The 139,553-nt window shown below is 57.7% G+C and overlaps 2 protein-coding genes and 1 non-coding gene across 5 annotated transcripts; 2 read left to right on the top strand and 1 right to left on the bottom strand.

Moving 5' to 3' along the window:
- Positions 1-41,005: 41,005 nt before the first annotated feature.
- Grip2 (glutamate receptor interacting protein 2) lies at positions 41,006-73,440 on the top strand. The gene is made up of 24 exons (XM_077106212.1): positions 41,006-41,064; positions 50,345-50,425; positions 50,677-50,812; positions 51,329-51,474; positions 52,005-52,091; positions 52,798-52,873; positions 54,311-54,456; positions 55,882-56,029; positions 56,118-56,287; positions 57,402-57,527; positions 58,584-58,733; positions 59,852-60,038; positions 60,573-60,718; positions 61,345-61,425; positions 62,820-62,886; positions 62,982-63,127; positions 63,329-63,473; positions 64,188-64,327; positions 65,240-65,422; positions 66,041-66,209; positions 67,247-67,352; positions 69,419-69,562; positions 70,774-70,920; positions 71,911-73,440. Exons 1-24 carry the CDS (start codon positions 41,025-41,027, stop codon positions 72,067-72,069), a joined length of 3,126 nt encoding a protein of 1,041 aa, XP_076962327.1. The 5' UTR covers positions 41,006-41,024; the 3' UTR covers positions 72,070-73,440.
- Positions 70,088-70,160, top strand: Trnaa-agc (transfer RNA alanine (anticodon AGC)). The gene has a single exon. It is a non-coding gene; the product is annotated as a tRNA-Ala (tRNA).
- A 907-nt stretch (positions 73,441-74,347) lies between the features above and the next one.
- Positions 74,348-132,689, bottom strand: Slc6a6 (solute carrier family 6 member 6). Of its 3 annotated transcripts, none has more exons than XM_077106188.1 (15): positions 132,643-132,689; positions 124,332-124,375; positions 107,708-107,947; positions 106,279-106,413; positions 104,235-104,469; positions 95,577-95,709; positions 91,067-91,201; positions 90,053-90,156; positions 89,788-89,912; positions 86,321-86,433; positions 84,902-85,039; positions 82,566-82,668; positions 81,949-82,049; positions 79,887-80,057; positions 74,348-78,579 (listed from the first exon to the last, which is right to left on the bottom strand). In XM_077106188.1, exons 3-15 carry the CDS (start codon positions 107,934-107,936, stop codon positions 78,439-78,441), a joined length of 1,863 nt encoding a protein of 620 aa, XP_076962303.1. In that variant the 5' UTR covers positions 107,937-107,947; positions 124,332-124,375; positions 132,643-132,689; the 3' UTR covers positions 74,348-78,438. The 3 variants fall into 3 exon arrangements, with proteins under 3 accessions (XP_076962303.1, XP_076962302.1, XP_076962304.1); XM_077106187.1 differs by lacking the exon at positions 132,643-132,689 and adding an exon at positions 132,403-132,444; XM_077106189.1 differs by lacking the exon at positions 132,643-132,689 and adding an exon at positions 131,075-131,095.
- Between the last annotated feature and the right edge of the window lie 6,864 nt (positions 132,690-139,553).

Raw genomic sequence — 139,553 nt, 5'->3', positions numbered from 1 at the left:
GAACCCAGGGTCTCCCTCACGCTAGGCGAGCCGAGCCGCTCAGTCACTAAGCCACCTCCCGGGCCCTCTTCCTAATCCTCTTAGAAACCAAGAAAAAAAAAAAAACTAATTAACCTGAGCTGTTTCCCAAACCCCAGAATCTTCTTGATGTGACACCCAGAAAAAAAAAAAAAAAAAAGAAAAGAAAGAAAAAAAAAAATCAGCAGCAAAAGAAGGTGGGGGAGGGGAACAGATCCGAAATGTCAGGGACAGGTCCTGGTCTTGGTCCTGCCAGGCAGAGTGGGCACCCGGGATGCGCCCAGGAGGCTGGGGTGGCCCTGATTTGAAAGGGTTTGTCCTGTCTTTCTGCAGAGTGGCAGTTTGGGGAGGAAAAGACTCTCAGTGGCCTCTGTGGGTCCCCTCCATGAGGCCCTGAGTCCCCTCCAGGTCACCCTGGCCTGGCCCGTGCATCTGGCAGCGCCTGAGGCCCTTCTTCTGGCTGCTGGATGTACTGGCAAGTGACTGTCCCCATGGGTGACTTCCAACCCATGGCTGAAGACAGATGGGGGAGGCTCGTGGGCCAGCTCCTGCGGCCCTGCAGTCGGGCATGACTGAGCTCTGTGTGTCCCCGACCCTCAGGAGTGTCCATGGCATTGAATTCCTGCTGCCCAAAGGAGTGGACAACATCCGGGGGACTGAAGCCGTAGGCCCCCCCCACCCCCCCCACCCCCCGCCAGCTCCATGGGGCCCTGTCCACCCCCCAGGTAATAAACTGACCCTCCCCTGCCACCTCCCACAAAGCCCAAGGAACAGGAATATTTGCACAAAGCCCCCCTGGTGGGGGGTGGGTCTGAGACTCTTTCCTTCCCGCCCCAACCCCATGGGTCCAGGAGACCCCCCAGAAACTTCTAGAATGCTCCCTTTTCTGCAAACGAGGCAGCAGAGAGATTGGACTTCAAAGGCAGCCCGCCTGGGATTAAGCCCCAGCCCCTCCACCTGCCTGGCTCTGTCACCTCCGATAAGCTACTTAAAGTCCCTGGGTCCCTGGTTCTGTTACTTGTCAAGGAGGGAGCCCCCCCTCCCCCCATTGAGTCACAGACACAAGGATTTGTCCTGTTTATAAATTAGATGGGCCCTTGCTAGCTGCAGGGAAGACATAGCAACGCATCACCCAGCTATGAAAAGTGACATCTGTGACAGGCTTTGGCTAACTGGGGACCTCGGGTTCCAGACCCCTCCTAGGCCTCCAACTCCAGTATCTGCCCCTCCCCACTCTAGGCCGCCTGCTTTTAGGGGGCGGCCAAGGGACCTGGGTGTGGCCCACTTAGAGCTGCGGATCCCCGGGGCACGTGCTGATTGGCTCAAGGATCAGCATGTGACCCGCGCTGGACCAATGAGATTCAGTTCTGGGACTTTGGTGGGACTTTTTTTCAGATATATGAACCCATGAGCCCGCCTCCAGCTCATTCTGGGCCTAAGCCAGCTGCTACCCAGGGTTGGTGCCTGGGAGCCTCCCTCTGGAACAATCTCCCCCAAGGCTTCACCTCTACCCTAGAGGCTGCTCAAAATTGTCATTTCACCTGCTGATTCTCTGGGCCTTTAATCCAATCGCGGGGTTCACAAGAGACCCCTAAGTACCAGGATTCACAGTCTGGGGCCCAAACCCTGAGCCCAGCATGTGCCTAAGTAGGACACACCTGCAATCCTAGCGGCTTGGGAGGCTGAGGCAGGAGGATCCCAAGTGGGAGGCCAGCCTCGGCAACTTAGCAAGGCTATAAGCAACCGAGTAGGACTCTGTCTCCAAATGAAAATAATAATAATAATAATAATAATAATAATAATAATAATAATAATGGCTGGGGATGTGGTTCAAAGTGCCTGGGGTTCAGTCCCCGGTGAGGAAATTAGAAAGAGTTGCTGTTTCCCTTCTGCACGTTCCAAAATGTAGTTATATTACTTTCATAATTAAAAAAAAAAATAAACACAACGAATGTTCCAAATGGAAGAAAATCTGAAACGGAAAATTATACAAGGTTCTGAAAAAACTAGTAAATTATGAAACGGTTATTTGTATTGAAGAAGTAGGTCCCTTGTGGAGGGTGTGATTGCTTTTTGTTTTAATTGTTCATTTCTCTGCTTCTCTTCCTCCTTCCTTTCCTGGCCTCAAAAGCCTGAACATAGAGGCTTCTGGAGGCAGCCCTGGGCCTCGCCCTCTTGGGGAAGTCCAGAGCCAGGAAGCCACCTTCTGTCCCCAAAGGCTGCTCAGAGCGTATAGGTCTTGTGGCACCTGGGTAGAGATGAAGGTTCCTGTCTACACTGAAAGTTTTAAAAATGATCTAAGCATTAAGTGAGATTGTGGCCTGACTCATCCCCAAGTTGACCTCTTTTCACGAATCCCTTTTCTGCCTACACAGGGTGAAGTCCCCTCCCCATTCCCGAATTTCTCAAGATTTTCAAGCCTCCCAAAGCGGCTGACTTCAGATTTGGCCTCCTCACCTAGTTTGGGGGCAGGATCTGGCTGCTTTGCCCAGACTGGCCTCAAATCTGCGATCCTCCTTCCTTAGCCTCCCGAGTTGCTGGGTTTGCTGGTGGCCCCTGGGCTGGTTCATTCTTATTTGACCTTCAGCCCTCCGCATGAATGTCACTCGTCAGAGAAGCATCCTTTAGTCCCCTACAATAAAGTCCCAGAGTCAAATTTCATTGGTTTCAGACTTCGATCACGTGTCCATCTTTGACCAATCACTGAAGGAGTCAAGGAAAGCTGTGCTCTGATTGGCCAGGACCCTGGAGTAACCCTAAATTCATCCTCCCCTGAACCACGTGGGCTGCTGGAAGTGGGGGGGGGGGAGTCCCCATTATTTTCTAGCTTTTAGAAACCAGCTGGGCGCGGTGGTGCAGGCCTGTCATCCCAGCAGCTCGGGAGGCCGAGGCAGGAGGATCTCGAGTGCAAAGCCAGCCTCAGCAAAAGGGAGGCCCTAAGCAACTCAGCAAGATCCCTGTTTCTAAATAAGATCAAAATAGGGCTGGAGGTGGGGCTCAGTGGTGGAGGGCCCCTGAGTTCAATCCCTGGTACCAAAAAAAAAAAAAGCAAGATCAAGTGTAGGTGTCTGAGCCCTGATCCCTTGTCTGGCATGCTTTGGCCCTTAGTAGGTGGTCAGTAAACTGCGCCCTTGCCCGTGTGCCCTTTCTGGTATGGCTGCCCATGAGGCCAGCCGGGCTCTGCCTCCTCCCCTCCGGGAGCGCCCTGGGAAACAGGAGACGCAACAGATGCACGAGAAATTCCCAGGAGCCCAGTTCCCGCCAACCAGAGGTTCCCACGTCTTGCTGGAACCCATCCGTGTCCTAGCAACTGGAAAAGGACTGGAGCGGGGAGTGGTCTGTTTCTTCCTGGGAATAAAATGGATAAAAAACAAAAACAAAAACAAAAAAAAATCTTGGTTTTTAAGTTCAGCCTTCTGGGGCAGCTCTGAGGCCAGAGAATGCATGGGGTGATGAGAACATGGACGTGGAGAACCCCTTTCCTTCCCGCCACGGTGACCAGGCCGATTTCCTGCTTCAGGAATCCTTGAAGTGGGGCTTGGGCACACCCCTGTCATCCCAGCGGCTTGGGAGGCCGAGGCAGGAGGATCGCAAGTTGGAGGCCAGCCTCAGTAATTTATGGAGACCCCAAGCAACTTGGAGGGTTCTCCTGGAGGATGTCTTTTACTGTGGGTCTGAGGTACCAGGGGCCCTCGACCCCTGAGCCCCGTCCCCAGCCCTATTTCGTATTTTATTTAGACACAGGGTCTCACCGAGTTGCTCAGGGCCTTGCTAAATCGCTGAGGCTGGCTTGGAACTCGAGATCCTCCTGCCTCAGCCTCCCGAGTCAACTGGGATGACAGACGTGCACCACCGCACCCGGCTGAAGGCCGTGTCTTTCACTCTGAAAGTTTTAAAGTTATTTTTATGGCCTTTGAAATTTTTTTTTGGTTAAAAAATGTTTTATTGCATATGACTTGGTAATCAAATATATGCGAGGAGAGATTTAAATTTAATTTTATGTTACATATTATGATTCTAGGAATGAATAGTATTGCTTTGCTGTTTGTTTTTTTTTCTTTTTCTTTTTTCTCTCAGTTCTAGGGATGGAACTCAGGGCCTTGTAAATGTCAGGGAAATGCTCTGCCACTGAGCCCCATCCCCGGCAATATGGCTGTCTTGAAGTGATGTCTGTGATTTTTTAAAATTAATTTTGCTTATTTATTTATTTATTTATTGGGTACCAGGGATTGAACCCAGGGGTTCACCACTGAGCCGCATCCCCAGCCCTCTTTATTTCCATTTTGAGACAAGGTCTTGCTAGGTTGCTTAGGGTCTCAGTAAGTGGCTGAGGCTGGCCTCTAACTTGTGATCCTCCTGCCTCAGCCTCCAAGGCCACTGGGATTATAGGCATGCACCACCGCACCCAGCTCTGTCTGGGATCATTTGATTCCTCATGTCCAAAATGTCTTGCAGTGCGCTCTCTCGCTGTCTCTCTCTCTCTCTCTCTCTCTCTCACACACACACACACACACACACATTATCATAGTCAGAAGCAATTTCTCTGATTCTGTCTTAAATGAAAAGTCTCGGAAGCCAACATGAACCCACTAATCCTAAAACTACTTTGGGCACAGATGGGGGATATTTCCAAAACTGAACAGATGATAATATGTAGCAATGATTATAGATAACATTTTGAAAACTTTTATGAGATGCCAGATTCTGCAGAATGCTCCCTCTGCCTCAGACCATTCAATCCCTCTAAGAAACGTCTAAGGTGGTCCTCTGTGAGCATTATCATCCCCACTCGGAAAACAGTTTGGCAGTTTATCTTACAAAGTTACATTTCACCTCTCATATGGCCTTTCAGTTCCCTCTGAGTTATTCTCCAAAAGAAATGAAATCTTATGGCCACACACACAAAAAAAAACATGTGAATGTTTATAGCAACTTCATTCTTAATCACTAAAAATTGGTAGCAACGCAGATTTTCTTCCATTTGGGGAGTGGATAAACATGTTGTGGTATATCCATACAACGGAATACTATACAGCAATGAAAAGGAATAAATGATTTTTTTGGGGGGGGATGTACAGTGACATGAATGAAACCCAGATTCTAAGTGAAAGAAGCCAGATCCTTGAGGTCCCCCTGCTGTATAATTCTGTTCCAAAGCTTCTAGAAAAGACACAACTCAGTAGTGGAGTACTTGCCTAGCATGCATGAGACCCTGAGTTCAATCCCCCGTATGAAGAAGAAAAAGGAAGAGAAAAGAAAAAAAATGAAAAGATACAACCAGAAGTCAGGAAATAGATCAGCACTGGCTGGGGACAGGAGGGGAGAATGATTCCAAGAGGGCATGAGAGACTTTTTGGAGGGTGTTATGGTTTGAATATGGGGTGTCCCCCTCAAAACTCCTGGGTTCATGCAGGAATGTCCAGAGGTAAATCGATTGGACCTTGAGAGCTGTGACCTCATCAGTTCATCCCCTCCACCATAATGGTCAGCTTCACCTGGGGCCCAGAGCCTTGGAGTCAGCTGTCGGTGGACATAAATCATACCTCCATTTTAAAATTTCACCACGCCTGTCATCCCAGCGACTCAGGAGGCTGAGGCAGGAGGATCGCAAGTTGGAGGCCAGCCTCCGCCACTTAGTGAGAGGCCCTAAGCAACTTAGTGAGACCCTGTCTCTCAATAAAATAAATAAATAAAAAGGGCTGGGGATGGGGGGCTCAGGGGGAAAGAGCCTCTGGGTTCAGTCTCTGGTACCAAAAAAAAAAAAAAAAAAAAAAATCAAACTAAGCAGAAGAAAAAAAAAAAAGATTGTCCTATAAACGTGAGATTTTTTTAAAATGCCAAACTCTTTCCAGAATAGTCTGTGAAAATCTGTGCGAGGCAAGAGAGGTAAAGCAAAGACGCTAACACCTCGGGTATGTGCTGTAAATAATAAGAATAACTGCAATTATGCAGAGAGCAGATTTCACGCATTCCTTACTGTGGGCCAGGCTCGGTGCCAGGCTCTCTCTGTTCACTTCCTCTCCTCTCCTCTCCTCAGCAGCTCTAGGAAATGGGGGGGCTGGTTCCCGACTTACACACCGCAGCTCGGAGGCATAAGGCAGTGGAGAAACTCCACCAAAGCCAGACGCCTACCCAGGGGCAGAGCGAAGCCTGGCAGCCATGTATTTTCTTTGGCTCAGGTCAGCCTCCTGCAGATGCATTTGTTTGTTTGTTTGTTTGTGCCAGGAATTGAACCCAGGGGTGCTTAACCACTGAGCCACAATCGCCAGAAATATTTACTTTTTTATTCCGAGATGGGGTCTCCTTATGTTGCTTAGAACGTGGCTAAGTTGTTGAGGCTGGCCTCGACCTTGTGATCCTCCTGCCTCAGCCTCCCATTTTTCTTCTTTCTTATGTGCAGGGCCTCCAATGAGGGAGTCACTTCTCGGCTTTCAGCCTCAGTTCTTCCGTGTCAAGTGGGACTGGATGAAGAATCAGGTCACCAAAGCCGTTTCCGGGTGCCCCCACCTAGAGGGGTGGCATAAAATTTGCCCACAAATGTGCCAAGATGGAGAAAAATGATGTGTCCCAGGATTCCTTGGGGCAGAGTCCTCTGGGGGTAAAAAAAAAAAGTGCACAGCTCTTGCCTTGTGTGTGTGTGTGTGTGAGGCCCTGGGTTCCCTCCCCAGCACTGCCAAAAAAAATAAATTAATTAATTAAAAAGTGTTAAATACTTTTGCATTGCTATAACAAGATGACTGAGATCATCAATTTAACAAGGAAAAAAGGGAACAATTTTTTTGTGTGTGTTTGTTTGATTTGAGCCACTGTTTTGCCAAATCGCTGAGGCTGGCCTCTAATCTGGGAATCCTCCTTTCTCAGCCTCCAGAGCAGTTGGGATTACAGACAGATGCCACGGAGCCTGGCTTCAGGATTTCTTTGGACTCCATTTCAGCGCTTTCAGTCCAGCGGTCGCTTGGCCCCATTGCTTTGAGCCGTGGCGACACTGTCCATTAAGGACGGTGCACTGGGTCACCTCAAAGTAGCTTGGGAGAGCAGAAAAGAAAAAAAAAAGAGGGACATTGAGCAAGGGACGGGGCCTTCCAGGACACACCCTGGTGACGTCCCCTTCAGCCGCTGGACCGGCCACCTCCGATGGTGCTAATGACCTCAGACTCAATTAAACTGCAGCTGCTGGCACATAGTAGGTGCTCAACAAATATTCACTGAGTGAATAAGAGAAATCCTCTAGATATTCAGCTCTGCCCACCCCCATCGAAGACTGGTATGTTCCAGAAAGCGCAGGATTCTAGAGCCGCAGCCCCCGAGCGAAGCCACCTTCTCTGCTCAGAGAGCCCAGGGGGTGGGGCGGGGTCAGTTCTCTCCCATGAGAGGTGGCCTCTGTCTGGGCCACCTTCCCCTGGGGATCTGGGTAGCCTGGTGATTGTGGGGTGAATTAGGGGCTGTGGACAGAGAGAGAGCTGAACCATATATTGCTAGTCTGGGAAAAAAAAGAGCAAAATTTGAAGTTTTAAGGACAGATTCTACTGAAGACATACAGCTTTCACATCAATAGTAAGTCCCCAAAAATCATAAGCAGAAATGTCCCCAGTTGGGGACCATCTGTATATCATTCTCTTGCTGTGACGGGATCTTAAATGGCCCTCCAAGGCCCACGTGTTAAATAACTGGTATCCAGCTCGGTGCTATTCAGGGGTGGTGAACCTTTAAGAGGCGGGGCTTATCGGGAGGTCTTTAGGTCATTGGGGACATGCCCTGGGAGGGGATTGTGGGACCCCCCCTCTTTCTCTCTTTTGCTGCCCGGCCTTGAGGTTGAACAGTTGGGTTCCAACATAAGCGCCAGCTGTGACGTGATGCCACAGGCCCAAAGCCCCAAGGACATCCGGTGATGGACCGAAGCCTCCTAAATTGTGAGTCAAAGAAAACCTTTTCTCTTTTTAAGTTGACGACCTCAGGTGTTTGTTATAGTAACGGAAAACTGACTAACGCATTCTCCGAATATTGGTCTTCTTCCGACATCGCTCCTCTTAAATGTCTTCCATCCCTACGTAAGAAATTTAAGTGGCCTCTGTGTCCAGGCTCCTGACTTTTAGAATTGCAAAAATTAAACAACAACAACAACAAAAAAGATTGTTCTGGGAGGCTTAAGTTTGGCAACAGGCAACCAGAAGGCCCTCTGGCATGCACGCTGTCCATGTCCCCTCCTGCCACCAGGGCCTTGTACTGGTCTCCTCTGCTGAAACTCCTCAGCACTGGTCTCTTTGCCTCTCGTGTCAGCAATTCCAGCCTGTGATGGTTGGGACAGCAGGAATCTTCACCGTGGAGTTCATCAATCTGGGCAGGAATAGCCGTGATTCTAAATTCCGCTGCCGGGGAGACTCACTGCCTTGTCAGAAGCACACGGCCATTAAGAAAGGTTCTAGAGTCAGCACTTTGAAAACTTGGGGGCTGCGGGCCCATCTACCCCTCCCTCACCCCAATCCCCTGGGCCTGTGCCCCTTACTGATGAGAGTTATTAATAATTCAGGATTCATACAGGGCCAGCATGTGACCCAGGGAGGGACTCGGGAGCATGAATAAATGCTAAGTTGATCTGTCCCATTGTGGGGGGGGGGGCGTGCCTTGAAGCTTGGTAGATCCGAGTTCAAATGCCAGTTCTGCTAATTCCAGATCTGTGACCTTGGGCAAGACACTTAACCTCTCTGAGCCCAGTATCCTCCTTTGTTACATGAGACTAATTATAGCAGCCTTGAAGTGTGGGGGCATCTGACATCACATTCTTCCTTACAAAAGGGCTGCTTCTGAAGTAGGTTGCATAGAAAAGGTCAAGATACCTGGGATTCCACTAGAAGTCCTTTTGGGAACAAAAACACTTGGCTGCAACTCAACTAGACCTGTTGGGACATCGCGATGATCCTTAATTTACAGATGGGGAGTCTGAGGCTCAGAGAGAGAGGTGATTTGCCCAAGGACACACAGCTCAACACCGAGATAGCTCAGGATCCTACAGAGACTGCTTATTTTTTCTCCCCACTTTCGTAGGAGGAAGAATAAGCTTTGAGACAAGGTCTTGCTAAGTTGCTGAGGCTGGCCTTGAAATTGTAGTCCCCCTACGTCAGTCCCCCTACCTCAGTCCCCCTCACCCCTCAGTTGCTGGGATTACAGGTGCACCACCACCCCTGGTTTCACTTTGCTCATATTACTTATAATGCATCTCAGAAATGGCTTCTCACTGGTGCACAAAGAACACATTCCCTTTTAATGGCTGCATAGTACTCCATGACCCAGGGTTTTGTTTTTTTTTTTTTTTTTTACACACACACACACACACACACACACACACCATTCTACCTCATTCCTATGGAGACAGCAAATCTGACTTCTGAAAACAGAAGCCCCCTGCCCTTTCCTGGACTGTTCTTCCTCAAAGCCTCTGAGAGCTGTCTGCCAGCCCAGTGGGGTGGAATCCTCCCTAGGTACAATGTACAAAACCTCTCCCCACCACATCCAGCCTTTGCTGTGTGTTCACTGACAGGCCCTACCCTCTCTGAGCCTCTGTTGATTCCTTTGCAAGACGTAAACCTGTGGTCTCCCATTCAAGGTGGGGAAGGCTCCTGTAGAAGATCCTGGATCCCTTTTGCCTCTGGAAGACCTGAGGCAGGGGAATGTGCTCATTCATCGGCTCATCCATTCATTGGATCACTCATTTCCACTTTCCTTCTCTCATTAATTTACTTACTAATCTTTTCCCTCCCTCACCCAGTCACATTCACTCAGTCACATTCCTTGGGGCCTTTTCCACTCATTCCCTCATTCATTCCTTGGCTTATTTACTCTATATCCTTCCTGTGCTTCTTCAATCAATCATTCATTCATTCATCCATCATGGGTCCTGCTTATTCGCTCATTCATTCATTTCCTTTTTCACTCAATCATTGATTCATCTGCTCATTCATTCATTCGCTGATTTGCCCATTCACTCATTCATTCATTGTCTCCAATCATTAGTTGACTTGCTCATTCATTCATTCATCATGTGCTTGTGGACCCACTCCCTCATTCATTCACTTATTTGCTGATTCACTCATTCATTCATTCTTTCCAATCATTCATTCATCTGCTTCTTTACTCAATCATTAATTCATAGGTGCGTACTCATTCATTCATTCGGTTATCTGCCCATTCAGTCATTCATTCATTCTCTCCAATCTCACTCATTTGCTTCTTCACTCAATCATTCATTCATTCTGTTCATTCATTCCTTCAGTCATTCGCTTGTTTACTCGGTCATTCATTCTTTCATTCTCTCCAGTCATTCATTCATTCGCTCATGCATTCAATCACCATGTGCTTGTGGACTCGTTCATTCATGCACTCAGTTATTTGCTTATTCTTCATTCATTCATTCATTCATTCTCTCCAATCACTCCTTCATTGGCTTTCCCACTCAATCATTAATTCACCTGCTCATTTGTTCATTCATTCATTCGCTTGTTTACTCTGTCGCTCATTCATTCATTCCCTGCCATCATTCGTCCTCTCATTCATTCATTCACTGGGTGTTTGTGGACCCACCCACTCATTCATTCATTCATTCATTCATTTCTTCTCCTCCCCCTCCCTCCCTCCTTCCCTGTTCATTCCTCCCTGACTTCCTCACCCTCTGGCGATCCGCGGGTCTCGGAGCGGGGGTGCGGGCCGCGGGGTGTCGGGGCTGCGCGCGCCGAGGCTCCTGCTGCGCGCCCCCTCCCCCCGCCCCCTCCCCCCCGCCCCGCCCCCTCCCCCCGCCCCGCCCCCCGCGCGGGGAAAGCGCGCTCCCGGGGAGCGTCGCTGCTCAGCCGCGGGCTCTGGCGCCGGAGCCGAGCGTCTGGCGGCTCCCCCGCGCTCGCGGCCGCCCATGCCCGGGGCCCGCGGCCGTCCCCAGCGCTGCGCTGCGCCGCCCGGGCCCGCGGGGGCGGGGTCGGGGCCGGGGCGCGGGCCGGGGGCGGGCTGGCGAGGCCGGGTCGGGCCGCAGGGCGGCGGCGGGGATGCGGGGCTGGCGGAGGAACCTCGCGCTCTGCCTGCAGCGGCTGCCGGACGAAGGTAGGGCGCGGGGCCGGGGGGCGCTCGGGGACGGTCCCCGCGGGGGGCGAGGGACGCGATCGGGAGAGGGCCAGCGTCCCCGGAGGGGGACAGCTCCAGGGGTCGCCGCAGGACACCCGGGGACAAGCGGAGCGTGGTCCCAGGGAAGCCCGCGGGGGGACTCCCAGGGCGCGCGGAGAGGGGACCCCGGGCCGGGCCACCAGGGCAGAGGGTCCGAACCTCCAAGGCGCGTCCCTGGACCGGTCCAGCGCCTGGAGCGAGCCCGGGTCGGTGTCGCGGCCACGTGCCTCCTCCCGCCCGCCCGCCTGGCCCGGGCTCGGGAGGGGACAGCGCTCGCCGCAGGGGTCCCCTGGACCCCAGGCTGCCGTCCCCGCGCACCCAACTTTCCCGCGCGCTCCCGGCCGCAGCCCCGCGCAGACCCCGGAGTCCGCAGTTGCTCAAAGTTGCGAAGACGGTGGCGCCGGTGTCCTGGGCAGTTGGGGTGACTCGGCTGCACGGAGGCCCCCCTGTCCCCGCCTGTCCCTGCCGCAGCGCTGCGGCGCAGCCCCCTCTGCCCCGCCACCCCCACTCCGTACCTGTGGTCGGAACCGCCTGGACCCGAGGAACGAGGAGGGACCCGCGGCCAGGTCCGGCCGTCGCCGAGGAAAGTTTGGGTTTGGTGCTTAATGACCATCTGCCCGTTGCCACTCGGGGCCCAGGAGAGGTGACCATGACAGCTGCCCACATCTTGGCGCACCCTGAGGGGCCTCCTGGGTGACAGCGACACTGCACCCAGCGTGTCCAGGCGCCCCTGCCCTTAACCTTCACAGCCACCCCTCGGGAGGGCGCTCTCATTCTTTCCGCGTTCCAGGCCACCACGATGCCTCAGAGAGGGAAAGCCCCTTTCCCAAGGTCACACAGCCTGTAGGTGGCATCTGTTTGGATGTGAACCTACGGAACCCAGAGGCTTTTGGTAGTTCTCAGAGCCCCCTCTGGTCTGCCCCGTCCCCAAGTTGGGTCTTTCTCCAGCTGATGGGAAAGGGTCTACTTCCAGCCAGAGTGGGGGGCCCCCAAGGAGACTGGGAGAGCTGGTCCTGACGCTCCTGCCCTGTCCCCAGGGCTAAGTAAGGTCTGTCACCTCTGCCTCTTCTGAAGGCCCAGGAGCAGAGATGGCAGAGGGTTGGTGCCCCGGACCCTGGCAGGCTGGAGCTCTGGGTGGGTGCTCACGGAACAGCCTTTGGAGGGTGCCCAGGGTGACCTTAGGGAAGAGGGAGATGGATAGGACTCTGGTCCAGCGGATGGAGCCGGGGTGACATGCCCCTGGTTCAGTGAAGCTGTCCCCAACCAGCAGAGAACATTAAAGAATTCTCAAGGCACCGGGCGCTGGCCACCAACCTTCAGTCTCTGTCAAGACTGAAGACCTGTCCTTCCAGGGTCCAGGCAGGTGGGGCTGCACCCGGGTGTGTGCAGACACGGGGTGGCATGTGAGCTGTGCAGAGGCCTCTGAGTGACCCCCGGGAGGCAGAGGGGTCTTAGGACACCGAGAGCGGCTTCCCCTGCCATCTCTCCAGAGGAGGCCCCCTCTCCCTCAAGGCCAGAAGGGTCCTCAGCATTTTTGAGTTTTCTCCTGGGAAAATCTTGGCTGCACTTGATCCTTGGGCTCAGCACTCAATCACGGTGGCTGGTGCAATCACCCGCGCCGGCAGGAAATGGCTATTTTAAAAGAGACACAAATCTCTGGCTTTCTCTGGGCCACAGGGAAATGGGTTCCCGTGGGCTGGGTCACAAAGGAGAGGAGCAGAAAGAGGCAGAGAGAGAGGCAGAGACCGGGCCAGAGACCCATCGTCTCTTGGAGGGAAGCTTGTTCGACTTATTTGATTCGATTATTATTATTTGGTGCTGGGGGTGGAGCCCAGGGCTGCCCAATCACCGCAGTGCAGGAACCAGCACATAGTAGATGCTCAAGAAATACTAATCCTGAGCCGCGTGCGTTGGCGCATGCTGAGAATCCCAGCGGCTCAGGAAGCTGAGGCTTTAGGATCTCAAGTTCAAGGCCCGCCTCATCCATTTAGTAAGGCCCTCAGCAACCTAGGGAGATGGATCCTGTCTTAAAATAAGATGTAAAAAAAAAAAAAAGGGCTGGCGGTGTTGCTCAGTGGTTACACACCCCTGGGTTGAAAGAAAGAAACAAAGAAAAGAAATCCTAGTTCTGCTCTTCCTGATTTTTAAAAGTCTGCTCTCACTTCAGATGTGGGAAAATGATATGGTGCATTGGTCCCTGGAGAAGGAGGACCCAGGGCGGATTTCCAGGTTGCAAGGGGTCCACGTATGAGGCTCTCCTCGGTTAGGGTTTTGGGGGAGTGAGTTTTGGCCACACAAGAATGTAGGGAGAGGCGTGGTGGAGGGACTGGGTCTCGAGGGGTCAGGGCAGGCCTCTCTGAAAGTGACTTTTGAGCTGAGAATAAAGAATGAGAAGTCCCAGCTGGGCAGGGTGATCCACGCCTGCCATCCCAGCAGTTTGGGAGGCTGAGGCAGGAGGATTCCCAAGTTGGAGGCCAGCCTCAGCAACTTAGAGAGACCCAAGTTTAGGAGACCCTGTTTCTAAGATAAAATAAAATAAAAAGGGCTGGGGATGTGGCTCAGTGGTTAAGCACCCCTGGGTTGAGAGAGAGAGAGAGAGAGAGAGAGAGAGAGAGAGAGAGAGGAGATCTAGCCAGGTTCCGAGCAGAAGGCAGGGGTGAGGATCAGCCGGTGGTCTGCAGGGGGTCATGTCAGGCAGTTGGACCTGTTGGAGCAAGAAAAAGAAGAGACGCTGGTCAAGGAGGAGAAATGAGAGGCTAGGGGCGGAGGACCCCAGATGATCCTCCAAGGTAAGATCCCCTGGGCCTTCACGGCTGGAGATGGTGGATTTCATTCTGGGAGACTTTGAAGAACTTCCCCCGAGGGCCTGGGCCGCCTCCAAAGCTGAGCCAGGTTTGGAGGGATGCCCAAGGCGGCTGGGCCACCCAGGCCTGGCAGAGGCAGAGGTGGGACAGAGGTGGGAAAGCCAAGGGACGGCCAGAGGGGGAGACCTGTAGGGAAGGAGCTGTCCAGGGTGCTGAAGGGCGCGCCCCGCCTGCCCGGACTCAGGGTCGCTCAGGAGCGCAGGGGGGTCTGTGCGCGCGCGTCCCTGCGGTCCCCAGCTAGCGGATGGGTCCCCGGGCCGGTTGCCTAGGAGACAACGAGGGAAGACGAGGGGGCGCGCTTTGATTGGCTCCCCGAATCCCGCTGCTCATCTGTCTGTGGGAACCGCAGGCCCAGGTTCCAAATGGTCCCTGCGGGGGATGCGGAGCGCGGGGACAGGAGGCTGGAGGTCCCGGGTCCCCCTGTGCGTGCGTGCGTGTGTGTGTGTGTGTGCACGCGCGCGCGTGTGGCTGCCCGTGCGTGCGCACGAACTTGAACAAAGGCGCGTCTGGAGCTCACGTGCTCCCTGCGGGGAAACATCTGTCACCGCCTGAAATCAGGTGGCCCAGGGGGGACCCACAGGCACCCAAGGAGCAGCAGCCAGACCCCTCGGTGGGGTCTCCATCCCTGCCATGGCCACCCCGCGAGCTGATTGGAAAGGTCCCCTGGGGCCTCCAAACAGGCACCCGGAGCTGTGCATGGCGGAAGTTGGTCTCCATGACGTGGACCATGACGTCAGCGTTGCAGAAGGGCCCCCCACCCCCACCCCAGCCGAGAAGGGTGGGGGGTAGGAGCAAGGAAATCTGGGGTTTTTTTCCCTGGCCCAACTCCCTTCTCCTTCTTTCAAATAATAGTATGTCCTTTTCTTTTTTGTGCGTAAAAGGACAAGGAGCCTATGTTCCGATTTTATTTCAAAAGAACAGCAATCACAGAAACTCAGCAAAGTGTTTCCTTTGCAATTGATTTGCCTCTGCAGTAGCCCGGGCAGGCTTGGAATTATTATTATTATTATTTTAAAAAAATTTTAAGCTGCCAGGTGGCACAGGCGCATTTCAGAACCCTCGACAGCGCCCCCCCACTGAGAATTTCCCAGCAGCTCAGGAGGAGGCTGAGGCAGGAGGATCGCAAGTTCAAAGCCAGCCTCAGCAACAACTGTCTAAACAGTCTCCACCCTGCTTCCTTATTTACGGGAGGAGTCTCACACTGAAATACCTGCAGAGACACAAAAGATGAGAGAAGGAGCCCCAGGACCTTTGCACTTGCTATATCTTTTTTGCAATCAATCTTCTGCTGCTTGGCTCCTTTAGATGTATGCAATTGTGTCCTCTGCAGAGGGGCCTTCCCTGACCATCCCATCGAGAATAGCTGTCATTTAGCTCTGCGGCTTTCTTTCTTCCCAACCCTTTATACTGCCTGCCTTTGTGACATACTTTATGTCCTTTGGATCCCCAACCATAAAAGTGCCACGAGAGCTACAATCCCCATCTATGTGATTCTCTCCACGGTATCCCGGCTGGCTGACTAGCACATTGCCTGGTATGTAGTAGCTGCTCGATAAATCTGAGTACACTAAAGGGGTGCACTGGCTTGAGGGGTAAAGTTGAACCAGAAGATGTACGACTCATAGGCGTCTCGGCTCAACCTGCCGGATTTTCTAATTTTTTCCCCCTAGAAGAGCTCAAGAGCCAGCATATAGTAGGTGCTCACTAAATGAGCCACGAATGGAAACAGAGAAGGGAAGGGTAGGAGCCAGCCTTTTAATTTAATTTAATATATATATATATATATTTTTTTTTGGTACTAGGGATTGAACCAGAGGCCCTTTACCACTGAGCTCCATCCCCAGCCCCTTTTATTTCTTATTTCAAGTTGGTCTTAAATCGGTGATCCTCCTGCCTCAGACTCCCAAGCCACCAGGAGGACAGGTGTGCACTGCAGTGCCCAGCCGAACACAGATTTATTAAGATTTATTGAGCAGCTACTACATTTTTCGAGCACCTGCTTTGAGCTGGACATGGGGCTGACTTTTCCACATCCTTCCTTTACTGTAGCTCCACGATGAGGCTGCTGAAACGACAGTCTGAGCTCCCAGTTTGCAAAGGAGAAGTGAAATATAAATAAAAATATAGCTTTACAGGCTGGGGCTGGGGGCTCGGAGGTAGAGCACTTGCCTGGCATGTGTGAGGCACGGGGTTCGATTCTCAGCACCGCCTATAGATAAATAAAATAAAGGTCTACCGACAACTAAAAAAAAAAAAAAAATCTTAAAAATATATAGCTTTACAGATTTCTTCAGCTCTGGCAACTCAATGAGGCCCTCAGCAACTTAGCAAGACCTTGTCTCAAAATTAAAAAAAAAACAAAATAAAAAGGACTGAGGATGTGACTCAGCAGTTAAGCACCCCTGGGTTCAGTCCTTGGTACAAAAAAAAAAAAAAAGCACAAGTTTCAAAGACCTGCCACAGACCACGTGGGACAGTATTTATGACTGTGCGTCACTGATAAAGAATAATATCCTGTGCACATAAAGATCTCCTGCAAATCAATAAGAAAAGATAAGCAATCTAAGAGGAATGGTGAGATGCGAGAAGAAAGTTATTACAAGGAGAAACTCAAATGGCCAAAACAGGATGAAAGATGGAGAATCTCACCCTTTTACAGGATCGTTCTGCAAATGCTAAGAAAAATGCTCAGAGCGCCCGCGGCACAGTATCAGTTTTAGGAGGAAATTAAAAAAAATTCGTGGCGGGGGGTGGTGGTGGTGCACGCCTGTCAACAACCAGTGGCTCTCGGGAGACCGAGACAGGAGGATCACGAGTTCAAAGCCAGCCTCAGCAACTCAGTGGGACCCTGTCTCTAAATAAAATACCAAAAAAAAAAAAATTAAATAAATAAGAAGGGCTGGGGATGGGGCTCAGGGGTTAAGCACCCCAAGGTTCAATCTCCTCTTGGTTGTGACCTTGGGAGAACCGGACGCGCATGTGCAGTGAGTGGGAAGCGAATTAGACAGCTACCTGTGGAGCTAGAAAGTGCTGTAGAGAGACACTCTTTGACCCCGCTGGTCCTTTCTGATGTCTATTCTAGGGAAACATCTAGCTGGGTGCTGGCAGCCCAGTAGGGGGAACCCCGGGTGGGAGGGTAATTGATTTGGGGGTGAGAAATGAATTCTTCCCTGAAGACAGGGTGGGCCGCTGTATCTCACAGGGAGGCTAAAGAGTCCCCTTCAGTGGGTGGGAAGGGACCCCAGGGGTGAGGCCAACGGGAAGAACCCTCCCTCGGAGCTCCTTTGGTCGGGATCTCTTAGGCTCCAGGCCGGGAGGACAGTCTCCAAAGGAGGGAGGGTCTTGGGATGCTCTGCAGCACCTCAGGAGTGGACCGTCCACCCTTCTCTTGGCCAAAATTCCACGGTCCTTCCTTTTCTGTTTCTGATTAAAAAAATCTTGTAAAATGCTCATCGAACATTTAAACTGTATTAATAATTAAACACAGCAACATAAATAAAGAAAAAAAAAAAACAACATTGCAATGCCCCCCCCTTTCCACCCAGCCCTGTTCGGTACACATTTCTCAGGCCTCTGACTATTGTTAAAAAAAATAACAGTAACCACCAGGCGCGGTGGTGCATGTCTGTCATCCCAGCAGCTCAGGAGGCTGAGGCAGGAGGATGGAAAGGTGGAGGCCAGCCTCAGCAACTTAGTGAGGCCCTAAGCAACTCAGCCAGACCCTAAATAAAATATAAAAACGGGCTGGGGAAGGGGCTCAGGGCTTAAGCATCCCTGGGATCAATCCTTGGTACCAAAAACTTTTTGAAATTTAAAAAGAACAGTAACTTTTTATACTGAGTGACTTTTTTCTTAAGATTCAACATGAAATTGTTAAATGTGGACCATTTGGATAATAAAGGTAGAGATGAAGGAAAATACTACAATCATCCCATCCCCCAGGGCTCTCTGGTATATCCCTCTCTAGTATTTTGTTTTGTTTTGGGTATTATTATTATTATTAATAATATTTTTATTGCCCTTACTACACATGTGGTTTTATGTTTTGCTTTCTCTCTGCTTGGCAACCCAGGGCCACAACGTCCCTGGATTATTCAAAAAAATCTTCCTGTAGCAGGGCTCCCCTCGGGTGGCCATCCTGGGGATGTTTAATTACCGGCTCCCCTATAGCTGGACAGCAAGGTTGTTTCCCGCCTTTTGCTTCCGTACATAAGGCTTCCGTGAGACCCCGCTCCCCCGCAGCTGCTGTCAGCCTGCGTAGGCGTCCCCCCTGCAGATGTTATTTCTTACACTTGTCACTTTAATAGTCACATTATCTCTTGGAGTGTTGCTGTTCCTCCTGCTCCTCCTCCCTCTCCCTCAGGAAAGGGATCTCCTACCACCCACCCAGGGATGGAGCCCAGGGGATGCTTAACCCCTGAGCCCTGTCCCCAGCCCCTTTTTATATTTTATTTAGAGATAGGGTCTCAGGGTCTTGCTAAGTGGCTGAGGCTGGCCTCCAACTTGCAATCCTCCTGCCTCGGCCTCCCGAGCCACTGGGATGACAGGCGTGGGCCACCGCGGCACCCAGCAGTCACAGCACTGTGGATGCAGGAAGCTGACCTCCAAGGGGGAGAGAAGATTGTTGTCCCTGTGACCTGCCTTTCTCCTACCTGGGTCCTGGCAGCTGATTCCTACCCTTCTTGGTTCATTCTACAATTAACCAGTTTGTACCAGTCACTGCCTAAGCATGTGGGGGGCGGGGATGAGCCCTAATGGACCAGACGCGGCCTCTGGGCTTAGGGAGCAGGGGGAGTGGCCATAATAGGTGAACGATGAACTAAGAGTTCACACAGGACTGGGCCCCCGTCATCCCACGTCATCCCAGCAGCTCGGGAGGCTGAGGCAGGAGGATCGCAAGTTGGAGGCCAGCCTCAGCCACTTAGCGAGGCCCTAAGCAGCTCAGGGAGACCCTGTCTCTAAAGAAAATATAAAAAGGGCTGGGGATGAGCGGCAGCCCCCCCCCCCCCCCCCCCCCCCCCCCGCCACTGAGGCCGCCACCATGCTCCAACAGCAGGAGAGGATGGGGCCAGGCTGGGGGACTGACAGCAGGAAGCCAACGCATGACCATGACCGGAGCCTCTCTCCCTTCACTTTGCATCCGCTGTCCCTCCCTGTCACCTCTTAAGGCTGAATGCACCTTGGGTTTCCTCCTCCTTCCCCCCAGGGAGGTGTGAGGAGCGAGCAGGGTACCAGACCTAGCGGGTGACCTAGCGGGTGCCATGTCGCCAGCTGTCTCCTTACCATTGCGGCTCAGGAAGGAAGTCAGGGACTGAGATGCGCTGGCCGTCCGGGTTTCCCTTGGGGCTGCTTACGGTCCTCCTTCAAGTCTAACCTGCTTCCTTCTTGCTGCAGTCGTTTGGGTTCCCTGGGACAGTGGCCCTGGGCCAAGGCGGTTCTGCACATCTAGGATCTCTGTTTCTTCCAACTCCCTGGATCCCAGAAAGCGGGTCCCCCTGGGCCTACGTTTGGCTGTGAACCGTCCCCATGTGAGAAACGGGCCAGTTGTGCCTCCCAGAGGCATCGGGGAAACATCAACGGCCAGAGAGATTCATGAAATCAAATCTCTTTAAAAAAAAAATTTTTTTTTTTAAACTCCTATCATGTTTGTTTGAAGGGAGAGGAGGAGGTGGCAGGTGGCCCCTTGGGGACAATCAAAAGCAATTGACTTGGATTCTGCACTTAATTGAATGCAAAGTCCCTTCAGGGACCAGAGGCATTGAGGCCGAAAGGTAGGGCCCTGGGGCTGCGGGCAAGAGCTTCATAAAAGATTCAGGGCCCCGCTGAGCTTGCAGGCTGCTGGGCTCAGGGCCCTGGGCTCTGTTTTCACAGTGGGGGAGGCAGGTAGCCCAGGACTCCCTGCAGTTTAAAGGCTGTGTGTCTCTGGGCAAATCACCACCCCTCTCTGGGCTTGTGGCACCTTTGAGTATCCTGGCTCCTCCCCTACCTCACGGTCCTGGGGTGGGGTGGGGGGCAGCCCGCCTCCTACATTTTAAAAGCCTCTGGGCACCTGTGAGATCCTTCCTTGCCTTCTGCATCCCTCCCGCCCAAGTAGCTGTTCCATTTTACAGAGGAAGAAACGGAGGGTCCGAGAAGTCCCCTGATGTGCCTGGCTTACCCAACCTGTCTGGCACAGCCATGGGGCTCCTTCATAGAGACAGAAACCTCCAGGCGGGGTTAAAAGACACTCAGGATTTGGATGGGTGGTGATCTGATTCTCCGCACAACCTCATGCGGGACCGGGGAGAGGCTGCTCTGTTAGTATTTTTATTTTCCCTTCCAACTAAGAAGAGCCAGAAGGATTAAGGTAACCTACATACACCCGCGAGTAACGAGTGCCAATCCGGCTGCCAATCTCTTCTGGCCCAGCCTTTCTTCCCACCACATCCCAGAACTTGCTGTGTGACCCCGAGCAAGTGACCCAACCTCTCTGAACCTCCGTAGCAAAGATGACGTTACGCCCACCTTTACAAGGTTGCTGGGAGGATCAGACATTGGCAAATGGCCGAGCACAGTGCCTGGCCTCCATTTCCTCTGCGGGGGGGGGGGGGTGGTGGTGGTGGTGGTGGTGGTGGGAGTCCAATTCTAGGGGTGCTCAGACTGTGGAGGGAATTCTCCTAAAAATGTGCCCCTCCTCCTTGGAGGTCCTGGGCTTTGCTGGCGTCCACCATCCCCATTGAGGAAGAGGGAGGGGATCTTGGCATGGGCTGGTGGCTGCAGATGGCAGACGGCTCCTGTATTTACTTCTGCCTAATAAATATGCATGACATATAAATAAAATATCTCACCACGGTCCCCCTGCGCCTGGATCCAAGCAGGATCCAATCAGGCAGTGACAGTCGGCAGCAGGGCTTGCGCGTGCGGGGAGAGTCTGGCCAGGAGGGTAATGAGCTCATTATTCCTGCTTTAACCCAATTTCCTGCCACACATCCAGAGGTTGCTCAGATGCCCACTGGGGAGGCCCTGGGCTTCCCCTCCCTGTGCACCCCCAGCTGAGCTTTGGTTGATGAAGACCCCCCTGAGCCTTTGGCTTCTCTCTGAGGTGGGTGAAACCAGCCTGGACTGTCCAGTGACTGGTGGCCCCCCTGTCACTGTGGCTGTTGAAAGCCCCAGCCCCCCCCCCCATTCTGGAAGTCTCTCCAAACCTGCCATCATCAGATGGGTAGACCAGAAGGACAGAATCAGCAGAAGGATGATTATAAAATGGGGGACTTATTAGGCTGGCTTAGGTGACCAGGAGCTGGAGGGGCCACAGTGGCCAGTCTGCAGGCGGGAGGACCCAGCAGCTGAGGCCCCAGAACAGCGGGGACCAACCGGGCTGCATCTGCTGCCCCTTTCTTGGTCTGTAACTTTCATGGAATCCAAGCCACCATCCTATTGGATGATGCTTCCCATGCTCAGGGAGGATCTCCGCTTCCATTGGCTCTCCCACATGTCAATCATTCCTAGACACACACCCCCACGGACACACCCCCTTCCCCTTCAGCATCTCTGAATCCAGTCAAGTCGATGGTGCAGGTGAGCTACGCCATGTTAACTGGGCAGGTACTAGGGGGCCCGTTCTTGCCCTAGGTCCTGGGTGGGGGGGTGCTTTGGGGAATAGGACTTTGGGTGCTAGGCCACAAGAAGTTAAAGCAGGTGACAATTCTGGCTTAGTTCTTTTTTCTTTTTGGTACTGAGGATGGAACCCAGGGGTGCTCAATCACTGAGCCCCCATCCCCAGCCCTTTTTTATATTTTATTTAGAGACAGGATGTTGCTGAGTTGCTCAGGGCCTTGCTAAGTTGCTGAGGCTGGCTTTGAACTCACGATCTTCCTGCCTCAGCCTCCCGAGCTGCTGGGATTTCAGGTGTGTGCCACCACTCCCAGCTCTGGCTTGGGTCTTGACCATGTCCTCCTTTCCCCTGAACTTATGCCTTCTTACTCTAGCGTGATTCTAGCGCTCATGGTCAGAAATCTCCCAGGGCAGGCCAGGTAGGCTCCCGCCAGGTCTATGCTTGAATCTTTCCCGTAATCTATGTGTGAGGGTCAGATATTGCTAAAGCATCCAACCATGAAGGACTTTGTGACTTGGGCCAAAGATCCCTTTGCATCCATCCCAGTGTAAATAAGTCCTGTGGGGGACCTCTGATTTAGCATGGGCTGTCCGTGAAGGTCTTGTACCCACAATATATAAAGAGCATCAAGAAATCAACAAGAAAAAGGCAACCCAATAGAAAAATTGAGCCACAGACTTGAGCGGTTGCTTCACAAAGGAGCCAGTCCAGGTGGCCAGTGAGTGTATGGAAAGATGCTCCAACTGCCTCTGGTCCCTCCTTCAGGGAGATGGCACTGCAAGCCACGGTGGGACACCTGCCAGGAAGCTGATATTTTGGTGAAGCTGTGGGGTGCTCATGCCTCGAGGCTGGGAAGAGTCCCTGAGAGATGAGAAGGGACACAGTTTCCTGTTCCCCTGGTTGGCATCTCTCTCCTCTCCCCGAGTCTCTCCTCTCCTCCTGTCTGTTTCTAATCTTGCACACACCAGATCCCAAGTCAGAAGCCAGTCCAAACCCTATCATCCGAGCCACAGCCATCCATTCCTCCCCATCCCTTTCTGGGGAGGCAGGTAACAGGCTGGCAGCACTTGGTTACAAGTGACAGAAACCCCACTTCAACTGGCCTGAGCAAGAAAGAGACCCTCGTGGCTCAGATCAGCTTCAGGAAGGGCTGTATCAAGAGTCCTCCAGAGAAACAGAATCCGTCCATCAGTCACTCTACTTACCTATCATGTCTGTTATATCGGTCTATCTCCTGTCTGTGTGTCTGTCTATCTTTCTATCACATCTGTCTATCATATCTATGTGTCTATTTCCCGTCTCTGTGTGTCTATCTATCATCTCCCATTGAGATTAATTTTAAGGACCGGGCTCACGTGATTCTGGCGCTCATGGTCAGAAATCTCCAGGGCAGGCCCGGCAGGCTCCCGCCAGGCCTCTGCATTGCAGTATTGAAAGCAGTTCTTCCTTCTTTAATGAACCTTTGGTCTTTGCTCTGAAGACCGTCCACTGATTGGGTAAGGCCCACCCACACTCATGAACGGAATCTACTGAACTCCACCTCCACTGATTGAACAATGTAACCGCATCTAAATAAATCCCTTCCCCGTCACATCCGGGCTTGCATTTGGCCGAACAACCGGACACTCCAGCCTGTCTGAGTAGACACAAAATGAAGCAGAGTTATTTATTCCACAGGGCGAGGACATTCAATGACCTGTGACTGTCTCTTTCCTACTGCAAGCAGGCGGGGCCTCATGGCGTCCACAGCGGGAGAGGAAGGGAGGCTTCTTGGGCGTGATTGGCCTCTGCTCTGGGTGCCCCAGCCCCCTACCCTGCAGGGTCCCCCCAGCTGGTGGGGACACAGCCCCTGCGTGCTGCCGGAAGTCCCACGTTGGAGCCAGCAGTCTGAGCCCTGGCAGGTGGTAATCTAGCCACAACCACTGTGTCCCAGGGTGGCATTGAATGACACGAGAACCACAGTGACTAGGGACAGAGGAGAGCGTCATGCGTGCGCTGGACAGGCTCAGCCCGCTGCCCATTCCGGCCCCCAGCAAAGCCATGGCGTGAAAGGACACAGGGTGCCAGCTGCTTCTGCCACCGGGGAGCCTGGGTCGCGGGGAGGGGTCCCCTCTCTGCTCGGTGGCATCCTGGAGAAGCTGACATCCGCCGAGGGCTCCCTGCACTCCTAGTGTTCAGCGCGGAGCTAAGCCCAGAGGAACGTTCTAGAACCCGAGTCTCAGGGAGGGAAGCCACCTTGGCCTCTGCTCTGGGTGCAGGTTGGCGTGAGGCCAGAGCTGTGGCTGTCTCACTTTCACGGTGGCGTCTCCACCAAACCTGTGCCTTGGGTGGTGGTGATCGGCATTTGGGTGCCAACCACCGACATCCCCCGAATCCCTCCCGTCTGGAAAGGACTTTTAGTTTGACGAGGGGCCTGCACGTCCGTATCAGTCAGCTTCCAGATGCTATAACAAAATACCTGAGGTACTTACTTTGTAAGAGAAAAGGTTTGTTTATTCTGGCTCATGGTTTTGGCAGTTGTGACCCAAGACCGAGCGGCCCATGCTTTGGGGTCACTGTCTATGAGGCAGCATGTCATGGAGAGGGTACATGGAGCAAAGCCAGTCACTTCACCAACCAGGAAGAAAAAAGAAGAGGAGCCTGGGGTCCCACAGTCCATTTCAAAGACATGCTCCTAGAGACCTAAGGCTGTCCCCTGAGGCCGTACCTCCTTGGTAACAGCATCCCCCTGGGCCAAGCCTCAACACACAGGCTTTAGGGGGACATTCAGTGTCCAAACCGTCACAGTCCTGCAACTTATCTCCTCACACAGAGGCCCTTGAAGTCGACAGAAAGGATGTTTTAAAAACACAGAGAACAAGGTGGGTGTGGTGGTGTGGGTGTGGTGGCACGCGCCTGTTGTCCCAGCTGCTCGGGAGGCTGAGGCAGGAGGATCGCGAGTTCAAAGCCAGCCTCAGCAGCAGCGAGGCCCTAAGCAACTCAGTGAGACCCTGTCTCTAAATATAAAATAAAAAGGGCTGGGGATGTGGCTCAGCAGTAGAGCATCCCTGGGTTCGATCCCCAATACTACGAAAAATAGAAAAAAGATGCAGAAAGCACAAGACAGGTCCTCTGTCACATCAGGGACAACGTATGGCTAAATGATTGCTGAGTATCCAGTAAAGGAGGGCCTTGAAGGCTGGGCCAATGGCTTAGGCAATGGCCAGAAGGTGGGACAATCTAGACAAAGACTAGGACACGGTTATCAGTAGATAGACACTGTTTTTTGACTCTGCTGAGCAGCCCCAAGCTAAACCTTCATCTCACATGTTGTATTAGTCTGCTTTCCGTTGCTATAACAAAATACCCGAGGCTGGGTGATTTGTAAAGAAAAGAGGTATATTTGGCTCATTGTCTTGGAGATCAAAGAATCTGGTGCTAACATCGGCTGGGCTCTGGTGAGGGCCTCATGCAGATGGCGTTACAGTGGTGTGAGAGGGTGCAGAACAGGCGAGAGAGTCACGGTGACCCAACTATGGGCCATGAAGCCCCGCCTCTTAGAGGCTCCAACCTTTAATACTGCCATCTTGAGGACCAACTTTTCTCTTTTGGTACCAAGGACCGAACTCAGGGACACTCCACCCCTGAACCCCCTCCCCAGCCCTATTTTGTATTTTATTTAGAGACAGGGTCTCCCTGAGCTGCTTAGGGCCTCGCTTTTGCTGAGGCTGGCTTGGAACTCGCGATCCTCCTGCCTCAGCCTCCCGAGACAAACCACGTAGTACACGCCTCTCTTTGTCTCCCTGTCGCCTTCTCCTCTCTCGCTCTGAATCTTTCCTTCTTTGTCTTCTTTTTCCAGACTCAGGGACGTGTGTCCCTTTGTCCCAGATTTCCTAAGAAATAAACACGGGCCGTTTGTCTCTGATCCAGTCCCCCCCCCACCCCCAAACACTGCTAGTAGGAGTAATCGACACGAAATAAAACTGACATTGGCTAAAACCGTGCACAGTAAAAATAGCCATCGATCTAAAAATTGACGAGAGAGAATCAGATCTCCATGCCAACACGAAGTTGTGCAGAAAAAAAAAAATCTGTCCAAGGAGAATCAGAGTTGGCAGAAATAATAGCCCAGCAGGGGAATCCGCCGTGACTGAAGTATTGAAGTTGTCCACAAAGTCAGCTACACTCAGTCTGATTGATGAAGCAAATCTCCATCACAGATTTTAATTAGGAAAGAGCTGATCTTGAGAAAATGGACTTTAAGAAAGCAGAGGGAAATGGGAAAAAAATACTAAAAACACGAAAGAAAATCTCAGAAGTGGCTTTGGAGCCGACTAATCAACAGTTTAAGTGGCCTCCATGAGGCTCAGGCCAGAACCTGCTTGCTCATGGCTGTCAGAGTTGGTGAGATGGGAACAGTTGTATTTGACATGCCCTTGGCTTTGACAGTGGCCTCAAAAGAGCCACAGCACTTGGGAGAAAAGAGGGTCCCTTTGCCAGTCAATCTTGAGTGAAGGAGCGGCCCACGCCTATAAACCCAGCCAGCGGGGAGGCTGAGGCAGGAGGATCGCAAGTTAGCGGATCAGAGGTCAGTTAGGGACACCCGGGCTCACGTGAGCTGTGGAGCCCGGCAGCCTGGGTTCAAACCCCCACTCAGCCGGCGGGTGCCATGGTGCACGTCTGTCATCCCGGCCCCTCGGGAGGCTGGGGCAGGAGGATCGTGAGTTCAAAGCCAGCCTCAGCAACTAAGGTCATTTGCTGAAGTTCTAATGCTCTAAGTTGAATTTGATTTTTCTTGATTTGTGAGTGTGTGTGTGTGTGTGTGTGTGTGTGAGAGAGAGAGAGAGAGAGAGAGAGAGAGAGAGAGAGAGAGAGAGAGAGAGTGTTGGGAGGTGCTGGGATGGAGCCCAGAGCCTCCTGCATGCTAAACACGGCCTCTACCCCTGAGCTCCACCCCCAGCCTCTGAATTGTAGCAAAATCCATCGAACAGAATGGTTTGGGCTCTGCTCACGAAGGCACTTGGTCCAGACAGGGCTTTAAAACAAATGTGAAATCCCTGCTGACATTTCAGAGTCAGATTTCACATTAAAAAAAAAATCTGGATTTCTGGTTCCTTGGGAAAACTCAAGAGCTCTCGAAGCCTTGGGTCTGTGTTCTCTGCCAACCACAGTCAGGAAGCAGAGCCGAGGCCCCCTCTTTCTGATGAGGGGGTGCGCTCCGGGTTTCCAAAGTCCCCCCTCCCAATTCCTATGACATCCAGTCCAATTACTGGTTGCTTTCACGGCCCCCAGGCCCTTTGATTTTGTAATAACTCTGTTTCTTTTTTCTTTTTGGGGCTGGGGGGAGTAACCCGGGATGGAATTCAGGGTCACTTGACCCCTGAGCCCCGTCCCCAGCCCTATTTTGCATTTTATTGAGAGACAGGGTCTCCCTGAGTTGCTTAAGGCCTCGCTTTGGCTGAGGTTGGCCTCCAACTTGCGATCCTCCTGCCTCAGCCTCCCGAGTCGGGCGTGTTCACCCCCGCGCCGACGTTCACAGGATTCTTATTCGAAACCCAAGTCAGATCCGGTCTTTCCTGTGCTCCACAGCCTTCCGTGGTCCTCACTTGACCTGACACCTCCTGCTACCCCCTAGCTCACTCGCCTCCAGCCACGCTGGCTTCCTTGCTGGTCCTCACCACACACCAGGCACGGACCTGCCCCAGAACCTTTGCACTGCCTGCATTAGCTGCCTGGCTCACGGATCCTCCAGGCTGAACCCTCATTTCCTTCTTTTTTCCAGAAGGCTTGACCCAGAGAGGCCTCTGCCCCCCACATACTCTTCGCACCCCACTTCTTTCCCTTCCGACCCCTATTTCAACCTGTGTTCTATTACACATGGATTACTTTGGTCCTCCCTCTGGCCCCGTAGAATGTGTTCCGAGTGTGATTCGCCGCTGGAGCTTAAGGACTGATTGGGCACCTCTTTGGTGGGTGTGCAAAGGCAGGAGGGTGTGTGTGTGTGTGTGTGTGTGTGTCCACCGCATTCTGACCTCTGACCCCATGTCTTCTCTCTCTCTGGAGTACCAGCCCCTGCCTGAACCTCCCTGTGTCCCCCGACTCCCAGCCTGCCAGGTCCCCTGGGATCCCACGGGTCACTGAAGCCCAGAGGCCCGCAGGATCCCTGGGGACGGTCCTTGGCATTTAATAGCTTCATATAATGTCCAGCCGTGATGGATGGCCGCCTCGTCCAGCTGGAACCCGTCCACGCCGCAGTGGCCGGGGACTCAGGAAACCTGACTTGTGGCCAAGATTCATCTTGGGAGCCTGCCCACCTACTCCTTGGGGACAGTTTTTTTTTTTCCCTTAGTGCTGGGGACTCATTTTGTCTCCCGTGGCCTTGGGGACCGGGCTGAGAGCAAAGAGCAAGCGCATGCTCTGTGGCTGGCCTGGCCCCCGTTCTCCCACTCACTCACTCATTCATTCATTCACTCAGCTGAGGTCCTGGGGAGCCACAGAGGGTTGTAGGGTGGGAGACTGATCGTTTCACAAAGGGGCCAGTTTGGACCCCAGACCAACAGTGTGAGCTGTTGGTTTTTCTCACCACCCAGACCAATCCCCTGCTCTATCCCCCTCTTGAATCTGATGACCTGTGGCTTGGGCCCTTGGCATGCACCTGCCCCAGGACCTTTGCACTAGCTGCTGCCTGTAATTCTGCCGTTCTAACAGCCGGTGGCTGGACCCCAGCGTGGCGCGGGCCCGTGACCGTGATGCCCTGCAGCTCCGAATCCACCATCTGGCCTCCCTGGTGTGCCCTCCTTGGCTGTCCCCAGTCCCCTGTGACACGTGACTCTGAGATCCCATCTGGAAGCCTACGGTCATCAGCTTCCTAGTGCCCTGGACTCTGATTCCTACACTGCAGTGGGTCTGTTGGGTGGCCAGTGCCCGGGGACTTTGTTCAAACTGTTCACCCTGAAAAATTGAATGGACACATGCCATCTCGCAGCCAGGGCAGGCCATCTGAAGAAGCCAGAAGGCCCTTCGGGGACGTGATCGTCCTTTTCTGTATCTGGGGCCACAGGCGGGGCTGTCTCTGGGTGTCACTTTCGAATGTCTGCTCCCTGGGGGCGGGGGGGCGGGACACAGGCCCTGTGACTCCTGGCCCGACTGTGCCACTAGTAAGCTACGTGACCTCCAGCCCCGCTGTTGGGAGTCGGGGGGTGAAATGTCCTGCAGGATGGGACTGTTTTGCTGGGGACAGCCCCAGCCCCACTTTGGTGCTGTTCGTACCGGGGACTGAACTCAGGGCTGCTTTACCACTGAGCCACCTCCGGGTCCTGTTTAGATTTTAGAGACAGGGTCTCCCTGGGATGCTTAGGGCCTCCCTAAGTTGCCGAGGCCGGCCTCCAACTTGCGATCCTCCTGCCTCAGCCTCCTGAGCCGCTGGGATCATAGGCACGTGCCACCGCGCCCGGCTCCTCACCTCAATTCTTAACCCCGTTTCACAAACTGGGGTCTCCCTGGCAGGTGCCCAAGGACCAGGAGCCGGTGTGACAGTGACTCCTACGTCTGATCAACACGCCCCTTTCCCAACCCCTGAGTCTGCAGCCAGATTCCATCAGTGTGCCCTGGAGCCCAGGGTCATGTGGCTGCTCAAAGCCACCAAGAACCACCCCTCTCCCCAGCCTGCCTTCAAGTCCAGGGCACCTTGAGTGTGCAGCCTGCAGGGACGGCCACAAGGCAGAGAACCCCAGAGGAAGGCGCGGAGGCCCCGGATTGTGGCATTCCGAGGTGGCAGGCGTGGGCAGGCTGTGTCCCTTAGCTGTTCATTATGCTGTGTTTTCAGTAATCACGACGCCCACACGTTGGCGCCCGCACAAGAGCCGCATCTGTGTTCAGCACGGCGGGCGGGCACCAGGACGGGTTCAGAACCAGGCTGCTCAGTCCACCCACCCCTCCTCCCTTCAGAGCCCCGGGACCTCAGCCCTTCACCCGGCTCCTGGCACCTTGGTCTCCACCTCTGTGACCTAGAGAGAGACGATCACGTCCCCACCTCAAGGACTCACGTGCATAAAAGGGCTGCGAACACCCAGACGGCAAAGCCAGAAGTAAACATTAGTTATTTTGTTCTCAGGGTCCAGATGAGGAAACCGAGGCTCCAAAAGCAAAAGGCCTCACACGGAATTTTGAGCTGGTTTCCAATCTCGGAGCCCTGGTGTGAGTCCCTGGACCGGGTGCAGCCCCCGGGTGCCCGTGCAATGCTACCTACACCCGTTTGATGGGTGACCAAGCAGCCCAGCGTTGGGGTCCTCCACCTGTTTGGTGACCATCCCCATCCCTGGGACTCATCAAGAGGAATCGGCGTGGTCCGCGCTGCCATGGACTGGCCCAAGGGGGAGCCCTGGCCACGCTGCTGCTCCGGTGGCAGGAGGGGACATTACCTCCACCCAGGCGCCCCCCCATGTAACCTGCTTCCTGTTAACAGTGCCTGCCCAGGAATTCGCGCCTAATTATTGCTCTGCAGAGGCCTGCCACCTGTTTCCTGGCAGGTGGCCCTGTGGGGGCACCTGTCGGCCAGCCGCCCTGGCCCACACCAAAAACATGTGGCGGTATTTTTTTTGCTCTTGGCTCAGAAGCATCTTCGAGGCACCAGACGGCAGGGTTTAGCCCCGCCATCCCCTTGGGGCTCTTTCTGGCTCTCGTTCTGAGGGTGGAGAGCAGGGGGTGAGTGGAGAGATGGAGGGAGGGGTGTGTTGGAGATACCTCCTCTGTGCTGGATGCTGTGTGATGCTGGAGCGCCTGCTTTCCCTCTCTGATCGTCACCATCCCCATCTTCATGACAGGACAGCAGTGAGGCCGCAGCTCCGCACCCTGGCGCCCAGGTCCCAGTCTGGCTTCAGCATTAGTTGTTATTTGAAGCTCCTCAGATGGTCCTAATGAGAATCCAGGTGACACCACCTTCGCCTATCACAGCACCTGGGATGACAAACCTGTAGAGTCCTCAGTTCTGTGCCTGGGAGAGGAAGTGGCCCCCAAAGTGGTTCCCCTCTTGGTGACACATGCCCAGATAGTTTGCAGGACATTTTGATCACCTCTGTCCCCACAGGGCATCCTAATGATGGGGTGTGTGTGTGTGAGCGCGTCCGTCGCTGTGACAAAACACCTTAGGTCATTAACTTAAAAACAGGAAAGGTGTGTTTGGACCCTCGGTTTCAAAGGTTGTAGGCTGTGTTCAGCTGGCTCTGTTGCTCCGGGCACGTGGCAAGGCACCCCGCCATGCACGACGGCACCGTGTGGCGGAGAAAAGCCGCGCACCTCAGCACCTAGCTGCTACTGGGGAGTGAAAGCTGGAGGAAACACAGCGGGTCCTGTTATACCTGTCAAGGACACGCCCCCAGTGACATCACTTCCTGCCACTAAGCCCCACCTCTTAGAGGGTACTGGGAAGTGAAAAGAAGGCCGGGACAAGACAGGTTCAGTTGAACCTGTCAAGGGCACGCCCCCAGTGACCTCACTTCCTGTAGCTAAGCCCCACCCCTTAAAGGGTACTGGGAAGTGAAAAGAGGGCAGGACAGGGCGGATCCTATTATACCCGTCAAGGGCACACCCCCCCCAATGACCTCATTTCCTGTAACTAAGCCCCACCTCTTAAAGGGTACCTGGAAGTAAAAAGAGGGCCGGGACAGGGCGGGTTCAGTTATACTTGTCAAGGGCACGCCCCCAGTGACCTCACTTTCTCCCAGTAGGCCCCACCTCTTAAAAGGTACTAGGAAGTGAAAAGAAGGCAGGGACAGGCCGGTTTCTTTTATACCTGACAAGGGCACGCTCCCAGTGACCTCACTTCCTGTCACTAAGCCCCACCTCTTAAAGGGTACTGGGAAGTAAAAAGAGGGTGGGGACAGGGCTGGTTCTGTTATACCCTGACAAGGGCACGCCCCCAGTGACCTCACTTCCTCCCACTAGGCCCCACCTCTTAAAGGTTCCACCACCTTGTAATAGGACCACGGTATGAGGACCAAGCCACTAATGTCAAAGACCCAAAGTCTAATGAGTCTTTGGGGGACACGCCAGATCCAAACTATAGCTCTGAATTATCAATCAACATCTTTTATAGTATCGCTGAGAAAACTGAGGTCCAACCTGTTTGACCCTGGACCTGCTGCTGCTAACCTGGAGGATGGAGCAGCTGTCCGGCTGATGGCCCATCCTCAAGGACACACCTCATTCCACCCCTTTCATCTCCCCTGCGCCCGCTCAGCTTCCCTGCGCATGCGCAGTGGCTCCTCCCTGTCTCCCTCTGTCCCTCACCTCCATCAGCAGCTGAGCGGGGAGAGTGTTGAATCAGAGGTCAGACCACCTCCCTCCTCTGCCCCCAGGACAGCAGTGACAAGCCAGAATCCCCTGGGGGCCTGCATTCCCTCCCCCACCACCCTGGCTCCAGCATCCCCCTCTCCCCCAAACACGGTCCTCCCTCTCTTCTAAGCCTGTCTTTCAAAATGTCACCTTCTCAGGGAAGCCTTTAAGGACCCGCTCCCCTCTCTATCTTCACATTTTCAATTACTTAAAAAAATTTTTTTTTTTTTTTGGTACGTGGAATTGAACCCCAGGGATGCTTAACTACTGAACCAGACCCCCAGCCCTTTTTATGTATTTTGAGACAAGGTCTTGCTAAGTTATTGAGGCTGGCCTCCAACTTGTGATCCTCCTGCCTCAGCCTCCCAAGCCACCGGGATGACAGGCGTGCACCACCGCGCCCGGCGCCCAAGTTTTTACCTTCGAACATGTCCCCTCACTTACTTATGTATTACATTTGTCATTTCTGTTCTCTTCTCCCCATTTGTATGTACATCATCAGCATCGTGGAGGCCCGATTTCCAGGCCTGGCACACAGAGATGTGCTGAATGAATGGAGGAGCACATCTCTCCCTCTCCCGGCCTGGGGAGGTGACGGCAAGGGTCTCCCCCCACCCACCCACCTTTATACATGGCAGAGCCAGTCTCTGAGGCCTAGGTCTTATTTAGATCAGCGGAGCTGGGTGGCAGAAATGTCACTGCTTGGCCCATGGGGAAGAAAAGCCTAGGAGATTAAAGGCATCTCTGATGAGATGCTAATTTGTTTCTGGAAGCAGGTGGGGGGTGGCAGCAACCCAGGGCCTCTGGGGCTTTCTAAGGCAGAGGCCGGGATGGAAAACGCAGGATTGGCCAAGGCTAGCCCGGATCCCTGTGATCTTTTTTTCCTCCTTTGAACCCATCTCCTGGGCTTTGTGCAACTCGTTTTTAAAGGGGGGGGGGGCGGGGCTCACACTCCTATGTTACAATCCTGGCTTGGACACTCCAGAGGCTGTGTGACCTCAGGCAACAAGATAGACGTCTCTGGATCCTGGGACCCCAGGAAATGAGAGGGCTATAAAGAGGGTCAGACTCCACAGCCTTGTGGCTCCTCCTCTGGGCTGATTTGCCCCAGCCACTTGCAAAAACTTTTCATGAGCTTCCTGAAGGGGTCCCCTTCCTGTCCCCTCAGTCACCCTGGGGCTGTGACTTCTGCTGAAGGAACCCCGGAAAATTCTTGGGGAGGGGGGAGGCGGGGTGAGCTTGCAGGTGCAGCTCAGGTAACCGGCAGGCTGGAGATGGCTGGAGCCCAGAACTCGGAGCATCCCCACCCCCAGTGCTGACTCGGCTCCCTGAAGCATCTGCCAGCTCAATTGCTCAGTCCCGGCCTCTGAGCCGACAAGGAATTCATTATCCAACTGTGGCCTCTTTTGACGGAAGGAGAGATCTGGGGGGAGATGGGGCTCTGCCGAAGGCAGAATTGGGAAGCAGATGATTCCATTTCTCATTCATTCACTCATTCATGGTGTCTTTGCTGACCCCTGCACCCCCCGACCTTGGCTGTGTCCTGCCATCGGGGACTCTGAGACGAGAAAGATGAGTCCTGGATGAGTTCAGGACTCTTTTGGGATCCCATACCAAAAACCCAACCTGAACTGGGTTAAACGAAGAAGGAAATGTATTGGCTTTAGTTACTGAAAAAGGAATATGTGGACTTCAGGCACGGTGGGTTCCAGGTGCCGACATGACATCATCATCAGTATTGTGATTCGTCTCTCTTCCCTTTTTCTTTTGGGTACCAGGGATCGAACCCAGGGTGCTGAACCACTGAGTCACATCCCCAGCCCTTTTTAAAATATTTGATTTAGAGACAAGGGTCTCCCGGAGTTGCTCTGGAAACCCCCAAGCTCTCGCGAGTGAGAGCAGGTTTGTCCTTGGCTGGACCTCCTGCTCCGGATTCCGACTGTGTGGGCCACACTAGGAGGTCAGAGTGGAGGTTTACTGGGTGTGAGGCGGGAAGGAAGGCTTGACAGGTCAACTGAACTCTTGCTGAATACCTAGGACACGGACGCATGTCCTTCTACACTGGTGACCCCATTAGATGCCCAGCCAAGAGCTACCCACGGGACATCTTTGGCTCCAGGCTTGGGGGTCAGATAGACCATCTCAAGCTAGTATGAAATGCATTATAGCAGTCCCCACCCCCACCCCCACTTCATCTGTGGTTTTGCTTTCCACCGTGTCAGTTACTTGTGGTCAACCACAGCCTGCAATTATTATATGGAAAATTCTAGAAATGACTCATGTAAGTTTTCAATTGCACACTGTTCGGATTGGTATGATAAAATCTGGAGGTATCCTGCTCCATCCAGCTCAGGATATGATTCCTCTCTTTGCCCAGCGGATCCACTCTGTATATACTACCTCCTCGTTAGTCACTTAGCCTGTCTGGGTTATGAGATCAACCCTCGGGGTGTTGGAATGCTAGTGATCAAGTCAGAAAGTCAATAATAGCCTAATGCTACCCTAGCTCAGTGTCACCATCCCCATGTCATCCACCTCACCTCAATTTGTCACGTAGGCATCTTTATCATTGCGAGAAGAGTAAGTACAATACAATGAGATATTGTGGGAGAGACGGTTTGCACAAGTTATTGGAGACAGGCTGGAGAGGAAGGTCATTGTAGTGGGAGGGTCCCCTGACCCACAAGGGCAAGGGCCTGGGGGCATCAACAGCCCTCCCAGGGGACAGGGGACAGGGATTGGTAGACTTCAGCAAAAAAAAAAGATGGGGGTGGACCTGGCAGCACTTTTGGCGGGAAGGAGGCCTGGGGAACAGGGGACCCGCGGGGGGTCGGCCATTCCTGAACTTGTGGGAGCCGCGCTCTCGTCCCGGATCCTGGTGGAGGAAGGGCCTTGTCGCCACCGATGCCACCACGGCGGCTGGCTCCGGGGAGGATTAGCTATTTTAGCAACTCGGGGAGGGAGGAGCAGGGAGCGGCGCAGCCTCTCCATTTAGCGCAGGCGGCTCCGGGGCGCGCAGAGGCGCGCGGGGCTCGGGGCGGCCCGGGAGGCCCGGGGACAGGCCGCGTCCCGTCCTGGACCGGAGGAGGGACACGATGCTGGCGGTGTCACTCAAGTGGCGACTGGGCGTGGTGAGGCGGAGGCTCAAAGGTACCGTCTGGGGGGACCGCGGGATGGGCCGGGAGGGGACAGAGAACCGGGGCGCGCGGTGCGTCTGGATGGAGAACAGAGGCTGGGGACACCAGAGGGACACCCCGGTCCCCTCCCTGCGCCCAGTCACCCCCTGCTCTGCCCGATCTCTCTCTCTCTCTCTCTCTCTCGATGCTTTTTGGGGTTCTCTATTGAGGTCCTTTGGAGGGGGGGGCTCTGGGTCTCTCCCTTTTCTGTCTCTTGGGTCCGTCTCGGTCCCTCTGTCTGTCCCTCTGTGTGTCCATCTTTCCATCTGACTTCTGTCTCAGATCCATTCTCTCCGTCTCCATCTCTTTGTCTAAGTCTCTGTAACTCGCTCTGGGTGTCCTCCCTCTCTCTCTCTCTCTCTCTCTCTCTCTCTCTCTCTCGATCTCTCTCTTTCTCTCCCCCTTTCCTCTGTCCCCTCTGTCACCCGGGGTCCTCCCAGGTCACCTCCCTGCTCCTCCTCCTCTCTCTCCAGCTGGGCCCCTCTTTATTCTATCTGTCCCCTCCTCTGTCCCCTCCTAGCGCTTCCCCAGTCCCTTCCTGGTCTCTGTCTGGGTCCCCCACCCCTTCCCGGGGCATGTCACCCGTGGCTCCCCCCTACCCCCACTCAGGATCTGAGGTCCCCTCCCGGGTTGGGGTCGGGGTGGCCCCCCGCGGTGTGCGTGTGCCTGGAGATGGGGGACAGGGGCCGGGAGCCAGCGCTGCACTTGGCTGTGGGCCAGCCTGAGTCTCTGCAGGGCCCCAGCCAGGTGCCACCTCCCTGGGCAGGAGTCCAGGTCCTCAGAGGAGCAGGCTGTGGGACCCCAGCCCCACCTGCGGCCACTAGGATCTGCCATGGCTGCCCCTGTGACGGGGTAAGGGTGGGGGAGGTGGATTCGCCATCCCGTGTGCCTCGGGCTCAGGACTAAGAGTACTCCGGGCCACTGGCGGGAATGACAGTGGCACACACAGTTCAGAGCCACCGTGCGCCAGGCAGTGCCATCACTCGCTCCTTCCTCAACACACCCCGTGAAGTCAGGGCCACCCCTTGTCCTGATGGTGCTGGAGGAAATGGAGGCACAGAGAGGTTAAGTAACTTGCCCAAGGACACACAGCTAACAGACAGAGAAGAAGTGAGAGAAGTGAGCAAGGGCTTTGGGAGTGGGGTCTTGAAGGATGAGTAGGAGTTTGTGAGGTAAAAAAAAAAAAAAGATGGTGGGGCGTGGTTTGTGCACATGCCTGGAGGCTTGGGAGAGCTGCCCCAGGGGACTGTGAGAACTTGGGTCAGCATGAAGGGCCTGGGGAGAGGAGGCAGCCACTCCGAGGGCATGGGCTCTGTCCTGAGGGCAGTGGGAGTCCTAGAGGAAGAGAGAGGACGGAGGGCAGCTTTGAGTGTCGGAATAGGCGTTGGCTCTGGTCTGCAGACCACAGGTGGGGCTGCAGGGAGAGGCCAGGGCTGGGGTCCAGGCGGGGGACCAGGGCTGCAGGGCAGGTGGGATTCATGGACGCTGAGGCAGGAGAATAAACGGTGCCCGTGCCCCCATTCCACAAGTGTTTACTGAGCACCTGCTATGTGCCAGGTACTGTTCTAAGTCCCCGGGACCCAACATGGAACAAGACGGGTAAAAATCCCTGTCCTTGCCCTGCCAGGGATACACTCATCCTGAGCGTTCATTGAGCACTTGCTGCATGCGCACAGTGGACGGAGAAGGATCGTACGGGGGATCCCAAGGAGCCCAGCTCAGAACCCACCAGGGAGCTCCGGGCAGAGGGTCCCACCCAGGTGGAGATGCAGGGCGGAGGGACCTGCCGTGTTCTCGGCAGAGAACGGTAGTTGGACATGGTGGTGGAGCTGAGGAACACTCTAGAACATTCTGGAACATTTTAGAACATTCTGGAACATTCTGGAACATTCTAGAACATTCTGGAACATTCTGGAATATTCTGGAACATTCAAGGACTCAGCACCTTCCTTTGGATGGACCTCCTCAGCTCCAAGCTCCAACATGTCACCTGGGGTGGGGCATTCCTCAGTGACCGGTTTACCCAGCATCCCCTTCTGAGAGCGGGGACCCCTCTGTTGTGTCCCCAACCTGTGGACCCCTCTGGCTTTGACCAGGATCCCCTTTCCTGCTGCCCCTGTGCTGGGACACCTTGGGCGACAGGGAGACGGTGGCATGGAGCAGAAAGGAGAGCCGCCCACCAGGAGCCCGAGACCCAGGCTGACCCCAACTCTCTGAGGACCTAGCCTCGGTTTCCCTCCCGTGTCCCAGGGCGGGAAGCGCCTGGCTGCTGCTCCCCCGAGCCCTGTCCCTGGGCTCGCTGCCCTTGAGCCGACCTTGACTCTCGGGCGCCCACATTTCCCTGTCTTGGCCGAGGAGTCGGTGACTCATTAGCAGATGTGGTGGGCAGGTGGGCGGGCCAGGCGGGGCGCGGCGCCAGCACATGGGGACAGCCACACAACTGGGGTGCCTAGGGTCCCCGAGCAATGACCTTGGGCGAGGTCCTTGCCCCTGGCGGAGCCCATGAGCCCCGTCTGCAGGATGCACTCATCAGGGAGGGTGTGCAGGCAGCTGGCGGCCCATGGCGTTCCTGTCCGGGACGGAGGTGAAGCCGTCCCAGAGTGACTGGCGGGACCTGAAGCAGAGATGGCAGGTCCCACTTCTCCCCAGCCCACTAAGGCACCCAAGGACCGAGCTGGACATGATGATGGAGATGAGGGACATTCCAGAATGTTCCGGAATGTTCCAGAATGTTCTAGAATGTTCTAGAATGTTCTTTACCTCCATCACCATGTCCAACTACCATTCTCTGCCGAGAACACAGCAGGTCCCTCCGCCCTGCATCTCCACCTGGGTGGGACCCTCTGCCCGGAGCTCCCTGGTGGGTTCTGAGCTGGGCTCCTTGGGATCCCTGTATGGTCCTTCTCTGCCGGACATTACACCTTGGTGTAGGACTTCAGGGTTCTCGGTCTCTTTTTTTGTACTGCAGATTGAACTCGGGGATCCTCAACTACGGAGCCCCCTCCCCAGCCCTATTTTGCATTTTATTGAGAGACAGGGTCTCCCTGAGCTGCTCAGGGCCTCCCTTTGGCTGAGGCTGGCTTGGAACTCGCGATCCTCCTGCCTCAGCCTCCCGTGCCGCTGGGATGACAGGCGTGGGCCACCGCGCCCGGTCAGAGGTTCTTTCAGCATTGCCCACCACCCCCAGGGCACAGAACCCGGAGAGGCTGTCCCCAGAGCCATGAAGCCCCTTGAGCCCCTGTGAAGGTGGAAGTGTGATTAAGGTTTGGAAGCCAGATGGCTCGGTTCCCCGTGGGGCCCGTCTCCTCATCTGTAAAATGAAGCTATTATCTCAGCCTCATGGGACCCAAATAAACACCCCGGGAGGCGAGAAGCTGCCTGAGACCTGTGGGGGGCCAGGCGGGCCCCGTTCTTCCCCAGACTCAGTTTCCCCACTTTTGTGCCATGAGCTGCTGGGCACACAGGACGCCCCACTGTCATGGTCGGATGCTGAGGCTGTGGGGAAACAGCTGTCCTCCTTGGAGAGCTCCCTAGGAGGTGGCCCCCCAGCATGACAGTTCTCACCAAGCGGCTTCAGGCCTCAGGAAATTGCTGAGGCTGGCCTCCAACTTGCGATCCTCCTGCCTCAGCCTCCTGAGCTGCGGGGATGACAGGTGTGCGCCACAGTGACTGTTCCCCACTGAAACCTCTGATCCAGCTTAGTTCCTGGCAGGTATAGTAAGTGCTCAATAAATACTCTTTGGAGTGACCAGGGAGATGGAGCCGAACCCTGTTCCAGCTGAACACCGGCACGTGCCCTGCCTAGAGTTCTCAGAGGAGTTTGAAAAAAACCCAGAACAACAACCACCACCACAACAAAAAGCCTTGGGAATGGACAACTTACATTTCAGAGGAAGAACCTGAGGTTCAGAGAGGCCCCCTGCACAATTGTACCCTCCAGGAGGCAGGCTCAGGGCAAATACCAAACTACCATGGAGCACCTTCCCCAGTCTTCTGAGGGTCCCCAGGAACAGCAGCAGGGGACACCCAGCCCCCTGGCTCCATCCTTACTTGCTGGGCCACCTTGGGCAAGCTGTTCAACCTCTCTGGGCCCAATTGTTTACTGGAACTCCGCCTCGTTCCAAAGGGACCAACAGTTGCTTCTGGACATTTGCTTGGGTCAAATCCAATACAAAGGAGCTCAGTGGGCGGATGGGGGCAGAGAGCAGAGCGCGGACCCTGTTTTCCTACCTGGCTCCTCGCGCCTGGGTCCCCAGGCTCCCCCCCACCCCCAAGCGGCTCCTCAGAGCTCTCCCTTAATCCACGGGGTGACCTTTCAGAGGCTTCTCATGCACAAAAGTAAATTCCAAGGCAGCAGCGAGAGAGACCCGAGCGTGGCAAAGCTTCCGCCCGCCCATCTGTAATTGCTCATTTAAATGCATCTGCACCGAAAGCAAATGTTTTCTTAAGTGAAAGGGCAGCTGGCCCTCCAAAGGCCTGTGGGGTGCTCTGTCCCTCCCCAAAGAGGCTGAGGAAGGGGACGAGGCTGGGGCTTAACCCCTGAGCCCCATCCTCAGCCTGCTTTATATTTTATTTAGAGACAGGGTCTCACTGAGCTGCTTAGGGCCTCGCTAAGTTCCTGAGGCTGGCCTCCAACTTGCGATCCTCCTGCCTCAGCCTCCCAAGCAGCTGGGATGATGGGGGTGCTCCACTGCCCCCCACCAGGCATCTTTTTTTTTGATCTTTGGTTTCTCTGCTGGTCAAGGGGACCTGGCCTGGCTCCTGGACCCTGTCACCCAAACAGGAAGGCATCTTGGGAAGTGGGCCACACAGGAGAGACTTGGGCCTACAGACAGATTTTGAACCCAGATCCAAAGTACCATCGGGGGTTGGAACAACAGGGGCAGCCAGAAATGGTGAGCTAAATTCCAGAAGCAGCCCTCAGCCTGTCAAGACCGGGCAGCCATCTTCTATTACCCATGGTGGCAGGAACGTCACCTGTCCAGTTGGGTGCACTGTACGGTTGCCCAGGTTGTTGACTCCCACCGTTCAGGGCCACTTTTACCCTGACCTCTTCAGAGAGTCTGGCCCTGGCTTGCTGAGATGGGGGACAGAAGAAGTGGCTGCAGCTGGCTTCCCCCTGTCACAGATGGGTGCAGAAGGAGGCCCTGGGTGCCCATTGGGATCTGCCTGGTCCGCCTTAAGCCAAGAGTGGGCAGGGCTGAGGCCCAGCTGGTGGGGGGGGGAGGGAAGGGGCAGCCTGCCAGCTGTGGCCAGAGCCTGTGACCAGCTGTGCCTGCCCGTCAAGCCCAGAGGCAGGCAGATCCGCCACCAGCTCATTTGATCTTCAAATAAGCGTGTGGGGAGGGGGGGAGGCTGACCAGGGGGAAACTGAGGCTCGGCGGGAGGAGGCCGGACCCTCTGGGCTCCAGCACAAGGATTTCTAAACTGAGACCTGCAGGGACACGTCCCCGCATGGTGCCACCCTCAGAGAGTTGACCCGACTCGTGGGGTTTCTGTGCAGGTTCTGGGCATCTGGGTATTTTTTAAAAATAAAAGCAATCATCAAGTTCGGGCCTCGATGTGCCCATTTTCCAGGTGGGAAAAACTGAGGCCCGGGGAGGGGACGCGCTGGCCAGAGTGCCAGGGCGTGTTGGAGCCGCGCTGTCCCCGAGGGTCACAGCGCAGGGCCCCGGGCAGGCCGTCTGCAAAGACCCCTTGTCCTGACTCAGCCCAGGGGGGACTGGGGACCCCACCCCAGAGCCAGCCCTGATGACAGCTGTGTCCCCTTTAAGCAGAGAGCCGCCCTTGGCAGTGGGTGGACTCGGGGCCCAGCCAGTGGGAGCCGAGGTCCCCTCCCTGTCCCTCCCTGGGAAGGAGGAGGCCCCGCCCCGTGGCTCCAGGGGACTTGGTGGGCAGCGGCCAGGGACAGAAGGGGACATGCTGTGCGGGCTGAGCCGGGAGACCCCTGGAGAGGCGGGTAGGTGAGGTGGGCGGGGCCAGGGGGCTGGACACGCAGGTCCCAGGGGCTGCCACCAAGCCTGGGGACCAGGGTGACCAGCCCTTGGGACTGCCACTCCCAGAGACCTGGGACTTGGGCAGAGTGTTGGCGGGGGGGGAGGGAGAAGTCCCCAAGCGCTGGCTGGGTGGCAGGAGGGTGGGGCACAGTCACCACATTCCTGGGGAGTGGCCGTGGGGCAGCGCTTGGATGCTCTTGTCTGTCTGTCTGTCCATCCATTCATCTCTGGGCGACTTAGTCTAACTTCCCTGGCCCCACTCCGTACTGGGTGCCCTGCGGTCACCCCCTCCCATCCTGTCCTCCTTCACCCACCCCCGCCACCTGGCATGCTCTGGACATAGCTGCACAATGGCTTTAAGGGCCGGGACTGTGGTCCCAGAGGACAGAAGAGGAGACTGAGGGTCAGGGAGGACCACTTAGATGACTTTAATAGCCCCGCCCCCATCCCTGCTCGGAAGGACCCAGAAACTCTTTCTCCCACTCCCCACCCTGGTAACGGGTCGTCAGAGGTCAGCCCTGTGCCCAGACTCAGCCCCCCCACCCCCAGCAGCAGGGGTAAGAAGAGTGACAGTTGTGTGACTTTCTTCGGCTTTTGGGCTCTGTTCTAAGCTCTTTATTTTTTTGTGTGCATTTTCTCATTTAAATCCTCAAGAGAGTACCGTAGGTGGCATACTATTATTCTCCCCCATTTTACAGCTGGGGAAACTGAGGCACGGGACAGTAGGTGACTTGTCTCTATTGGGTGACCTCTCTCTCCTTTCTTGAACTCTCTAACCCGTCTTTGATGATTTCCTTGACCCTCTCCACTGCAGCCCTCACCCTCCTGTCCTCCCCAGGTCCCAGAACCTCCTGAGTTGACCCCTGCCTCCGTTGACATCAGCCCACAGGCTCTTTTTTTTTAAGTCCAAAAAAAGCGAGTTTCAGGTGCAGCGGGATCCAGGTGCTCCACTAGCATCATTAGGACTCTGGGCTTCATTTCCAGACAGACTCTTCTTGACCTTCAACCTTTTTAAGGTCAACCAACTCTAAGGAAAGAGCCTGTTTTCTGATAGTTCCAGCAAAAGTTGCTGGGCTGGCTCTCATTGGCCCAGCTTGGATCCCACGCCCACTGCTGACCAATCACTGGGCTTCTGGGGGAGATTGTGGCCTGATTGGTTGGGGCTGGGCCAATCAGAGGCAGGCCCATCCCCAGGCTGGCCAATCCCAGCAGGTCCGCGCAGAGACTGGGCCAGGAAGCCCCGCCCCGAGCATCCACTTTCCCGCCTCTAGGATGGGAGGCCTTTTCTGACTTCCCTGTCACAAAGATGTCCTTGTCCCCAGGGCCTGAGTGAACGTTGGTCACCCAGCAGGGGCCTGGAAAGCTCTTAGGGAGTATCTGTGTGGCATGTGTCCAGGGGAGGGGTCCCTTGCTGAGCCCCGGGCTGCCCAGTTCTACCCAGTGGCTCTCAGGGAGCCTCCTCTCAGCCTGGGGAGCCCTTAGCAGGGGCTGGGGCCACCAGGGGACCTCAGAGGCCGCCCAGCCAGGAGCCTGGAGCCAGGGAGGCCCGAGTTAGCGTCCGGGTTCCACCCCTTCCGAAGCCCTGGCCTTGAATAACTTGCATCTCTTTGATCTCCATTCTCCTAACCCGTAAATGGCAACTGAATTTAAAAAAGATTTGTTGGACAGTGACCCGTGTGCTGACCAGCCCCGGAGTCGATAGACGGAAGCCCAGCCCAGTCCCTGCCTGCCCCTGACATCCCAGAGGACAGATAAATAAGTGTATTTTAGAAAAGTCCCAAAAAAGCAGCTGGTGAGATGCTGTGCAGCTTACCAGCCGAGCGACCACTCTGAGCTCCCACCAAATAGGGAAATCCGTGAGTTCAATCCTCAATGTCCTTCCCCCTGCCCTTCCCCGCCCCCAGAAAAGCTGAGGAGGAGGCCCCCCTGCTATAAATTCCTGAAGGAAGTGAGAGAAGCAGTTTCTACATCCTGGGAACAGTATTCTGAGCAGAGGAACAGCCAGTGCAAAGGCCCTGGGGTGGGGTGTGTAGAACAGCCATTGGAGTGCGAGCAGGCAGGAATGGAGCCGGGGAAGAGGAGAGCATTAGGAGGTGAGGTTGGGGAGGCCAGAGGCTGTCACGGTGGGGAGGACTTTGGATGGGATCTTCTCCTGCTCCAGGAAGCCACTATTGGAAAATTAAGTCATTCTGTAGGTGACCCAATTTCAAGGTCATATCCTTGCTATAGCCAGTGGTAGAGGGAGGGCAGAGGGGCACAGACCCAGAGCACAGATCGCCAAGCCTGAGCCACCTCCCACCTGGTTGGGGACTGCCATGCCCCCTGGAGATGGGCTCTGGCAGGGGTGTGGCTTCAGGCCCCAGGTCCTGCGCACTGCGTGGAAGGTAACTTGGGGACCCAGGAAGTCCCCTTCCCAATGCCCTGACACCCGTCAGTGGCCCACTGCCCTCCTGTGTAGGGAGGAGAGAGGACCCAAGGGTTAAGGATGTGGCCTTTGGGGATTCAGAGAGGCCCAGCTCCTGGATGCTGTGCAGCCTACCAGCCGAGTGACCTCTCTGATCATCCATCTCCCTAACTGAGAGACAGGATCCCGTTAAGTTGCGTGGGGCCTCGCTAAGTTGCCGAGGCTGGCCTCCACCTTGTGATCCTCCTGCCTCAGCCTCTGAGCCGCTGGGATTACCGGCATGTGCCGGGGGTACTCTTAATTAATTTTCTCTTACAATCCTTGGCACTGAGTGAGCCAGACGTTCTGTGAGAAATGCTCAGATGACCTGGGGCCGCCGGTTCTCTGGAACAGAGCAGCCCCAGAGCTACAGGCGTGGTCCCTTAGCCCCCTCCAGGCCTATCCTGGAGTCGGGGAGCAGCCAAGAATGGACCTGGAGGGTAGGGCCAGAGCCCTGGGGAAGCTAAAGAATCCTGGATCGGTGCTGTGTGACACTGAGCCGTTTCCTGAACCTCTCTGTGCCTCAGTTTCCTCATCGATACCATGCAGGTGATAATGGCACTCGCCATTTAAGACTAGCGTGTGGATAACGTTGTGGTTACTTTCAAGTTCTTAGAACAAGTCCTGGGTTCAAATTATGGCCCAGCCGCTGACCATAGGACACCACTTCACCTGTTGATCTTTTTAAATGGGAATAACGCTGATACCATCTCCAAAGTGATTAAGTGAGATGCTATTTATCCAGCGCATACCATGGCTCGCTCATGGAGACCGGTGGATGCCATAACTCTAGGAAAACCTTCGAATGCACTGGGGGACAGAAAAAGGGTCACTGTGTTTCCTCTGCACCCTACACCAGGTCCCCTTGACCCGAGAGCAGGGTCGGAGCGCCCCATTCTGCAGAGGGCAAAACTGAGGCTCTCTTTTAGAGCAGAAAGCTGGGGGCGGGGCAAGGATTGTCACTGCCCCCCCCCCAGGATCCTTGAAAGGTTGAAGCCAGGGGACAGTGGGGGCCACAATGGAGCCAGGTAGGTGCCCCCTTCTGCATTGGCGCATGGGGGCTCCTGGTGATGGCCGGCTGCCCCTTGTGTCCAAGCTGATCCCATGCACCGGCTCTTTCCAGGCCCGCGGAACCAGCTGTCAATCAACCTTGGAGCTGAGCTGACAGCCCCACCCCCACATGCCTTTGGGGTGACTTCCTTTCTCTTTTGCCCTCTTTTGTGATCTCAGGGGGTGACTTCTCTTTTGTTAACCTCAAAGAGGCCCCTCCCGACCCAGCAGGGGACAGCAGGGGACCAGGCCCCAGGTGTAGGAGGAGGGGGCTGGATTTCTGGCAAGATCTTCCCCTGCCCTCCCTGCTCCCCAAAGCCACATTTTTTTTTTTTTTCTGCTGGGGACTGGGGACCGGGTTGGCTTCAGGATGGAAATGAATTCCCCTCCGAAGCCAGTTCTTGGGCAAAAAAATCTCCTAATTACCCATTGCTGGAAGGAGTCGAAGTGGGGGGGAAAAACATGTGGATAAAAATATCTCTGTTTTTTTTTTTTTTTTTTTTTTAATGCACGTTTCCCGATGCAAAAGGGTTGGGAAGGATGTTTTTGAAAAGCCTTCATCGCTAAAGCATGTAATTACCAGGTCCCAGAACAAAGAGGGACCGGGAGGCACTGCGCATGCGCCTGAGGGAGGGGGCTGGGGTCCGAACCCCAGGGTTGGTTTTGGTTTTTTTTTTCCTATAAATAATGTCACCCCAGCTTCTCAAACCCCAGGCCAGCTGTCAACAAGGGGAGACCCCTGCATTTCACCCACAGGGAAACAGAGGCTCCAATTGGTAACATTGATGCTGCTTCTTTGATCCTTGGTCTGCAAGCGACCTCTGTTGCTGCTGACCCTCGCCCCAGGGTGTTCTTCAAAGTGGGGCATCAGGCAGACATGACAGCGTTCCTTCCTTCCGGGTGGCTTTCTGAATATGTAGGGGGTCTGGGTGATAACTTATCTGGGACCTCTTGGCCAAAATGCACGTGTCCTCCCCAGGGAAGTCCCTCCCAAGGTCTCACTTATTGCCCATGGACTCCCTGTTGGCACACAGTGCTATGAATCTTGGTTTGCAGCTCCCTCCACTCGCCAGCAAGCTGGGAAAAGAAGCATTTTGAGCCCAAAGCCAGGAAAATCCGGGAGAAATGAGGGAATTGGGGCCACTTGGTGTTGAGACAAGCAGACCCACACACTTCAGCTGTCCCAAGGGTGTCCCCAGGGTGTCACCGTGCAGCCCAGCTCAGCAATGGAGCAAAACCTGAATCCTGGATGAGATGAACTTGGAGGAGACCACGCCAGGAACCGGGTTCTCTCTTTAGCAGCTGGGGGGTCCAGCCTGGGTGTCAGACCCGGAATTGGGGGACCCTGTCCATCATCCTTCCTCAACGTTTCTGACTCTTTGGATCATCAGGGCTCAAAACTCCACCTTGGACCTGTCGCCCTGCTCAGCTCTGCTCTCTGGGGCTCTTGCTCTGAATTTGGTGAACTTGGTCCCCAGCTTCCTTAAGCGGATTGTCACCCCCCTCCACGCCCCTTGTCCCATCCATGCAGACACCTCCCAGCATGCAGCCTAGCTCCCGTCTTCCCGGGACACGGGAGGAGAGAGGGATTTTTCCAGTGACAGAATCTAATTTGCACGAGATAAGACCCATTTTCATTTCAGAATCGCCCTCGTGAAATACGCGAGACGCTCCCTGTCACACAGTTGACAGAATCCAGTCTCTTTAATTTTATTAGCTCAGAAACATCTTGTTGAATCGAAATGAAGTGCGTATTAGGGAGCCCTAATGGGAGGCATTAGACTTAATGGGGTGTTACTTGCCTCCGTGGCAGCTGATGCGACAGGGGGGTCTGGGGAAGGGGGGGAGAGCCAAGCTGCTGGGGACCCAGCCCCAGGGGCCCAGGAAAGTGAGCACCGGCTTAACCGCTGTTTGATTTGTTATTTAGCAGCTCCTGCCAATCAAGGGCAGGCAGCTATTTGGTGGCGCAGTGACTGGGGAGCTGGGACAGTGTCTCAGGGGTTAGAGTGAAGATGGTGGCATTTCAGTAACCTAAAACCCTGATCCAGGCTGGCCCCTCCTTCTCCCAGACTGAGCCCCGTCCCTGGATGAGCCCACCCCTTACCCAGCCTGGCCCCGCCCCTTTCCCAGCCTGGCCCCGCCCTCCCCTAATCTGAGCCCCGCCCCTGGTTGAGCACGCCCCTTACCCAGCCTGGCCCCGCCCTTTACCCAGGCTGGCTCCGCCCTCCCCTAATCTGAGCCCCGCCCCTGGTTGAGCACGCCCCTTACCCAGGCTGGCTCTGCCCCTTTCCCAGGCAGACCCCGCCCTTTCCCAGACTGAGCCCCGCCCCTGGATGAGCCCGCCCCTTACCCAGCCTGGCCCCGCCCCTTACCTAGGCTGGCCCCGCCCCTTTCCCAGGCAGACCCCGCCATTTCCCAGACTGAGCTCCGCCCCTGGCTAAGCCCGCCCCTTACCCAGGCTGGCCCCTCCTTCTCCCAGACTGAGCCCCGCCCCTGGATGAGCCCACCCCTTACCCAGCCTGGCCCCGCCCCTTTCCCAGGCTGGCCCCGCCCTTTCCCAAACTTAGCTCCTCCCCTGACTGAGCCCGCCCCTTACCCAGGCTGAGCCTTCCCCTTACCCAAGATGGCCCCGCCCCTTCTCAGACTGAGCTCCGCCCCTTACTTAGGCTGGCCCCGCCCCTTACAGGGATGAGCCCCACCCTTTTCCCAGGGTGGCCCTCTCCTCTCCCAGACTGAGCTCAGCCCCTGGCTAAACATGACCCTCACCCAGGCTGGCCCCGCCCTTTCCCAGACTTACTAGCCCTGCCTCTAGTTGAACCCTCCCTTTACCCCGAGTGGCCCCGCCCCTTTCCCAGTCTCCCTTCACCCCCGCATTGAACCCTCCCCTCACCCAGGCTGGCCCCGCCCTTTCCCAGACTTAGCCCCGCCTCTGGTTGGCCCCACCCTGATCCGGGGCTAGCCCCGCCCCTTTCCCACGGTTGAGCCACGCCCCTTCCCCACGCATGAGACCCGCCCCTTTCCCACGGTGGAGCCCCGCTCCCTTCCCACGGACAAGTCCCGCCCCTTTCCCAGGCTGGCCCCGCCCCTGACTGTCGAGCTCTGTGCCCAGCGCAGGCTGACGTTGCTGTCCTGGGGAACCTTTGGCAGGGTCTGGAGTGATTTCGGTTGACAGGAGTGCTACCGCATCTGGTGACACTTTTACTTCCTACAGCACAGAAGAGAGGCCGTCACCACCAGGACTTATTTAGCGGAGAATGCCATTATTGTAGAGGTTGACAAGCCCCTGTAGACTGAGCCCTGGTCTTGGTGTGACTCAGTCCCCACCTGGACCCCAAGTTGAGCCTGGACTTGGCCCATCCCAAGTCCGGATTCAGGGCCAGGTCCATTTACCCAGGCTGACCCCTAATCTGACCCGCCCCCTCATGACAGAGACCTGCAGGATGGGGTAAGTCCTCTGCCACCTGCCCAGGTGGCTCCCCCTACCCTCCTTTCTGTCCCTGAGCAGGGAGGCGGGGAAGGGGCGTGGCCTCCTCGCAGCTGGCGGAGGGCGGGGGCAGGACACTCAGGAGGCCTGGCTGGAGCCAGCGGGTCAGGGTGGCAGGGAGACCCCTCTCCGGGGACAGCGCGGGGTGTATGCTGGAGCCTCAGTTTGCTTATCTGTCAAGTGGGCATGATGGTAGCCTCTGCCTCTTCTCTGAGTCACGGTGAGACGTGAACAGGACCGAATGAGACAATGTGGGTGGGCAGGACGTGAGGGGTAATCTGGAATATGATCAGAGTAACAAAGGGCTTGGCGTGGGAGGCCGGTCCTGCCGGTTGTCGCAGTGGAAATCTAGCTTCCCACTGCCTTGAAATGCACAGACGACCTCTCAGGAAAGTCAGGCAAACCTCAGGTGTTGAAAAAGATCAAAAAAAGGAGCGGTGCGGGGCCTGAGGGTGCACGCCTGCCCCCGCGGCAACTCTGGAGGCTGAGGCAGGAGGATCGCAAGTTGGAGGCCAGCCTCAACAACTTAGCAAAAGATGAGATAGAGATGTTCGACACATCTATTCTATCAACTTTATACTAGAGATCTCCCCTAGCACCACTGGGGCAAGTTAAAGAAATAATACGGGACCAAGATTTGAAAGTAATACAACTGTCATTTTAGACAGATGACATAATTATGTCTGGAAATTCCCCAGGACGCAGAGCAACTTGGGACCCTCTCATGTTTCTTTTTTTTTGGTGGCAGAGGAAAGGGGCACGCACCCCACTCTGAGTCCTCTGGTGGCTTCTTACACAGTGAACCCCGTCCTTGCAGAGTCACCCCATCCATCCCACTCCTGAGGCTTTATCCAAGGGAAATGGAAATTCAAGTTCCAACTCAAACCTGGATGGAAATGTTTATTATACTCCCTGCAAAATGAGCCCAAATTGGAAACAACAGAAACGCCTTTCACCAGATGAAAGGCAAAAAAAAAAAAAAAAAAAATCTGGTTCAGCCACTGAATGGATCATGCGTTGTTGATAATAACAAGAAACAAAATACCCACACACGCCATGCGGGTGAATAGCAAATGATTATGCTAAGTCACACACACACACACACACACAAAATTGAGGCTCAAAAGCCTGTAATACGGTAGGACTCCATTTCCCTTCTGGAAAAGGGCAAAATTACAGGACCGGAACAGAGCGGTGCATGTCAGAAACCAAGGCTGGCAAGGGATAGATATAAAGGAGCAGCAAAGGAGAATTTGAGGAGGTGATGAAAATGTCCCAGAGCTTGATGATAGAGGTGGTTGAGAGGCATTTCCCAAACCCTGGGTTGTTAATATTAGGAAAAGAAGTTGCCTTTGTATTAAACATGTATCGAGTTTTTTTTTTTTTTTCCTGGTTATTTCCTGGATGCTACAGTAGGGCAACTATTTCTCTCGTATTTACTTCATACTTAGTATTCTAAGTTGTCTAGAGATGATTTAGGGTGTACTCAAGACAAGCCAGGTGTGGAGGCACATGCCTGTGATCCCTGCGACTTGGGAGGCTGAGGCAGGAGGATCCCAGGTTGGAGGCCAGCCTCCACAACTCAGTGAAGCCCAAAACAACTTAGGCAAGATTCTGTCTCAAAATGGAAAAAATAAAAAGGGCTGGGAATGTGGCTCAGTGGGTAAGGGGCCCTGGGTTTGGTCCCCGGTACCATTAAAAAAAAAAAAAATAGTCCTCACAAATAAGCCTTGGTTATGGCCATCAAGACTGCGTCTGCCCCAAGTCAGTACTGTCCCACGTGGGCGGTGGCACCTGCGCGTGACTGAGCTCCCCGTCTCTGCAGGTAGGCAAGCGCGGCCCCTCCCGGCAGGGTCAGCAGCCGTGGGTTCTGATCTGCTTTGTAACAACTCCCCAGCTGTGTGACCCTGGACTTGAGCTATCCCTCTCTGAGCCTCAGCTTCCTTCCTTTCTCAGTGGAATTGTATCATCCACCAGAGTAATGTCACCACCCGCAGATGGCGCTGAGTCTTTGACCACAGAGTGGCCCTGAAGCTCCAGGACATGGCGGGGACTCACAAGAGTGCCATTTGACCAGAAGAGCTGGGGTTGGGGGGCGGTGGGGGAGCTTCTTTAGGACAAGGGAGTCCATGAGGGTTCCCTAGAGGAGGATCCTGTGTTCCTAGTGGCTGCCACCCAGAGGGAAAATCCCACAGCCCCAGGCAGGGGGCGCCCTCTGGGCTGAGATACGGTGGAAACCAGGGGGTCTTGTCTTTGCCCCCTGCAGACGATGGGCCGTATTCCAAAGGTGGCAAGGACGCGGGAGGCCCTGAGGTGGCCCTGGCATGCCGCCGACAGAGTATCCCAGGTAAGGACATCTCTTTCCTCCCCCCTCATTCTGCCCTGGAGGCACAGCGAGCTCTGCCACTCGCTTGCTCTGTGACCTGGGGCCAGTCGCTTCACCTCTCTGATCCTCTGCTGTTAAAAAAAATGAGATAATATCCCTCCGCATTTAGCAACGCAGTGCCCATGCCTGCCCGGGGTTGGCCTCGCCTGTCTTGGACCAGGGGACCCCAGAACCGTCCCCTGGGGCATGCTCACGGTCCCGTCTGTCTGCAGAGGAGTTCCGAGGGGTCATCATGGTGGAGCTGATCAAACGGGAGGGCAGCACCCTGGGCCTGACCATCTCCGGAGGCACCGATAAGGATGGGAAGCCCAGAGTCTCCAACCTGAGGCCCGGGGGCCTCGCAGCCAGGTGAGGCATGGGCTTGGCTGGGGGCAGCAGGAGGGGGGACGTGAGGGGATCCCGTGGGCGGAGGCCTTTGGGGAGCGCCCAAGAAGGGTCTCCCCTCTCCCCTTGCCAGGCTGTGTGTCTGTCCCTCTTTGCCTGGGCTGTTCCCTCTGCCTAGAATGCTGTTCCCTGCAGTACCTACCCGGCAGGCTCCTGGGGCGCTGCTAGGTGCCCATGTGAGCCATCATCTGGCAAGCCAGGACCAACATTAGGGAGTGACCCAGAGGTGCTATTCTGGACATTCCCTGGGCTTGTCCCTGGGCTGGCCAGAGTCCCCATCCAGAAGGTGACAGGCCGCCTGCGTGCGCCTGTCCTCCCAGCAGCTCAGGAGGCTGAGGCAGGAGGATCGCAGATGGGAGGCCATGGGCCTCGACTTTCCCATTTTGTCCAAAGGAGGATCCAGAAATCCTCAGGGTCTGCATCCCAGGGGCTGGTCCAGCCCGGTCACTCTGAGGGGGGGGGGGGTGGCCTCTGGTTTAGGAGCGACCTGCTGAACGTGGGGGACTACATCCGGTCAGTGAACGGGATCCACCTGACCAGGCTGCGGCACGACGAGATCATCACTCTGCTCAAAAACGTGGGCGAGCGCGTGGTGTTGGAGGTGGAGTATGAGCTGCCCCCGCCCGGTGGGTGCCCCCCGGGAACTCTCCGCTGCCTCTGTCCGGTCGTGGGTGGACACGGCTACCTCCTGCCAGGGCCTGGGGGTGGGGGTCGTGCCAGACACGGGGGGGGGGGACCCACAGACATCCATGCCTCGCTCAGGACGTGGATGCGGTACGCTGTCACCAGGAGGCGCCAGGACCCGACCTGCTTTTGCATATTGAATTTATTTCCAGATGTTTTTCCTGGAGGGGGGGGAGGTGATTTGGGGGACATGGGCTGACCACGCACCGTCCCCACTGCCCTGGGGTGGGCCACGCTCTGAGTTCCCCAAGTTGCTCTCAAGTCTGGACATTTGAGACTTGACTCAAGCCTGGGTTTTGGCAGCCTCTTTGTGAACAGGAGGCAGGCTCCTCCCTCTAAGTAGGGCACTACAGGGGGGCGGGGGGGCGGGAGTGTGAGATCTCCCAGCGCCGCCGCTGGAATAAGCTTGGGGGACATCTGCCGGCTGAGGGGTGTGACAGTGGGACTCAAGGGAGGCTCTGCTTCTCTCCAGCCCCCGAAAACAACCCCAAGATCATTTCCAAGACGGTGGACATCTCACTCTACAAAGAGGGAAACAGCTTTGGCTTCGTCCTCAGAGGTCGGTGTGAGAATCACCCTTGGAGTTAGTGGGTGGGGACACAAAAGAGGCCCAGGGTCATTTCACCTGTGGGCTCTATTTTGCTTTAATGAGTGTGACAGATATCTAAGAGAAAATCATATAAAAAAAATTGTGGTGAGCAGGGTGCGGTGGCGCAGGCCTGTCTTCCCAGCGGCTCGGGAGGCTGAGGCAGGAGGATCGCAAGTTCAAAGCCAGCCTCAGCAACTTAGCAAAGTCCTAAGCAACTTAATGAGACCCTGGCTCAAAATGAAAATAAAAAGGGCTGGGGAGGGGACTCCATGGTTAAATACACCTGGGGTTCAATCCCTGGTACCCACCTCCCCCCCCCCTCCCAAAAAAGAGAAAATTATGGCGAAAGCTACTGTGAGACTGAGAACAAAGTTTGGAGCTGCCTAGCAACCAGGGCAAAAAGGGAAATAAGATGAACTCACAGGCAGGGAAGCAAGTCATTTAACAGAGAGAGATTGGTCGTGTTCCCTGTCCCCCGTCCCATCAATGCGGGTGGGTGGGTGGGTGGGGGAGAGATGTATAGTGGGTATCTCACAAGAAGTGTCGTGACTAGCAAGGACAAGGTGCTCAGGCAGGTTTAATTGAGGAAGGCTGTTCTAGGGGCTTGGTGGGGGGCCTCTGGGCATCAGGGAAGGGGTGGGCAGGTGACTCCCGCCTCCTGTTGAATTGCCTTCAGGAGGTGCCCACGAAGACGTGCACAAGTCCCGCCCGCTCGTCCTGACCTACGTGCGTCCTGGTGGCCCAGCTGACAGGTGAGGCTCAACGGGAGGAAGCCACAGCCTCACACCGCACCGACCTCCCCTGCCTCCCCGGGGAGAGGGCAGAGCGGAGGCCATGGTGCCCATTCTGCAGAACAATGATTGAGGCCGGCAGAGGCCACATAGGGTGCCCAGAGCCCCTCAGCATTATGGGCGCAGCAGGACAAGTCACTCCAGAGCTGCCCCCGAGGCCCCTCTTCCCCCCCGCCCACTCCAGCTCGCTCAGGTCCCCGGGGGCTCTGTGATTGGCTGGTTCTGGCTGTCACTCAGCCTCTAGGAAATGCCTGGGTCCCTGCGCAGAAAAGCCCCGCCCCTCCCCTCTCCAAGCTCCGCCCTACCCCTCTCCAAGCCTCAGCCCCGCCCCTCTCCAAGCCCCGCCCCGCCCCTCTCCAAGCCCCGCCCCAACCCTCTCCAAGCCCCGCCCCGCCCCTCTCCAAGCCCAGCCTCGCCCCTCTCCAAGCCCTAGCTCCGCCCACCTCCAAGCCCAGCCCCGCCCCTCTCCAAGCCCTGCCCCGCCCCTCTCCAAGCCCCGCCCCGCCCCTCTCCAAGCCCTAGCTCCGTCCACCTCCAAGCCCAGCCCCGCCCCTCTCCAAGCCCTAGCTCCGTCCACCTCCAAGACCAGCCCCGCCCCTCTCCAAGCCCAGCCCCACCCCTCTCCAAGACCAGCCCCACCCCTCTCCAAGCCCTAGCTCCGCCCACCTCCAAGCCCAGCCCCACCCCTCTCCAAGCCCAGCCTCGCCCCTCTTCAAGCCCTAGCTCTGCCCACCTCCAAGTCCCGCCCCGCCCCTCTCCAAACCCCGGGCCCCTCCCCTGCAGGAGATTCCTGGCCATTTTAAGAGAAGCCCTGGAATGGCCTTGTCACCAATCTAAATCTGTCCTTGGGACAGGGCCGTGTGAACTGCTATTCAGAGAACTTCCCAGAATAGCTTTGGCCACCTGTTGGGGCCCCTGAGGCATCCAGGCCTGGGATTTGACCCAAACAAGGGGTGTGTGGGGATGTGGGGGGGAGGTCAGTGGACGCTGCTAAGGCCCCCTCTCCTGAGGCCCCTCCAAGTTCTTGTCGCCAGGCCAGATCCACTACCGAAACAATGGAAAAGGGGACTTTTGTGATAGGCCATGGGAAGCCCAAGGCTATCCCACCTCCGATGCTGTGTGACCCTGGCAGGCCAGACACCCTCTCTGGGCCCTGGTGCAGGAGTGAGCCCCAGCTTAGAGGTTCTAGGATGGAGTCCAGGCTGCCTGTGGATTCCTCCTTACCAAGGGGGTGGCGGAGGCCAGGGCCCCCCTGGGTACATCCGGGCATCCCTTCTTTCTGGCGCCCCCGCCCCTCCCCTGCCTTCACTCCACGCCCCCTCCCTTCCCAGTCCTGCCTTCTGTGCGGTGCCCTGCGCTCCTGCCGGGCCACCCGGCTGACTGTGCCCTTCCCTGCAGGGAAGGCTCCTTAAAGGTGGGCGACAGGTTGCTCAGTGTTGACGGGATCCCCCTGCACGGGGCCAGCCATGCCACCGCCCTGGCCACCTTGCGGCAGTGCAGCCAGGAAGCTCTCTTCCAGGTGGAGTACGATGTGGCCACCCCAGGTACATCGGGGACCAGGGTTGGGACAGGAAAAAGTCCGAGGTGGGGGATGCAGGCAGTGGCCATAGATCCTTCCCATTGCCCAGGCTGTGTGACCTCCAGCCAGTCACTTAGCCTCTCTGAGCCTCTCTAGGTGTTAAATCCTGTCTGGCCGGGATTGCTTGATGCACCCGGGACCCAACAGGTCTCTGTTCTCACGGAGCTGACCTTCTGGTGAGGAGACAAGTTCAGAAAACAGAAGAGATAAGAAAGTGTGTGTCACCAGGTGCCGAGGCGCATGCCTGTCATCCCGGCTCCTTGGGAGGCTGAGGCGGGAGGATTGCAGGTTTGAGGCTAGGCTCTACAACTTAGCAACAGATTGTCTCAAAATAAAATTTCAAAAAAGGAATGGGGCTTGGCTGGGCTGGTGGGTCAGCGGCAGAGTGCTTGGCCTCACACCTACGAGGCTCTGGGTTCGATCCTCAGCACCACATAAAATAAATTTTAAAAATATTTAAAAAAAAAACAAATAAGGACCGGGAATGTGGCTCAGTGGGGAGACACCTCTGGGGTCCATTTCCAGTACCAAACACACACATGATATGGCAGGTGCCAGGCGGCTATTAGCACAGTGGGACAGAAGAAGAAAAGGCAGGGGTGTGGGAGGGGAAAGGCCCAGGGTGCTGTCTAACTAGGGTAGTGAGGGAAGGAAGCAGCTGGTGCAAAAGCCCTGGGGCACGAGCCTAGCCGGCTTGACCCAGATGAAGCCCGTGTGGCTGGAGCAAATGGGAGTGAATGGGAGGGGGTAAGGACAGAAGAGGCGGGATCAGAGTGGAAGCCAATCAGCTGGAGGAGGCGACTGTCACTCATGGAGACTGGACCAGGCTGGTTATGGAGGTGGGATACCAGAAAGACCACGAGGGTCAGGCTGGTCTGATGGGCAGGCATCTGGATGCGCAGCAAGCGTGGCAGTGGCTCAGAGTGTCACCGAGGTTTGGACTTGAAGCCACGGTGTGTGTTCATGGAGGTCCCGTTTGATTTCTAAGACGAGGACAGATCGTAGCCAATGTTATAGTTCATTGCTGGCATACAGCAGGCACTCAATAAATGCAGACAAATTACTATTCACCCTGGGTGCTTCACTATGGGTGCTTCACCGCGGTCTCCATCCCCAGCCCTTTTTTATTTTTATTTGGAGACAAGATCCCGCTAAGTTGCTTGGGGCCTCCCTTAGTTGCTGAGGCTGGCCTCCGACTGGAGATCCTCCTGCCTCAGCCTCCCAAGCTGCTGGGCAGACGGGCAGGACCTGGTTTTCTGGTCTGTGGAGTGGGCATGTTCTTCCCTTTGGGGCGGCAGGTGTTCAGTGGACAGTGCAGAGGGACTGGGAAGGAGGGTGCTCGATATTTGCGTTTCAAACCTCTTTTAAGGTTTCTTTCCCCTCGTGCCAGACACGGTGGCCAGTGCCCCGGGGCCCTTGGTGGTGGAAATAGCCAAGACTCCGGGGTCCGCCCTGGGGATCTCGCTGACCACGGGCTCCCACCGGAACAAGCCCGTCCTCACCATCGACCGCATCAAGCCAGCCAGCGTGGTGGACAGGTGAGGCTGTGGGGACGTGGGCGCAGGGGACAGGTGGCCCGCAGCTCTGACCGGCTGGACGCGCCTCCTCTGTCCCCTGTCTGGCCAGGAGCGGGGCCCTGCATGCCGGAGACCACATCCTGGCCATCGACGGAACCAGCACGGAGCACTGTTCGCTGCAGGAAGCCACCAAGCTCCTGGCCAGTGTGTCCGAGAAGGTGCGGCTGGAGATCTTGCCTGTGCCCCCGAGCCAGCGGCCCCTGAAGCCTGTGGAAGCAGGTAGGTCCCCTCGGCCGTGGTCCTGGCCGCAGCCCAGAGCTGTCCGGAGGGTGCAGAGGACCAGGAAGCTCGGGACTCCAGCCTGGAGGGACAGTGTGAGGCCACTGTTAACTGTTGTCCCATTTCACACGGGAAACTGAGGCAGCGGAGGCTCAGAGACGTATGTACAGCGTCTCCCAGGCCACCAGCCGCTAACCATCCCCGGGCTCTTGTTAACTGAGCCACTACTGAGTGCCCATCCTTGCTGGAAAGCTCTCATCATACTTCATTCCAGTCCTCTCTGTGACCTGAGGAGGTGGCCCTGTCTTGTTCCCATTTTACAGATGATCACAAGGCACAGAGAGGTGAAGTGAGTTGTCCAGATTCCACAGCTGGGCAGTGACAGGGCTGAGACTTTTTTTTTGGTACTGGGGATTGAACCCAGGGGTGCTTCACCATGGAGCCCTGTCCCCAGCCCTTTTTACTTTTTATTTAGAGACAAGGTCTCCTTAAGGTGCTCAGGGCCTTGCTAAGTGGCTGAGGCTGGCCTCCAACTTACAATCCTCCTGCCTCAGCCTCCTGAGCCGCTGGGAATCAGGGCGTGGGCCACCGGGCCCCTCACAGAGCTGAAATTTCCCCTGCACCATTAGCTTCAGGTCTGGCCAAGCCCCAGGGTCGGGTGGGACACGGAATCAATGGGCAAAATCAGCCCAGTCCTCCCCTGTCTATCCAAGGACATGGTGGCCCAGACATGGTGGCCCTGCAGTGCGAGGGAGGGTCAGGCAGGGGCCTGGGGCAGTCTGGGAGGAGAGATCTGGTCCCAGTTTGGAGGCTGCTATGGGGGAGCAGGATCTCATAGAGGGGCCAGGGGGACCCCTGGGACAGGAGAGGCTCAGATGGAGTCCCCTGGGGGTGAGGCTGGGGAAGGGAGGCCGGTGCCCAGGAGCTGAGCCGGGCCCTGGCACTTCCCGGGGCGCAGCAGGTCCTGTAGATGGTGCGGCCCGGGTCCCCTGCTTCTTCCTCTCCCCGTGCACAGGGGAAAACAGGCTCAGGGGGTGCAGGTGAGCTGGGTCTCCCTGTTCCTAACGCCTGTCTGTCTGTCTGTCCGTCTCTCCCGCTTACCTGTCCACTCCAGTCAAGCTGCAGAGGAGTGAGCCACCCCACCGCTGGGACCCCTGTGTGTCCTCCTGCCACAGCCCGAGGCCTGGCCACTGCAGGACGCCCACCTGGGCCACAGCTGGCGGCCAGGACCGCAGCCGATGTAATGCACCCAAGTGGCCACAGCCGGACCGTCCCCTGTCGCTTTTCCCTAGGGAGGGGGCGGTGTACTAGCGGAGGAGAGCAAGACCCAGATTAGGAGGCCTGGCCACTGTCACCCAGAGTGTCAGGAGCAAGATGGGCCCACACCCTAGAGCTAACCATGCCCCCAGAGCAAGCCGTGCCCCCAGAGCAAGCCACGCCTTCAGAGCAAGCCACACCCCAGAGCAAGCCGCACCCAGAACAAGCCACATCCCAGAGCAAGCCACACCCCCCAGAGCAAGTCACACCCCCAGAGCAAGCCACACCCCCAGAGCAAGCCACACCCCCAGAGCAAGCCACACTGCAGAGCAAGCCACACCCTCAGAGCAAGCCACACCCCCAGAGCAAGCCACACCCTCAGAGCAAGCCACACCCTTAGAGCAAGCCACACCCCAGAGCAAGCCACACCCCCATAGCAAGCCACACCCTCAGAGAAAGCCACACCCCAGAGCAAGCCACACCCCCAAAGCAAGCCACACCCTCAGAGCAAGCCACACCCCAGAGCAAGCCACACCCCAGAGCAAGCCACACCCTCAGAGAAAGCCACACCCCCAAAGCAAGCCACACCCCCAGAGCAAGCCACACCCCCAGAACAAGCCACATCCCAGAGCAAACCACACCCCCAGAGCAAGCCACACCCTCAGAGCAAGCCACACCCCCAGAGCAAGCCACATCCCAGAGCAAGCCACACCCCCATAGCAAGCCACACCCTCAGAGAAAGCCACACCCCAGAGCAAGCCACACCCCCAAAGCAAGCCACACCCTCAGAGCAAGCCACACCCCCAGAGCAAGCCACACCCTCACAGCCAGGTCGCACTGGGTCTATGGAATCTGTATAGTCACTGAGGCCCAGAGAGGGAGAGAGACTTGCCTGAGGTCACACAGCGAATATCTGTGGTGTCAGGAGGACTGCCTCCCAGGGTCTCTGGGCTGGTGGGTGGCTTCCCGGGTCCTATGGCACAGCAGGGTGAGGGGCCCTGCCGGGGAGGTTCATGGGGCTGTGCTCTTATCTCCCCAGCCTCGTCCTCCACACCCTTTTCCTCACCGACCATGAACCATGCCTTTTCCTGCACCAACCCCAGCACCCTGCCCCGCGGATCCCAGCCCATGAGCCCCAGGACCACCATGGGGAGGAGGAGGCAGCGGAGGAGGGAGCACAGGAGTTCGCGTAAGCCTTTGGTCCCTTTGGGCCACCTGTATGCTGGGAGTGATGTTTTCCAGAGGGCGGGGCAGGGCACCTGGGGAGGCAGGGCAGGCCGGGCTCAGTAGCGCACACCTGTCATCCCAGCGGCTTGGGAGGCTGAGGCAGGAGGATGGAGTCCAGCCTCAGCAATTTAAGGAGGCCCTAAGCAACTTAGTGAGACCCTAAATAAAAAAAATAAAAACGGCTGCGGATGTGGCTCAGTGGTGAAGTGCCCCTGGGTTTAATCCAAGATTCTGATCCATGCTATGACACAGATGTCCTCTGAAAATGTTCTGCCAAGAAGCCAGTCGCTATAGATCATGTACTATACGATTCTATTTCCATGAAACATCCAGAAAACGGAAAATTTTACAGAGACAAAAAGATCCATGGTGGCCGAGGGCTGGGTGAGATGGGAGGATTGGGAGCAATAACAAAGTTTCCCTGGGGACAATCAACCTATTGATTGTGGTGAACACACTAAAACCATTGAATCGGACACTTTAAATGGGCAACTACTCTGACAGGTGACTTGTATCTCAATGAAACCATTACCTCTGGTGTATCCACCCTGTGTATGCTACCCTCCCATCAATTAATAGCTATTATCCCATTGACCATCTTGATATTGCAGTGACCCTTATTTTACTTCAGAATGGCCTCAAAGACCAAGCCTAGGGATGCTGGCAGAATATGGGTTTTATTGTATTTTATTAATAGCTCTTGTTAATCTCTTACTGCAGCTGATTCATAAATTCAACTTTGTCATGGGTATGTGTGTCCAGGAAAAAGCATAGTATACACAGGGTTCAGGACTTGGAGCGTATCCATGCGGTTAAGAAGGAACTAGGGTAACATAATTTCGCAGAGCCCCAGAATCTCTGTGTTACAAAATCAGGTCCCCACATACTGTCTTCTTTAGTCCTTGCCCCAAGCAGGTAGGAGTCATGATCCCATGGCACAGATGAGGAAACTAAGGGTCAGAGTGGACCCAGGTTGAGTCAGGACTCTTGCTTACGTGGCCCTCAGGCTCTGGGGTGGGTGGGCTCTGGTAAGGCCTCTCTGGGGCAGGCCACCTGAGTGCCCTGATCACCTGTCCCCAGTATCCCTGGCTTCCAGCACGGTGGGGCCAGGTGGGCAGATCGTACACACAGAGACCACAGAGGTCATACTCTGCGGAGACCCCCTCAATGGCTTCGGCCTGCAGCTCCAGGGCGGCTTCTTTGCCACTGAGACCCTGTCCTCTCCACCCTTGGTGCGGTTCATTGAGCCCGACAGCCCGGCTGAGAGGTGAGCCTGCTGCCCTTCCCCTTTGTCCAGTGTATCCACCCTGTGTATGCTACCCTCCCGTCGATTAATAGCCATTACCACATTGACCAACTTGGTATGGCCTCAAAGACCAAGTGTAGTGATGCTGGCAGGATATTGGTTTTATCCTATAAAACCGACAAAGGGGACAGTGGGGAAACTGAGTCAAAACACTAAGCCCCGGCCTCCTTAGTGTATCTCAACTATCCCCATGTTGACAGTCGAGGCTCAGAGAGATTGATTCACTTGCCCAGGATCACACAGCCTGTGTACCCTGCGGAGTCCTCTGTCTGAGGATCTTGTGAGGACTCTGGCATCTCCCCCCCCCCCCCCCATGGACAGACAGACAAACCAAGGCCCAGGACGGTTAGGTCCTTAGCCGGGGTCCTAGGACATACTGCCTGACGATACATAGCTGGCACACCCAGGCCAGGAGGTGGGGTCCAGGTTGGCCCCTGGCCCCCCAGTGGAGATGTCATGCAGATTCTTCTCTCTGCTGGGCCACCCGGGGTTCAGGTGTGGGCTGCTGCAGGTGGGGGACCGTGTCCTGTCCATCAATGGCATCGCCACGGAAGACGGGACCATGGAGGAGGCCAACCAGCTCCTGAGAGACGCGGCGCTCACCCACAAGGTGGTGCTGGAGGTGGAGTTCGACGTGGCCGGTGAGTGGGTGGCCTCTCTTGATCTTGTTCACATCTGATGCAATTTTTCCAACCCCCTGTCCCTCTCTGTGCCCAGTCCCCTGCTGGGGGACAGCATCCAGTGGGAGTAGGGGGTAGCCTGGGGCTGGACAGGGGATACCCTGAGCTGCTTCTATGCATGGCTCGGCCAAAGGACCCAGATTCTGGTGGTGGGTTCTCCACCCTGTGCGACTCTGGACCGGACACTTGCCCCGTGCATAAAATAGCAGGTAGAACCCACAAGAGGAGTGTCCTTTGGGTTCAAGAGCATGAATCATGTGACCAGACCCAGCCAGGACCTGGCACATAGTAGGTGCTCAGTAAATCTTTGCTGGATCCAAACTGGATAGAATGTGGCCTTGGGGACCTCCCACGCTGACAGTCCACGACCTGCGTTCCGGTCCTGACTCAGCTCTGACCATCGCGGGTCTGTCGTTGGGAGCAAATGTGTTACTTCTCTGGCCCTCGGTTTCCTCCTCTGTCGGATGGAAGAAGCAGAGCGGTGTTGGAAGGGTCTCTCTCAGGGGTCCCTCCCCGCCAGGCCAGAATGGGGATCCCCGAGGCTCCCGCCGTGGGCCTCACATCAGCCCACGTCTGTTTGTTCGCAGAGTCGGTCATCCCGAGCAGCGGCACCTTCCATGTGAAGCTGCCCAAGCGGCGTGGCGTGGAGCTGGGCATCACCATTAGCTGTGAGTCCCCCTGCTGGAAGCCAGTCCTCCGGCCGCCCCAGAGAGCAAGCCACGCCCCCAGAACAAGCCATGCCCTCAGAACAAACCACGCCCCAGAGCAAGCCACACCCCAGAGCAAGCCACACCCTCTAAGCAAGCCACGCCCCCAGAGCAAGCCACACCCCCAGAGCAAGCCACACCCTCTAAGCAAGCCACGCCCCCAGAGCAAGCCACGCCCCAGAGCAAGCCAGGCCCTCAGCAAAGGCATGCCCCCAGAGCAAGTCACGCCCCCAGAGCAAGCCACAACCCTCAGAGCAAGCCACACCCCAGAACAAGCCACACCCTCAGAGCAAGTCACACCCCAGAGCAAGCCACATCCCAGAGCAAACCACGCCCCTCAGAGCAAGCCACACCCTTCAGAGCAAGCCACACCTCCAGAGCAAGCCACACCCCCAGAGCAAGCCAAACCTCAGAGCAAGCCACAACCCCAGAACAAGCCACGCCCCCAGAACAAGTCACGCCCCCAGAGCAAGCCACAACCTCAGAGAAAAGCCACGCCCCCAAGAAAGCCACACCCTCACAGCAAGCCGTGCCCCTCAGAGCAAGCCACACCCCCAGAGCAAGCTACACTCAGAGCAAACTACGCCCCTCAGAGCAAGGCACACCCTTCAGAACAAGCCACACCCTCAGAGCAAGCCACACCCTTCAGAACAAGCCACACCCTTCAGAGCAAGCCACACCCTTCAGAACAAGCCACACCCTTCAGAGCAAGCCACATCCTCAGAGCAAGCCACACCCTTCAGCACAAGGCGCATCCTCAGAGCAAGCCACGCCCCAGAGCAAGCCACACCCTTCAGCACAAGGCGCATCCTCAGAGCAAGCCACGCCCCAGAGCAAGCCATTCCCCTCAGAGCAAGCCACACCCCAGAGCAAGCCACACCCTTGGAGCAAACCACGCCCCCAGGTCAAGCCACGCCCCCAGTGCAAGCCACATCCTCAGAGTAAGCCAAGGCCTTTCAAAGAAGCCACGCCCCTAGGAGCAGCTGCCTCCTCACCAGCATTGCTACACCCGGACGCACCCTGGTGTAAGGGGAAGCCCCCAGCTTGGGCAGGAGAGGAGGGAAGATGGGAGCCCCCTGGCCTGACGGGACTCCCCCTGGGGCTGTAAGGGACCGTCCAGGAAGACCCACACTGCGCCTCCTGTTGTGGGACTTAGTCTCACCACCTCCCCGCGAGGCCCGGGCCTCCCACTGATCTTGCAGAACAGAAACCGAGGCGCAGGGCGGCGGAGGCTTTGTTCACAGTCACAGCCAGGAAGAGCAGGGCGCCTCCATGTCCCCAGCAGCCCTGGGCTGCCTGGCCCGGCCCCACCCTGAGGTCCTCCGAGGTCAGATTCATGGCCACTTTCCCCCCAGCGGCCAGCAGGAAGCGAGGGGAGCCGCTGATCATCTCGGACATCAAGAAGGGCAGCGCCGCACACAGGTAGGGACACCCCCGGGGACACGGGGAGGGGACGCCAGGGGCCCCACGTCTGCCTGCACCGGGCGCCTCCCCATCCCCCACCCCGGCTCCCGCAGGACGGGCACCCTCGAGCCGGGCGACAAGCTGCTGGCCATCGACAACATCCGTCTGGACAATTGTCCCATGGAGGACGCGGTGCAGATCCTGCGACAGTGCGAGGACCTGGTGAAGCTGAAGATCCGGAAGGACGAAGACAATTCGGGTAGGGACCCGTGTGTCACCTCTCGGGCGCCACCCCGTGGGCCAGCGAGGTCCCATCTGGCCAAGGAAGGAGGGAGGTGGGGACAGCTGAGTGCATGCCTGCAGACGGTGACCTCAGGGTCCCCACCGGAGCGGATGCATTGCATGGCGTGAGTGTCACCGCCCCCAGGGGACCCTGGCCCTCACGGCGTCCCCCTTGCAGACGAGCAGGAGACCACGGGCGCCGTCAGCTACACGGTGGAGCTGAAGCGCTACGGGGGTCCCCTGGGCATCACCATCTCGGGCACAGAGGAGCCTTTTGACCCCATTGTCATCTCGGGCCTCACCAAGCGCGGGCTGGCGGAGAGGTGAGCGGGGCTCTGGGGGGACCCGGGTGGCCCCAGATGTCCCAGAGTAGGGACAGGCAGAGGGGCGCCCTGGCACTGCAGCGACCTGGTGGCTCCGGGAGGGAAGGCACCGCGCCCGCAGCGCCCCCTGCTGGACTCCCGGCGCGCTGCAGAGACTCCAAAGGTCCTGATGAACCCCGGAGCGCACCCAGCCCAGGCCTGGGTGCTGGGGACCCACAGACGACCCCTCTGCCCCCACCAGACTGATGTAGCTCCGCGCTGGCCAACTGAAGGACAAACCGAAATGCAAATTTAGCCGTTAACTTTCTAGTCGAAAGAGTTGGGCACAGTGGCGCACCCCTGGAATCCCAGCCGCTCTGGAGGCTGAGGCAGGAGGATGGCAAGTTGGAGGCCGGCCTCAGCAACTTAGCAAGACCATGTCGTTATTTCAGTGTGCCATCAATGTTTCCTTTTCCTCATACTACGCCTTCGGAATCGGGTGGCTATTTTAGAATCTAGCTGATCCTGATTCACATGGGCCACTCTCCAGTGCCACAGAGGCCGCCTGCCCTACCCGCCACTCTGCCTCTTCCTGATCCGCTGCCCGGGGCGTCTGGGGAGCATGCTGGGCAATGCCTACCCCCACTCACAAGCTCCCGCAAAGGGTGACATCTGCGTCTGGGGCTGCAGATCCCTGACCCCAGTCTTCTGCCTCCCGTCTCCTCCCCCCCCCAGGACTGGCGCCATCCACGTGGGGGACCGCATCCTGGCCATCAACAGTGTCAGCCTCAAGGGCCGGCCCCTGAGCGAGGCCATCCACCTCCTGCAGGTGGCTGGCGAGACTGTCACATTGAAGATCAAGAAGCAGCTTGACCGTGAGCCCAGCTCCACGCCCCGGGCACCACCCAGCCCCTTAGGAGGGGCCGGCCACCTGTCCCCCTGGGCTCAGCTTAACGCATGTCTCAGGAGTCCTTGCCACATCCCCGGGGAGGCAGGAGGGTGGCCGGGATAGCTGGAGAGAAGAGGGAGCCCGGGTCTGGGGTCTTCTTCTACTTATTTTTATTTATTCATTATTATTTTTTATATATGAATGCATCACGATTCTTATTACACATAGACAGCACAGTTCTCATACCTCTGGTTGTATACAAAGTAGGTTGACACCATTTTGTGTCTTCATACGTGGACTCTGGATGATGATGTCCATCGCATTCCACCACCCTTGCTAACCCCCTACCCCCTCCCTTTCCCTCCCACCCCTCTGCCCTATTTAGAATTCATCTATTCCTCCCATGCTCCCCCTCCCTACCCCACTGTAGTCACCCCCCTTATATCAGAGAAGATATTCTGCATTTGTTTTTTTGGGGGGGTTGGCTAACTTCACTCAGCATTATCTTCTCCAACTCCATCCATTTACCTGCAAATGCCATGATTTTGTTCTTTTTTAGTGCTGAGTAATATTCCACTGTGTATATATGCCACATTTTTTTAATCCATTCATCCACTGAAGAGCATCTAGGTTGGCTCCACAGTTTAGCTATTGTGAATTGTTCTGCTATAAACATGGATGTGGCTGTGTCCCTGTAGTGTGCTGATTTTAAGTCCTTTGGGTATAGACCAAGGAGAGGGATAGCTGGGTCAAATGGTGGTTCCGTTCCCAGATTCCCAAGGAGTCTCCACCCTGCTTTCCACATTGGCCTCACCAATTTGCAGTCCCACCAGCTGTGATCAGCTGCGACCCTGAGGTCAGAGACGGCAGTTCCTCCTCCTCCTCCTCCTCCTCCCAGGTCCCCTCCTGCCCCACAAGCCGGGCAGCCTCAGCGAGGCCAGTGACGTGGACGAGGACCCACCGGACGCCATCAAAGGAGGCCGACTCCCAGCCCGGTTCTCGCCCGCCGTGCCCAGCGTGGACAGTGCCGTCGAGTCCTGGGACAGCTCGGCCACGGAGGGCGGTGGCTTCGGGGGTCCAGGTAACACCCCGGGGTCCCTGGACCCGCCTCGGTGGGGCTCAGTCCCTCTGGAGCTCCTTCCTGCCTCTCCTGTCTAGCATGACCCTGACCACTCCCAGGGTCCCTGGGCTCCCCGGGGGGCACTACCATTCCGGCACCCCAGCCAGCTGTTTAGATTTCTCCTCTGTGAGACGAAGAACCAAGCTGGGCTGGCTCCCGGGGGACGCCTGTCATCCCAGGGGCTCAGGAGGCTGAGGCAGGAGGATCGCAAGTTGGAGGCCGGCCTCGGCCACTTAGGGAGACCGTCTCAAATCAAAACCCAAAAGGGCTGGGGACGGGGCTCAGTGGTTAAACACCCCGGGTTCAATCCCTGGTACCAGGAAAAAAAAAAAGAGAGAGAACCAAGTTTGCCTCATTCCCATCCCGACCTCTGGTACACACAGTAGGTGCCCAAAGGAGCTGGTGGGGACAGGGTCCAGAGGCGAGCTTGCCAAGTGAGTGACCGACCAGGAGGTCTGGGGAGGACCCCGGGGGGCACAGGGACCCTCGGGGGCTCCAGAGAGTCACACAGGTCCCCGGAGGGGCAGCCGAGCGGACAAGGTCATCCAGAAGGTGCATGTCCCCTGTCTCCGCCACCAGGTCCCTACACCCCACAGGCGACGGTCCGGGGCGGCGTGACCCCCCAGGAGTGGAGGTCCAGCCGGCTCAGGGGCAGCCCGCCACCCATCGAGCCCCGGAGGACAAGCTTCACCCCGGGCCTTGCCAACGAGAGTTTCCCGGAGGAGGAGGACTGGGAGCCACCAACGAGGTGTGTGGCGGGGACCCCAGAGGAGGGGGAGGCAGCCTCGGGCTCTTGGGCTGGGATGGGAAAGGGTGGCCGGTCCCTGGGCTGATGAAGGGAGAGGGCACCAGGGCGGAGGCCCAGCTGGGAGGCTGAGGCAGGAGGATCGCCAGGTGGAGGCCAGCCTCAGCCACTGAGTGAGGCCCTAAGCAACTCAGGGAGACCCTGTCTCAAATAATAAAAAAAGGGGGGCTGGGGGGCGTAAAGGCATCTCAGAGGACCAACAGGAGGCTCAGAACTTGAACCCGCACCCACCTTCTGCCCAGAAAGCCTTTCCGGCTTCTCTCCTGGAAAACTCCTACGCATCCCTCAAAACCCAGCTCAAATGACCCCGGGCCTCCAGAGGGAGGCTCCCCCGACTTTCTCAGGCAGAAGGAACCCCTCCTTCCTTCCCCTGGGACCCCGAGAGAGAGAGAGAGAGAGAGAGAGAGAGAGAGAGAGAGTGCCCTTTGGAATCCACAGTGTGCCTCCGAGGACTTGGCACTCACAGGACAGGGACAGGGAAGTCCCCAGTGGCCTTTGAGCCTCTCCCAGCACAAAAATAAAATAAAGTCCCATCGTCTCCATCTCTCTGTGTCCCCCTGCTGTGTCACGGTGTGTGTGTGTCTGGGCGGGGCCGTGGCCTGCCCTCTGGGTCTATACCATGGATCTCCTCTCTGTCTGTCCGTCTGTCCGTCTGTCTCTCTTCCCAGGCGTCCTGTGTCACCGCTCTCCACTCTGTCTCATCTGCCCATGTTTTAACTGGCCACCGACACTCCTGGTGGCCCCTAGCGGCGTGTCCCCCCTCCCCGGCCCATTCTGTGTCACCAACCACCGTCCCGACCCCCACCCCGGGGGGCCCAGCACTGCCACCAAGGACACCCGCCTGCCCGCCTGCCCGTCCGTCCGTCTGTCCACCCTCTGGCCCCTTGAGCCTGACGCTGGCCCCAGGGCCCTGAAGACGCGCCTCCGGCCCCGGCCTGTCGCCCAGCCGCCACCTGACGCTGTGGTTCCCTACGTTACAGCCCAGGCCCCGGCGCCCCCCGCGAGGAGGGCTTCTGGCGGGTGCTCGGGGAAGCCCTCGAAGACCTGGAGTCGTGCGGCCAGTCGGAGATGCTGCGGGAGCTGGAGGTATGGGCCACCCGGGCCTGGGCACGTTGGGGTGCGTGTGCTGGGAGGGGACACATCTCCAGCCCTTTGTTTATTTATTCATTTTAAATTTTAAGACAGTCTCACTAAGTTGTTTAGGGCTTTTGCTAAATTGCTGAGGCTGGCCTCCCACTTGAGATCCTCCTGCCTCGGCCTCCAGAGCTGCTGGGATTCCAGGTGTACACCACCGGCGCCCGACTCTTCCGTGTGTATTTTTTAAGCAATGATGCTTTGCCTGGTGTCTTTGCTATTGAACTCTCAGCATTTTTTTCTTTGCTCACATAGTCCATTGGTAAAGCTACGATTCCACCTGTAGGAACTGCTTTGGCTGCGATCCTTCAAATTTTGATTTATGCTCTTCGTATTTTTTCTTAACTTCAATTTTCTAACAAACTCTAATCAATACTTCTTAATAAGACAGGCACTTGAGAATATGCCTAACTTCCCTCCCAAACAATCTCCTTCTATCTCCTAACTTATTTATAAAAACTGTTCAAATTTCATGTGGGGATTTAGCCAGTTCGTGTTTCCTCTTATCAACCTTTTTCTTTGCTCACGTTCCTTCTCTTATCCCACCTTTCCTTTCCGAGTTCCTTTTTTTAAATTTTTTTTTTTTCAAAAACTCAGTCAGTGAGGGTCTTTGGATGTCAGGTCTCTTAGGTCTTGCGGTCTCAAGAGCTCTGTTTCCCTGCAAACCCTGAACGATAGTTTAGCTGGGTATAAAACAAAAATTCTCTGACCTCTTGGAAGGTGTGGCTCCGTTATCTACGAGGGATTCTGTCCTCCACGTCTCTTAGCTTTTCTTTTAACATCTTTCTCTGCCCTCTTTAATCTGCCCAGCAATTCGCTAATTCTCTCTTGGCTGTATTTATTCTAACGTGTAGTGCTAGAGATTGTATTTCAGGAACTATCTCTTTTATTTGTATAATGTCTATTTGTTTTTCAAATATTCTGTCTTTTGTTCTTAATGTCTTTTTCTCCCTGTGTTTTGAATTTTCTGTACATTTTTCAACAGACCTATTCTCAACTTTTCTTTAGTGTGTTTTTTTCTATTATTTCTAGTGTCCTGGGCATGAATCTACCTATCTGTCACCTCTGGGGGCAGCTGGGCTTTTCGATTTCACCCTGTGCTTTCCCTCGGGGGCAGTCACTCCCAGAGGCACCCCACCTGTGTTCTGTGTTGTGGGAGCATCTCTGAGCTAGTCCCTCCTCCCGTGCCACCCTACTGCTGCTCCCAGCCATGGGCCTCCTTCCAGGTCTCCCCACCACAGGGCCTTTGCATATGCTGCTCCGTCTTCCGGAGACACTCTCCTGCCTCCTCTTTTTCCTTGTCTCTGAGATCTCAGTTCTGGAAGCTTCCCTGACCACTTACCCCATCCTGGGTGCTCACGACCCATGAACCTCTCCTCTGTCTCAACGATCATGTTACCTTAAGGTTTATGTTTTTGAATAGCCGCGGAGCAAAGTGGTTAAGAGCCCTGACTTTGGAGCCAGACTCTGGATTCAAGTCATATCTCTCTAAGCCTCAGTTCACTTATCTGCAAAATGCGGGGGGGGGGGATGGTGCAATACCCCCTCATTATCATTGCAGAGAATAAAAAAGAATTGTCATGTGAAGTGCTGAGAAGTGAGCCCAGCATCCGGGCGCATGGTGCACGCCTGGAATCCCAGCGGCTGGGGAGGCTGAGGCAGGAGGATCGCAAGTTGGAGGCCAGCCTCAGCAACTTAGTGAGGCCCTGAGCCACTCAGGGAGACCCTGTCTCTAAATAAAACATAAAAAGGGCTGGGGACAGGGCTCCGTGGTGAAGCACCCCGTCTTTCAATTCCTGGTTCCCCCAAAGAAACAAGAAATGAGCCTAGAAAGTCCTAGAATGCAGCCCCAGTCACTATTATTGTGATTTCGTAATGGGAGCCCCCAAGGTGGGGCAAGAGCCACCTCCCCCTGTTCCCCCCGGGGACCCTGGGGACCCAGCGGGTGTCCCCAGGTGCTGACTGCCCGGTGCAGCAGGCGGACGGTCCTCTGAGAGCCGGGTGGGGTCCCCCCACAGGCCTCCATCATGACGGGCTCCGTGCAGAGCGCGGCCCTGGAGGGCAGGCCTGGCGCCCGGGCCTGGAGGAGGGCCCGGGAGGTGCGAGGGGCCCCCGAAGAGCTGCAGGAGCTGCTGCGGCCCGCGCCCCTGGAGATGCACAAGGTGGGTGCCGGGCGGGGACCCTCCTGGGACGCGCAGGGCCTCTGCTCTCCGGGTGCACCCTCCTCCACCGTAAAACAGGGATTTTATACCGGGTTGAGTTTCCCACAACCCGTCATTTGGGTGACAAACACGCACAATGCAGAACGGGACTAGGTGGGCCGGCTTTTACCCCCTCTCCAGTGTGTGTGTGTGTATGTGTGTGTGTGTGTGAGTCGGCACCGATGTGTGCCCGTGCATCTGGAAAAGTCTAGACATTAGAGGCATCTAGATACGTGCACGTGTGTATACAGTCGGCCCTCCCTATCCACAGCTTCTGCATCTGCAGATCCAAGCACACACAGATTGGAAACATTCATCCAAAAATGGCATCCGTGCTGGGCACCAGGGCGCCCGCCGGTCATCCCAGGGACTTGGGAGGCTGAGGCAGGAGGATCGTTAAGTGGGAGGCCAGCCTCGGCAACTTAGCAAGACTCTCAAAATTAAAAAAAAAAAAAAAAATATATTACAAATGGCCGGGGCTGGGGCTGGGGATGTGGCTCAGTGGCAGAGCACTCGCCTAGCACGTGAGAGGCCCTGGGTTCGATCCTCAGCACCACATTAAAAATAAATAAATAAAATAAAGGTGTTGGGTCTAAGTACAACTAAAAAAAATTTTTTAAAAATGGCAGGGGATGTGGCTCTGCAGTAAAGCATCCCTGGGTTCAATCTGTGCTTTTTTAAAAAAATGACATCTGCACTGGACAGTACAGACCTTTTTTTAAGTCTTTAAAGGTTATTGGATCAATCTCCTGCAGAGACTGAGAAACCACTGTGCAATCTCTCTCTCTCTCTCTATTGGGGATTAAATCCAAGGACCCTGAACCACTGAGCCACATCCCCAGCGCTTTTCATTTTTCATTTTGAGACAGGTCTCACTAAGTGGCTGAGGCTGGCCTCCAACTTGCAGTCCTCCTGCCTCAGCCTCTCCCAGCCACCCGGGGGGCTGACAGGCGTGGGCCAGGGCACCAGGCTGGGTAACGTTTTTCTATCCATCACACCTTTCTGTCACTACCTGCAATGAGAAGCCAGCGTCTCCCAGGAGGAGAACCCCCAGCCCCCTGTCTCTGAGCCGCCCTGGAGCTCGAACCCAGCTCTTTCCAACGCCAGACCGAGGGATTCAGGCCACCATGGGGGCGGGGGGCCGGAGTCACAAGTCGTCCTTCTGCTCCCAGGTGACGCTGCACAAGGACCCCGTGCGGAACGACTTTGGCTTCAGCGTCTCGGACGGCCTCCTGGAGAAGGGGGTCTACGTGCACACGGTGCGCCCCGAAGGACCAGCCCAGCGGGGGGGTCTCCAGCCCTTTGACAGGGTCCTTCAGGTAACGCAGGGGACACGACAGGGGTGGGGGGGCCTTGGGACAGGGGAAGAGCCCACCCCTACACATCTGGGAGAAGCCAACAACGACTGGGTGCGGTGGCCCACGCCTGTCATCCCTACGACTTGGGAGGCTGAGGCAAGAGGATCCCAAGTTGGAGGCTGGCCTCAGCAACTTGATGCGACCCTATGCAACTTAGACCCTGTGCCCAAATTAAAAATTAAAAACCATAACAGAATAGGGGTGTAGCTCAATGGCTAGTCACCCCCAGGTCCCATCCCCCAGTGCAAGTAATATTAAGGTGAACGACAAAGTGAGCTGTATCAGTCAGGTGAGGCTGAGTAATGCTGCAGTAACAAACAACCCCCAGACCTCAGTGCTGAGCATGCACTGGTATTGAACTACTCTGTGTGTCTACTGGGGGGCAGTGCGGCCTTGCTTTCCCCAGGCGGATGGCCCCTCCAGCTTGTCTAATTCACGTGGCCTCCTGAAACTGCAGGACGGAGGAAAGGAGACTGCCCTCACCCGGAAAGATACCTGTCACGATCCTTTGCAGCCCGTGTGACCTGCCTGACAGCCAAGGAGACCGGGGAGGGTGGGAGGTCCCCCTGGACCTTCCTTTCCCATGCCCAGACATTTTTTGTCTCCTGGCTCTGGTACTAAATGGACTTAACTTGTGCTTTCTCTCCCTAAATCGATGGGGCTTTTTCAACTTAGTTATTTTGAAAGGAAATTTTTTTGTTGTGGCTTTGGATGGAGCCCAGGGGTGCTTAACCACGGAGCCCCAGCCCCAGCCCTTTTTATTTATTTTTTTTTCATTTTGAGACAGGGTCTTGCTAAGTGGCTCAGGGTCTCACTCAGTGGCTGAGGCTGGCCTCCACCTTGGGATCCTCCTGCCTCAGCCTCCTGAGCTGTTCCCTTCCGCTGCTTCCCCGCCCCCTGCCCCCGCTGAGCTGACCCCTGGGTCCTGTTGCCCGGCTGTGCACTGTGCAGGTCAACCACGTCCGCACGCGGGACTTCGACTGCTGCCTGGCGGTGCCACTCCTGGCCGAGGCGGGTGACGTCCTGGAACTGGTCATCAGCCGCAATCCCCTGGCGCAGAGCAAGCGGGCATCGCGAGCGCCAGGCCCCGGCAGTCCCCAGATGCTCTGAAGGCGACCCTGGACCCAGACACCCCAGGGGCCGAGGGTGGGGTCCCCGTGGGCACCTGCTTGGCCGACCGGGACGGGACCTGCTCTCTGTCCCCAAGTTCCGTGTCAACGGGGGGCACCAGGCAGCGAGGTCCCCGCCCTCCGTTCAGAGTGACATCTGCGTGTTTGCCCAAGTTGGTCACCAAGATGCCCCAGAGGAGCCCTTCCCCCAAAAGGGTGGGGACAGGAGGAGAGGGGCCTCCGTGGACAGGTGACAGGAAAGCCCGAGAATGGGCTACCAGGGGCGCTGAGCTCGCTGTCACAGAGATGAGCAGGGACCGTCCCCCAGGACCCGTCCCCCGGACTCAGGTGCTTACTTTCCCTGGCAGAGGGCCGCTGTCACCCAGAGACCGGGCCACCAAGGAGGATGCGTTCAGGGGGGGACTCCTGGGACCCTGTCTCCCGCAGCACCTCTGCTTTGGGGACACTGAGCTGGGGCACGTGGGGACCCCAGGAAGCCGGCCCTGAGCCTTTGACTGGAGCCTGTGGGTCTGGGGACCCTGGGGCGGGCACCATCGGGCTCTGGGTGACCACGACCCGTCTCCGTCCCCGAGGGTCCTTCCCGCCTCTGGCTGGGGCCACCCAAGCGTCTCTGCCATCTTGGATTCCCGGGTCAACGTCCACCCCAGGGTGGAAGGACTTTGCCCACCCCCGTCATCAGGGGCACCATGCGAAGGCCCAGAGACCCCGGCTTCGAGGGGTGGGAGACGGCACCGCCAGAGAGAGGTGTCTCTTGGGGCCATCAGCGGGTCCTGCTGTGCAGCCTTGGATGGGTGGCTCACCCTCTCTGGGCCTTCGTGGAGAAACAGGGCTGTAATGGACACACACTCAGGGCTTCTGGGCTTGGGCTTGCCCCTTGGACTCCAGGTCTCCAGGCCACGGAGGGACATCCACTCCGACCTGCACCCGCCCCCGTCCCTTCCTCGGGCTGTGGCCTCCGCCATTTACCCCCCACCCCAACATATGCAATGAGGCCGGGCGGCCTGGCTCTGTGGCCGGGGCCAGCGGGACCTTGTCATATGCAATACTTCCCGTGGCTTCTCGTGGGGACGCCCATCCCTGACTTGACGCTCCCCAGCACCCCTCCCCGGTGACCACCCTGCCTGCAGACGCCTTTTGGGAACGGCCCCTGTGACATGTCCCCCCCCCTGTCCCCAAAGCTGTATTTTTCTCTGGCTGAGATTAGAACTTTCCTTGTAAAGTATTTTTCTACTCGAGGTTTCTTAGGGCTCGGGGGAGAGCCCGACGTGCCAACCAGCGACATTGCAAAGGCCACTTGTGGTCTGTGGGGGGCCCACGTGTCAATCTGTGTCCCACCAGGGTTGCCGTGACGGGCGTGGGGTGGGGGGGTCCAGGACCCGCGGGGTGATTTTTTTTCTAAAAAAGTAAAAGTATTTCAAGGCACCGGAGTGGACGGTTTTCTTGATCCTCGATTTTCTTTATTTCTTGGTCGGCGAGACGCAGTGTCGCTACAGACCCAGTGACATCGCACCTGGTTTAAGTTCAAACACTGATGTTTTTGTTGTTGTTTGTAGTTTGGGTACCAAGGATGGAACCCCAGGAGGACTTAACCACCGAACCCCCACCCCCAGCCCTTATTTTATTCCTTTCTTAGAGACAGGGCCTCGCTGTGTGGTTGAGGCTGGCCCCCAACTTGCGATCCTCCTGCCTCAGCCTCCCCAACGTGAATGCGTGTTAGCCATACGTTAATCCATTTTTAAAACCTGCCAGTTACTGGGCGTGATGTGGCCCCTGGACATTACAACATCCACCGAGGGACTGAGGGCCTGTCTGCCTACTACAGTGGAGGACGGTGAACCCGTAGCAGATCATGAAGACTTCGGGCTCCGGAGGCCGAGGCAGGAAGGATCGCAAGTGGGCATCCATAAGCAACTTCGCGTGAGACCCTGTCTCGAAAATAAAAACTAAAAAGGGCTTGGAGTGTGGGCGCGGTGGCGCACGCCTGTCATCCCCCCAGTGGCTCTGGAGGCTGAGGCAGGAGGATCCCAAGTTGGAGGCCAGCCTCAGCCGCTCAGCCAGAGACCCCGTCTCTCAATAAAATACAGAAATGGTCCCCCCACCTCCACCTGGGACGGGATCCTCCACCTGCACTCTCTACATTTTTGCAGAGTCGGCCTCAAAAAAGCCCTTCACAGAAATTTCTAGAAACACTCAAGGGTTCACCCAACCCACGGGGAAACGTCCGCTCAGCCCCAACACACCGCACACCAGCTGGGGGCTTTTAAAAAGGAGACGTTTATTGTCGTGTTATAAGGTGATTACAAACTCCTCTACAAAAAAGGAAAAAAAGCCAAAGATGGATTTAAAATATCGATATACATATTTATCTAAAAAGCCAAAGAAGAAATGAACACACACACACACACGCACACACACGCGCACACACACGCACACGAGCCCCGCGAATCCCAGGGCCCCTCCATCATCAAACGTGGACGCACAGAAGCTCGTATTCTGCGGGGACAGGGGACGGGGAGGGGGACACACCAAGGATTTTGTTCAAATACAAATATTTCCTCCTCCAAAGAGTCTCCCGTGGATGGATTTCATAGATCTTTGTTTTTTTGTTTTTGTTTTTTTTAGTCGTATTTTTTTTTTACAAAAGTTTAAAATACCTTAAAAATAGTTTGAAGGGTCTTTTTTTTAATTTTTATTTTTTTAAAATTTTTTTTAAAAATTTTTATTTTTTAAAAAAGTCCCGATGAACCAGGACATTTTTTTTTTTTCCTGGAAGGAGGCGAATCCCACGTTTATCAGCTTTTGCTTTTGTGCTAAATAGAGAGAGTCTTGGGGGTGCGTGGGGGGGGAGGGGTGGGGAGGGGGAGGGGAAGGTTGGGGACCAGGACTTGGGGGAAATCAAGGGACCAAAAAAAAAAAAAATCAAAATGCAGCCACCATCTCGATGGGAAGCCAAAGGTCCCAAAGAGCCTCCCTCCTCCAGGGACTCACAACAGGTCGAGAGGGGACACTCAGGGGACCACGGGGGGGGGAAGAGCTTCCTGTGGGGGTCACGGGCGGGCAGGCGGGGGTGGCCCTGGGACTCGGGGACTCTGGATTGTTCTCCGACTTGGTGGCTCCTGGGTTTTCGGTTTGGCCCTGAATCTGTCGGAGGGTACCGCCCGCGTCGGAGGCTTTGAAGGACCCTCCAGGGATTGTCCCTTGGGTCCCCTTCTGGCTGAGTGTCGGGGAGAAGTTGGGGACAGTCTGCTCCCAGCCTGGTGCCACCGCCCAGAGCCATGGCTTTATCAAGAGGGGCTCTTGGAGGTGCTCAGGGGACAGCCCAGGGGGGCTCTTGGTGCTGGGCCACCATCCTCGGGGTGCTGGGTGGGGACCCGGGAGTGCCACCCAGTCCTGGAAGTTGTCATTAAATCCTAATTTTTTTTTTTAGGGGGGAGCCGACCGGCCAGCCCGGGCCTTGGCTTGCTCTTGTGCACCGAGGACTCTCAGGTCCCCTCTCCCAGGGGTGACCTGTGGGGAAGGAGGGCCCTGGGCAGGGTCGGGGGGGGACAGATGGCCTGTCCTGCCCGAGGCCACCTCCCATCTCGCCAGCTGGGGACCGAGAGGGCTTGAGGTGCTGGGGATGCTTCTCGCCCCGTCCCTGACCACCAGGACATCTGCTTCCTCTGTCACCAACGCGTCTTTGGTCGCCAGGGAGAACCTTGGGGAGGGATGGGGACACCCGGCTCTGGTCACACTCGCCGGCCACCGCCCGGTCCTCGTGACTCGGGGACGCCTGGAGCCCCGTCCCTGCTCGGGGACCGGGTTTCCCCAGGGACACCGAGGTCACTGCACAGGGGACCCTGGAGAGCCTTGGGGTCAGTCCCAGGGTCTCCGATCCATGAGGCAGCTCCCCGGGGACGGGGGGGGGACATTCATCTTGGGGACCCCCCCACCCACTTCTTCATCTCGAAAAAAAAAAAAAGTCTGTGCCTTGGTGGCTTCCGTCCAGATGGGGCAGCCTGGGCACCGGGTGACACCAGGTCTGGGTGACACGGGATCTCTGACCCGTCCCAGGCAGGTGGACGGCGGGAGGGAGGTTGGACCCGCCTGTCCCAAGACGGGGACCGGTCGTGAGCTCTAAGGGACGAATGTCACTTCTACAGAGAGAGACGGGAGAGACAGCCGTCGTCCCGGGGGACACGGACCAACGCGGTGACCAGGAGGGGACACGGGGAAGGCCGGGGCCCGGGGCCCCAGGAGCAGCAGTTGGAGACGGTGGCCGACCCCCTCTTCCAGGTGGGGGGCCTCGGGGACCCGGCCTCTGTGCGCGTCTTTGGTCTAGAATTTGGGTCTGCGGGCCACCTCCAGAGTGTCACCACGTTAACGGGGACGTCCTTTCCCCGGGGCACGAGCCTCGTGGTGGTGGCAGGAGGGGACAGGGGGACCGAGAGGACCCCGAAGGCTCAGGTGGCCGCAGCTTGTCAGGGTCCTGCTCCCCGGGGGGGCGGGGAGGGGACCCTGCCTTCCCAGAGGGACACGAGGTGAGTTTTCTAGAAACTTCCAGAAGGACGACAGGAAAACGGGGGGGTCACACGGCAACTGGGTAACGTCAGCAGGACAAGGACACAGGCCCCCCACAACGGGGACCTCAGAGACACGGAAAAACAGGGGCAGGGGGCCAGCACGGGTGGCTTGGAATGGGACCCGGGGACGTTTGGCAGAGTGTCCCTAAATAGGCCACTTGTCCCAGACCAGAGGTGTGGGAGGGGGACAGCGGAGTCTCCCCCCACACACACTAAAAAAAAATCCCAAATTGGGGCGGCAGGAGGTCTCCAGGGGTCACCAGAGACACAGCGCGGGACGTGGAAGCCAGCCTCGGGGACGGTCCCCGCCTGGGTGCCTGCGGTCACATCGGGGGTGTGGCTGAGACTGACCACAGTGACACGGACGGCCCCGTTCAGCTCCACAGGGGGCACGGGGTGGACCCCTGGAGGGGGCAGCGCCTTCCTTCCTGGTTCAGGGGCGAGCCTGGCTCTGTGGGTCACTCACGATGACACGGGGACGTGGGGGTGCCAGCCCCCCTCCCCCGTGTCCCTGCATGGCCCCGACCTGCCAGACCCTCCTTGGGCCGGCACTCAGGAGGGTTTTGGGGGGGGGGTGCCGGGCACCTCCATCCCCACCCCTGAGGCCACTCTGGGCATTTGGGGGCCAGGAGCCGAGGTGGCCCTAGGTGACACTTTAGAGAGAGCTTGACAGGCGGGTCCCAGTTGGGGGTGGAGGGACACAGGGCCCCGTCCTTTGGTCCATCTGCCTCCCCTCAGCCTCGGCGGGGGGGGGGGGGGCACCCAGATCCTGCTGTGACCCCCAGACCCTGGATGCTCTCGAGCCAGCTTGGGGGTCTTTGCCAGGAATGTTCCAGAAAGGATCATGGGTGGCCCGTCACCCACCTCTTTCAAGGGCTCTGCCATCTCTCACAGCTCCTGCTTGGACCCTGGACTCAGACAGTCCTACTGATTATCCACCCTCGATCTCAAAATAAGAGATTTTTTTTTTTTTTAACCCGGAGCTAGAGTTTCTATTGCTATTTAACTTTTCTGAGCTCTCGTCCGTCTATTCAACTTGAGGACCTGGTTCATAGATTTTGGCAGGTTTCCTCTTGGCTGAGAGAAATGTAACCAAGGGTCTCCTCCGGGCCCTGTCTCTTCTGCTCCCCGGGGGTCTGGCTAGTCACTCTGCTCCGGATGTCGAACCCCCTGAACCAGGTTCGGAAAGAAAACTACACCCTCAAGATGCCGCTCGGGGCTGAAAAAATCGTCCTCGACATTTTAGTTTTCCTTGGGGGGGGGGGGGGTCAGAATTTTCTCCTGGTTCGACCAAGCACCGAAAAATTGCTTTTGGAAAAGGAAACCAAAAAAAACGATCTCTATTGCTGGCAAGAAGGGTCATTCACATGGTCAAAGTGTCCCATGGACAGGAGTCACATGTTCCAGAAAGAGAAAAAATAACAAAGATATCTACAAAGAAAACTTTTCGCCCAGTTCCCCTGAAATAGGCCTAATTCAGTAGGAAAGTTCGGATTTCCCTGGGGACATCTGCCCAAGGGGGGGGGTTTCTTCTATTTTTCTTTTTTTTTTTTTTGTACAAAATATCCCCAAATCAGAACAAAATACGCACACCCACGACACACACACACACACACACACACGCGCGCGCACGCGCACGGAGTTCACGTTTGACAAAAAAACACCAACGAGGACGAGGAAGAGATCCCTAGAGTGCAAAATATAAAGCTCTGTAAACCTGGTCCTAGGAGAATCTAACGTTAGTAAACAGGTGGGAAGCGGCCGCCCCGTGGCCCCCCGCGGGGGTCTCACATCATGGTCTCCACGATGATGTGGGTGGGTTTCATGAGGGTCCCGTTCAGCGTGATGCGGGAGCTGTAGGGCGTGGCCCCTTCACACTCCACAGCCCAGCGGTTGGGTTCCCTCGGGGTCAGGAGGTACTTGACTCTCTGCAGAAGGAAGACCCGAGGGCTCAGATTCCCTGTCCCCGTCCCCCTTGGCCTCCCCACCGTGACATTTCTTGTGTGTGCTGTGTGGCGTTGGGACAGTGATCACCCTCTCTGGTTTGGGGGCGGGGGGTCTCCTGGAGTGGATGGGAGGTTCTTGCTCCCTGATTGGACTTTGGCTCATGTTTCTGGGGATGGGGGGGTGCCCACTTGGGAGTGCACAGAGCAGCAGGTGTCCCCTGTTTGTCCCCAGGCCCAGGATTTCAGGTTTGTTTGGTTTTTTTGGTCCCAGGGATTGAACCCCAGGGGCACTTAACCCCTGAGCCCCGTCCCCAGCCCTTTTTGTGTTTTATTCAGAGACAGGGTCTCCCTGAGTGGCTCAGGGCCTCGCTAAGTGGCTGAGGCCGGCCTCCAACTTGCCATCCTCCTGCCTCAGCCTCCCCAGCCTCGAGATCATACTATCTTAAGAACTGACAGGGCTCTCAGGATTCGGGCCGGATATTGGGGTCCTGTCCTACGTCTGATGAAGACCCGGGGGGTGGGGTGCTGCCTGGCTCCCTGGTGGCCCCCGGACCCCGGGGTTCCTTCTCCCCTCTCCCCTGAACAGCTCTCAACCTTTCCCCTTCCAGCCCAGGGGGGGAGCAGGCCCCAGGACATCCTGGCTCCAGATTTTGAAAAGAGAAAAACAATAAAATAAAAAAAAAAAAAAAAAAAAAAAAATCCCAGCTCAGAACAAAACCACGCGTCCTGGCTCCGACCCAAGCCCCGAGGCTCCAGATTCTGAGAAAGGAATTTCTTGGAAAGAGCCTCGGCCTCTGCCAGCCCCGACCCGCCCTGGGGCCTCCCTATTGTGGGAGGGAGGTCGAGAGGAGGCTGAGGAAGGAAGGGGACCCCCCTGGGGACACGGGCAGACACACAGTCTGCCACCAACCGAGCTGAGACTCGGGCAGAAGTGGCTTCTGGGGGCTCGGGCTGTGGATGGAGCCGCCGGTCCCCAGGCTGGGCCTCCACTGGGCTCCAGGGTAAGGAGAGGTGTCTGGGGGGGAACGCGGCTCCTTTCTGTCCTTGACTCTCACATTCTGGAACCTTCTTCCTCAGCCCCCAGACCTGCCCCGACCAGGACCACCAAGCCTTCCCCACCCCCCCTGCACCAACGGGGCTCTGTGCCTCTTTTCCCACCATGCACTCTGCCCAACCCCATATGGGGAAGGGTCTAGGGCTCAGAGAGGGCTACCGTCTTGCTTAAGGTCACACAGCAAAGAGCCAGCCGGCCGGCCTTGGCCTCCCGCTTCTCCCAGCCCAGCACTCACCACGAGGAACGGCCCCTCCGTCTGGCAGAGGCGAATCAGGATGACCAAAGGGATGCACATCATGGACGACAGGGCCAGGCCCCAGCCAAACCCGATGGCCCAGTTTGGGTACACGTAGACTTTGTTGTAGGTCAGGGGCACGTACTTGGCGAGAGAGAAGACAAAACATCCCTACAGGGAGAGAGAAGGGGGCGGTCGGGCGGGGGTCCTGGGCCGCCCAGAGGTGCAGGGGCCTCAACCTGAGGGGGCAGAACCCTCTGCTGCCCTGAGAATCTCCTTCCTGTGCCAATCTGACCAAGTCACCTCCCCGAGGGTGACACCATCCCACCACCACCACCAAGTGCAGCCTGTCCAACCTCAGGGAGCGAGGGACGAAGAAACCGAGGGTCAGGCTGGGTGCGGTGGCACATGCCCGTCATCCCAGTGGCTCTGGAGGCTGAGGCAGGAGGATGGTAAGGTGGAGGCCAGCCTCAGCAACTTAGCGAGGCCCTGAGCCACTCAGGGAGACCCTGTCTCTAAATAAAATAGAAAAAGGGGCTGGGGATGGGGCTCAGTGGTCAAGGGCCCCTGAGTTCAATTCCTGGTAACAAAAAAAAAAGAAAAAAAAAAAAGAATCTGAGGGTCAGAGTGACAGACACTGGCCACGAATAAGCATTCAGTGGGGACAAGAAGATGCACCGAGATGGACCCAACGTCTCTCTGCTGGGGGTCAACTCAGCTGCGATCCACGGCTGCTATGGTTACTTATTTTTCTGGGGGAAAACAAATTCAGGGGTGGGGGGACCCCATCATATTAAATGATAATGGTAACAAAGTTGTCGGCTCCCACCAGAACCACCTCAGAGTGACCTTGTTCCAGAGGTGGGGAAACTGAGGCCCAGAGAGGGACCTGGCTGCCTGAGGTCACTCAACAAGCTAACAGCAGTGCTGACCCAGCTGTGGCCTGGGAGCAGAGGGCCCCTGGTGCTCCTTATGGCCACTTCCAAGATGGCGGCCACTTCCAAGATGGCGGCCACTTCCAAGATGGCGGCCACTTCCAAGATGGCGGCCACTTCCAAGATGACGGCCACTTCCAAGATGGCGGCCACTTCCAAGATGGCGGCCACTTCCAAGATGGCGGCCACTTCCAAGATGGCGGCCACTTCCAAGATGGCGGCCACTTCCAAGATGGCGGCCACTTCCAAGATGGCGGCCACTTCCAAGATGGCGGCCACTTCCAAGATGGCGGCCACTTCCAAGATGGCGGCCACTTCCAAGATGGCGGCCACTTCCAAGATGGCGGCCACTTCCAAGATGGCGGCCACTTCCAAGATGGCGGCCACTTCCAAGATGGCGGCCCCAGGAAGGGCAAGAGTGGCCATGGAGGTGGTGTCTCTGGGCAGCATGTTCCCCAGGTCACTGGTGACTTCACACAGGGACAGGTCAGCAGCCTTCCCTGCTGAGGATTTCCCGATTGCAAGGAGGACAACCTCTGAGGCAGGACTCATGGGAATGGATCAAGGCCCCTTCCAAGATGGCGGCCCCTTCCAAGATGGCGGCCATTTCCAAGATGGCGGCCACTTCCAAGATGGCGGCCACTTCCAAGATGATGGCAGCCCCGGAAGGGCTAGGTGGGCCACCACTGTCCCCACGTCCTGAGGGGCTATGTGGCCTCCTCAACCTTGGGAGAGCCCACAACATTCCTCAGTGAGGAAGTCCTCTCTCCAAGCCACCATCCTCATCCCACCATGGAAACAACATGTCCCGTGTCCATGGAAATTCCAGAGCCCACCACTGGACGTTCACCTCACAAGCTCTGGGAGAGTCAGGGGGGAGCTTGGTCCTCCACTGTCACCTCCACCCTCCCCGGCTGCACCCTACCCTTTCAGAACACAGGTGGCTTCCTTGGCCGGGGGCGCCCTTCCTGTCCCCTCTGCCCAGCAAACTCCTATTCAGCCCTCAAAACCCACCTCCTGGAACCCTTCTAGAGCGGCCTCTGTCCCAGAAGCTGAAGGGCCGAGCCCAGAGACCCAGAGATGTCCCCAACCCGCCCCCCCCAGAGCCAAGAGAGGGCTGTACTCACAACACAGAGAACCGGGGTGATGACAGTCCAGCTGTACTTCATCCAGGGCCCAGGCCGATAGCCGATCATGTCCTCAATACCATTATAAAAGTTGTCACCACCTGCAAAAGACAGCGGTGGACGCTGGGTGACACAGCACGGTGACCGCGGGGTGACATGCTGGTGACATGTGACATTCTGCCCCTGGGGAATGCTGTGGCAGGGGGCTCAAGGGACCATGGCCGGGTCTCTGGAGTCCAATCCAGGCCTCTGCCTGTCCACTAGACGACCCTGGAGCTGACCCTCGCACCAGGAAAGCAGGAAGTTCTCTGGGAGGGTTCCCGGAGGTGGGTTTTGAGGGGTGAATAGGAGTTCCTTGGGCAGAGCGAACAGGAAGGGCGTCCCCGGCCGGGGAAGTCCAACCGGAGATGTGTACCTTGAACCCTCACAGCCCGGGGGTTATCTGGACCCTTATCTGGGTAAAGGGTATTAAGCTGGACAGAGAAAGAGGGGCGCCTCGGAGAGGAGAGGCCGGGAAGAGGAGGCCTTTCTGTTAGTCTCACTGCTCCTGAAGCTTCCCCGCGCAGAGAGGCCCAAAGGAGAGGCTTAGGGAAGAACAGGCCGGAATCTCTACTCACCAAATATCCAGGCAATAACAACACATTCAAAGAATGCAACCCACAGAAGGCATACACCACTAGCTGCATAGTAGTCAAAGAGTTGAAACACATACATGCCACCCTGTAAGGAAGAAAAGAACAACACATCTGGGGTTGAGTTCTTGTTTGGGTTCTAATTCCCTTCATATACAAAGAGCTATGGCAAATCAATCACACACACACACAAAAATACTCTCAAAGAAAAAAAAAATGGGTGGCACAGGATGACCGGGTAAATGTATAAATGTGTATAAAAAGATTCCAGCTTCACGGTTTGAAGTTTGAACCCTCTTTAACTGGGACACACGGAGACGGAAAGTAGACAAACAACATTGTCTTAGCAAAAATAATGGCCAAAATAATGGCCGCCGAACCAAGTGCAATTAACACACAGGACTCCGGTCCCACCCGGCTTGAGGAGGGACGCAGGAGGACAGGCCCGGGGTGATGCTGGGCTTGTGTTGGCTGAGCACGTTGTCTCTCTGGCTTTCCTCTTGCTAGGGGTGCCAAGGCACGGTGACACACCTGCTCCTGTCACCTCTTGGGATCTCTCTCTCTTAATTTTATTTATTTTTGGTTCCAGGGATTGGACCCACTGAGCCCCCCCGTCCCCAGCCCTTTTTGTTTTTTTTATTTAGAGACAGGGTCTTGCTAAGTTGCTGAGGCTGGCCTCCAACTTGGGATCCTCCTGCCTCAGCCTCCTGGGTTACGTGCGCCAGCCCTTAAACCTATTTTAAGTTGAGCCCCCTCCTGGCCCCTGGCCACTCTCTGAACCGTGTATCTGCCACCGTCAGCCAGAAACCCCCACGTCCCCCGGCCTCAGCCCTGAGGGGCCACGCGTGTCCAGCAGCCTTGACCGACCCTCAGAGTGTGTCCACCTCCCCTCGAGGCAGAGAAGGGCGGAGCTGAGCTGAGGTTAAAGGGATCTCGGTGGACGCTCCCCTTCCTCAGACCTCCCAGGCCAGGGAGGGACCCGGGGCAGCGGAGGTCACAGTGTGACCATGACAAAGGGTAAAAAATAAATAAAAAGGCAAGGTCGTTTGAGAACGCCCTCCCCCCAAAAAATCTGGGTCAACTGCTGGGTCCTGAGTCCCCCGTGCTGCCCCCGCGGCTCAGTCCTGGGCAGAGACCAAGGTCCACACCTCGCGGGGGGAGCCCGGCCCTGCCCAGTCCTGCCCACGTGTGGCCGCGGCCAGGGGCAGTCAGCGCACCCACCTTCCACAGGGACACGGGGAGTCCTCGTGCCACACAGGGAGGGCCAGGCACCTCCACCCCCAGTGTCACCGTCATTGTCACCTGTCACCATTATTGTCACCTACCTGCCACCCTCATTGTCACCCACCTCCATCACCATCTTACCCTCGTTGTCACCTATCTGTCACCCTTGTCATCCTCATTGTCACCTACCTCTGTCACCATTGTCACCATCATTGTCACCTACCTGTCACCATTGTCACCCTCATTGTCACCTACCTCTGTCACCCTTGTCACCCTCATTGTCACCTACCTGTCACCATTGTCACCCTCATTGTCACCTACCTCTGTCACCCTTGTCACCCTCATTGTCACCTACCTCTGTCACCATTGTCACCATCATTGTCACCTACCTGTCACCATTGTCACCCTCATTGTCACCTACCTCTGTCACCCTTGTCACCCTCATTGTCACCTACCTGTCACCATTGTCACCCTCATTGTCACCTACCTCTGTCACCATTGTCACCCTCATTGTCACCTACCTGTCACCATTGTCACCGTCATTGTCACCTACCTGTCACCATTGTCACCCTCATTGTCACCTACCTCTGTCACCCTTGTCACCCTCATTGTCACCTATCTCTGTCACCCTTGTCACCCTCATTGTCTCCTACCTGTCACCATTGTCACCCTCATTGTCACCTACCTGTCCGTCATTGTCACCTACCTCTGTCACCATTGTCACCCACCTCCATCGTAATTGTCACCCACCTCCATTGTCATTGTCACCCACCTTCAGCGTCTTTGTCTCCCACCTCCATTGTCATTGTCACCCTCATTGTCACCATCACTGTCACCCACCTCCATCAACATAGTCACCCTCATTGTCACCTACCTCTGTCACCATTGTCACCATCATTGTCACCCACCTTCATCATCATTGTCACCCTCATTGCCACCTACCTCCGTCACCATCGCCACTCTCATTGTCAACTACTTCTGTCACCATCATTGTCACCTCCCTCCGTCGCCCTCATTGCCACCTCCCTCCGTCACCCTCATTGTCACCTCCCTCCGTCGCCCTCATTGCCACCTCCCTGTCCCCTCTTGCCACCTACCTCCGTCACCATCGTCAGCCCCAGCAGGTAGCTGATGCCACACACGATGGCGATGAAGATCTCCCGGCGATAACCCTTCCTTAGGAAGGACGGGTAGAGGTCCACCAAGGACGTGATCTGTCCTTCGACTTCGACAAACTGCGGGGCAGGAGGCGCCGTCAGGTGTGCCCAAGGGACAGCCCGACGCGTGCGAGGGGACGAGGGGCAGGACCACCCTTGTGACCAGAGACAGCCGGGGGGGGGGTCAAGTCCTTCTGAGCAGGGAGCCCTGGGCCGCGCGGGGTCGAGCCACAGGGTCCCCTCACGGCGCACCCAGTGTGCCACACACAGCGGGCCCCTTAGCCAACGTGGAGCTCAGCGCTCACTTGCTGGGTGGCTCGGGGGCATATGGGGCCTCGGTGTCCCCCCAGGGAGAACGGAAGTCGATCCCGGTGGATCTGCACACCCAGGTGTGTGAGCGACAGGAGGCTCCACAAATCCACCCCGGGCTTCCAAAGGTAGCAGAGGTGACTTGAGAGGGACCCTCCCTCGGTGACATTCCGGAGCCAGCCTCCCTCTCTCCGTCTCCGTGCAGAACAATCGATCACGGAGACTGCGCCAGGGGAGCTGCCTCATTTTTGAAATGGTGACATTAAACTCCACCTCCTGGACATAGATCATCATTGATCTGACCCGTCTGAGAGCTCCCTGAGATCCTTAAGGTCATCTGTGGACCTGGGACCTTCTGGAGAGGGGCCTGTCCCCACCCGGGGCCCCGTGTCCCCAAGGGAGGAAAGAATCTAATGATTAACCATCTCCTGCGGCTCAGGAAGCAGTTTCTCCAAAGCCTGGGTGGCCTCCTTAGGGCCCGTGGGGATGTCACGCCTCGTCGGTCATTAACCTCTGTGTTTGGCTCTGTCCCCGCCCGCCAGCGGGCCTCTGGCAGAGGTTTTAGAAGCTTCGTGCCCGGGGCCTCCAAAGGCCAAACCCATGAACCAGCAATGATTGATGGCGTCCCCACTTGCTGACCCAGCTGAGTCCATCAGCCAAGACGGGACTCGGATTCTGCTTTTAGGGTCCCAAGGGTCCTCCCTCCTGTCTTTCCCGCTAATCCGCGTCCCCTGTCTGCCAAAGCCTCTGCTGTGTCCCTTTTCTTAATTTGGGGACCCCCAGACATGGAACTCGGGGTCACTCGGCCTCTGAGCCCGGTCCTCAGCCCTGTTTTGTGTTTTATTTAGAGACAGGGTCTCCCTGAGCGGCTTAGGGCCTCGCTGTGGCTGAGGCTGGCCTCCACTTTGCGATCCTCCTGCCTGGGCCTCCCCAGCCCCCCCTGGGAGGACAGGCACATTCAGCCGCACCCGGCTCCCTGCTCAGACCCTGAAGGCAGCGAATCAGGTCCCCACCCCAGGGGACAGTCCCACCCCGGTGGTGGCTACGTACCTGACTATCTAGTCCAAGCAAGAGAAGCATAATAAAGAAAAGAATCGACCAAAAGGTGGGGAGCGGCATCATGGTCACAGCTTTGGGGTACGCAATGAAGGCCAGGCCAGGACCTACAAGGGAGAGAGAAAACAGGGAGGGGGGGACACAAGGAAGGGGACGCGTTAGTGACCAGGCCGCTCCGCACCCCGGGCCTCACCGCAAAGACTCTCGGATCCGGGCCTCCCAAACCCAAGACACAGGGAGGAGCCGGGTCTGTCACCTGGGGAGAGACACCAGGCCTGTCTCACTTGGGGGTGGGGGGGACGCGCCGGGGCATCTGTCTCTTACGCAGCAAGAGTGGCCTCCCAGAGTGGCCTCCCAGAGTGGCCTCCAAGAGTGGCCTCCAAGATTGGCCTCCAAGAGTGGCCTCCAAGATTGGCCTCCGCAGAGGCCCAGAACTGTGGGGACTCGGGGTTGTCGGGGAACAGGGTTGGAGGACCGAGGCCCAGGGAGTCAGGAGAAGTGGGGGTCCCCGCTGCCTCTCCCCTGCCACCTGGGCTGGAAAGTCCTGGTGGTCTGACCACTGGAGGCCTCCTGGTTTGCAAAAAGAAGGTCTCTACACCTCTCTGTGCCCTCCCGCGAGGCGCGCTGGGCCACCCAGGGCCCAGCCCCACGGAGACAGGCCCCCCCAGGCCCGGGAGACGGATGGCCACGTCCGGACGCCCAGCACTTCCTGTCTGTCTGTATCTCCCCCCAGGACCTCGGAGAGCCTCACCTAAAAGTGAGGGGACAGGTCACCCCAAGGGCGTCTGTCCAGATGCTCTGAGGCAGAGACCATGCCCCCCCCCCACACACACACACAAATAAAGAGCTCTCGGTTTCAAATGAGTGGATTTGGCTGCAGGGGGGTGGGCACACAGGAGTCTGGTCAGCTCCCCGGTCAGCCTGTTGCTGGAATTTTCTGGAAATAGAAAGGTCTCCTCCTCCTGCCTCCGGAAGGGGGCAAGGGATGGTTTTTAAAGCAAACATTATGCACCAAATGAACGCTTTGAGGATGGGAGGGCCGGGCGCGGGGCACACGCCAGTCATCCCACGGGAGGCTGAGGCAGGAGGCTCTCCAGTTCCAAGCCAGCCTCAGCCAAAGCGAGGCCCTGAGCAACTCAGCGAGACCCTGTCTCTAAATAAAATATAAAAAGGGCTGGGGAGGGGGCTCAGGGGTGAAGCACCCCTGGATTCAATCCCTGGTACCAAAAAAAAAAAAAAAAAAAAAGAAGAGGACTTTGGTCCAGTCAACCGTGAGAAGATGTAAAATGGGACTCCCTCCCCAGCCTCCTGCCAGGGCCTCCCAAAGATGCTCAGTTTTTCTCTGTGTCTGGATTTTAATTCTGCTTTTCTCCAGCCAGGCTCTGGGAGAGGGTCCCCCCAAGTCTTTCTCTAAGAGCTGATGGTGAACTTGGGGGGGGTGGGGGGCAGGGTAGCCCCCACCCGAGCCAGGCTGTGTCCCCGCCCAGCGCTCCCATCTGGCCACTTAATTATCTCATCTCAACACACTGTGGCTCAATCTGGTGCTCGTTCAAAGCTTATTAGAGAAATAATTGCTCTGGAGGTTACCGGCGGCTCCTCGCCAATCCCCACAGGGAAGGAATGACAAGTGGACACCGTGGAGAGTTCGGAAACGACTCAGGATGCCCAGAGACGGGTATGCCAAAACGCCCGACCATGCACCGAGAAAGTTCTGGATCAGACGACGTCTCTGTGTCTACCAACCACCAAGATCCAGGCCCTGCCCTGGGCCATGTGCAGTCCACCCACAGGACTTTGCAAAAGTCCCCACCATCTACGGGGTGAAGCCGGGAACGGGGTTCCCTGGGTCTCCCCCTCAACGCTCCCAAATAATGGCCATGGAAATTTCTAGAATCATTTTGGGTGTCCTTGGTCCGTCTCTGGGGACTGTCTCTGAGGGTCTGCTTTGGAAGGAGGGAGAGAGAGGCATGTAGGGGGCCGGGGGCTGGATTTTCCAGGTGGTTCTGCAGCTTTGGGAGGGGACAGGGGGTGTCCCGAGGACGAGACCTGGCAGGGGACGAGGGGACAGGGGACTCCAGGAGGTCGGAGGAGCCCAGGCAAATGCTCACACCTGAAAGGCCAGAGACTGTCACAGGCGTCCCAGGCCCCGATGGGGAGGCAGAAGAGGGACACACACGGTGGGGGGGTTTATCCAGCAGGTGGAGCCTGGGGTTATGGAGGGACGGGGGGCGGGGCCAGGAGACCCCTGTTCTGGCTCTCACCCCCCCCCAGAGTGACCGCTGGCCTCCACCTCGGAAATGCCCGGATGTTCAATGCCAAAGTGGCCCCGGGGACACCGTCTTGCATTTGAAATGCATGACGTTGGAGGAGGTCAAGGTCAAGGTCAAGGGCAAGGTCAAGAGAACGGCCTGCCCCTGGTCTGCCCCTGTATGCTCCAAAGGGACCTCTCAGCCCAGGACCCTCACCCGGGTCCAGGCCACCCCAGAGCGGTGGTGACCGACGTCACGAAGTCAGGTGCGGGTCTCAGCGGTGACAACCCCACCCACCCTTCCAGACAGGGGACAGGGACCCTCCTGAGGGACCCGGGCAGGACCCGGAAGGGCCCAAGAAGCCAGGAAAAGAAGAGTTTGGGGACCTCGGGAGCCTTGTCATCTAAAGCCACCGTCGTCTGAAAGTCTCCAGCCCGGGACATCAGCAGCTGTGACCGCGTCCTGGAACCCAGGTCCCTAGAGACTGGGGGTGAGGGTCTACACTTGGGGCCACCGAGGAGCCCACCCTGGCCAGGCGACACGACAGGGTTCCGGGTCCCCCAGGTCCCCGGCCCAACAGGGGGCTCAGGGTGCGGACACGGAGCATGCATCGTCTGTGCGCCTCCCTGTGTCCCCAGGAGGCGGGGGACACTGCGCTTCCCGCCTTCCCACGGCCTGGGAGGGGCGCCTTCCACTCCCTCTGGCCCCGCCCTGACGGCTCCCGGGGAGATTTGATTGGCTCCCGGGGACTTTGATTGACGGATGGAGGAACTGGGGATTTGATTGACAGATTGACCAGGGAGGGAGCGCATGCGCACTGAGAGCCAAGGGCCAAACACCGACACCCAGGAAGGGGGGGGGGGGGGAAAGGTGGCGATGCCACGAGGCCACGACGCCGTGGCGACGGGGGTGGTTTCTGTCCCTGAAACCAGGTCGCAGTCCCCAATGTCACCGCCTCCCCCATTGCATTCCTGCCGCCCCCTTGGGGCCAGTTGCAATGACAATTTTGATTTTCCAAGGCCGCTCCTGGGCTCTGTGACAATCCGTGTGTGGGGGGGGGGACTTCTTGGTGGGGGGGGAGGTCTATATTTTGGAAATCAGGCTCATTCCCCCCCCATCCCCCCTGGGGGGGGGTCTGGCTTCATGCCTGCAGTACTCGGCTTAAACACTAGGTGGCAGTGCCCACCACCACTGCCACCAAGGCTACCGTACCTGACTCAGCCACATCAGCAATGTCCACCCCTTGCTCTTGTGCCATGAAGCCCAGGATGGAAAAAATTGCGAAGCCAGACACAAAACTGGTACCACTGTTCAGGCATCCCAGCAGCATACAGTCCCTAAGTTACACATATGTCAGGGAGCAAGTTAATTCACGACACATGGAAGCCAAGCCTGCTACTCAACTTGTTTCTTTCTTTCTTTTCTTTTAAACATCATCATTTCTAGGGTCCACCAGGCCCGCCGGCGCGACACTTGCCTGTACGAGTTGTACTTGTACTTGTTGTAGCTCCCCAGGGAGGTCATGGCCCCCAGGCAGATGGCGTAGGAGAAGAAGATTTGGGTCCCCGCGTCGATCCACACCTTGGAAGGGTGGCAGGGAGGTGGCAGGGAGAGAGAGAGAGAGAGAGAGAGAAGGGGCTGTCAGCCATCGGTGGCCTGGAGGAGAAGGGGCAGGCGCCTGGCCACTGGGTGATGAGCCTCAGAGGGGACTTTGAGGTACACAGATGAGCTGGGGGGGTGGGGAGGCTGAGGCAGGAGGATTGAAAGTTGGAGGCCGGCCTCAGCCCTTTAAGCAAGGTCTTAAGCGACTGAAGCAAGACGGGTCCCCAAATAAATGTAAATGATTTTTTAAAAAAGGGCCGAGTGGCTAAGTGCTTCCAAACCCAGGAGCAAATAATAATAATAATAATAGAGAAGAGGTCAGCAACAGATGCCTGGTAAACCCGCGCGGCTCCCGTGGTGACAGCGATCGTTAATGGATCACAGGCAAAAGCCCTTTTCCAGAACCTTCAACAAGCACCACCTTCTCTCTGTCCTTGGAACCTGGCCAACTGCCCGCCTCCCTCCCAGAGCTAAGAAGAAGAGACCTGACCCCCGGGAAGGTGACCAGAGAGCTGAGCTCTGGGGACAAAAGGTCGACCACTGAGCCCACAAGTCTCCTCCTCCCTGAGGTCCCCAGGCCGGGCACCCCGGGGGGTGGCTCTCAGGATCTGCCCCTGGACCTCCCAGGAAGCCATTAACTCCCCAGTGTGTGGTCACCCAGGGTGGCCTGCCGCAGTCCCAGCCCCCCACCCCCCAGGGCCAGCGCTGCTAAGATCTGTCCCTTGCCTGGCCCAGTGCCCGAGGCAGACTCTAGAACTGGCCTCCTGGGGGGTCCTGGGCAGGATCAGAGAGGCCCCCGGGCAATGCACCCTGTGCACAGCGCCCCAGAGGTCGGGCCCCCCCCAGATCACCGAAGAAAAGACCCAGACCCCGTGGGGCCCTGCGTTACCTGCGGATCCTCCAGGCGGGTGATGTCAGGGTACAGGTAGAACTTGATACCCTCCCCGGCGCCGGGCAGGGTCAGCCCGCGGACCAGCAGCACCAATAGCATGGCGAAGGGGAAGGTGGCGGTGAAGTAGACAACCTGCGAGGGGGGGGGGACCACAGGGCCGTGAGCATCCTGCCCCGTCCTCCCCTCTCCAAGAGGAAGGAAGAAACAGGAAGGCAGAGACTTCTCCTAGAGCCAGGCTGTGCAATCTCACGTGCTGTGTGACCTTGGACAAGTTGCTTAACTTCTCTGAACCCGTGGCTTCAAGCTAAAACCTGAGCCTGATACGGTTATCATTCTGGTCTAAGTCCAGAATATGGTGGGGGACAACGGAGAGCACAGATTCCTCTCTGCCACACACACACACAGGGAGAATTCGAGCCCGGGCACGGTAGTGGCGCACGCCTGTCATCCCAGCAGCTGGGGAGGCTGAGGCAGGAGGATCGGGAGTTGGAGGCCAGCCTCCGCAACTTGTCTCTCAATTAAAAAAAAAAATTTAAAAAAGGGGGCTGGGGACCGGGCTCCGTGGTGAGGCACCCCTGGGTTCAGTCCCCAGGGCCAACTCTGCCACCGGCTCCCTGAATCTCTTTCTTCTTCCAAGGCCTCAGGACCTGTCCCCACGGCCCCACCCCCTACCCCTGACCTTTAATTCTTTTCTTTGAGGCTAAAAATCCTCACAACTTTCCAAGAACAGAGGGGGAGGGCGGGCCAGGAAGCCCCAGAAGAGTCGAGAAAGTCACCCGTCTGTCCCTCCCTTCCTGCAGACAGACGGCCAGGAGCCCCTGACCAGCTCTCACCGCTGGGGAGCCCCTGGGTGGGCCACACCCCACTGGGTGAACAATAGCCGCAGACAGCAGCTCCGCGGGGTCCCCCCCCCCCGGGGGCTCCCACTTCAAAGCGGCCGGGCTGTGCCCAGAGCCAGTGTCGTGGGGGGCATTTCCCTTGTTGGGGGGGGCGGATTTCACTTATTTCACGGTTTGTACCTATTAACTCATTTAACTCCCAGAGCGGGTTTGGCAAGAGCTGGGGACCTTGCTACCTGCATCTTCTAGATGAGAAAGATGGGAACAGCGAGCTGAGGTCACCCTCACGGGGTCCTGAGTCAGCAGGGGTCGGAGGTGGGGTCTTTCTTTGGGTCTCAGTAAATGGTGGAGGCTGGCCTCCAAACTCCCGGTCCTCCTGCCTCAGCCTCCCGAGACACAATGGAATTCCAGACATGAGCCACTGTGCCCAGCGTTGGAGGTGGTGGGATTTGATCTAGGTCAATGACTTCCAGGGTCCCTGCATCTTTGGCGGGGGCCGGGTGTGGTTGCTATTTACAGCCCCCAAAACCCGGCGGGGGCCACACGGCTTCGGTGCCTGCAAAGAGAGCCTCCCTTGTTTTGCAGATTTTGCTCCGAGGATGAGCCCCTGAGAGTGTCTCTCAATATTTCCGTGACTCCCCCGGGATCCTCGAGGGAGAAGCTGGTGCCAGACGCCACCCGCGGGGGCCTCTGGCGGTGGCCCGGCAGGACGCAGTGGCAGGACGCGGTACTTTTCCGCTCTGCCTGGTGAAACTCCCTGGTGCCTCTGAGAGCCCTCGGCCCCAAAGCCCTGGGGACTTAGAGGGACGGGCTTTTCCCTGTTCCCCGGCAGGGGCATGCCCAGCTTGAACCCTATTTATTGGCCACTGATAAGCTGTGTGACACTGGGCAAGTCTATTAACCTCTCTGGACCCTCCGATTCCCCATTGATAAAACGGGGCTACTAACGCCCTGCGCATGGTGAGGATTATCCAAGCTAAGGAGGTCCACGCGGGCATCCGTGACAACAGTCACTAGCCGTTGAACGACGTAGGCCACGGCCTCTTCTGGGATATCTCAGACCCTTGGAGTCGTGCGAATCATAAGAATAGAAATGGCCAGCCGGGCGCCAGTGGTGGCCCACGCCTGTCATCTCAGCCGCTGGGGAGGCTGAGGCAGGAGGATCGCAAGGTGGAGGCCAGCCTCAGCCAAAGCGAGGCCTTGAGCCACTCAGGGAGACCCTGTCTCTCAATAAAATGCAAAACTGGGCTGGGGACGGGGCTCAGGGGTCGAGGGCCCCCAAGTTCAATCCCTGGCGACCCCCCAACCCCCCCAAAAAAACAGAAAGTAAGTAAGTGACTTGAGCTGAGGCCTGAGCCTCTCGGGTCTGGGTCTCTCCTGCCATCTACCTCCCGGTCCCTTCCCCAGGGACCCGGGTCACTGTGAAGGCGGGCTTGGCCAGGAAGAGACCCGTCGGCTGCCTGTGGGCCCACCCCCCAGGGTAGTGGCCATGACTTGGTCTCTGGCCAGGGCTGGGAGCCATGGGCGGCCGGCGGGCGGGCGTCCTCTGGGCCACTGGGCTCCAGGAAGTCCCCAGAGCTGTTTGTCTTGGCTGCTCTGGGCTGACCCAGGCCCTGCCATTGTTCTGGGAACCGCGCCCACCCCCAGAGGAGGCCCAGGCCGAGGGTGGGGTGGGGGGAGACCTTGGGTAAGTCACGTCTCCGCACGGCCACGGCTGTGACCTGGCACCCACTGGTTGGGCGTCCCTTCTACCCTGCGTGTTGCCCTTTGTCTCACGTGTCGGACACCGTGTCTGGTGGACGCCAGCCTCCTCCATCGGCCTGGATGGGACCTACCACAGGGCCTTTGCACGGGCCAGTCCTGTCTCCCTGGGAATTTTCCCCTTTGGTCTCCAAGTCACCTCCTCGTTGAGCCTTGCCCCGGGAGGCCGAGGCAGGAGGATTGCAGGTTGGAGGCCAGCCTCGGCCATTTAGCGAGGCCCTGAGCAGCTCAGGGAGACCCTGTGTCTAAATGAAATATAGAAAGGGCTGGGGACGGGGCTCAGGGGTTGAGCAGCCCTGGGTTCCATCCCTGGCACCAAAAGGAAAGGCACAGAGAGAAATAGGTCTGCAAAAGACCCTTATCAGAGGCTTGGTCCCCAGCCCGGGGCGCTACTGGAGATGACAGGACCCTTACGAGTAGGGCCTAGTGGGAGATGGCAGGTCACTGGGCGTGTGCTCTCGGGGACACTAGGAACCCCGGCTCTTCCTCTCTGGCTCTCTGCCTCCCGGCTGCCGTGAGGTATCTGGCCTCCTCCACCGTCCCCACCGTGACGTGCCTCGCCACCGGCCCCCGTCACCACCACCTGGAAATCCTGAGCCAAATTGGACTTCTCCTTCTTTACGTTTTGGGGGAGAGCACAGGAACCCAGGGCTTCTCGGACCAAATCGTGCATTTGCATCCAAATCCGGGGTGACGCTGCAGGGTGGCCTCCGATCCCGTAGGTCTGGGGGCAGGTCCCCAGCCCCCCGTCTCCTCCGAGCTCCTGGGGACCACCTGATGCTGCCAGTCAGGTCAAAAGCGTCACAATCTGTCCACCGAGAGCTGGTTTATCAGGAACCCAGCTGTTGCAGGGCGCGGTGGCCCACGCCTGTCACCCCTGCACCTCGGGAGGCCGAGGCCGGAGGATGGTGAGCTCAAAGCCAGCCTCAGCAACTCAGCAAGGCCCTCAGCAACTCAGCCAGACCCTGTCTCTAAATTTAAAAATTGAAAATAAAAAAAAAAAAGGGGGGGCTGGGGCTGGGGGCTCAGTGGTGAAGCGTCCCTGGGTTCGATCCCCGGTAACAAAAAAATAAAAACAAAATTAAAATAACACAGTTGTCAGAGAGGTTTTCTCTGTTCCCAACTAATATTACTTACAGCTCGGATGTTAATTAACTGCAAACACCTGCATCTACAGGTACAACCTGCATCTACAGCCAACACCTGCATCTACAGGTAACACCTGTATCTACGGCCAACACCTGCATCTACCTCTAACACCTGCATCTACCTCTAACACCTGCATCTACAGGTAACATTTGCATCTACCTCCAACACCTGCATCTACCTCCAACACCTGCATCTACCTCCAACACCTGCATCTACCTCTAACACCTGCATCTACAGGTGATGTCTGCATCTATGGCCAACACCTGCATCTACAGGTAACACCTGCATCTACCTCCAACACCTGCATCTACCTCCAACACCTGCATCTACCTCCAACACCTGCATCTACCTCCAACACCTGCATCTACGACCAACACCTGCATCTACAGCCAACACCTGCATCTACAGGTAACATCTGCATCTACCTCCAACACCTGCATCTACCTCCAACACCTGCATCTACAGGTGACATCTGCATCTATGGCCAACACCTGCATCTACAGGTGACATCTGCATCTACAGGTAACACCTGCATCTACCTCTAACACCTGCATCTACAGGTAACACCTCGAGAAGGGGAAGCAGCCGCGGTTGGGTTAGTCGGAGAGACCTGCTGCCCCACCTCCAGGGATCCTGCCGGCTGGTCCCCAGACCACTGACCACTTGGAGCCAGACCCTAAGACTGGACTTTATCTCCTTTTTCTAGGGGACGGGTTCACCCCGCGGCCACGCTGGGGGAGGGTCGGGACGGCCCTTACCTTCCCCGTGGACCTGACGCCCTTCCAGATGCAGAAGAAACAGACCAGCCACACCAACAGGAGGCACAGCGCCAGGTCCCACTTGAGGGCGCCCGGCTCGTCGATCCCTGAGGACAAGCTCAGCACGTTGCGCCTTGGAGCAAACAGAGCAGGGAGTCAGCGGGGAGCCCAGGTCTAGCATCCCCGAGGCCCGGGCCAGGGTGCAGACCCCGGGGCAGAGTTGCTGGGACGTCCGGAAGGGGCCAGAAGGAGGGCCAAGGGCCCTGGGGTCCATGATCCTTAGGCAAATCCAGGTTCAACCCGGCCTGGCTTGGGGCAGGTCAGGAAACCCCTGAGCCTCAGTTTCCTCATCTGACAAATGGGCCCTGACTTTTCTATAGGACCTCGGTGACACACTCGGCTTCACCGGGTGCTGTGGCGCACGCCTGTGATCCCAGCAGCTTGGGAGGCTGAGGCAGGAGGTTTGCAAGGTGGAAGCCAGCCTCAGCCACTTAGCGAGGCCCTGAGCACCTCAGTGAGACCCTGTCTCTAAATAAAAAATAAAAAGGGGCTGGGGACAGGGCTCCGTGGTGACGCACCCCGGGTTCAATCCCTGGTACCAAAAGTAAAATAAAATAAAATCTTAGCTTCCTTGCTCAAGAGGATGTTGGACAAGTGACCCGGCCTCCCCAGACCGGCCTCCGGCCTCTAATGTGGGGCAGATGCTCCCCCTACCCCATGTCCTTTGGTCCCTCCCTGTTTTATCGGCCCCACCCCCTTGTTATCCGGATCTCCGTAAAATGTGCGGCCTCCCGGAGGCAGAGCCTCCTCCAGGCAGAGCCTCCTCTCTGTGCGCGCTCTTTGGAGCAGCTGGCGAGGGACTTTACGGAGTCACTTTGCAGGTGACTCCATGACCCTCACCACCAGTGACCGCTGGTGGCCTTTAGATGCCCAGAGCCCCGCCCCCCGCCCAGTCTCAGGCAGCCTCCGCTCCCTGGAGGTCCTCCCTGGAGGTCCGCGAGGCCCGAGCTGAAGGCCGCGCTGTGCGGGGGCCAGATACCATCAGGAACCAGGGGCCAGGCGCTGACCCTCGGCCAAGTCCAGGAAACACGACGCACCCACAGGACACTCATTGTCCCCAAGCGCGCAGAGCCCGGTCAGTGATCAAGAGGAGTCCCCCAGCCTCCGCCCCCCGGTGTGCCCAGGTAATCTGCCTCCCCATCTCCGCGGTCCGCACGCTCCGGGGCGAGGGCCAGGCCTGGAAGAGGCTGCTTCTCCTTTTCAAAGCACCGGCTTCTGTTCAAAGGCCCCAGGAGCGGAGTGACTTTGTCCCTTGTCTGACCTTTTATAAAATAGAAATTAAGGGCTCCTCCGGTCCTGCAGGGCGCGCAGGGCGCGGGGGTGCACGCCTGTCATCCCAGCCATTCTGGAGGCTGAGGGCGGAGGATCCCAAGGGGGAGGCCAGCCTCCGCAACTTACTGAGGTTCTGTCTCAAAATAGTACTGGAAAGGCTGGGGGGTGCTGTCCTCTATGCCCTCTCTGAAGCCAATAGGGGCCCCCCATCTCTGGGGCCCCCCGTACAGTCCCTCTGTTCTCCCTTCAGCAGAATGTCCATCTCGCCCACCAGGCTCTGGACATCCCAAGGACAAGGTGGCACCCAACCTGTCATCCCAGAGGGTTGGGTGGCTGAGGCAGGAGGATCGCAGGGTCAAGGCCAGCCTCAACAACTTCGCGAGATGCTAAGCGACTCAGGGAGACCCTGTGTCTAAGATAAAAAAATAAAAAGGGCTGGGGGCGTGGCTCCCTGGTAAAGTGACCCTGGGTTCAATCCCAGTCCCCCACCCCCAAAAAAAAAAAAATTTAAAAAAACATTGATGCCACTCACTAGTGTCCCCATAGCACCTTCGGACTGCCCCAGACACCCGCACTGCCACCAATCCTGTCCCCAATGCACCACAGGACTTTTGAGCAGCCTCCTCACTGGACTCCCTGCCTCCACTCTGGCCTCTACAGTCAGAGGGAATCCCAGCAGGACCCACGCTGCCTCATGGCCTCTGCCCCCAGCCTCCCATGGCTACCACCCCGTCCCCTAAACCTTTAGACCTAAAGGGGTTGTTTTTTCGGGGGGTGGGTACCAGGGATTGAACCCAGGGGCATCGACCACGGAGCCCCATCCCCGGCCCTTTTTGTATTTTATTTCGAGACCAGGCCTTGCCAAGTGGCTGAGGCTGGCCTCCACCTTGTTATCCTCCTGCCTCAGCCTCCAGAGCCTGTAATGCAACGAGCTCGGAGTGCACAAATCACACCCATTTCCTTGATGGGAAAACGGAGGCTCGGCAATTCACCTAAAATCCTCCTAGGTCCTGTTTCCTGGTGTCCCCCCACCTGGGGTCCCGCCACCCTGCAGGCCGGGACCTCCGCGGCCATCAGCCGGGCCTCTCAGCCTTCCCTGTCTCTCTGGCCTCCAGGGAGGAGGCCCAGGAGTCCGAGACATTATTATCCAAGAATAGCCGTGATTCATTCCAGGGTGGGATCCAAGAACTGGAATAATGACCGGGCTCCCGGCTGCCGTCCAGAGATGTCAATACGTCCTCGAGTGGGACCAATGGCTTCCTCTTGACCGCAGGCCAGCTGTTTCTTGGCCACGGCTGTCCCCTGGGGACCGGCACGGGGCAACAATTATAAAAGGACCCGTCCGCCCCGCGCTCGGGGCCGCACAAGCCTCCCCCGGCCTCTCCCCCCGGCCTCCGCCTCCTTCCAACAGCTGCCGAGGAAGATTGGGGACTGTTTGGAAATATGACTCATGTGGCTTTGATTCTAATAACGACTAATGAGACGGGCCGGCTCCCGGGAGGCCCCCGAGGGAGCCCAGGGGGAAGGCCGGGCTCCGCCTGCTGAAGGGCATGGGGCCAGGCTGGGCCTCCCCGCCTGTCCTCCAGAACCTGAGCCGGGGAGGGAGACCTTGGGACAAAGGGGACCTCAGATGGCAGGGCTCACAGAGAGATGGGCTGGCTTTGGCCCAGACTCGGTGTTCAATTATGAAGCCAATCCCAGGGGCCCTGGTGGCTTCTTCTGGGACTATAGAAAAGGGGGACATCTCCTGGCTTGGGTGGCCCCTGCCTGGAATTCCAGCCGCTGGGGAGGCTGACGCAGGAGGATCGGGAGTTGGAGGCCGAGACTCGGCCACTTGGTGAGACCCTGACTCCACGTAAAATACAGAAAGGGCTGGGGATGGGGCTCGGGGGTGAAGGGCCCTGGGTTCCGTCTCCAGGACACCACAGAGTCTAGGGTACGTGACGTCCAACGGTACTTTGCATTTTTCTAGCGGGTTCCGAGGGCTGGGAACCAGTCAGGGCCACCCTACAGCCTTGGGGTGGCAGAGGAGGACATCAGGGACCTGAGAGGGGGTTGGGACTGGCCAAGCTAGAGATGGCAGAGCAAAGGCTAGACCCCAGGTGCGCAGGCTAGACCCCAGGTGCACAGGCTAGACCCCAGGTGCACAGGCTAGACCCCAGGTGCACGGGCTAGACCCCAAGTACACAGACTAGACCCCAGGTGCACAGGCTAGACCCCAAGTGCACAGGCTAGACCCCAGGTGCTCAGGCTAGACCCCAGGTACACAGACTAGACCCCAGGTGCACGGGCTAGACCTCAGGTGCACGGGCTAGACCTCAGGTGCTCAGGCTAGACCCCAGGTGCACAGGCTAGACCCCAGGTGCACAAGTTAGAACCCCAGGTGCACAGACTAGACCCCAGGTGCACGGGCTAGACCCCAGGTGCACGGGCTAGACCTCAGGTGCTCAGGCTAGACCCCAGGTGCACAGGCTAGACCCCAGGTGCACAAGTTAGAACCCCAGGTGCACAGACTAGACCCCAGGTGCACGGGCTAGACCTCAGGTGCTCAGGCTAGACCCCAGGTGCACGGGCTAGACCCCAGGTGCACAAGTTAGAACCCCAGGTGCACAGACTAGACCCCAGGTGCACGGGCTAGACCTCAGGTGCTCGGGCTAGACCCCAGGTACACGGGCTAGACCCCAGGTGCACAGGCTAGACCCCAGGTGCACAAGTTAGAACCCCAGGTACACAGACTAGACCCCAGGTGCACGGGCTAGACCCCAGGTGCACAAGTTAGAACCCCAGGTACACAGACTAGACCCCAGGTGCACGGGCTAGACCCCAGGTGCACGGGCTAGACCCCAGGTGCACGGGCTAGACCTCAGGTGCTCAGGCTAGACCCCAGGTGCACAAGTTAGAACCCCAGGTGCACAGACTAGACCCCAGGTGCACGGGCTAGACCCCAGGTGCACGGGCTAGACCTCAGGTGCTCAGGCTAGACCCCAGGTGCACAGGCTAGACCCCAGGTGCACAAGTTAGAACCCCAGGTGCACAGACTAGACCCCAGGTGCACGGGCTAGACCTCAGGTGCTCAGGCTAGACCCCAGGTGCACGGGCTAGACCCCAGGTGCACAAGTTAGAACCCCAGGTGCACAGACTAGACCCCAGGTGCACGGGCTAGACCTCAGGTGCTCAGGCTAGACCCCAGGTGTGCAGGCTAGACCCCAGGTGCACAAGTGAGAACCCCAGGTACACGGGCTAGACCCCAGGTGCACAGGCTAGACCCCAGGTGCACAAGTTAGAACCCCAGGTACACAGACTAGACCCCAGGTGCACAGGCTAGACCCCAGGTGCACAGGTTAGAACCCCAGGTACACAGACTAGACCCCAGGTGCACGGGCTAGACCCCAGGTGCACGGGCTAGACCTCAGGTGCTCAGGCTAGACCCCAGGTGCACAGGCTAGACCCCGGGTGCACAAGTTAGAACCCCAGGTGCACAGACTAGACCCCAGGTGCACGGGCTAGACCCCAGGTGCACAAGTTAGAACCCCAGGTGCACAGACTAGACCCCAGGTGCACGGGCTAGACCTCAGGTGCTCAGGCTAGACCCCAGGTGTGCAGGCTAGACCCCAGGTGCACAAGTTAGAACCACAGGTACACGGGCTAGACCCCAGGTGCACAGGCTAGACCCCAGGTGCTCAGGCTAGACCCCAGGTGCACAGGCTAGACCCCAAGTGCACAGGCTAGACCCCAGGTGCACAGGCTAGACCCCAGGTGCACGGGCTAGACCCCAGGTGCACGGGCTAGACCTCAGGTGCTCAGGCTAGACCCCAGGTGCACGGGCTAGACCCCAAGTGCACAGACTAGACCCCAGGTGCACGGGCTAGACCCCAGGTGCTCAGGCTAGACCCCAGGTGCTCAGGCTAGACCCCAGGTGCACGGGCTAGACCCCAGGTGCTCAGGCTAGACCCCAGGTGCTCAGGCTAGACCCCAGGTGCACAGACTAGACCCCAGGTGCACGGGCTAGACCCCAGGTGCTCAGGCTAGACCCCAGGTGCACGGGCTAGACCCCAGGTGCACGGGCTAGACCCCAGGTGCACGGGCTAGACCCCAGGTGTGCAGGCTAGACCCCAGGTGCACAGGCTAGACCCCAGGTGCACAGGCTAGACCCCAGGTGCACGGGCTAGACCCCAGGTGCACAGGCTAGACCCCAGGTGCACGGGCTAGACCCCAGGTGCACAGACTAGACCCCAGGTGCACGGGCTAGACCCCAGGTGCACAGGTTAGACCCCAGGTGCACGGGCTAGACCCCAGGTGCACAGACTAGACCCCAGGTGCACGGGCTAGACCCCAGGTGCACGGGCTAGACCTCAGGTGCTCGGGCTAGACCCCAGGTGCACAGGCTAGACCCCAGGTGCACAGGCTAGACCCCCAGGTGTGCAGGCTAGACCCCAGGTGCGCAGGTTAGACCCCAGGTGCACAAGTTAGAACCCCAGGTGCACAGACTAGACCCCAGGTGCACGGGCTAGACCCCAGGTGCACGGGCTAGACCTCAGGTGCTCAGGCTAGACCCCCAGGTGCACAGACTAGACCCCAGGTGCGCAGGCTAGACCCCAGGTGCGCAGGCTAGACCCCAGGTGCACGGGCTAGACCCCAGGTGCACAGGCTAGACCCCCAGGTGCGCGGGCTAGACCCCAGGTGCACAGGTTAGACCCCCAGGTGTGCAGGCTAGACCCCAGGTGCACGGGCTAGACCCCAGGTGCACAGGCTAGACCCCCAGGTGCACAGACTAGACCCCAGGTGCGCAGGCTAGACCCCCAGGTGCACGGGCTAGACCTCAGGTGCTCAGGCTAGACCCCAGGTGCACAGGCTAGACCCCAGGTGCACAGGTTAGACCCCCAGGTGTGCAGGCTAGACCCCAGGTGCACAGGTTAGACCCCAGGTGCACAGGTTAGAACCCCAGGTGCACAGACTAGACCCCAGGTGCACGGGCTAGACCCCCAGGTGCACGGGCTAGACCTCAGGTGCTCAGGCTAGACCCCAGGTGCACAGGCTAGACCCCAGGTGCACAGGTTAGACCCCCAGGTGTGCAGGCTAGACCCCAGGTGCACAGGTTAGACCCCAGGTGCACAAGTTAGAACCCCAGGTGCACAGACTAGACCCCAGGTGCACGGGCTAGACCCCAGGTGCACGGGCTAGACCTCAGGTGCTCGGGCTAGACCCCCAGGTGCACAGACTAGACCCCAGGTGCGCAGGCTAGACCCCAGGTGTGCAGGCTAGACCCCAGGTGCACGGGCTAGACCCCAGGTGCGCAGGCTAGACCCCAGGTGCGCAGGCTAGACCCCAGGTGCACAGGTTAGACCCCAGGTGCACGGGCTAGACCCCAGGTGCACGGGCTAGACCCCAGGTGCACGGGTTAGACCCCAGGTGCACGGGTTAGACCCCAGGTGCACGGGCTAGACCCCAGGTACACGGGCTAGACCCTAGGTGCACGGGCTAGACCCCAGGTGCACGGGCTAGACCCCAGTTGCACGGGCTAGACCCCAGGTGCACGGGTTAGACCCCAGGTGCACGGGTTAGACCCCAGGTGCACAGACTAGACCCCAGGTGCACGGGCTAGACCCCAGGTGCACGGGCTAGACCCCAGGTGCACGGGCTAGACCCCAGGTGCACGGGCTAGACCCCAGGTGCACGGGTTAGACCCCAGGTGCACGGGCTAGACCCCAGGTGCACAGACTAGACCCCAGGTGCACGGGCTAGACCCCAGGTGCTCAGGCTAGACCCCAGGTGCTCAGGCTAGACCCCAGGTACACAGGCTAGACCCCAGGTGCACGGGCTAGACCCCAGGTGCACGGGCTAGACCCCAGGTGCACGGGTTAGACCCCAGGTGCACGGGTTAGACCCCAGGTGCACAGGCTAGACCCCAGGTGCACAGGCTAGACCCCAAGTGCGCGGGCTAGACCCCAGGTGCACGGGCTAGACCCCAGGTGCGCGGGCTAGACCCCAGGTGCACGGGTTAGACCCCAGGTGCGCAGGTTAGACCCCAGGTGCACAGGTTAGACCCCCCAGATATGCAGGCTAGACCCCCAGGTGCGCAGGCTAGACCCCAGGTGCACGGGCTAGACCCCAGGTGCACGGGCTAGACCCCAGGTGTGCAGGCTAGACCCCAGGTGCACAGGTTAGACCCCCCAGATATGCAGGCTAGACCCCCAGGTGCGCAGGCTAGACCCCAGGTGCACGGGCTAGACCCCTGGTCATGATGGCAACGAGGCCCAGTAGGCTGGCGGGGATGCCGGTGGCCCGGGTGGGGCAGGCCTGTGTGGTCAGGCGGTGCCAAGAACAGCACAGAAAGGTCAAGGCGGTGGCCTTGGGCCCCATTCAAGTGACAGAATGAGATGCCAACGTTTCTTTGTCTAGAAGCTCCGCTCCCCAGCGGGTGGGGAGCTGAGGGGGCGATGCATGTGCTTTTAATGTCTTCTTTGTTTGCAGGGGACCATGTATGTGCATGAGGAGTCCCTCAGGGAGCCTGGGGACCTGCATTCTTCTCTGTGTGAATAACAGAGAACATCTGTATTTTTTCCTAACAGCTCCCTACGGTGATGGACGACGTTGTGGTTCACTGCGAAAGTACCCCTCGTTCTCTACCCTCACGAACAGGCGGTTTTATTCCCCCGTACTTCTCCGTCTGGGGTCGTCTTTGGCTTCCTCTGGTCAACGGGACATGAACACAAATGACGCCCGAGCGGAGACTGAAAAAGAGCTTATGCATGGAGGGTCGCCTGTCTGTTGTCCTCGGAGCTACCGGTGGCAAAGCCCCTAGCCAGCCAATGCCCAAGCGCTACCCCGGGGACCCACAACGGTCTGCAGACACAGGAAGCAGCCCAAGACTCGGAGGGCTTGGCGCAAACTGCCGACAAACAGGATCATGGTAAATGGTGACTATGAATTCACCAAATTTGGGGATGGTTGTTACGCAGCAAAAGCTAAGTGCTAACTGATACACAATTTTTCCCACTCGGTCTACGCGCCTTTCACTGGAGTGACTACCTCAGCTTCATAGAGGCATTTTTTTTTCTCTGTTCAAGGGCAGAGAATGTATTTTTTTTCCTAAAATGTACTAAGAAATCATGAAGAAACTGAGGCTCAGAGAGGAGAAAGGGGGACTTGCCCAGATCAAAGGGCCAGGAAGTGGCAGAACCGAGATTCGATACCAGCCCTGGGCAGATATGGACCCTCCCCGTTCCCATCCCCGACCCCTGAAGACCACGACTCCCCAGGGAGGACGAGGCGTGGCCCGCCCCCTCCGCCCGCCCCAGCCCCTGCCCGCAGCGAGGCCAGCCTTACTCCCAGAACTCGATGACGGGGGACGTGTAGTTGTGGGTGCTGATGGCGACCCACAGGCTCTTGTTCTTGCGCAGCGTGTCCTCCAGGCAGTGGGGCGTGTTCCAGCTGTGGTTGCAGTGGGCCCAGGGCAGGTCCTTCTGGAAGGAGTGGAACAGGTAGTAGGTGGCCCAGGCCAGGATGATGATGTAGTAGACGTTGAGCAGGGAGACGATCACCACGGACGCGTAGCCGATGCCTGGGGGCAGGGAGCGCCATGAGCATCGCAAGGGGCCACCAGGACCGCCCACTCCACAGGAGGGCCCCGGGCATCCCCGGACAGGGCCAGAGGGGACGCGGCAGCAGAGACCAGCATCGAAGGAAGGTGGATGAATGGAGGGACGGACGGTGGAGGGACGGACGGATGGATGATTGGATGATTGGACAGATGGATGGAGGGATGGATGGACGGATGGATGGACGGATGGATGGATGGAGGGATGGACGGATGGATGGATGGATGGATGGACGAATGGACGGACGGATGGATGGATGGAGGGATGGACGGATGGATGGATGGATGGATGGACGAATGGAGGGATGGATGGACGGATGGAGGGATGGATGGACGGACGGATGGATGGACGGATGGAGGGATGGATGGACGGACGGACGGATGGATGGACGGATGGAGGGATGGATGGACGGACGGATGGACGGATGGGTGAACGGATGGATGGATAGACAGACAGTTGGATGGACGATTGGATGGATGGATGGATGGATGAGTGATTAGATGGATGGATGGATGGATGGATGGGTGGATGGATGGACAGACGGACAGATGGATGGATGGATGGACAACTGGATGGATGGATGGATGGACAGAGATGGATGGACAATTGGATGAATGAATGGGTGGATGGATAGATGGATAGATGGATAGATGGATGGGTGGATGGATGGATGGACAGGCGGACGGATGGATGGACGATTGAACGGATGGATTGATGAGTGATTGGACGGATGGATGGACGATTGGATGGATGATTGGATGGAAGGGTGGACGATTGGATGGATGGACAGGTGGACGGATGAGTGATTAGATGGATGGATGGATGGATGGATGGATGGACAGACAGATGGAGATGGATGAATGGATGGACAGACGGACAGATGGATGGATGGATGGACAACTGGATGGATGGATGGATGGATGGATGGACAGATGAGATGGATGGATGGATGGACGACAGATGCATGGATGGATGATTGGATGGATGGACGGATGGACAGATGGATAGATGGATGGGTGGATGACTGGATGGATGGACAGAGATGGATGAATGGATAGACAATTGGATAAATGAATGGATGGATGGATGGACAGGCAGACGGATGGATGGACAGGCGGACGGATGGACAGACAATTGGACGGATGGATCGATGAGTGATTGGATGGATGAATGGATGAAAGGGTGGACGATTGGATGGATGGACAGGTGGACGGATGGCGGGTGGTGGATGAAGACCCAGTAAGTGCACCGACCCCCAGGTGTGGTTCGAGGGCACACCTGTGGTCAGTTGGAAGGGGGGCCGGGCAGTGGTGAGCTGCATGGGTGGACGGGCAGACGAGTGCAGACTGCACGCCTCGCGGCATTAGTGGGTCACCGACCATCTACTGATCGGTGCCATCACTGGTCATTGGATCGCTGGCTGAAGGGCACACAGGATGGTGGAATGCACGTCTAGGGTGGCTGGGCAAGTCACCTCCTGCCCGGTGCCCGTCCGTCACGACTGTTCTTCTGAGACCCCCCGAGGGCTGGGCACGGTGCCCGGGAACCCAGAGCCCTGGAGGGGCCAGGCCGTCTTCTCTTCCTAGCACTGGGTGCGAGGCCCGTGTCCCCTCCCCTGTCCCCGAGGCTGCAGGGGCCACAGCAGGAGCACCCCGGTCGGCTGTCCCGACTGGCTCCTGTCTTGCATCAGCCACAGGCACGTCCAATGGTCCTGGGGCACAGTAGCTGCTCAATAAAATCCTGCCCAGCACAGGGACCCCCCCCACACTCACCAGAAAACAGGGGGCAGATCTTCTCCCAGCAGGTGATGCCCCCTTCGGAGGTGTACTGGCCTATGATGACCTCCAGGAAAAACACGGGCAGGCCGCTCCCAAACAGGAAGATGAAATACGGTATTAGAAAAGCACCTGTAAGGGGGCAGGCAGAAGTGACCAGGCGTTAAGGCTGTGACAGTGACCGGCACCCCAAAGTGCTCGCTCCCGACCCCTCCCGGCCACCAGAATCGGAGAGAGAGAGAATGGGTGGAGGGGGGTCAGGAGGGACAAGGGCCGGACTCTCCAACGTGTCCCCCCCCCCACCCCCAGCCATCTCCACATCGGCACCCGGTCCTCGGAGCCACAGGGCCTTTGCTTGAGCTGCACCTACGGGCTTGCCTGCCTTTAGTAGGGACTGTTCCGCCTGCCCAGATGGAAAGATCTAGAAGGACGGCAGCCGCCGTGAGAAACCCAAGGGTGGCTTCTTCTCCAGCTGGTGGGGGGTGGGGCAGGGGGTGGGGAGGGGGCGCCAGGGACCGGAGGCGGGGCACAGCTGGGGGACAGGGGGTCCTACCTGCGTCACTAATGGCTTCAGCGGGTTCCAAAAACCCTTTGAAACTGTGGGCAACTTGGGTCTAGGGTGGGTGCTTGGTTCTGAGGAGCGTCTGGGGCCCTCACCACCGTCCCCCAGGGGCCTGAGACCTACGAGAGGTTAAGAAACCAGGCTCTCAGGGAAGAGTCCCCCAAAAAGGGTGGCTGGCCAAGCACAGGTGGCACGGGGCCAGGCTTGAGCAAATTCCGACCTACCCAAGCTCTCTCTCCAAGTCCCTAAAACCTCGGGGCCAGGAGGTGGCCACAGGACATTGGCACCTCCGAGGACTGTCACGGAGAGCCTTCGCCAGGCAGGATTAAAACAAAACGAAACAACAAAAAAAAAAAACATCCCAGCAGCTCGGGAGGCCCGAGGCAGGAGGATCGCGAGTGGGAGGCCAGCCTCAGCCCAAGCGAGGCCCTGAGCCGCTCAGGGAGACCCTGTCTCTCAATAAAATGCAAAAAATAGGGCTGGGGACGGGGCTCCGTGGCCAAGTGTCCCCAAGTTCCATCCCTGGTACCCCATGCCCCCCCTAAAAATAATGTCAAGGAGAGATAAAGTGGGGAGCAATGAATCCAGGGGGATTTACAAAGGGCAAGTGTGAATATTCAACTTTATTCCATCTTTTCAGACACTAGAGGATCAGAGAGGGTGTGAGGCACCTCAAGGTAACACAGCAAGGCTCGGGACAGAACACGGCCACCCTGATTCTCAGTCGGGCTCATCTCCTGGGGCCAGGGGTGGGACAGGGTGACCCGGGGGGTGGTGGAAATCAGGGTGCAGAGAGGAGGCACCCCGACCCTCGGGCGGCAGCCTCCACGCCTCCCCTTTGCTCAGCCCCCACCCTGGACTCACCTCCCCCATTTTTATAGCAGAGGTACGGGAATCGCCACACGTTGCCCAGGCCCACGAAGCCACCAGCGACGGACAGCACAAAGTCGATCTTGCTGGCCCACTTCTCCCGCTGCGGGGGCTTGCCCTCGGCCTCGTCCTCGGGCCGGGTGCCGGGGCTTTTCCCGGGAGACGGCTTCAAGATATCCTTGTGGAAGTCCTTCAGACACTGCAACTTCTCTTTGGTGGCCATCGGATCACTTTCTAGGCGGGGGGACACAACAGGACCAAAAGGTGAGGCCCATGCGGTGGCCCCCGCCCCCCCCCCGCCCCGGGGCGTCGCCGGCCGGCCTGATGCTCATTTTGGAGGCCGAGGCAGGAGGATCGCGAGTTGGAGGCCAGCCTCAGCCAGAGCCAGGCCCGGAGCCACTCTGGGAGACCCTGTCTCTCAATAAAATGCAAAAGTAGGGCTGGGGACGGGGCTCAGGGGTGGCGGTGTCCCCTGGGTTCCATCCTCAGTACCCAAAGCATAAAATACAGTCACCCTTGGGGACAGAGGACCCCATCCTGGGGTGCCCCCTGGCAGGCACACAGTAGGGCATCGAGCAGCGCCATGGGGTCAGCGGTTCCCAGGTAGCTGGGAGCAGAAGACCCCAGCTCTGGGGGTGCCGCAGCAGGCCAGGGGGGGTGGCCCGAGGACTTGGACGTGCAGGCCCAGGCCACACCAGGAGTCAGCGAGACCCACCTTTTCCTGTCCCTGGCTGGGGTGGGGGCCCATTGTTTCCCTGTCTGGCCACACGCCCACCCACAAGGCTTCCTGCAGCCCCGGGCAGCCCACCGGGCCCTTCCTCCGTCTGGTGGGGCATCCGCAAGGCCTCTCTCTGCCCTGTCCCTCAGGGTCCCGGCGACTGTAAAAATAGCCCCGGCGGCCACCATTGTTCCAGCCGAGCCCCGCGGCCCCGATGGTTATCGGGACGGCTCATTGTGGGCCGGCTGGGTGGGCCCATAAGGGGAGGATGTCTGGCCTCCCTCCGGCCCGGGGACAGTGTGGCTCCCGGAGCGGCCTCCTGGAGAGCCTCCTTACCCCAAAGGCCAGGTCCACCCTTTTGAGGGGGGCAGGGATGGAGCTCAGCGATTGCGCTTGGCCCCTGAGCCCGGTCCCCAGCCCTGTTGACGTTTTATTGAGAGACAGGGTCTCCCTGAGCGGCTCAGGGCCTCGCTTGGGCCGAGGCTGGCCTCCCACTCGCGATCCTCCTGCCTCGGCCTCCCGAGCCGCTGGGAGGCCAGGCGTGGGCCACTGCGCCCGGCAAAGGCTGGTTCCCCCCAGGAGCCAGGGCTGGGCAGCTGGTGGGGACCCCGAGAGCCCTCCCTCCATCTCTGGGCTGCAGGGGCTTACTTCTCACACCGGCAGAGAACCTTCTAGAAACTTGGGGGAGAGCGGTAACTGGGATTCCCCCGAGTCCCCTCGGTTCCCTCTGGTTTCCTGTGGAACCAGGATTCTAGTTCTTTCCATGGCCAGGGGCCCCCCGCCCCCCCCCCCCCCGGGTCGGGCTGCCTGGGGCTGAACCAGGGTGGTGGTGGGGGGGGCGGGGGGTTGAAGGGACAGGCAGGTGGCTGTCACCTGCCTGGCTCTGTGGGGTCCTCCCTGCTCCTGGGGATGGATCCCACTGCCATCTGCAACGGGGAACTCGAGGACCCTCACTGGGGCTGTCCCCCCCTCACTGGGGCTGGTCACTGCCCGCCCCCCACAAGAGTCCTTCAAATGCAGACGCAGGAGGCTCATGCAGGAGGCTCATGCAGGAGGCTCATTCGGAGGCCCCTGGAGCCCCCACCCTTCCAAGGACACCTGCTGACTCAGCTTCTGCGCCTTCCTGGCGCCCAACCCCGGTTGCCATGGCGACCACCCAGCTCCCCGCAGCTCCCTACCCCACCCCCCATCTGTCCTCCGCAACCTCAACCAACCGCAGCAGAGCCGCTTCCTCCCGGGGACACTGGCTTGTCCCCCTAAGGAATCCCAGAGTGTCAGCCTGGATCCCAAAGCCGGGAGCTCCTTCCCCGTGCTGGGTGACCTCAGGCAAGTGCGTCAACCTCTCTGGTCAAGGACTCGGGTGCCCGCTGCTGGGATCTGACTGCTCTAATCTTTACCAGAGCGTGGAAAGGCTTCTTCGTGCGACTCTGGGTGACATCAGCCGGGTCCAGATGCTCTGAGGTCACTGAGCCGAGCTGGTAGAGCAAGGACACCCGGGGCCTTCCCTGTCCCTCTCGGACGGCCCGGCCTGACCTCACATGACACCCTGGCTGCCGGGCCTCCGCCCATCTCTTATGGATTCCCAGTGAGGCCACTCTCCGGGACTCTCCAGCAAGGGCACCCCACGGGGCCGTGAGCGTCCGGCCACGGGCACGGGTCCCCTCTGCCGGCGTCCAACAGTCGATTTTCCTGCCGACATGAGCTGTTTTTCCTGGCCCCGCGCCCAGGGTGATTCTGTAGCGGCCGAGATACATAATTCCTCATTTTAAGAGCTTCCTCTTTGGTTGTGGCAGCCACCAGCCATCAGAGTGGCCCTGACCCAAGCGCTCTGGGAGGACACCTCCCGCTCGGCCCGGACTCAAAACCCTCCCCGTGTCTCGGTTCCAGGGATGGCGGCCAGATCCAGCCGTGCCTGAAGGCCACTTGCCAGCAGATCACCTGGTCAAGCTTTGCCAGATGCTACCCAGGGCCGGCCACACTGTGGGTTTGTAAAATAGTCCTTTGGTCCCCAAATTGTTAACCAGCATCAGACGGTCGAGTAGCCACTCTGGGCCAAAAACTGCTTATAAAGACAGTTTCCTGAGCCATCCCCAAATATTCTTGTGTTAAAAGCATCAGGGAGCTGAGTGCCGGGGCTCACGCCTGTCATCCCAGCACCTTGGGAGGCTGAGGCAGGAGGATCATGAGTTCCAAGCCAGCCTCAGCCAAAGGGAGGCCCTAAGCAGCGCAGGGAGACCCTGTCTCTAAATAAACCACAAAATAGGGCTAGGGACGGGGCTCAGGGGTCGAGGGCTCCCGAGTTCAATCCCTGGTACCCCCCACCCCCCCAAAAAAATAGCAAGACGCCTGTAGGTTGTTAGCTTGCAGCCTGATGATACATAAATACATATTAGATACCACTGAAAAAGGTAGCGAGACACACTGGGGTTTGGGGACAATGTGGGGCAGGTATTGGACTCTGTTTAAAATTAAAAAAAAAAAAAAAAAAAAAAAAAAGGAAGTGGGGACCACAGAGGTCCTCAAAGGACACAAAGTTTCAGTTACCTACAAATAAACTCCAGATCCCGAACATGATAGTCACTAACAATATGTTGCATTCAGAAGTCAGCGGCAGGCCCCGTGTAGGGGCGCAGGCCTGCCCTTCCAGCGGCTCGGGAGGCTGAGGCAGGAGGATCGCAAGGTGGAGGCCAGCCTCAGCCACTGAGCGAGGCCCTGAGCCACTCAGCGAGACCCTGTCTCTAAGTAAAATAGAAAAAGGGGCTGGGGACGGGGCTCAGGGGTTGAGCAGCCCTGGGTTCAATCCCTGGGACCAGAAATTTAAACAATAATAAAAATAAAACTAAAGGAGGCAGCTTCAAGCCACAGACCAGATGACAAATTAGGGAACTGGGTTCAAGAGCAAATAGGGAAGTGAAGGGCCCCGTGACCTGACGGGGAGATGGGGGGCGGGGCGAGGTACGTGATCAAGGAGGAGGTCCTGGGGCCCGTCCCTCATGTCTGCCACCGGACCCTCCCCAGGTTTCAGTCCCTGCCCCCAGTGAAGTGTCTAACAAGCGCCAATCAGTGAATACGATGAGCCGCGTCAGGAGGGACCTTTTAAGAGCCAAGTGTGGGGGGTGCAGTCCTGCCATCCCAGCCCCTGGAGGCTGAGGCAGGAGGATCCAAAGTTCAAGGCCAGCCTCAGCCATTTAGCAGAGACCCTGTCTCCAAATAAAATCATAAGGGGCTGGGGATATTGCTCCGGGGGTAGAAAGCCACTGGATTCAATCCTAAAATTTATTATTTAAAAAAAAAAAGGGGGGGGGGGCCGGCGCGGTGACGCACGCCTGTCATCCCAGAGGCTTGGGAGGCTGAGGCAGGAGGATCGCAAGTGGAGGCCAGCCTCAGCCAAAGCGAGGCCCTGTCCCTCAATAAAATGCAAAATAGGGCTGGGGACGGGGCTCCGGGGTTGAGTGTCCCTGAGTTCAATGCCCAGTACCAAAAAAAAAAAAAGGAAGATTTAATCATTGAGTGGAATCACGCGGTCAGTAGCCTTTGGTCATCTATTTCTGGGCAAAGGCTAACCAACACCCGGGTGGCCAGTTCTGAGCCAAGTCCATCCAGGAAACCCGGCATTGTTTTTTTTGGTTTTGGTTTTGGTCCCAGGGATTGAACCCAGGGGCACTGAACCACTGAACCCCATCCCCAGCCCGTTTTTCTATTTTATCGCCGACAAAGGGCCTGGCCTCCATCTCGCGATCCTCCTGCCTCAGCCTCCTGAGCGGCTGGGATAACTGACGGGGCCCCACTGCTCCATAGTTTTGCCCAGAATAAACCCCAAAACAAAGGTCACCCACACTCGGGGGACATGCCAGGGGGTTGAGGGGTGTGGCGTGGGTCATGGCCTTGCCGTCTTGTGTCATTTTTTCTCCTTGTCCAAACATCAGCAGGTGCCGGGTGTGGGGGCGCACACTTATAGCCCCAGTGACTCCAGAGGCTGAGGCAGGAGGATCGTAAATTGGAGGCCGGCCTCAGCAAGGCAGTTAAGTTCAGCAACTTAACAAAGACCCTAGGTGGCTGGGGGGACGGTGCTCCAGGCCAAGGTGGGAACCCGGATTTATCCTGTGCTGTGAGCTGTCCCAATGGGGACTCAGTCTGGTTCCTTCCTGGGCCTCACTTTTCCCTGGTGGCCTGGCCAATCCCGGCCTCCGGCTCTGAGAGGGGACATTTTTTCTCCTTGGTGGGGGTACCTGAGATTGAGCTCAGAGCCACTCGACCCCTGAGCCCCGTCCCCAGCCCTATTTTGCATTTTATTTAGAGACAGGGTCTCCCCGAGTGGCTTAGGGCCTCGCTTTGGCTGAGGCTGGCCTCCAACTGGCGATCCTCCCGCCTCAGCCTCCACTGGGAGGACAAGCATGTGCCCTGGTGCCCGGCCTGAGAGGGGGTTTTTAAGGGTTCTCCTGGGGGTTTTTGTGGGATTTTCCGATCACTGAATTCCCATCCCTCAGACTCATCCTTAGCTGAGGCCCTTGGACAGGGAACCACTTGGGACGGGTCGCTGGGACTCCCTTTTCCCCGGCCGAGGACCTCCCCCTGGTGACGCTCTGCAGGAGATGTCCCTGGGCCCAGAACGCAGCCCCCTGGTCCACTCCTGAGCAATCCCCTGGGTGACACCACGGTCACACACACACAGGGTGGGCGTCCCCCGGGGGGTTGGACTGGGTCCCCTGGGGGAGGAGATGGCTCTGGAGGTGAGCTGACAAGTGCTGGCACCGGGCTGGGAACGGGGGTCGCTCCCTGTCCCCCCACCATGGCCAGAGACGGGGTGGGGGCGGGGACGGGGGACGCGGTTTTATTAAAGGACCCGGAAGAGCACCGGGCACGTTCAGGACAAGGACAGGAGGTTCCCCATCCGCTCGTGGCCACCCAGAGCGGGTTTCGAAGGGACCTCAGGGTGACATTCTCAGGGGCCCGGCCTCTAGAGGAAAGGCCAGCCTCTACCCTGGAGTCAGACCCAGACTCCACCTTGGGTAACGGAGGCTGGAGCCAGAGGAGGAAGTTGGAGGCCATCTGGAGAGGGGGAGGGACATCGTGTCCCCCCCCTCCCCCGGGGCCGGGTGCTCGGGGACCTGTGGGCCCCAGGGGCCACCTGAGGATTCTGCACAGCAGCCTCCAGACTGGGCCTCCCTGGGATGGCATGGGTTGGGGGGGGGGTGTGCTTTGGAGGCTGAGGTTTGGGGACAGGTGACAGGGATCGGCAGGGGCTGGGGCCCTTCCCCCACAGCCCAGGAGGCTGCGGTGAGTCAGCTGACAACAGGCTCCCGGCACCCACGGAGCTAGCTGTCACCTCCTGTCCCCGGCAGTGCCACCCCCTCTCCACCCCCCAGCCCCGGGGCGGAGCCTGGCTTTGTGGGCCGTGGGTGTGGGCGGGGAGGGGTGGACGGGCCCCTGAGGCCCAGCAGCCAGGGCCATAAAGGGGCCATTTCCTGGGACTTCCGCTTTCTTAAGCTCTGCAGATTGTCACCTGGCCTCCTGTCACCTCCCCGAGGTGGCGGGCCCTCCCTTGCTCTACACACACACACCAAGAAGGGCCCTGGGTGACACACGTCACAAGGGTGTGGCCCCGGGCCCCGTGCCCACTCAGAACTGGGTGTCCCCGACTCTGTCACCAGGGCTCTGCAGGAAGCCACAGCTCTGTGGCCACCAGTCCCTGCTCCCGGGCCTCGGCCTCAGTGTGGCCATCTGGGCAGTGGGCGCAGCAGGGGACGCTCCCAGGGCTGGACGCATCGGCCAACAGCCTTCCGGGGAGGCCCCTGCCCAGCGCCACGGGGTCCCCTCCGTCACCCAGATCTGGAAGCCGGGTTTCTGGTCACCTGAAACCTGCAGAAGTGTCTGAGCACAGTTCCCCCAGGAGAGTCGCATACAGTGGCGCACGCCGGTCACCCCAGTGCCTGGGGAGGCTGAGGCAGGAGGATCCCAAGTTGGAGGCCAGCCTCAGCCACTTGGCGAGGCCCTAAGCAACTCAGGGAGACCCTGACTCTAAATAAAACACCAAAAGGGCTGGGGACGGGGCTCAGGGGTTGGGTTCCCAGAGATGGAGGAACGCAGCTCTGTCCCCAAGAGCAGACCCCGTGACAAGACAGCCATCGGGAGGCCAGCCTCCTCCGCAGCCCGCACCAGCAGGCCGGGCAAGGGCTCTTCTCCCAGAGCAGAAACCTGGAGGGGACCGTCCCCACAAACATCCCCCACCAGGAGGTATACAGTAGGCGCCAGAGGCTGAGGCGCAAGCCCTCGGTGCAAACCTGGGTAGATGGAACTCATATCTAAGTCTGTCGGGTCAGCAGATGTTGGTGCCGCGGTGACAGCGGGTGACTTCCAGCCTTTTCTAAGATGGAGCCTAACGGCAGCTACTGCAAGGAGAACCGAGCGTTAAAAATCCACACCAGGAGCCAACTCAGGACTGGGTGTCCCCAACTCTGTGTCACCAGGAGCCACAGCTGGGGAACCACTCCCTGCTCCAGACCCTGTCTCTAAATAAAATGCAAAATAGGGCTGGGGAGGGGGGGCTCGGTGGCCGAGGGACCCTGGGTTCAATCCCTGGTTCCTCCCCCAAAAAGTCTCCCTAAACCTAGTAGCAGCCTCGACCCTCAGCCTCGACCCTCAGCCTCAACTCTCAGCCTCGACCCTCAGCCTCGACCCTCAGCCACAGCATGGTGTCTCAGCGCTAAGACTCGGACTCAACAGCCCCGTCCTCCATTCAGCTGCTTCTCCCTGGGCCTCCCTGGCTCCTGGCCTCCTCAGCTACAGGGGCCATGTGCGGGGAGGGGACCTGCTGTCTCTGCCACTAAACTTGACTGAAGGGTGATATGGGTTCCCCCGAGTGGGTGGATCGGAGCACAGATGTGGAAATCTGCTGTCCACTCCCTCTCTTCCTGGGTTTTGGAGTGGGGACGGGAGACAGTTCCCTGAAGAGCCAAGCCGGGTGGCCCACGCCTGTCATTCCCGGCCACTCGGGAGGCCGAGGCAGGAGGATCGCGAGTTGGAGGCCAGCCTCGGCAACGTAAAGAAATAAAAGTCCCCAGGAGGTGGTGAAGCTAAAATTCGCCCGTCCACGCCCCTCGAGGCTGAGCTTGAAGGAGACTGCGAAAGCCCCGCTCCGTCCTCTGGGCTGTTCCCTTTCCCAGATGGGAAAACCCGAGGCCCGGGGAGGCGGAGGTTGTCGGAGGCTGAATCAAAAGCCTCAGCCTCTCCTGTTGGGGATTCGCCTCTGGGGCTCCCTCGAACGGCGGGGGTCTCCTAGGGTCAGCTCAAGTCCTCTCTCCCAGACCAAGACACCCCAGAGTTGTCCCCAGATCCCTTCCTGCCCACGCCCTGTCCACCCGGCAACCTACCTCGGGTGCGCTTGGGGACTGACTTAGGAGAGGGGGTGGGAGAAGAGAGGTTCCCATTGGTGGCCTGGGGGAGGGGGCGAGCTGGGGACCCTGGTGCCCTCCGTCCCCTTGTCCCCCGGGTCCCCAGGAAGCAGGAAGCCCCCAAGCACTCCCATGTCTGTCCCCTGCACCCTCCCCCACCCCCAGGGAGACTCCTGTCCTCGGAACCCCATTTCCCAGGTGACCACAGCTGTTGGTGACCTCACAGGACATGAGTCACACAAGAGGATCCAGGGTACTTCCAGCAAAGGGCCAGAGGCTCCGGGGGGCAGATGGGAACAGGAGGGGCCCAGCCAAGGTGACTTACGGAAGGGAGGGAGGGAGGGAGGGAGTCTCAGGACAGACCAGGCCAGGGAGGGCAGGGGACAGCCCCCCGCCTTGGTTCTATGCCTGAGGATATTTTGGCCATGAGGTCACAATGCTTCTTCCACAGTGGCACAGAATGTCTGCACTTCTTTTTTTTTTTCCTCCAGAAAAATACAGCTGTCATGAAGGAGGCTTAGGTGGCAGCCACTCCTCGGGAGGCTGAGGCAGGAGGATGGCAAATTGGAGGCCAGCCTCCACCACTTAGGTCTCAAAATGAAAAATTTTTTTAAAAAAGGGGGGGGGCTGGGCTGGGGGGTGTAGTTTGGTGGTAGATCATTTAGCATGTGGGATGCTCTGGGTTGGGTCCCCAGGACCAGGCACACACACACACAAAAGAAGGACCCAGAGAGGGGGGGGTCCCTTGGAAGCCACCCACCATTCTTGGTGGATGATGGCTCCTTCCTCAACTCTAATCCTCCCTCCTTTCTCTGGTGGTCACAGATGGCAGAATGTTCTGGAGTCCTGTTCCAGAGGGGCTGGGGACCCTGGTTTATCACTGTCACCGTCATAACGACAGTTTTTTTCCTAATTCCCAAGCTGGTGGGATTGAAATGCCACGAACTGCACCTAACACTGTGGACCTGGCACTGTACTAGGCAGGAGCCACTTGTGAATCAGCCTTCAGAGTTTCCTTCTGAAGTCATTTGTCCCTGAGGTTGGCTGCTCACTTATCTCCGAATTCATTCCAAAGGTCACATGCTATAAAGATAGCATCATCGTCTTAAAGGTCTTAGGGGACAAAAGGGACTTTTGGAAAAGTCTTTAAGTTATGCAAAATTCTCTAAGTGGGCAGCCAATCCCGGGCAGCCAATCCTGGGCAGCTAATCCTGAGCAGCCAATCCCGGGCAGCCAATCCTGAGCATCCAATCCTGGGCAGCCAATCCCGGGCAGCCAATCCTGGGCAGCCAATCATGGGCAGCCAATCATGGGCAGCCAATCCTGAGCAGCCAATCATGAACAGTCAATCCCGGGCAGCCAATCCTGAGCATCCAATCCTGGGCAGCCAATCCCGGGCAGCCAATCCTGAGCAGCCAATCATGAGCAGCCAATCCCGGGCAGCCAATCAGGAGCAGCCAAGAAATCCCAGGCAGCCAATACTGTCTCCCAGGGCTGAGTAGTGGGTGCAGCAGGCTCTACGACCCCAGCGCCCTCAACCCCAGTCATTCTCACCTATGAGGCGAGAGACTGCACCCCACTTGGCAGGTGCACCCCACTTGGCACTTCAGAGATGTTGGGTGACCTGCTCAAGTTTGCACATGAGCAATCAATGAATGGACTCCAGAATCCTAGACAGAACCGAGGTCTGGGGCATGGCCTGGTCCTGTCCTTTGATGCCACTAACTCCGTCCTTTGATGCCACTAACTCCGCCCCTACAACCCGATGCAGGAGTAAACGGAATTGCTATTATTTTATTTATTTATTTTTTATTTTTTATATTTGTTATTATTATTTTTTTATGGTGCTGGGGATCCAACCAACAGCATTGCCCGATGGCTCCCGTCTTCATGGGCTAGATGGCAGGGGCAGTAGCTGCAGAGGTGACAGCCAGAGGCCACGTGCTGATAATCCAGTGCGTTCCCATTTAATTTTTCTCCAGGATCCCTGCGGTGACAACCAACTACCCCTCAGGCTAGGGAAGAGATTTTCCTCCCCCAGCCGTTTAAACTCAGCCTCTTTAGAGTAATTAGTTGGCTCCAGTACAGAGGTGTGGCTAATCTCCCCAACTAACCAGGGAAAGGGACTGAACCCCAGGGTTTTCTCCTGTTCCACAGCTTCCAAAGACAGAGCCACAGCCTCCCTCCCTTCCTGCGTCCCCAGCTGTCCCCTAGCCCTCCTTTGAGTACCAGAGATTGAACCAGGGGTGCTTAACCACCGAGCCCCATCATTTTCTTTAGAGACAGGGTCTCGCTGAGTTGCTTAGGGCCTCAATAAATTGCTGAGGCTGGCCTCCAACTTGCGATCCTCCTGCCTCAGCCTCCCAAACTGCTAGAATCAGGGGCATGCACCCCCATGGCCGCCTTGAACTGTCCCTCCTGAGCCACCACAGGGCTTCATCAGCTCCTCCACCCTGTGCACAGGCTGGGCTATCGAACAAAAAAAATCTCCTTTTCCTCCTCGGGCACAAAGGATACCTGCGATTTAGGCCATCTCTATAAATAGCCAAGAAATCCATTCTCTTTAATTGACTCCTGTTATGTATTGGGTCACTCAGCTCCTCTGGCCCCCCTGATGGCGGAGTCCTCTATGAATTCCTCCCTGACACAGTCACTGGAGAGGAGGCAGCCTCCTGGCCTCCCCAGTTTTCTCCTTGAATCCCACAGCAGCCTCCTTTGGAGACCGTGCCACGCGGATCCGCCTGTCTCTGTCACCTCCGCCTGGGCTGCAGCTCTTCAGATTTTAGTGGGAAGCTAATGGTGCCACTTGCCAGCTGCAGGCGGTGGCCTCGGGAATGTGGCTTCCCCCTCGGAGCCTCAGTTCCACCGTCTGTGAAATGGGCTCTCTCCAAAGACACGGGAGAAAGCTCCAGGTAGCGCCTCAGTACACAATCGGATTTGCTCCCGGGGAAACCGGACACTGCCTCACCCCCCGGGGACGGTCAGATGTCTTTTATTTCAATGTGTTTGTAGGACAAATAGGGACGGTGGCCCTTCTTCCGCACCCAGCTAGGCCCCGGGAAGAGCGGAAATCAGACACCCCGGCTTGGAGGTGGGATCAGCGCGCTCCCTCCGTTGGGTGTGCCCTGTGGTCAGAGAGGCACATTCTGCGGAGGGGCCTCTGGCGGTGGCACTGCGGTCCCCGCCCTCCCAAGGCACCTCAGGCGCTCCCCAGACCACGTGAGTCTGCAAAGTAGGTTAGCCATCTCATTCGAGTGGCTCTCCTCCGGGACCTGGCCGGCGACTCTCCTGCAGCCGCGTCTGGGTGACGGCGGAGGACAGGTGTCCAGACAACCAGGAGACATCGGTGGCTGCCTGGAAGGGACGCTTGGGACCAGGAAACGAGGACTTCTGGCTCCCAGGGGCTGGGTCCCCCAAATGAGTCAAGACCAATCACTGGGTGTGACATCTGAGGTCACCCGACAAGACCACCTGCTCAGCTCCACCCTCCTCCCCAGAATGCAGGCCACGTCCTATCTGATGAGGGTACACCCCATCCCACCAGGCCACGCCCATTCCCGCCAGGCCACGCCCCATCCCGCCAGGGGCCGCCCCCTCCAACCCAGCTCTCCCCCAACTGACAAGACCACGCCCCGTCCGACCAAGCCACACCCCATATGTCCAGGCCACGCCCAGCCCCACCAGGGGCACGCCCCATCCAGCCGGGCTCTCCCCCAACTGACAAGACCACGCCCCATCTGACCAAGCCACGCCCAGTCCTTTTAGGCCACTCCCAGTCCTGCCAGGGGCACGCCCCATCCAACCAGGCTCTCCCCCCAAACGACAAGACCATGCCCCATCCGACCAAGCCACGCCCACTCCGGTTAGGCCATGCCCACTACTGCCAGAGGCACGCCCCATCCAACCAGGCTCTCCCCCAACTGACAAGGGCACGCCCCATTAGACCAAGCCACGCCCAGTCCTGTTAGGCCACTCCCAGTCCTGCCAGGGGCACTCCCCATCCAACCCGGCTCTCCCTCAACTGACAAGGGAACACCCCATCCGACCAAGCCACGCCCAGTCCGGTTAGGCCACGCCCACTCCTGCCAGGGGCACGCCCCATCCAACCAGGCTCTCCCACAACTGACAAGGGCATGCCCCATCCATCCAGGCCACACCCCATCCATCCAGGCCCCGCCCAGCCCCGCCAAGGGCACGCCCCATCCAACCCGACTCTCGCCCAATTGACAAGAGCAAGCCCCATCCCACCAGGCCACGCCCAGTCTCGCCAGGCCACGCCCCACCCGGCCAGACCACGCCCAAATCAGCTTGCGGAAGTTCCCCACACACTTTGGCTCTGGGCCAGGCCTGGAGAGCGCATGCCCACCGCACAGCCTGCTGTCACTCAGAACATCTGGCAACATTTTGCAACACTGTGTCCAAAGCATCCTCCCCACAGAGGGCTGGGGACCTGGCTGGGTGGCCCAGCGCTTGGCCTCCTCCCTGGGGGGGGCGCTCAGACTAAAGAGGGAGTCCACCACTTCAGGGTGACTGTCTGGGCACTTTCAATTCTCAATTTTCGCGGCTCAGAGTTCCCCCAGACTTCCCCGGCCCTCCAACACTCCCGCTGAGCAGAGAGGGGACACTGGGCCACTTCTCAATGACTGAAAGGCCAAAGGTCCTCACCCCACGAAGCTGGGAGGACGCTGCTTCCCCAGAAACGTCCAGCAGGCTGGGCCACACGGGGGTCACTCAGCCCAGAGACGGTGACTCTGGTTTTGTCTCTTGCAGGCTAAGAGACACGTCCAAGGTTGGAATGAGTAAATGTCACTAAGCCACCCTGAGAACACTTTAGTGTGACCGTGATTGAGACACAGAGATGTCTGCATCGTGCTTTTCAAATCCCAGAGCTCTGGGGGTGTCTCTGACCCAGTAAGTCCTCCAGGTGGCTCGGGAGGCTGAGGCAGGAGGATCCCAAGTTCAAAGCCAGCCTCAGCCAAAGGGAGGCTCTAAGCAGCTCAGGGAGACCCTGACTCTAAGTAAGATACAAAACAGGGCTGGGGACGGGGCTCAGGGGTCGAGGGCCCCCCGAGTTCAGTCCCCAGTATGCCCCCCAAGAAGAAGTACCATCCAAAAAACCCGTGTAGGTGCCATGGGGGGTGGGCCAGTAAACTGGGGAGCTGGGCCAAGGACCACTGCTTTCCCTAACCAGGACAAGACCCTGTGGGGACATGGGAAGTTATTTCCTTTTCTTTCTGGGGATCCACCCAGGGGCGCTTCATCCCTGAGCCCCCCCCGTCCCCAGCCCTTTTTATTTTTAATTTTGAGACAGGGTCTCGCTGAGTTGCTTCGGGCCTCGCTTTGGCTGAGGCTGGCCTGGAACCTGAGATCCTCCTGCCTCAGCCTCCCGATGCTCTCCCACTTTGACAGAGTGGGCAGCTCTGGTCTCTGAACGGCTCTGGCAATTTCTAAATGGAATTTCTGTCCTTAAAAAAAAAAAAAAAAAAAAAATATTCCCCTTAGACTCTTGCCAGGACTAACAGCCACCACGGAAGATACCCCCGGGGGGTGTCCTCAGGGAGACCCGAGCTTTCCTGTCACACAGGTTGGGCCAGAAAAGAGGCACCTGCCTGTCCTGCTCTTTGTGAGGCCCCATCTCGTGGCATGTGGATAACCGCGCTGAAACCCGGGCTCCCCGTTCTGACACGCGGCTTGGAGCTCTGTAGCTGTCCCCCTCGAGCCCCAATTTGCTCCCCTGTCCCCCGAGTTCAGTAAAAAACTGCCTTATGAAGCCGGGCGCAGGGGCCCACGCCGGTCGACCCTTGGGAGGCCGAGGCAGGAGGATCTCAAGGTGGAGGCCAGCCTCAGCAGCTTAGTGAATCCCTAGGCGACTTAGCAAAACCCTTGTCTCCAAATCAAAAGGGCTGGGGATGTGGCTCAGTGAGTGGTTCAATGTCCCTGGTTCAACTCCCAGTCACTACCAGCAGCCCCTCGGGAGGCTGAGGCAGGCGGATGGCGAGTTCAAAGCTAGCCTCAGCCAAAGCGAGGACCTAAGCCACTCAGCGAGACCCTGTCCCTAAATAAAATGCAAAACAGGGCTGGGGAGGGGGCTCAGGGGTTCAGCACCCTTGGGTTCAATGCCCAGGACCCCCCCCCCAAAAAAAGAGAGCAATCTCGGAGCACTGCACGGAGGAGGTGTCGGACAAACCAGAGGGAGAGCCGCTCTAAGCCTCGGTGGTCTCTTCTGCAAAATGGGCTTCCCAGGTGGGCACCCCCCACAAACAAGTCTCCAAAAGGCTTGCCACCGCCCCGCCCACGCGCACCTACTTCATCCTGGACACGGTCCAGCCTCTTGGGAGACGGCTCTTTCCCAAGGCCCGTGGCTACTCATTAACAGGCAGAGAGGCCTCTCTCGGGGAGGGGGAAGGGGCTGGACTTGGAGTCTGCTCCCGGCCTGGGACTTTGGGGACAGTGCCGCGCCCTGTGGGCACCCGGGTCAGGTGCACCGGATTCCACCTCTTCACAGCCGTTGGCGAACCTGGGAGAGGTCGCTTCGCCTCTCTGGGGCTCAGTTTCCCCATCTGTAGAATGGCGCTACGGGGTGAGGCACCCGGGATGGGGGTCCGTCAGTCAGCGTCGGACTCACTTAGCTGGGATGGCTACCCAAAAAGGGAGGAGCCAGGAGCTACACCTGTCGTCCCAGCTCATCAGGAGGCTGAGGCAGGAGGATCGCAAGGTGGAGGCCGGCCTCACCCACTTAGTGAGGCCCTGAGCATCTCAGCCAGACCCTGTCTCTCAATAAAATATAAACAAATGACAGAAGCCACCCGGGGAGACACCGAAGAGGACCAGCCAAGAAACCCCAGCTTCAGAGTTCTGGGGGAGCCTGAATTGTAAGATCCATTTTTCACCAAATGCAAAATTAAGGGATTCTCGATTTTCCGAGGTTGAAAATCGGTTAATAAACCGGCCCAAAGAGGAAGAATCTATCCATTCAACGGCTCTTAGAGACACCAGTGTGATCCTGGCCGAAAAGCAAGCAAATAAATGCCATCCACGGAGTGTCACCAGGGCCTATAGATTAGCTATCAGAGCTGTGTCAACGCCGGCGACTCCGCGGCCTGATAATCCACACAATGGCCCTTGCTCTTTCGAAATACCTGGGGGAACTGGGGTCAAGAGGGAGCTGCCTTCCGCCCCAGTGATTCAGCAAAAGCAAAACAAACCCAACAAAAGAAAAAAAAGCAAAATGCATGTGACTATTTTTACAGGACACAGGGACAGAGGGGACAAAAGGAATAGAGTTAATATTAAGTGTAAGGAAATCGAAGGGAGGGGGTGTCAGGTGTTGCCAGCCAATCTCTGGCAACGTCTCAGAAAGTTTGCAATTTTTTTTTTTTTTTTTTTGCCAATAGAAAGTTTAAGTGGGGCCCAGCTTTGGTGGCCCACACCTGTCATCCCAGCAGCTGGGGAGGCCGAGGCAGGAGGATCGCAAGTTGGAGGCCAGCCTCAGCCACTTAGTGAGGCCCTCAGCAACTCAAGATAAAAAAATGCAAGGGACCCGGGATGGGGCTCTGGGATACAATACTTCTGGGTTCAGTTCCAAAAAAAAAAAAGAAAAAAAGTTTAAGTTTTTATGAAGTTTAATGGGGAACAGGGGCCCATGGCTATAATCCCAGCCACTAGAGGCTGAGGCAGGAGGATCAAAAGGTGGAGGCCAGACTTAGCAATTGAGTGAGACCCTCTCTCTGTGGTTCAATGTCCTACTTAATGTGTCCTGGCTTAGATGTGCCACACCACCCCAACCAAAAAGTTTAACAAACAGATCAGAGATAATTATTATTATTAATATTATTATTTACAGTACTAACTATTATTATTATTATCATCATCATTATTATTTACTAATTATTATTATTATTATTATTATTATTATTATTTGCAGCACAAAGATTCAAACCCAGGACCTTATGCATGTGATGCACCATCTCTAATCTCCACCCCAAACCCCTGACCAGACAGAATTGGGACCAGAGCCCAAGGCCCCAGCTCACCCCGTGCCGTGGACCAACTGGTTCCCCCTTTTTTTGGGGGGGGTGGGTACTGGGGATTGAAGCCAAAGCGCTTAACCCCTGAGCCCCGTCCCCAGCCCTTTTTTCTATTTTATTTTGCCAAGTGGCTGAGGCTGGCCTCCAACTTGCGATCCTCCTGCCTCAGCCTCCCGACTCACTGGGATTCCAAGTGTGGGCCACTGCGGCCCAGCAGGTGGTCCCCACTTCCAGGACCAACTCGGCAAAGCTCTGTCCCCCCCCCCCACCAGACGCAGGCAAGGAAGGCTGTCCCCGAGAGAGGCCAGCGCAGGCACACAGGAGACGGGCCACCTCCAGGTGACGTGAACCAGGTCCTGGGTTCTCAGGAGTCTGTTTTCTCCTGGAGGCTGGGGGAGGCGCTGAGGTCCCCCCCAGATGGGGTCACCCCTGCCCCACGGGAGGCAGCGGCCCCGTGGGGTCGGGGGTCAAGAGCTACTTACATTTCGGGGCCTCCTCAGAAGGGACTGTGGTTCTGGTCTTGCACCTACAGCAGAGAAGAGAAAGAGAGACCGTGAGCACCCGGGGACACCAAACCCCCAAAGGGACGGGGACCAGGAAACCCACAGGTGTGGCTCAACAGGTGTGTGCGCAGGCGGGCGGGGGAGGGGGCGCGCCTGGCATCCCAGCGGCTGGGGAGGCTGAGGCAGGAGGATGGCAAGGTGGAGGCCAGCCTCAGAGATTTAGCCAGGCCCCGAGCCACTCAGCGAGACCCTGTCCCTAAATAAAATCGAAAAAGGGGCTGGGGACGGGGCTCGGGGGTTAAGTGTCCCTGGGTTCAGTCCTGGGACTCCAGAAATTTTCCTGCTGGTCTTCCAAGAACTGGGAACAGCCTCCAAATAGCTCCTCACCCCAGGCCCTTGGGCTGACATCCAATCCCGCTGCGGGGCCTCGACCCGACAGGCTGCCTGGGGACACTGGCTGTCTGCAAGGGCCTGGCCGCTCCGGGTTGGCCCCTGATTGACATCCGACTTGGCAGCCTCCGCGGCTCTTGGATCGGGGACACTTGGGCTCCTAAGAGGCTTCCCACCCGCATCCTTTCCAAGGTGGCGCGAGCCCAGGGGACGGGGCTGTGCCAGCTCCAGCCTGGTGACCTTGGGCCAGCAACCTGCCCTCAGCTGGGGGCCTCAGGGTTTTCCATGACAGACTGGGGACCCCCCGGGTCTATCTGGGTGCCTTTGTGCATTGATTTATTTTCCGTTTTGCGGTGGAGACGCGGCCTCCCGGGCTCCAGAGGTCTTCCAGCCTCAACCCCCAAATCCCAACCCTAAGGAGCAGGTCAGGCTCCAAGATCCTGCATTTCCAAGCAGCCCCCCCGGCTGTGTCCCTGTCACTGTTCTGGGGACGACCCCGAAGAGTGAAGGAAATAGAATAACAGGCCGCGCAAGGGGGTGCCCGCCTCGCATCCCAGCCACTGGGGAGGCTGAGGCAGGAGGATCGCAAGTTGGAGGCCGGCCTCAGCCACTTCGTGAGACCCTAAGCAACTCAGGGAGACCCTGTCTCTAAATAAAAAAGGGGGTTCTGGGGGCGCGGCCGAGTGGTGCAGAGCCCCCTGTGTTCAACCCCCGGTGCCAAAAAAATTAATAATCGTCAATTAAACTGCTGGTGAGTCCCCAATGGAGGTGAGAAGGGACGCGGGTCCCACATCTCTGCCCGGCGGGTGGCCACCCATCCTGGTTGGGAACTCGGTCACGGTCCAGGTAATACATAGAGTGGAAAGGGCCTTGCAGGTGACAGATTTGGGTCTTTCCAGCACAGTCTTTGTTCCTCTCTGCACAAGGCTCAGTCTTTGTCGTTCAAAGACAGAAATTACCCTGAGCTGCTCGGACCTAGGGCAGAGGCCAGTCCCCGGGCTGCCCTGGAGCTGGGGGACGGACGGCAGGAGGCCACCGTGGAGCCTCGACCTGCCTCCTGCACCCCCTCACACCGAAAGCAAATCCACAAGCACCAGGCAGCCCGACCAGAGACTCTAGGCTGAAGGGTTGAAGTTGCACAGCACAGACATTCCTCTCTCTCCCCACCATCTGCTGCCCGGGGTCATGACCTTGAACTCCCCCAGGAGCAGGACGTCCCCCTCCCACCTGCCTGAATCAGATGGGTGTCCCATGCCCAGCCCGGGGCGCTTCAGGACAGGGGTCAGCACCAAAGGGGTACTGTGCCGCTCAGCACCACCCACAGTGCATGCTGGAGGCAGGGTGGGGACAGGAGGGGGTCCACCTAACACCTCCCACTGTGGCCTGAAGTCATTTTGCAAAAGCAAAACCAACAGTTGGGGGGGTGCGGTGGTGCGCGTCTGCCATCCCAGCGGCTCGGGAGGCTGAGGCAGGAGGACCGCGAATTGGGAGGCCAGCCTCAACAACTGAGCAAGACCCTGTCTCGAAATAAAAAATAAAAAAATTAAAATACATAAAAAATTTAAAAGTGGCTCAGCTAATCAGTTTATATAACCAGGTGGGGACCAGGGTACAGGGTGGTGGCTCCGGAGCACTTCTGTGGGAGGCACAAGAGACGCCTCAGGACAGAAATAGATCCCCCAGGCACCTGCGGGAAGGAGCTGGGGGCTCATTTTTTTCTCTTTTTTCCTTTTTAAGGTTCGTTCTCATCTCGAATCTTCTACTAATTGTGGCAGAAAAAAAAAAAACCCACATGGTCCCCAAGTTCCTGTATTTCCCTAAAACCTGGAGGCTGCACCTCGGCTCAGAAAAATCCGCACCCAAAGTGGCCTTAGGACCCCTGGAAAAACCCGTAGGACAACGGTACCCTCCAAGAGGACCCAGGGGGACGCGGTGACCTGGACTCCCACAGAGGGGTCTCTGAGCCCAAGCGTTTGGGAGTCTTCTAACCCGACCTGTGTGATCTCGGCCGGTGAGGACCAGAGAGGGCAAGGGAGTCCACGAGGTCACACAGCAAGTCAGAGACCCGAGGGGCATTCAAACCCTGGAGCCCAGTAAAGACTCTTTGATTTTCTGAGGGCTTTCGCCGGTTACTCATTAACCCCAACTCCGGGAGGGCGTTGGTCTGTTTTGTTCAACAGCCACATCACCGACCCGCTGGTGCCAGGCACGGCGGGTGGCACACGCTGTAAACGCGGCGCCTGGGGAGGCTGAGGCAAGAGGATCGCACCTTGGGAGGCCAGCCTCAATTATTGAGTGAGGCCCTAAGCAGCTGAGCGATAAAAAGGGGCTGGGGACGGGGACTCCGTGGTTCAGTGTCCCTGGGTTCAACCCCTGGCACCCTCCCCCCGCCAAAAAAAAAAAGAAGTCCAAACCACGGGCCTCCTTTCGGGAGTCAGGGAGGCCGAAATCCTCAATGTCTGTGCTGAGCCCCTACTAAGGGCCCGATCCCGATGATGGGCACTGGGGCTTCTGTCCCCTGTCCTCAGTGTGTCCTGCATCCAGTGGATTAAGTTGTTGAAGCCGGCCTCCACGGAAGGCTCTTGAGCAGGAGTGTGGTCTTCTGAGAAGTTGGCTCCCGGGGGCCACAGCGAGGGGGCACGGTGGCTGCCCAGGAGGGCTTTGGTGACATGGGCCCGCAGAACTACATGACGGTCTGTGGAATCCCTCAGGGCCCAAGCGGCAGGTGACAATCAGCCCGGAGCCAGAGGGCGGAGCCCTGGGGACCTCCCCCTTCCGGCAGCACCCAGGGAGCATGACTCGGCCCAGACCCAGGCGACCGCACTCCCCACCCCCCCACCCCCAGCTACTGGCATCCTCGGGTTGAGGCCTTTCCGCTGGAAAGGACGGCGGCAGTGACTCACTTGGCACTTTTACCGTCTGTGACAAGTCACCATGGCAACGGGACTTGCAGAAGGCCCCTCCTCGGGGGCCGTCCAGGGAGCCGCGTCCCCGGCCTTTTTTATATTTTTAATTTTGAGACAGGGTCTGGCTTCAGTTGCTTAAGGCCTCTCTAAATGGCTAAGGCTGGCCTCCACCTTACGGTCCTCCTGCCTCAGCCTCCCAAGCTGCTGGGATTATAGGCCTGGCCCCATCCTGGATTCTTGGATTCAGGACGCCCTCCCCTGTGCCCCTTTTGGAGGGGACTCTTACCTAACCCCCCCCTGGGACCAGAGCTTCCTGTGAGGGCTTTTATCTTCCCCTGCTGACAGATGCGTCCACCAGACCTCAGCCTCCTCCTCCGTAAAGTGGGCGGGCAGGTTGACTGGATGACCTCCCTCACGGTGCCCACGCTCCACCGTCCAACGGACCCCTCTTGGTCACACCTGTCCCCGGGTCCGGTTTGCCCGCCCTTGGCGTCACCACCTGGATTGTTCATTAACCTCCTCCTGATAGACCTCTTGGTATACACTCCCTCCTCCCGCGAGGCTGAGCACAGGGACCGTTTTCTGTATGCCTGGCGTGCAGTAGGTGCTCAATAAATACTGGCCGTATAGCCAGTGGGACAGAGATGGGCTGAGGCGTGGAGGGGACTCTGCCGTCTGTTGTCCTTCTACCCTGTCCTAAGTCATTTATCTGGTGAGCTCAGGTGCAGAACTGCCACGGGAGAAGGGGTAGTCAATGTGGGTCCCTAGCCGGGGCGTGAGGATCGCAAGTTGGAGGCCAGCCTGGGCCACTCTTTGCAAGACCCTGTCTCAAAATAAAATAATAATAATAATAATAATAATAGGGTCCGAGCTGGGGCTTGGTGGCGCACACCTGTCATCCCAGCGGCTCAGGAGGCTGAGGCAGGAGGATCGTGAGTTGGAGGCCAGCCTCAGCCATGGCGAGGCTCTGAGCAACTCAGGGAGGCCCTGTCTCTAAATAAAATGCAAAATAGGGCTGGGGACGGGGCTCAGGGGTCGAGGGCCCCTGGGTTCAATCCTGGGTCCCCCCCTAACAGGGTCCTGCTGTGCCACCTCAGGTCAAGTTCAAAGCCACTGGGTGGGAGTGTCTGGTTCACTGAGCTGGACGCTGTCCACCGTGGTCAGGCAGGACAGGCCGAGGAGGTCAGCAGTTCCCGGTGACCGGGACGCATTGGCAGCGCTGGGTTCTGACGGGCCGAGCAGCCCCATTGGCAGGACCGGGGGCAGGTCCTACCCCCTGAAGGATCCCTCTGTACTTGATACAGTTATTATTATTATTATTATTATTTAAATTGTTTCTGATTTGTGTTACTTTTGTAATTAAAAAGTGAATCTTCTCCAGGCCCCGGGGCAAGCCCACGCTGGGAGGCTGAGGCAGGAGGATCACAAGTTGGAGGCCAGCCTCAGCCACTTAGGGAGGCTCTAAGCCACTTAGACCCTGTCTCAAAATTAAAAATAATAATAATAATAATAATAATAAGGACTGGGGATGGGGTTCCGTGGTAGAGCAACTCAGGATCTAGTCTCTGGTGCCCAGAAAAGAAATAAAAATATTCCAAGACTCTATTCCGCAGGACGCTCATTCGGGATTTTCAGGATGCGCCTGGGATCTCACTTTATTTTCTCCCTCCTTGAAATTGCTCAGGCTGGTCTGGAGTCACGAGCTTCCCGAGATCCTCCTGCCTCAGCCTCCCCAGTAACTGGGACTGCAGGTGTGCACACACCAAATACGGCTTATTTATTTATTTATTTTTTTTTTTTTTTGGTACCAGGGCTGGGACTCAGGGGCCTTCGACCCCTGAGCCCCGTCCCCAGCCCTATTTGGTGTTTTATTTAGAGACAGGGTCTCGCTGAGTGGCTCAGGGCCTCGCTGTTGCTGAGGCTGGCTTCGAACCCGCGATCCTCCTGTCTCAGCCTCCCAAGCTGCTGGGATGAGAGGCCAGGCCATTCTTCTGACCTGGGGACAGTTAGGGCGGCTGCCCCTCCTCCAGCCTGAGCCGCACCCCGGGGGCCCTTTGTTTTAGGTGTTTTGTTTTTAGAAAAACAAATTCCTGCTCCTCAGCCCCAACCCTAGCCCCAGCCTCAGCTCGGATTTCCAAAGGCAGCCATTGTCCAGGTGAGGCGGGAGGAGAAACCCACAGGGCCCTGTGTCCATAAGTCACCCGACGGCCACTCCCCCATGTTTCCAGAAATACCTTAGGCAAGACTCCCTGGCACAGAAATTGCTTTGTACCCTAACCCATGGCTGGGCCACCCTGCGACTCCTGGATCCCAGCAGCCTCGTTCTCACCATGAGGGCTCTCCAGGCTGGACTGGCTTCAGTCCTGCTGTCTCCCTGCTGACCTCAGAATACAGCCCAGGCCCACCCAGCCAGCCCTCGGGTTCCTCGGCCATCTGGCTTCTGCTGAATCTAACCCTGGATGGAGGAAGTGGTGGCATCGCAGCCTCTCGGGAGGCTGAAGGAGGAGGCTCATAAGGTGGAGGCCAGGCTCAGCACCTTAGCAAGGTCCTGCCAGGCATTTCCAGAACGAGAGCTCCTCCCCAGAAGCCATGAAGTCGAACCAAAGCCCTTGACCAGGGCAGGTTGGCCAATGTGGAAAAGTGAGACACAGCCCCCAGAGAATCGGGGGCCGGGCACGGTGACGCACACCTGTCATCCCAAGCAGCTCGGGAGGCTGAGGCAGGAGGATCACAAGTTAGAGGCCAGCCTCAACCACTTAGAGCCTAAGCAGCTCAGGGAGACCCTGTCTCTAAATAAAATATTTTTTAAAAAGGGCTGGGGACGGGGCTCAGGGGTCAAGGGCCCCTGAGTTGGACCTCTGGAGCGCTGGCGACACCCGCTAATCGTCAGCTCGGTGGCCCAGCTGGGCTTTACAGCTTACCACAGCTTAGGGCGCCTCATCTCCCCCAATCCCCTCAAGGACGCCGTGGGGCTGGCCCTAGTGGGTGTCCTGGCTGCCTGGACGGTCCAGCTGAGGTTCAAAGAGAGACTCACCCAAGGTCACCATTGAGACCGAGCCCAGCTCAGCTGCCCCAGAGCCCAGCTGCCTCCTGCCTCTGGGATCCCCCAGCTTCACCTGCCCAGGGGGGGGCCCCGCAGGCCACGCCCACTTTCCAGATGAGGAAACCGAGGTCCAGCCAAGGTGGCCCAAGGTCAAGAGCGGTTGGAACCAGGGGAGTGGGGGGGGGGACACAGCCTCTGGCCATTCTGCCAGTCCCACGGGGCTGTGGATTCTCAGCCTGGGGTCCTCCCTGAAACATCACCCAGGTGACATGCCTTCGCCACCCCCTCCAGTGGCCACCTCCTCACGCCCACCCCACGGTGGCTCCCCCGGGGTGACTCCCCGGTCCCTGGTCGAGGGAGACAGGCGGTTGCTAAGCGCTCACCCGCTCTCTCTCTCTCCCGTAAAAATAAACTCCTTCTGGCTGCGAGACGCTGGACCAGGTCCCCTCCCCTGGAAGCCACCAAAAATAAATAAATAAATAAATAAATAAAATTCTTCTTTTTTTTTTTTTCCATTTGACAAAGCCCTCCCTCGGGGACATTGACTCAGGGCCCGATTTGCCCAAGTCCAAAGGGAGCCCCCCCCCCCCCCCCGGGATCCCGAGACCCTCCGTGGGAGCTGCTGGGTGGCTGCTGAGCTGATTGATGTCCCCAGGCCGGAAATGGGGACCAGGCTGCCTCCCAGGCCTCTGGGGCTGGTCCTGGGGGGAGGCTGGGAGCTGGCAGGAGCCGGGGGCAGGGACCAAAATAGCCAAGCCGGTGGCCCTGCCCAGCACACACCTCCCTCTGGGTGTCCAAGAGGGACGGGGACGGACGGTGGCCTGCAGGTCCCCTTCCAGAAGGTCTGGGGCAGGGGGGACAGAGGTGGTCCCCCCAGAGTCCCCCCCCTCTCCCGGGGCAGCCTCCCTAGTGGGAGGGGCACGTGAGCCTCCAAACCCAAAGAGGAACCCGCAGGGGGAAGGGGAAGCCCGAGCCAGAGGTGCCCCCCGGGGCCACCTCGCTGCCCACGGTGGCCTGGCGGTCCCTGCCCCAGGCCTTGGTCCGGCCACTCAGGGCCACCTGCACCCACAGAGGCAGCGCGGTGCAGCCCTGCCTCCCGGTCGCCTCTCCTTCCCATGCGGTGCCCCCGCCCTGCAGAACCCGTGGGGGCCATGGAGCCCCTTTGGGCACGGGGGGTGGGTGGGGGGGACACCCTCCCAGGCACAGATCCCAGGACCCGGCCACCACACTCAGGGACACACACACACGTGCGCAGGGCCAGGGACTCCCCGGGAGGCACGGTCACACCCGGGTTCACGCCCACGAGAGAGAGAGGGGACACAAGTCCCCGGGAGCCACGGCCACCACCGCCCGCAGGTAGGCGCGCAGCCCGGGGGGACCCGGGGAAGGCACCCGGCACTGGGCCGCCCACGTGCCCGCGCTGCAGGCGACCTGGGGAAACGGCCACCCTTTCGGGCATCCGCGGGGACCACCACGGTCACCACCGGACGGACAGAGGGACAGACGGGGGACACCCAGGCGCGCACCCACCTGCCGCCGCCCCGCGAGCCCGGGAGACCTTTGGGCTGGGGGTGTGTGTGGGGAGGGGGACAATAACACCGTCCCCCCCCGGGTCCCCCCCGGGATGGAGGTGGACAGGCCAGGACCTGGAGCGCGGGATCCGGGGGCAGGGGACGGCGGCGCGCGCCCGGCTGCGTGTCCCCGCGGGTACCTGCGGTGCGCCCCGGCTCCAGGGCTCAGGAGCGCTGCCCGGGTGCCTGGGTCCCCGGCCCCCTCGGCGGGCTGTGCGCCGCGAGGTCCCTCGGGGCGTCTCGGGGCTCGAGGTTCCCGACCGCGGGGCACTGGGCCACCCGAGCGCGGCGGCGGCGGCGGCGGCGGTGGCCAGGCTCCGGGGCTCGGCGCTGGCCGCGGCGCGGAGGACGCGGTGATTTATAAGCGGCTTCTTCCTGACCTCGCGTGTCTGTTGTCTGCACAGGCAGCGCTCAGCATCGCCCATCCTGCTGGGTGGAAAAATACCAGCTCGGCCGGGCCGGGGGCGGGGCCGGGGCGGGGCCGGGGCGGGGCCGGCCGGGGCGGGGCGGGGCCGGGCCGGGATGGGGGCCGGGCCTGGGCGGGGCCTGGGCGGGGCCTGGTGAGGCCGGCCTGGGGCCTGGGCGGGGCCTGGGCGGGGCCTGGTGAAGCCGGCCTGGGGCCTGGGCGGGGCCTGGGCGGGGCCTGGGCGGGGCCTCCGCGCCCCGCCCCGCCCCGCGCGCGCAGACACACGCACGCACACACAGGCACACACACGGGCTCGCAGGCACGCACGCGCGCACGGGCTCGGTCACACAAAGAGCCTGGGCTCGCCTCGGCCGAGCGCGCGCGCACACACCCTCCCACCGCGCAGGGGACGCTGGCGGGTGACAAGGGGTCCAGCCTGTCCTTTGGCCGCCCCCCCCAGCAGATGAAGAGCCAAAAGGGATCCAGGACCCCACCCACCCCACCCCTCGCTCCCCCTCCCCCCCACCCGGGTCCCCCTTTTCCTAACCAGGATCCCCAAGCCCTGCACCCGTCACCCATGCACATGGGGTGGCCACGTTCCAAAGTACCTGGGGCCTGTCCTCCAGGGAGTCCCTCTGGGGCCATCCCATGGGGTCACCAGGCTGGCTTTGCGCCTTTGCAAAATTGGGCACCATCAGTAACCCCCCCCCTCCACCCCCCTACCCCCCCCCCAGGGTGGCCTGAGGTCCTGGTTGTGACAGCTCTGGTGACTGTGATAGCAGAGCAGGGCAGGGCAGGCCGGGAAGCGCACTCAATTTGGAGTCTGAGTCAGGAAGGTTCCCAATTCTAGTCCAGGCAGAGCAACTTAGCAGGGTCCTGTGTCGAAATTTAAAAAAAAAAAAAAAAAATCAAAAGGGCTGGGGATGTGGCTAAAGAGCAAAGTGCCCCCGTCCCCTTAGATTGCATCCCCAGGGTCTGGGGGGCCGTGGAGGGGGGGTGACGTTCCAGAATCGTAGCTTTGCCATGGCTGTGTGACTCTGGGCAAATCACTCAGAGTCTCTGTGCCTTGCTTTTCCTCCTCTAAAATAGACACCAAAAAAAACGGTGGCAAGTGTCTCCCCTGGCTGCCGAGAGAGAGGAGAGGCAAGCTGAACCGCTTAAAGAGCTCCAAACCGCTCCTGGCACCCAAGAAGTGCCAAGCGAGTGTCAGTTAATGCGACTATTTTTAAGTGGAGCCGGAGACTGCACCCTTATTACGGCTCTTATTTGAATGAGCAGCTCCTCAGAGACCGTCTTGCGCATCCCCACCCTGGCGGGGCCCCAGGAGGTGCTGTGTGACCTATGGCAAAGTCTTTTCCCTTTCTGATCCCCCAGCGTTTTCTGTCTCCTTCTAGGCACCTCTCTCCTGGGTATCCTCAGCCAGCCCCCCCCCCCGGGTTGGTGGCCATACCATCTCTAGCCAACACCACGACGCACTGTCCCCTCCTGGCCCTCCCCCAGTGCCTTCTGTACCCTTCTCCAGGGACCCCAGGTGCACACTTGGGGACCAGCAGGATGCATCTGGTCCTTGCTCCCCACCTTTGAATCCAGGAGCCTGTCACAAGTCTGGCTCGTAGTAGATGCTCAACAAACAGGTGCTGTATTGTATTGTATTTATTCCCTTTTGAGATGGGGGTTCTCAATATGTTCCCAAAGGCTGGGCTCCAAACTCCTGGGCTCACGCCACATTTTAGTACCTTCGTCTCCCGAGTGACTGAGACTCCAGGTGTCCGCCACCAAGCCACCACGCCTGGCCGCATTTATTTGATTGAACGTGCCTTTTTATAGCACGTCGTAACCATATGCTCCGCACAGTTCAGAGCATTTCTTTTATTTACGTGTATTTGGCAGAGCTGGGGACGGAACCCTGAGCTCTACCAAGCAGCAGCCACATCCCCAGCCCTTTCTTTTCTTTTCTTTTTTTATTTGGAGATGGGGTTTTGCCAAGTTGTTGAGGCTGGCCTCCAATTTGCCATCCTCCTGCCTCAGCCTCCTGAATGGTCGTGTTTCTAGAAAAGGGGGACCATGGCTGATCTCATGCCCAGCTTCGGTGCATTTAAATACAGTAGCATTCTGATCCCCCCCCCCCCCACACACACACACCCGTTTTAATGAAGAAGTAAGAAAATCACAGAGAAGTGAAGAAATTTGCCTTGGGTCACTCGGTGGGTGAGTAAGAGAACTAGAATCCAAACCCAAATCTTCTGGTTTTGGGGGGGGGAGGATTGGGGTCCATTTTGGGGCGATTGCTAGACAATGAACCCAAGCCCGGCTGCGGCTCAGGTTCTCAGCAGGAACGAGGCCCCGGATTCTGGGCGCTTTGGCCCACACCTGTCATCCCAGGGGCTCGGGAGGCTGAGGCAGGAGGATCGTAAGTTGGAGGCCAGCCTCAGCCAAAGCGAGGCCCTAAGCAGCTCAGGGAGACCCTGTCTCTAAATAAAATGCAAAATAGGGCTGGGGACAGGGCTCAGGGGTCCAGGGCCCCTGATGGTGTGGGATCTGATTTCTGCTGTTTCCTATCCGCCCCCCCAAAAGCACGGTGCCCCTGGACCCCGGGCAGCCTGGGTCTCAGCCCAACTCGGAGCTGCAGACGGGAACCCCCCAGGACGCAGGGCTCCCTCTGGGTGCCCAGCCTGGGCCCTGGGAGCGCAGAGGACCTTGGGAAACCGAGGCCGGATGTGGTCTGCGAGTGGCAAGTCCCCAAAGCTCACTTCCTCCTCTCTCAGTGGAAACAGCAAACAGGGCCCCAGGGCCAGGCGGGGAAGGTGACAGTAGGAGACGCAGACCCACAGGCTGCAGGACATTAGCACGTCCACCGTGTACTCCCTGAAGGGGCAGCTGCCCACCTGCTCCAGGGCCACCCCAGGCCACCTCCACCCCAGCACCCTCCCTGGGAAACAGTCTGGCAATGTCAGATGAGATGGTCTGTCTACACCAGAGGCCACGCACGCCTGCGATCCCAGCGGCTCGGGAGGCTGAGGCAGGAGGATGGCAAGGTGGAGGCCAGCCTCCGCCACTCAGGGAGGCCCTGAGCCACTCAGGGAGACCCTGTCTCTAAATAAAATAGAAAAAGGGGCTGGGGATGGGGCTCAGGGGTGAAGCACCCCTGGGCTCCATCCCTGATACCCCCCCCCCCAAAAAAGAAAAAAAAATCCCCCTCTGCCTTCCTCGGGGTGGCTCTGAATGAGACCCTCCTGCCTCAGCCTGTTTCCACCGCGAGACTGCGCAGGCGCGGTGGGCGGGGCCTGCAGCCTACGGGAGCGCCCAGCTGCCCCCACAGACAGCAAAAGGGGCCAGACCCAGAGCTGGAGGGGAGGGGACCAGCCCCACGCGTCAGGACAGCCCCGCCTCTCCTGTCACCTGGAGACACCCGGGGTCACCTCTCATGTCACCTGGAGACCCCTGTGACCTGGCTGCACCCTGCCCTGCCCCCCTCCTAGGGGAAAATTGCATTTCACTTCCTAGGGGCGGGGTGGGGGGTTGCTAATTAACAGGCAGATTCGACTCAGCAGGTGGCGGGGTGGGACTGAGCTTCTGAATTTCCATATTTTTTTTTTTAAGGCACCAGGGATGGAACTCAGGGGCCCTCAGCCACCGAGCCCGGTCCCCAGCCCTATTCTGTATTTTATTGAGAGACAGGGTCTCCCTGAGTGGCTCAGGGCCTCGCTTTGGCTGAGGCTGGCCTCCAACCGCTCGGGAGGCTGAGGCAGGAGGATCGCCAGTGGGAGGCTAGCCTCCACCCTTTACACAGACCCTGTCTCCAGACCAGAAAAATATATAAAAATGAAAAATATATAAAAATGTGGCTCCGTGGTCCAGGTCTGGTCCAAGACCGTGGCTCCCATCCGCACACCCTTTTTTTTGTAAATAAATTCTCCAGGTAACTCGATGTCCCCTCCGAGCCCCAAACCCCTGGCCTCGCAGTGGCCCCGACGTCCCCAGGCGGGCCCCGATCCCTTTGCATTCTTGCGGAGGCCTCTCGGTGTCTCCTTTCTTAGTATTTGGTTATTTTTTTTTCCCTCCCTCCCAAACACAACAATTCAAAATATTCTCGGCTCCCAGACAATCCACAAAGCCAAGAGGCGGGGAGAGGCCGGGGAGAGGCCGGGAGAGGCTGTTCCCACTTATGGCCTGATCCAAGGCAGGTCTGACTGGGCCCTGGGGACTGGTCATCGGGAGTCTGGGTGGAGTCCCCTCCCGGCTACCCACCAGGATCCCTCAGTCCTTAGAGGATCCCAGGCACCTCCACCAGAAAACAGGCTCAGAAAGGGCGACTGGTTGTCCCCAGGACGCACAGCCATGTTGAGAAGTTCCCGGTGTATTTCCTAGCTGGGGGGCAGAGGTGTGGGCTCCAGTGACCGTGGATCTGCTGTGACCTTACACCTAGGATCAGGCCCCCCGTGAGTCTCAGTTTGTCCCGTCTGTAAAATGAGGGGTGCCCCCTTGTGATCCCGGAGGCTGAGGCCGGAGGATCCTAAAGTTGGAGGCCAGCCTCCGCGACTTCACAAGACCCATCCGAACAGAAAAAAAAAAAAAAGGCGCGGTGGCTGGGGCTGTCCTTTGATTGGGACATGCAGCCATATGGCCACCCCTTGCATGTTCTGGGACACTGGGAGGGGACCAAGAAGTCTCTGGCCCGGGATTTCCTGGAAAGCACCTCCATCTGCTCAGATTCAGACTCGCTGTGTGTCTCTGGGGAAATCGCTGAACCTTTCTGGGCCCCAATTTCCTAAAACTTTATAAAGAGCAGCTGAGTAGCGAGAGGCTGCCCGGCCCCGACTCCTCAGCCATTGGGGGGCATCTCAGAATTAGATATTTTCAGGGATTAAGGGAATTTTCTCCTTCTTCTCCTTTTTCTTCTTCTTCCCAGGGGTTGAACCCCGGGGCGCTTAACCCCTGAGCCCCATCCCCAGCCCTTTTTCTATTTTATTTAGAGACTGGAGGCTGAGGCAGGAGGATCGCCCGTTGGAGGCCAGCCTCAGCAATTTAGCGAGGCCCTGACCAACTCCGTGAGGCGCTGTCTCTAAATAAAATACAAAATAGGGCTGGGGCCTCACCACTGAGCCACCTCCCCGGCCCTTCTTCTTCTTCTTCTTATTATTATTATTATTATCATTTTTTTAGGGCCTCCCTCAATTGCCAAGGCTGGCCTCCACCTTTCGATCCTCCTGCCTCAGCCTCCTGAATTGCCAGGAGGATTCTAAGTGTCCCCGGGTCTTGCTTTGGGGCTGGCCCATGCATTTGGCGGTGGACTTCACCTGGGACCTCCTTCTTTGAAAATGGGGACGTGCCTTCTGAGAGCAGAACCTCAGGTTTAGTGCAGCCAGAGGCCACCAGCCCTGAGCCACGCCTCCCGCCTGCCCACGGTGACCCCCTGTGACCCCCCTGCGTCCCGGCCTCTCCGTCCCCCACGCTCCAGAGAGGGAGGGGAGTCCGGAGACGCTGGCTCCAGGGCAATCCCTGGAAATCCCTCCGGTGCCACCCGCAGGAGCCACTAATCGGTCACACGGCTGGCCTTGAGCACAGGACCAGGCCACTTCCTCCCAGAGACAGGAGGCCCTCGGCCTGGGAGGTCTCTGGCCCGCGGAGGAGGGAGGCCCTGGGCGGTCCCGAGCGCCCAGAGTCGCTGTGCAAGGCCTCGCCACAGGCCTGGCTCTGGGACCTCAGTGCTGCTTGGAGCCTCAATTTTCTTTCTGGTTTTTGGGTCCTGGGGATGGAGCCCAGGGGGCGCTTAACCCTGAGCCCCGTCCCCAGCCCTTTTATTTTTTTATTTAGAGACAGGGTCTCGCGGAGTGGCTGAGGATCTCTCTCAACGGATTGTTGAGGCTGGCCTCCAACGGGCGATCCTCCTGCCTCAGCCTCCCGAGCTGCTGGGATGACAGGCGTGGGCCACTGCCCCTGGCCGGAAATATAATTTTGATTCTTTTACTATTAATACCTATATCTGTGCCTAGGAATGATCGGCCCCAGATTTTTGTCCTGTTTTTTGTCTTTAGGTATTTTCTGATTTGGGTTTTTTTTTTTTTTTTGCATTATTGGGGACTGAACCCAGGGCCTTGTCTATGCCAGGCAGGCGCTGTGTCACTGTTCACGCACAGAGGTTTGTGCTGGATGCATCCTTCCGGAGCCTGCTTTGCTCCCTCCACTCAGCTTCCTGAGGTTCTTTTGCGCTGGTAATGGGTAGGTCCAATCCATTCCTTTTCACGGCTGTATTGTACTCCCCTGTTTTATTCTCTCTGGCCCAGATGATGGGATTTTTTTTTTTTTTTGCTCCCATTATTACAGACGGGGGAAAAAAATGGGCTCAGACAGATAAAGGAGCTGGTATAGGATCAGCCAGTGACAGGCAGGAGGATGGCAAATGGGAGGCCCGCTTAGGCTACTTTGTGAAACCCCGTTTGCAAATAAAAAACGTAGGGGACTGAAACCATCACTGGAACGTCTCAGTGGTGACAGAAAAACCCTGGCGGGTCCCCAAATGAGGTGCTTTCCATGCTCCTTTATATTAAATCATATAAGCAAAATGTGTTCCCCGGGCCGGGCGGGGCACGCCGGTCATCCCAGCAGCTCTGGAGGCTGAGGCAGGAGGATCGCAAATTGGAGGCCAGCCTCGGCGACACAGGAACAGTCACCGTGGGCAGCGGGTGTGGCCTCCGTCAGCCCCAGACAGGGAAGTGGCTGTGTGACCCTGGGCCCCTGGTTCCTCCCCAGCACTGCCCAGGCTGACGGAAGGTTCTAGAAGGTCCCTCAGGCATCCTGGAGCCATGCTGGGCGGGCCCTGGGTCGGCCCCAGCCCTGGACAGGCAGCACGTCCCCCCAGGGCCAGGCCCCAGGGGAAGCCCCCCT

This window comes from Callospermophilus lateralis, chromosome 20 (genome assembly GCF_048772815.1).
Source record: "Callospermophilus lateralis isolate mCalLat2 chromosome 20, mCalLat2.hap1, whole genome shotgun sequence".
Classification (NCBI taxonomy): domain Eukaryota; kingdom Metazoa; phylum Chordata; class Mammalia; order Rodentia; family Sciuridae; genus Callospermophilus; species Callospermophilus lateralis.
This window is presented reverse-complemented; position numbering and strand designations above follow the sequence as displayed.

Excerpts from the sequence above, each read along its gene's own strand:
- Grip2 (XM_077106212.1), top strand. The coding sequence starts at position 41,025 with ATGCTGTGCGGGCTGAGCCGGGAGACCCCTGGAGAGGCGG. Across the intron at positions 52,874-54,310 it reads CCTGGTGGCCCAGCTGACAG|GGAAGGCTCCTTAAAGGTGG; the intron begins GTGAGGCTCAAC and ends CCTTCCCTGCAG. Across the intron at positions 66,210-67,246 it reads GACTGGGAGCCACCAACGAG|CCCAGGCCCCGGCGCCCCCC; the intron begins GTGTGTGGCGGG and ends CCTACGTTACAG.
- Slc6a6 (XM_077106188.1), bottom strand. The coding sequence starts at position 107,936 with ATGGCCACCAAAGAGAAGTTGCAGTGTCTGAAGGACTTCCACAAGGAT. Across the intron at positions 89,913-90,052 it reads TACAAGTACAACTCGTACAG|GGACTGTATGCTGCTGGGAT; the intron begins GCAAGTGTCGCG and ends TGTGTAACTTAG. Across the intron at positions 85,040-86,320 it reads TGCTTGGACTAGATAGTCAG|TTTGTCGAAGTCGAAGGACA; the intron begins GTACGTAGCCAC and ends CCTGCCCCGCAG.